The 121,896-nt window shown below is 38.8% G+C and overlaps 4 protein-coding genes, 3 long non-coding RNA genes and 1 other non-coding gene across 23 annotated transcripts, besides 39 other annotated features; 4 read left to right on the forward strand and 4 right to left on the reverse strand.

Moving 5' to 3' along the window:
- The first annotated feature begins 24,543 nt into the window (after positions 1-24,543).
- Positions 24,544-28,772: a mobile genetic element.
- Positions 28,773-30,685: a mobile genetic element.
- Positions 30,686-34,938: a mobile genetic element.
- Positions 34,939-34,976: a mobile genetic element.
- Positions 34,977-37,337: a mobile genetic element.
- Positions 37,338-37,372: a mobile genetic element.
- Positions 37,373-37,416: a mobile genetic element.
- Positions 37,417-43,422: a mobile genetic element.
- On the forward strand, positions 43,423-43,636 carry lncRNA:CR40469 (long non-coding RNA:CR40469). The gene has a single exon (NR_003723.2). It is a non-coding gene; the product is annotated as a long non-coding RNA:CR40469 (long non-coding RNA).
- A 32-nt stretch (positions 43,637-43,668) lies between these two features.
- Positions 43,669-43,742: a mobile genetic element.
- Positions 43,743-44,994: 1,252 nt separating this feature from the next.
- Positions 44,995-45,034: a mobile genetic element.
- Positions 45,035-45,127: 93 nt separating this feature from the next.
- Positions 45,128-45,256: a mobile genetic element.
- A 43-nt stretch (positions 45,257-45,299) lies between these two features.
- CG17636 (uncharacterized protein) lies at positions 45,300-47,644 on the reverse strand. Of its 3 annotated transcripts, none has more exons than NM_001258513.2 (4): positions 47,556-47,644; positions 47,293-47,426; positions 46,425-47,189; positions 45,300-46,339 (listed from the first exon to the last, which is right to left on the reverse strand). In NM_001258513.2, exons 2-4 carry the CDS (start codon positions 47,337-47,339, stop codon positions 45,394-45,396), a joined length of 1,758 nt encoding a protein of 585 aa, NP_001245442.1. In that variant the 5' UTR covers positions 47,340-47,426; positions 47,556-47,644; the 3' UTR covers positions 45,300-45,393. The 3 variants fall into 3 exon arrangements, with proteins under 3 accessions (NP_001245442.1, NP_001245441.1, NP_001096854.1); NM_001258512.2 differs by having other exon boundaries at positions 47,285-47,426; NM_001103384.3 differs by lacking the exon at positions 47,293-47,426.
- A 734-nt stretch (positions 47,645-48,378) lies between these two features.
- RhoGAP1A (Rho GTPase activating protein at 1A) lies at positions 48,379-61,270 on the forward strand. 6 transcript variants are annotated; one of them, NM_001103386.2, is made up of 15 exons: positions 48,383-48,525; positions 49,851-50,347; positions 53,737-54,314; positions 54,433-55,057; positions 55,199-55,494; positions 55,564-55,690; positions 56,985-57,005; positions 57,565-57,663; positions 58,186-59,190; positions 59,252-59,635; positions 59,700-59,860; positions 59,997-60,136; positions 60,205-60,454; positions 60,515-60,710; positions 60,781-61,270. In NM_001103386.2, the coding sequence occupies exons 2-14, from the start codon at positions 50,012-50,014 to the stop codon at positions 60,702-60,704; spliced, it is 4,212 nt and encodes a 1,403-aa protein (NP_001096856.1). In that variant the 5' UTR covers positions 48,383-48,525; positions 49,851-50,011; the 3' UTR covers positions 60,705-60,710; positions 60,781-61,270. The 6 variants fall into 6 exon arrangements, with proteins under 6 accessions (NP_001284725.1, NP_001284724.1, NP_001096856.1 ...); NM_001297796.1 differs by having other exon boundaries at positions 48,379-48,525; positions 55,196-55,494; positions 60,515-61,270; NM_001297795.1 differs by having other exon boundaries at positions 48,379-48,525; positions 54,433-55,054; positions 60,515-61,270.
- Positions 50,973-51,071: a mobile genetic element.
- Positions 51,203-51,601: a mobile genetic element.
- Positions 53,112-53,164: a mobile genetic element.
- mir-4915 (mir-4915 stem loop) lies at positions 54,315-54,432 on the forward strand. Its single transcript, NR_047712.1, has one exon. It is a non-coding gene; the product is annotated as a mir-4915 precursor RNA (primary transcript).
- Positions 55,991-56,714: a mobile genetic element.
- On the forward strand, positions 61,248-121,593 carry tyn (trynity). Of its 6 annotated transcripts, NM_001382036.1 has the most exons (9): positions 61,248-61,272; positions 61,767-62,128; positions 63,800-64,449; positions 117,205-118,345; positions 118,407-118,582; positions 118,645-118,918; positions 118,982-119,276; positions 119,364-119,479; positions 119,540-120,391. In NM_001382036.1, the coding sequence occupies exons 4-9, from the start codon at positions 117,211-117,213 to the stop codon at positions 119,689-119,691; spliced, it is 2,148 nt and encodes a 715-aa protein (NP_001368965.1). In that variant the 5' UTR covers positions 61,248-61,272; positions 61,767-62,128; positions 63,800-64,449; positions 117,205-117,210; the 3' UTR covers positions 119,692-120,391. The 6 variants fall into 6 exon arrangements, with proteins under 6 accessions (NP_001368965.1, NP_001284730.1, NP_001284728.1 ...); NM_001297801.1 differs by lacking the exons at positions 61,248-61,272; positions 61,767-62,128 and adding an exon at positions 63,138-63,245; NM_001297798.1 differs by lacking the exons at positions 61,248-61,272; positions 61,767-62,128; positions 63,800-64,449 and adding exons at positions 96,903-97,334; positions 108,502-108,539 and having other exon boundaries at positions 119,540-121,593.
- Positions 61,652-63,127, reverse strand: lncRNA:CR45473 (long non-coding RNA:CR45473). Of its 3 annotated transcripts, none has more exons than NR_123753.2 (4): positions 62,762-63,127; positions 62,245-62,365; positions 62,146-62,186; positions 61,652-62,085 (listed from the first exon to the last, which is right to left on the reverse strand). It is a non-coding gene; the product is annotated as a long non-coding RNA:CR45473 (long non-coding RNA). The 3 variants fall into 3 exon arrangements; NR_123754.2 differs by having other exon boundaries at positions 62,245-62,454; NR_123755.2 differs by having other exon boundaries at positions 61,652-63,127.
- CG17707 (uncharacterized protein) lies at positions 63,661-69,356 on the reverse strand. 2 transcript variants are annotated; one of them, NM_001297802.1, is made up of 11 exons: positions 69,264-69,356; positions 67,365-68,715; positions 67,119-67,297; positions 66,844-67,052; positions 66,386-66,783; positions 66,230-66,309; positions 66,065-66,163; positions 65,748-66,004; positions 65,491-65,685; positions 65,265-65,434; positions 63,661-64,417 (listed from the first exon to the last, which is right to left on the reverse strand). In NM_001297802.1, the coding sequence occupies exons 2-11, from the start codon at positions 68,260-68,262 to the stop codon at positions 63,933-63,935; spliced, it is 2,970 nt and encodes a 989-aa protein (NP_001284731.1). In that variant the 5' UTR covers positions 68,263-68,715; positions 69,264-69,356; the 3' UTR covers positions 63,661-63,932. The 2 variants fall into 2 exon arrangements, with proteins under 2 accessions (NP_001284731.1, NP_001162627.1); NM_001169156.2 differs by having other exon boundaries at positions 66,386-66,786.
- Positions 64,861-64,912: a mobile genetic element.
- Positions 70,903-71,285: a mobile genetic element.
- Positions 72,165-72,474: a mobile genetic element.
- Positions 72,621-73,209, reverse strand: lncRNA:CR43863 (long non-coding RNA:CR43863). The gene is made up of 2 exons (NR_073626.1): positions 72,913-73,209; positions 72,621-72,854 (listed from the first exon to the last, which is right to left on the reverse strand). It is a non-coding gene; the product is annotated as a long non-coding RNA:CR43863 (long non-coding RNA).
- Positions 73,545-73,638: a mobile genetic element.
- Positions 76,355-76,860: a mobile genetic element.
- Positions 78,821-78,924: a mobile genetic element.
- Positions 78,926-79,822: a mobile genetic element.
- Positions 79,574-79,657: a mobile genetic element.
- Positions 81,253-89,014: a mobile genetic element.
- Positions 81,739-88,934: a mobile genetic element.
- Positions 89,054-89,204: a mobile genetic element.
- Positions 89,258-89,877: a mobile genetic element.
- Positions 101,008-101,106: a mobile genetic element.
- Positions 101,155-101,203: a mobile genetic element.
- Positions 102,522-102,883: a mobile genetic element.
- Positions 104,448-104,696: a mobile genetic element.
- Positions 105,225-105,326: a mobile genetic element.
- Positions 106,485-106,554: a mobile genetic element.
- Positions 107,445-107,706: a mobile genetic element.
- Positions 111,083-111,164: a mobile genetic element.
- Positions 113,403-113,435: a mobile genetic element.
- Positions 114,438-114,843: a mobile genetic element.
- Positions 115,074-115,118: a mobile genetic element.
- Positions 116,752-117,163: a mobile genetic element.
- Positions 121,594-121,896: the final 303 nt, after the last annotated feature.

Consider the following 121,896-nt stretch of genomic DNA (forward strand, 5'->3'; position numbering starts at 1 on the left):
AAATCATTTCAATTGTAAATTGTAAACATACCATACAATATGATAATGTTACCTGTCCTAATTACTGTCAAAAGCCTAAGTCTACAAAATACTAACTACTTTTACATTATTACTAACTATGTCCAACCCCCAAACTCACCACATGTAATGTTACATTCAAAAATGCAAATTATTGTACCTATATATTACAAACTCTGTAATCAAAGGCAAAATAAATTGTGGATGCGGAACAGAATTTATTCTGTCTCCGTACCTCCACCAGCAAAGTTAAATCTCCGTACCTCCACCAGCAAAGTTAAAAAAAATAAATTGTGGATGCGGAACAGAATTTATTCTGTCTCCGTACCTCCACCAGCAAAGTTAAAAAAAACCAGCAAAGTTAAAAACTCCACCAGCAAAGTTAAAAAAAGTTAAAAAAAACAAAGTTAAAATAAACAAAATAAAATAAATTAAACAATTAAATTAAATAAAATAAATTAAACAAATAATTAAACTAAACTTATTTAACAACATAATCCGCGCTTCCACCTGCAAAATTTTTTCTGACGCGCAAATATAATTTAAATCGCCTTTTCATTTTGACAAATTAAAAGTTTAAATATTGTCTTCCGGCCGCAAAGTTAATACCGCGACAATAAAAAACAATTAATCGACAAACGAAAAGCGAACAGTTATACTTGTGCAAAATCGACAAGCTGCCGTTATAACAAAAAGGAGACGAAGAACCAAAGATTAAAGTTAAATCCACCAGCAAAGTTAAAGTTCCAACCAAACAATAAAACAAATTAAATAAATAAATTAAACTAATTAAATAAACTAGTAAATTGAACCTATTTAACAAAATAATTCGCGCTTCCACCTGCATAATTTTCTCACGCGCAAATTTAATTTTAAATCGCCTTTTCGTACGAGAAATTAAAGTTTAAAATTGTTTTCCGGACGCAAAGTTAAAACCGCGACAACAATAAACATTTAGTGGACAAACGAAAGGTGAACAATTAATTGTGTAATAATTGTGCGAATTGACAAGCTGCCGCCATAAAAAGAAAATCCATAGAGACGAAAAGAAGAAAGACGCCCGCAACAAGGAAAATTTAAAGGAAGGAGAGGAGAAAGGCCAATAAAGGAGACGATCTAAACGAGAGGAGACGCCACAAATTAAAAGCCAGGGTATTTATACCTAAAAGTATCATTTATTACATTAAAAATTAGTAAATACCATGTCTGACCACCACCTATTTACTGATTCCTCTTCTGACGGCGAAATACACTCAATTACATCAAGCCCAGAACAGCGAAATTCCCCATTCCACCTTGAAATATCGCCCATGTCCCACGGATCTAATAATTCTCAGTCTAATACAAGCATTATTAGTCTGAAGAAATTGCCCTTACAACCAGCAAATAAAAGTTCAAAAAACTCTTCTGGGGCTGCCATAAAAATTGTTAATTCCCTTTCACATAAGGGGAAAGAGAATTCAAACACTAATAATGCCCAAAACGACCCCCTCTCACTCACCAATACTGCTGCAGTCACCAAAGGCGCCAAAAGCAGCATCTCGAAGGGGAAATTGCCTTCTCCTCTATCCACCTCATACACATTTAAGGGGAAATTACACCCAAAAATGACTCACACAAATGCAACTGCACTCACTCATACCGACGCTTCTCAAAGAGAGAAAATACCCACCCCAGCGACTTGCACTAACGCAGCTGCAGCAACTAATACGGACACAGATGTAAAAGGCGCCAAACTGAGCGATGCCATGGGAAATTTCCCCTCTCTTTCACACAGCGATAGCATGGACAAAAACCTCAGCTCATCCACCAAAATTGGACCCAATGCTCTTTCCCCTCCTACTTACACACACACACAAACAAGCAAAGCAACTTACACAAACTTAGAAGGCTGCTCTAAAATTCCCGCGCTTGCCAATTCTGACGCACATTACAAGAATGCCAATGTTAGTAACAGTGGGGAAATCTTCTCCCCACAAATACAAATCGACGAACACAAACAAGAGGAAAGGCCGAGCACAACTCTCAATGCTTTTTGGTCAATTTTCAACCCCAAGCCGGACATTTCTAAACTTAGTCTAAACAAGAAACCCGCCAACCGCTCTGGAAATACTGGGAAAAGAAGCATTTCCCCACATCAAAGGAATGCTTCCTTACGCTCTTCTGCTCAGGTTGATTCAAATTTAAATCCCAACACTAGCGCCATGCCCACTGTGGGGAATTTACCAGCAGCCCGCACACTTAGCCGGCCTGCTGCAAAGCGGGATTTATTTAATTCATCCTCCAAGAGCCCAAACGAGCATCCTATGAGTTTTTCGGAAGTGGTAGCTGGAACAGGTCCAGTTTCTGTGGCACCCTCTAATCCGGCACCACTGACGAAAACTCCAGGCAAGAGGACAAATGGCGAACTGGACTCCTCCAGCTTTAAGACTCCCAACAAACGACTATGCGCTACATCAAACTTTAAAACTCCCAGCATTTTTCCTCCTCTTATCACACCTGTTTTTAAAAGCAAGGCAGCTCAATCTGTTTATGAGGAATCAAAAGCCAGAAATGGACCCCCCCGCCAGCCGTTACCCTGCAGCACCAATGCCTCTGCTCGCAGCGCAGCGGCGCCACCCGGGATTGCCCCCCTACCCCCTCAAAATACAGATGCAGAGCTGCCACCATGGAAAATCGTGCCCAAGAGCCGTAGAGCACCCCCTATCCTAGTCAACGACGTGAAGGAAATTGTCCCGCTGCTGGAAAAGCTGAACTACACAGCAGGAGTATCCAGCTACACCACCAGGGCAATAGATGGGAATGGGGTCAGGATCCAGGCCAAGGATATGACTGCCTTCAACAAAATTAAAGAAGTCCTGGTGGCAAACGGTTTTCCATTATTCACCAATCAGCCCAAATCTGAGAGAGGATTCCGAGTCGTCATCAGACACCTCCATCATTCCACACCATGTTCGTGGATAGTCGAGGAGCTGCTGAAGCTCGGATTCCAAGCACGCTTCGTTAGAAATATGACGAATCCAGCTACAGGTGGCCCCATGCGAATGTTTGAAGTTGAGATAGCCATGGCCAAAGACGGCAGTCACGACAAAATAATCTCATTCAAACAAATCGGTGGGCAAAGAGTGGACATTGAAAGGAAAAACAGGACACGGGAGCCGGTCCAGTGCTACAGATGCCAGGGCTTCAGGCATGCCAAAAACTCTTGCATGAAGCCGCCACGATGCATGAAATGCGCTGGCGATCACCTGTCATCCTGTTGCACCAAGCCAAGATCCACCCCTGCCACCTGCGTCAACTGCTCTGGGGAGCATATTAGTGCATACAAGGGATGTCCTACCTACAAGGCCGAAAAACAAAAGCTGGCGGCAAACAACATAAACCTAAACAAAATAAGAACATTCAAGGACGCAACAAATAACTATTATAGACGTCAAGGCCCCCCTCCACACAATAACACCCCTCGGCTGCCACATAGCTCAGCAATCCTGAGCAAATCAATCGCTGCAGCTCGCCAGGAGGCCGCCAGAAAGTCGATGCTAAATCCTTATTGGCAAAACTCAAACGACAGAAAGCCACGCTTCTCCTCCCATGACATGGCCATTCAGAAACGACTGAATAAATGGCGCCGGAACTCAAGCAAGATACCCAAAAAGGGTAGGATAGCTTCAAAGGACAACGCAAAGCCACGACCGGTATCCAAGACAAGCAACCCAGCGCAAAAACATCTGGAAAACTACCAGGACATGCTCCAAAAAGAAAGGAGTGAATTAAATGACCAGGAACCTAAAAAAGGTACCACAAATCCCATGCGAGTCGGCAAAGATAGCCCTCCGACCACTAGCAGAGCCGCCAGAGCTAGCTTCAAGCCAAGAATCATTGACGAAATGACGCCATCCCCTAGAAATCACAATCTGTATTTGCAAAAAGGCTACTCGGATGACCCCACCACAAACCTAGCCAATAGAGTCGACAACTTAGAGCAGAAAATTGACATTTTAATGGCGCTAATCATACAAGGAAGGAATAATAACAGTGACATGGATACATCCACTTAAATTTAGATATGCTTATATCTATTCTTAATTATATTTATATCCGATAATAAGCGCACTTTCGCCTACTCCCAAATACATTCATCGACACCACCTTCCTCCATGCAAAGCCTAAAACAAATAAATGGAAAAATAAATTAATTAGACGGAAGGCATAAAAACACAAACACTACTCTCACCTCAACGTACCTGGATAATTAAGCACATGACAACGCCCACCAGCTGATCCTGACGAAGCGATACGAAGAAGAACAACACCAAGAATCGGAAGATCGATATAAATAAGATTAGTGCGGCAAAAGCAGGATGAGTATAAGGCGACTCGCTGCAGCAATATATGCACAACGTCACTTACCTGAATTTTCTTGCCGCACTGTCTTCTGAAGTATCCTTCCTCACCGTTGCAATCTACACATGTTGACGAACTGCAAAAGATGGGCCATCTATGTTGCCTCTGTGTCGATCAGGACACTGTGCAGCTCACATAAACTTCCAACTTAACGAGCGCCAACAGCGAGTTGACGCTAAAACCAAAACCCTAAAAACAAACAAATCATTAAATACAAACAAATAAAATAAAATTAAAACAAACTACCTACCTCAACGACCGCAGCAAATTGCTGACCCACATCCAACGCAACAGACAACAGGAGACGGGCTCCGCAACGCAAAACAAAATCGCCAATTTTGCGATTTTAAACACAAAAAATTGACAATCTTACGACGCCGTCTCCATCTCCTGATGCCACTGCGTTAATAAGGATCATTAGCGCGAAGCTGACGTCACATTAACAAGCTGCAAAAATCATCCTCAAAATCTATACTTCTCGTCAATACCGTATCTTCCACGAATTTTCCGCTTACCTGCAATGAAAGGAAAATCAATAAGAATGCGATACAAAAATTAATTAATGACATATAAATAATAGCAAACCGGACAGACAAAGTAGCAGATACTAATAGACGGCTCCATCCTGCTGACGACAAACACGCAACTCCTTCTTCCAAGACTGCAATGCTGAAACAAGGGAACACAAGCTAATACTGGGAAATACAAAATTTAAAATATAATACTTATCTAATCGCCAACTTAATGATTCTAAATCTACGGCATCCCAGTCGCGACGACACAAAAATAAAGGTCTTCCAATTCAGCCTTTACTAAACGTACCTGATAAACAAACAATTAATGCAATTATAAAAACAAATATAATACTCACCCCAGACTAGCTCCCTCCAAACGTACCTGAAAAACAAAATCAAAATTAAATCAAACATAAAAACAAATAAATAATAAAATAATACTTACCTCAAAACTACCTCTCACCAAATGCACCTGAAAAAATAAAATAAAAACAAATTAACGCATTCACAAAAACAAATAACTAATGTAATACTTACCTAATTATAACTTTACATTTATTTCATGCCCGTATCGTTGCGGCGGTCCTTGGCAACAAATCCCGGTCCGGCGGCTCCAAGCTGCCAATCCTGACTCAATCGCCACAAGACGCGGCGCACCTGGCTACTCTCGGCGAACAACCGAGCTGCAATTCCCTCCGACGACTTCTTGGCCACAACAAGACGGATCCCTCCTACATATTGCCAGCTGTCTATAAAAATGCAATGACTGCTGCGGCGCACCTGGCTACTCTCGGCGAACAACCGAGCTGCAATTCCCTCCGACGACTTCTTGGCCACAACAAGACGGATCCCTCCTACATATTGCCAGCTGTCTATAAAAATGCAATGACTGCTGCGCTGGACCCTCACACTGACGACACAACGAAATTCCACCAAATGACAGCGGCGCGGGATGCTGCAACCGAGAACAAATTATCTGCAACGCCAGCCGGACATACTTGTTGCAAGTGGCGCGCTTCCAGCGGCCGCAACAGACCACAGCCATCATACAACAAACACATACCTGTGACTACTCCTGAGGTTCCCAGCGACTCGGTGCTTCCGTCCTTCTGGCGGGGGTACCTAAAAAGAATCAATCAAGCAATGTTAGTCTTAAATATCAATGTCTTTGGTAAAATAATTTTATTTATAAAATGTAAACACAACATACAATGTGATAATGTTACCAGTCCATGTTACTGTCGAAAACCCAATGTTTACAAAAATACTTACTTTTAATATTAATACTAAATCTATGTCCAATCCCCAAACTCACCCCACGCAATGTACTCTCAAAAATTCAAATTATTGTACCTACATATTGCATACTATGTAATCAAAGGCAAAATAAATTGTGGATGCGGAACAGAACTCATTCTGTCTCCGTACCTCCACCAGCAAAGCAATCTGCAACGCCAGCCGGACATACTTGTTGCAAGTGGCGCGCTTCCAGCGGCCGCAACAGACCACAGCCATCATACAACAAACACATACCTGTGACTACTCCTGAGGTTCCCAGCGACTCGGTGCTTCCGTCCTTCTGGAGGGGGTACCTAAAAAGAATCAATCAAGCAATGTTAGTCTTAAATATCAATGTCTTTGGTAAAATAATTTTATTTATAAAATGTAAACACAACATACAATGTGATAATGTTACCAGTCCATGTTACTGTCGAAAACCCAATGTTTACAAAAATACTTACTTTTAATATTAATACTAAATCTATGTCCAATCCCCAAACTCACCCCACGCAATGTACTCTCAAAAATTTAAATTATTGTACCTACATATTGCATACTATGTAATCAAAGGCAAAATAAATTGTGGATGCGGAACAGAACTCATTCTGTCTCCGTACCTCCACCAGCAAAGTTAAAATTAACCAGCAAAGTTAAAAACGCGCAAATATAATTTAAATCGCCTTTTCATTTTGACAAATTAAAAGTTTAAATATTGTCTTCCGGCCGCAAAGTTAATACCGCGACAATAAAAAACAATTAATCGACAAACGAAAAGCGAACAGTTATACTTGTGCAAAATCGACAAGCTGCCGTTATAACAAAAAGGAGACGAAGAACCAAAGATTAAAGTTAAATCCACCAGCAAAGTTAAAGTTCCAACCAAACAATAAAACAAATTAAATAAATAAATTAAACTAATTAAATAAACTAGTAAATTGAACCTATTTAACAAAATAATTCGCGCTTCCACCTGCATAATTTTCTCACGCGCAATTTAATTTTAAATCGCCTTTTCGTACGAGAAATTAAAGTTTAAAATTGTTTTCCGGACGCAAAGTTAAAACCGCGACAACAATAAACATTTAGTGGACAAACGAAAGGTGAACAATTAATTGTGTAATAATTGTGCAAATTGACAAGCTGCCGCCATAAAAAGAAAATCCATAGAGACGAAAAGAAGAAAGACGACCGCAACAAGGAAAATTTAAAGGAAGGAGAGGAGAAAGGCCAATAAAGGAGACGAACTAAACGAGAGGAGACGCCACAAATTAAAAGCCAGGGTATTTATACCTAAAAGTATCATTTATTACATTAAAAATTAGTAAATACCATGTCTGACCACCACCTATTTACTGATTCCTCTTCTGACGGCGAAATACACTCAATTACATCAAGCCCAGAACAGCGAAATTCCCCATTCCACCTTGAAATATCGCCCATGTCCCACGGATCTAATAATTCTCAGTCTAATACAAGCATTATTAGTCTGAAGAAATTGCCCTTACAACCAGCAAATAAAAGTTCAAAAAACTCTTCTGGGGCTGCCATAAAAATTGTTAATTCCCTTTCACATAAGGGGAAAGAGAATTCAAACACTAATAATGCCCAAAACGACCCCCTCTCACTCACCAATACTGCTGCAGTCACCAAAGGCGCCAAAAGCAGCATCTCGAAGGGGAAATTGCCTTCTCCTCTATCCACCTCATACACATTTAAGGGGAAATTACACCCAAAAATGACTCACACAAATGCAACTGCACTCACTCATACCGACGCTTCTCAAAGAGAGAAAATACCCACCCCAGCGACTTGCACTAACGCAGCTGCAGCAACTAATACGGACACAGATGTAAAAGGCGCCAAACTGAGCGATGCCATGGGAAATTTCCCCTCTCTTTCACACAGCGATAGCATGGACAAAAACCTCAGCTCATCCACCAAAATTGGACCCAATGCTCTTTCCCCTCCTACTTACACACACACACAAACAAGCAAAGCAACTTACACAAACTTAGAAGGCTGCTCTAAAATTCCCGCGCTTGCCAATTCTGACGCACATTACAAGAATGCCAATGTTAGTAACAGTGGGGAAATCTTCTCCCCACAAATACAAATCGACGAACACAAACAAGAGGAAAGGCCGAGCACAACTCTCAATGCTTTTTGGTCAATTTTCAACCCCAAGCCGGACATTTCTAAACTTAGTCTAAACAAGAAACCCGCCAACCGCTCTGGAAATACTGGGAAAAGAAGCATTTCCCCACATCAAAGGAATGCTTCCTTACGCTCTTCTGCTCAGGTTGATTCAAATTTAAATCCCAACACTAGCGCCATGCCCACTGTGGGGAATTTACCAGCAGCCCGCACACTTAGCCGGCCTGCTGCAAAGCGGGATTTATTTAATTCATCCTCCAAGAGCCCAAACGAGCATCCTATGAGTTTTTCGGAAGTGGTAGCTGGAACAGGTCCAGTTTCTGTGGCACCCTCTAATCCGGCACCACTGACGAAAACTCCAGGCAAGAGGACAAATGGCGAACTGGACTCCTCCAGCTTTAAGACTCCCAACAAACGACTATGCGCTACATCAAACTTTAAAACTCCCAGCATTTTTCCTCCTCTTATCACACCTGTTTTTAAAAGCAAGGCAGCTCAATCTGTTTATGAGGAATCAAAAGCCAGAAATGGACCCCCCCGCCAGCCGTTACCCTGCAGCACCAATGCCTCTGCTCGCAGCGCAGCGGCGCCACCCGGGATTGCCCCCCTACCCCCTCAAAATACAGATGCAGAGCTGCCACCATGGAAAATCGTGCCCAAGAGCCGTAGAGCACCCCCTATCCTAGTCAACGACGTGAAGGAAATTGTCCCGCTGCTGGAAAAGCTGAACTACACAGCAGGAGTATCCAGCTACACCACCAGGGCAATAGATGGGAATGGGGTCAGGATCCAGGCCAAGGATATGACTGCCTTCAACAAAATTAAAGAAGTCCTGGTGGCAAACGGTTTTCCATTATTCACCAATCAGCCCAAATCTGAGAGAGGATTCCGAGTCGTCATCAGACACCTCCATCATTCCACACCATGTTCGTGGATAGTCGAGGAGCTGCTGAAGCTCGGATTCCAAGCACGCTTCGTTAGAAATATGACGAATCCAGCTACAGGTGGCCCCATGCGAATGTTTGAAGTTGAGATAGCCATGGCCAAAGACGGCAGTCACGACAAAATAATCTCACTCAAACAAATCGGTGGGCAAAGAGTGGACATTGAAAGGAAAAACAGGACACGGGAGCCGGTCCAGTGCTACAGATGCCAGGGCTTCAGGCATGCCAAAAACTCTTGCATGAAGCCGCCACGATGCATGAAATGCGCTGGCGATCACCTGTCATCCTGTTGCACCAAGCCAAGATCCACCCCTGCCACCTGCGTCAACTGCTCTGGGGAGCATATTAGTGCATACAAGGGATGCCCTACCTACAAGGCCGAAAAACAAAAGCTGGCGGCAAACAACATAAACCTAAACAAAATAAGAACATTCAAGAACGCAACAAATAACTATTATAGACGTCAAGGCCCCCCTCCACACAATAACACCCCTCGGCTGCCACATAGCTCAGCAATCCTGAGCAAATCAATCGCTGCAGCGCGCCAGGAGGCCGCCAGAAAGTCGATGCTAAATCCTTATTGGCAAAACTCGAACGACAGAAAGCCACGCTTCTCCTCCCATGACATGGCCATTCAGAAAAGACTGAATAAATGGCGCCGGAACTCAAGCAAGATACCCAAAAAGGGTAGGATAGCTTCAAAGGACAACGCAAAGCCACGACCGGTATCCAAGACAAGCAACCCAGCGCAAAAACATCTGGAAAACTACCAGGACATGCTCCAAAAAGAAAGGAGTGAACTAAATGACCAGGAACCTAAAAAAGGTACCACAAATCCCATGCGAGTCGGCAAAGATAGCCCTCCGACCACTAGCAGAGCCGCCAGAGCTAGCTTCAAGCCAAGAATCATTGACGAAATGACGCCATCCCCTAGAAATCACAATCTGTATTTGCAAAAAGGCTACTCGGATGACCCCACCACAAACCTAGCCAATAGAGTCGACAACTTAGAGCAGAAAATTGACATTTTAATGGCGCTAATCATACAAGGAAGGAATAATAACAGTGACATGGATACATCCACTTAAATTTAGATATGCTTATATCTATTCTTAATTATATTTATATCCGATAATAAGCGCACTTTCGCCTACTCCCAAATACATTCATCGACACCACCTTCCTCCATGCAAAGCCTAAAACAAATAAATGGAAAAATAAATTAATTAGACGGAAGGCATAAAAACTCAAACACTACTCTCACCTCAACGTACCTGGATAATTAAGCACATGACAACGCCCACCAGCTGATCCTGACGAAGCGATACGAAGAAGAACAACACCAAGAATCGGAAGATCGATATAAATAAGATTAGTGCGGCAAAAACAGGATGAGTATAAGGCGACTCGCTGCAGCAATATATGCACAACGTCACTTACCTGAATTTTCTTGCCGCTCTGTCTTCTGAAGTATCCTTCCTCACCGTTGCAATCTACACATGTTGACGAACTGCAAAAGATGGGCCATCTATGTTGCCTCTGCGTCGATCAGGACACTGTGCAGCTCACATAAACTTCCAACTTAACGAGCGCCAACAGCGAGTTGACGCTAAAACCAAAACCCTAAAAACAAACAAATCATTAAATACAAACAAATAAAATAAAATTAAAACAAACTACCTACCTCAACGACCGCAGCAAATTGCTGACCCACATCCAACGCAACAGACAACAGGAGACGGGCTCCGCAACGCAAAACAAAATCGCCAATTTTGCGATTTTAAACACAAAAAATTGACAATCTTACGACGCCGTCTCCATCTCCTGATGCCACTGCCTTAATAAGGATCATTAGCGCGAAGCTGACGTCACATTAACAAGCTGCAAAAATCATCCTCAAAATCTATACTTCTCGTCAATACCGTATCTTCCACGAATTTTCCGCTTACCTGCAATGAAAGGAAAATCAATAAGAATGCGATACAAAAATTAATTAATGACATATAAATAATAGCAAACCGGACAGACAAAGTAGCAGATACTAATAGACGGCTCCATCCTGCTGACGACAAACACGCAACTCCTTCTTCCAAGACTGCAATGCTGAAACAAGGGAACACAAGCTAATACTGGGAAATACAAAATTCAAAATATAATACTTATCTAATCGCCAACTTAATGATTCTAAATCTACGGCATCCCAGTCGCGACGACACAAAAATAAAGGTCTTCCAATTCAGCCTTTACTAAACGTACCTGATAAACAAACAATTAATGCAATTATAAAAACAAATATAATACTCACCCCAGACTAGCTCCCTCCAAACGTACCTGAAAAACAAAATCAAAATTAAATCAAACATAAAAACAAATAAATAATAAAATAATACTTACCTCAAAACTACCTCTCACCAAATGCACCTGAAAAAATAAAATAAAAACAAATTAACGCATTCACAAAAACAAATAACTAATGTAATACTTACCTAATTATAACTTTACATTTATTTCATGCCCGTATCGTTGCGGCGGTCCTTGGCAACAAATCCCGGTCCGGCGGCTCCAAGCTGCCAATCCTGACTCAATCGCCACAAGACGCGGCGCACCTGGCTACTCTCGGCGAACAACCGAGCTGCAATTCCCTCCGACGACTTCTTGGCCACAACAAGACGGATCCCTCCTACATATTGCCAGCTGTCTATAAAAATGCAATGACTGCTGCGCTGGACCCTCACACTGACGACACAACGAAATTCCACCAAATGACAGCGGCGCGGGATGCTGCAACCGAGAACAAATTATCTGCAACGCCAGCCGGACATACTTGTTGCAAGTGGCGCGCTTCCAGCGGCCGCAACAGACCACAGCCATCATACAACAAACACATACCTGTGACTACTCCTGAGGTTCCCAGCGACTCGGTGCTTCCGTCCTTCTGGCGGGGGTACCTAAAAAGAATCAATCAAGCAATGTTAGTCTTAAATATCAATGTCTTTGGTAAAATAATTTTATTTATAAAATGTAAACACAACATACAATGTGATAATGTTACCAGTCCATGTTACTGTCGAAAACCCAATGTTTACAAAAATACTTACTTTTAATATTAATACTAAATCTATGTCCAATCCCCAAACTCACCCCACGCAATGTACTCTCAAAAATTTAAATTATTGTACCTACATATTGCATACTATGTAATCAAAGGCAAAATAAATTGTGGATGCGGAACAGAACTCATTCTGTCTCCGTACCTCCACCAGCAAAGTTAAATTTTAATGATGTAAAGGAAATTGTACCTCTACTGGAAAAGCTGAACTACACAGCAGGAGTCTCCAGCTATACTACCAGGGCTATAGAAGGAAACGGGGTCAGGATACAGGCAAAAGACATGACCGCCTATAACAAAATTAAAGAAGTCCTGGTGGCCAACGGACTTCCTTTATTCACCAACCAGCCCAAGTCCGAGAGAGGATTCCGAGTCATCATCAGACATCTCCACCACTCCACACCATGCTCGTGGATAGTCGAGGAACTGCTGAAGCTCGGGTTCCAAGCGCGATTCGTCAGAAATATGACGAATCCGGCTACAGGTGGCCCCATGCGAATGTTTGAAGTGGAGATCGTCATGGCCAAGGACGGCAGTCATGACAAAATACTCTCACTCAAACAAATCGGTGGGCAAAGGGTGGACATTGAAAGGAAAAACAGGACACGGGAGCCGGTCCAGTGCTACAGATGCCAAGGCTTCAGGCATGCCAAAAACTCTTGCATGAGGCCGCCAAGATGCATGAAATGCGCTGGCGAACACCTGTCTTCCTGTTGCACCAAGCCAAGAACCACCCCCGCCACCTGCGTAAATTGCTCTGGGCAGCATATTAGCGCGTATAAAGGGTGCCCTACTTATAAGGCGGAAAAACAAAAGCTGGCGGCAAACAACATCGACACAAACAAAATAAGAACAATCAAAGACGCAACAAATAACTTTTATAAACGTCAAGGCCCCCCTCCACGCAATAACACCCCTCGGCTGCCACACAGCTCAGCAATCCTGAGCAAATCAATTGCCGAAGCTCGCCAGGAGGCAGCCAGAAAGTCGATGTTAAATCCATTCCGACAAAATACAAACGACAGAAGACCACGATTCTCCTCCCATGACACGGCCATTCAGAAGCGTCTGAATAAATGGCGCCGAAACACCAACAAAATACCCAAAAAGGGTAGGATAGCCTTAAAGGACAATGCAAAGCCACGACCGGCATATAGGACAAGTAACCCAGCGCAAAGACATCTGGAGGACTACCAGGACATGCTCCTAAGGGAAAGGAGTGAAGAAAACGACCAGGAATCCGAGAAGGGAACCCCAAATCCCAGGCAGGTCGGCAATGACAGCCCTCCGACCACGAGCAGAGCAGCCAGAGCCAGCTTTAAGCCAAGACTTATTGACGACACCACGCCATCGCCAAAAATCTGCAATCCCAACTCACAAAAAGGCCTCTTGGACGACCCCACAACAAGCTTAGCTAATCGAGTCGACAATTTAGAAAAGAAAATTGACATTTTAATGGCCTTAATCATACAAGGAAGAAATAACAATCTTGACATGGATACATCCAACTAAATCCTACAACTACTTATATCTATCTTAACAATAAATATATCCGATGGAAAAGCGTAGTCTGTCTGCTTCCAAATTCCTTCATGTCATCACCTTCCTCGACGGAGCCTAATTTATTTGGATAAATAAAACAATTAGATATCGGCACAAAAATGTAAACAACACTCTCACCTCAACGAACCTAGAAAGAAAAAGCCTAAGACAACGCACCCCAGCAGATCCGGATGAAACATAAAAGATGAATTGCTAAATCGATACAATAAAGGATTAGTGCGGCAGAAACATGATGAATATAAGGTGACTCGCTGCAGCAATTTATGCACAACGTCACTTACCTGAACTTTCTCGCCGCACGATCTCTGTTATCACAGCTGCAATCTACTAGTAATGCCGCGCTGCAACAGACGGGCTACACAAACAAAACAATTAATTAATAACAAATTAAATAAAACAATAAAACAATGCACTTACCTCAATGTATACAGCTAATCACTGACCCACATCCAATGAAACAAACAAAAGGAGAAGGGCCCGCAAACGCAAAATAAAATCGCCAACTATGCGATTATAAACACAAAAAATTGACAATTTTGCGATGCCGTCTCCGACTCCTGATGCCACTGCACTGACAAGGATCACTAGCAAGGAGCTGACATTACATTAAAAAGCTGCAAAATCCGTCCGCAAATTTCATATTTTTCCTCAGTATCGTATCGTCAATGATTTTCCGACAACCTGAAAGGAAAGGAAAATTAATAAGAAAATTATACAAAACATATTAAGGACACAGAAAATAGCAAACCAGACAGGCAAACTAACAAATACAAATATGTGACTCCATCCTGCTGACGACACACAAGTAAATCCTTCAACGCAACCGACAACAGGAAACGGGCCTTGCAAAAGCAAAACAAAATCGCCAAATTTTGCGATTATAAACACAAAAAATTGACAATTTTACAATGCCGCCTGCACCTCCTGTTGCCACTGCATCAATAAGGATCAGTAGCGCGGAGCTGATGCCACTTTAAAAAGCTGAAAAATCCGTCCACAAAATGTATACTCTTCCTCAGTATCATACTGTCAACGAACTTCCACTAACCTGCAATGAAAGGAAAATAAATAAGTATATGATACAAAACAAACAAAGGACAATCTAAAATTAGCAAACCAGACAGGCATACAGGCATACTAGCAGATGCTAATATGCAACTCCATCCTGCTGACGACAACCACGCAACTCCTTTCTCCAAGACCGCAAATACTGAAACAAGGAAGCACAAGCTAAAACTGGGAATTATTTATTTCAACAAAATACTTATCTAATTGCCAATTCGACGACTCCAAATCCGCGGCACACCGGCGGCGATGGCCCATAAATAAAGGGCCTCCTAATAAATTACAAAACGTACCTGAAAAACCAAAAATTAACGCAACCATAAAAACAAAAACAATCATAACACTCACCTTCAGATTAGCTTCCACCTAATGTACCTGAAATACAAAAACAATAATTAACGCAATTAATAAATCAATTAAATACAAGTATAACACTTACCTCCAAGCTAATGTACCTGAAAAACAAAAACAAAAAAAATTAATTCAATAAATAAATCAAATAAATACAAATATAATACTTACCTCCAATTTACCTCCCAGCCAATGTACCTAAAAAACAAAAAATTTAATACAATCTTAAAAGCAAATAACAAATGTAATACTTACCAAATTTTAATTTTGTATTCATTTCCATGACCCCAACGCTGCAACTGTCCTCGGCAACAATTCCTGTTCCGGCGGCTCCATGCTGCCAATCCTGACGCACTGGCCACAAGACGCGGCGCTGCTGGCAATCTCTCGATGAACAACCGATCTACAATTTCCATGACGACTCCTCAGTCACGATGAGACAGAAGACACCACCAACGCCAGCAGCTCCAAAACAATACAACGACGGCCGCGCGGAACCCATCTTCAGAATTCCCTCTTCCTGACGACCGGCGAAGCAGTTCTGGAATAAACAATGTATTAATTGCAAACATCTACCGATGAGGGTAGAAGAGATACTCACCAAACGACTGCGGCGCGGGAACAAACTAACTGCAACGCCGGCCGGACCTATTTGTTGCAAGTGGCGCGCATCCAGCGCCAGCAACATAGCTCCAGCCCAAGTACAACAACAACTTACCTGCAACGTCTCCAGAGGCTCCCAGCGAATCGGTGCTTCCGTCCTTCTGGCGGGGGTACCTGAAAAGAAACAAATTAAACAATATTAATCCTAAATTTCAATGTTTTTTGTAAAATAATTTAAATTGTTAAATGTAAACAAGCCTTGCAATATGTTAATGTTACCAGTCCATGCTACTGTCTAAAAGCCAAGAATACAAAAAATACTAATTATAAACTAACTCACCACGCCCAACCCCCAAACTCACCCCATGCAATGTTAAACCTATAAATTCAAATAATTGTACCTATATATTGCACATACTGTAATCAAAGGCAAAATAAATCGTGGATGCGGAACAGAATTTACTCTGTCTCCGTACCTCCACCAGCAAAGTTAAAAAAGCAGCGCTGGCCGGACATGCATGTTGCGACGCGCATTCAGCGTCCACAACAAGCCCCAGCCAGAATACAACAAACACTCACCTGCAATGTTTCCTGAGGCTTCCAGCGACTCGGTGCTTCCGTCCTTCTGGCGGGGGTACCTGAAAAGAATTAATTCAAATTATGTTAGTCTTAAATTCCAATGTTTCTTGTTAAATAATTCAAATTATCAAATGTAAACATAACATACAATGTGATAATGTTACCAGTCCATGTTACTGCCAAAAACCTAAGTTTACAAAAAAATACTTACCTCTTAATATTAATACTAAATCTATGTCCAATCCCCAAACTCACCCCACGTAATGTACACCTCAAAAATTCAAATAATTGTACCTACATATTGCATTCTATGTAATCAAAGGCAAAATAAATTGTGGATGCGGAACAGAATTCATTCTGTCTCCGTACCTCCACCAGCAAAACCAGCAAAGTTAAAAACAAGTTGACAAATAAATAGTTTAAAATTGTCTTCCGGCTGCAAAGATAAAGCCGCGGCAACAATAAACATTTAGTGAAACGCGAAATTGATTAGTTTAATACCTGTGCAAATTTGACAAGCTGCCGTTATAACAAAAAGGAGACGAAGAACCACAAAGAACTAAAGCTAAATTCTTCAGCAAAGCTAAAGTTCAAAGCAAGCTATAAAATAAATTAAATAAATTAAACGAATAAAATAAACTAACTAAATAAACTAATACATAAACATATTTAATAAAATAATCCGCGCTTTCACTTGCATAATTTTCTCACGCGCAAATTTAAATTTAAATCGCTTTTTCGTCGAGAAATTAAAAGTTTAAAACTGTCTTCCGGCCGCAAAGTTAAAACCGCGACAGCAATAAACATTTAGTGGACAAACAAATTGCGAACATTTAATTCGTGTAATTTTTGTGCAAATTGACAAGCTGCCGCCATAACCAAAAGGAAAAGAAAATCCATAAAGACGAAAAGAGGAAAGAAGACCGCAACCAGGAAAAGTCAAAAAAAAAGGAAAGGAGGAAAAACTAATAAAGGAGAAGAACTAAACTAGAGGAGACACCACAAATTAAAAGCCAGGGTATTTATACCAACAAGTATCAAACTTTTATACATTAAGAATCAGCAAACACCATGTCCAACAACCTATTTACTGATTCCTCTTCTGACGACGAGGTACATTTATCGGCCATGTCCCACGGATCAGACAATTCTCTGCTTAATAATATCATTATTAATCAAAAGAAATTGCCCTCAAAGACAAATAAAAGTTCAAAAAACTCTTCTGGCGCTGCCATAAAAATTGTTAATTCCCTTTCGCATAATGTGAAAGAGAACACAAACACCAATAATGCCCAAAAAGACCCCCTCTCGGACACCAATACTGATGCAGTCTTTGGTGGCGCCAAAAGCAGCATCTCTAAGGGAAATTTTCCTTCTCCTCCATTCTCCTCACATACACGCAAAGTGAAATCAGTCCCAAAATCGACTCACACTAATGCAGCTGCACTCACTCACACTGACGCTACTCGAAGAGAAAAAATACCCACCTCAGCGAATGCAGCCGCAGCCACTAATACGGACACAGAGTTAATAGGCGCCAAACTAAGCAACGCTATGGAAATTTTCCCCTCTCTCACACACAGCGATAGCATGGACAAAAACCTAAGCTCATCCACCAAAATTGGACCCAATGCTCTTTCCCCTCCTTTTAATGCACAGACACAAACAAATAAAGCCAACAATAAAAACTTAGAAAGCCGCTCTAAATTTCCCGCGCTTGACAATTCTGAAGCTCAATACAAAAAAGCCAATGTTAGTAACAGTGGGGAACAAATACGAATTGACGAACATAAGCAAGAAGAAAGGCCATGTACTACTCTCAATGCTTTCTGGTCGATTTTCAACCCCAAGCCGGACATTTCCAAGCTTACTTTAAATAAGAAAACCACCAACCGCTCTGGAAATACTGGGAAAAGAAGCATTTCCCCTCACCAAAGGAGTGCTTCTCTACGCTCTTCTGCTCAGGTTGACTCGAATTTAAATTTAAATCCCAACATTAGCGCCATGCCCACTGTGGGGAATTTACCAGCAGCCCGCACACTTAGCCGGCCTGCTGCAAAGCGGGATTTATTTAATTCATCCTCCAAGAGCCCAAACGAGCATCCTATGAGTTTCTCGGAAGTGGTAGCTGGAGCAGGTCCAGTTTCTATGGCACCCCCTAATCCGGCACCACTGACGAAAACCCCAGGAAAGCGGACAAACGACGATCTGGATTGCTCAAATTTTAAGACGCCCAATAAAAAATTATGCGCGACATCCAATTTTGTAACTCCCTGCATTTTTCCCCCGCTCATCACACCAGTTTTCAAAAGCAAGGCAGCTCAATCTGTTTATGAGGAATCAAAAGCCAGAAACGGACCCACCCGCCAGCCGTTACCCTGTAGCATCAATGTCTCTGCTTGCAGCGCAGCGGCGCCACCCGTTATCGCCCCCCTACCCCCTCAAAATACAGATGCACAGCTGCCTCCATGGAAAATCGTGCCCCAGAGCCGTAGAGCACCCCCTATACTCGTCAATGATGTGAAGGAAATTGTCCCTCTCCTGGAAAAGCTAAATTATACAGCAGGAGTATCCAGCTACACCACCAGAGCAATAGAAGGAAACGGGGTCAGGATCCAGGCCAAGGATATGACCGCCTACAACAAAATTAAAGAAGTCCTGGTGGCCAACGGATTTCCTTTATTCACCAACCAGCCCAAGTCTGAGAGAGGCTTCCGAGTCATCATCAGACACCTCCATCATTCCACACCATGCTCGTGGATAGTCGAGGAGCTGCTGAAGCTCGGTCTCCAAGCGCGCTTCGTCAGAAACATGACGAATCCAGCTACAGGTGGCCCCATGCGAATGTTTGAAGTGGAGATCGTCATGGCCAAAGATGGCAGCCACGATAAAATTCTCTCACTCAAACAAATCGGTGGGCAAAAGGTGGATATTGAAAGGAAAAATAGGACACAGGAGCCGGTTCAGTGCTACAGATGCCAGGGCTTCAGACATGCCAAAAATTCATGCATGAGGACGCCTAAATGCATGAAATGCGCTGGCGATCACCTGTCATCCTGCTGCACCAAGCCAAAATCCACCCCCGCCACCTGCATCAACTGCTCTGGGGAACATATCAGCGCTTATAAAGGATGCCCCGCCTACAAGGCCGAAAAACGAAAGCTGGCGGCTAACATTATTGACACAAACAAAATAAGGACAATCAAAGACGCAACTAATCACTTTTATAAACGACAAGGCCCCCCTCCACGTAATAATACCCCTCGACTACCGCACAGCTCAGCAATCCTGACCAAGTCAATCGCTGAAGCTCGCCAGGAAGCCGCCAAAAAGTCGATGCTAAATCCTTATTGGCAAAGCTCGAACGACAGAAGGCCACGTTTCTCCTCCCATGACACTGCCATTCAAAAACGGCTAAACAAATGGCGCCGAAACTCTAATAAGATACCCAAAAAGGGTAGGATATCCTCAAAGGACAATGCAAAGCCAAGACCGGCATCCAAGACAAGCAACCCAGCGCAAAGACATCTGGAAAAATACCAGGACATGCTCCGAAACGAAAGGAGTGAAGAAATTGACCATGAACCTGAAAAAGGTACTCCTAATCCCAGCCGAGTCGGCAACGACAGCCCTCCGACCACCAGCAGAGCCGCCAGAGCTAACTTTAAGCCAAGAATTATCGATGAAGCTACGCCATCGCCAAGAAACTCCAATCCTTACCTACAGAAGAGCTTCTCGGACGACCCCACCATTAATCTAGCTAATAGAGTCGATAATTTAGAAAAGAAAATTGACATTTTAATGGCTTTAATCATACAAGGAACCAATAACAATAATCTTGACATTGATACATCAATCTAAATTTACATTACACTTATTTATATTTATACCTATTATAAATATATATATCCGACACAAAAGCGCACGTCTGCCCACCCTTATAATGTTCTAATTATTATCACCTTCCTCGACGCAAAGCTTAAACCTCTGTTGAAAAACAAATCAATTAGATGGATGACATAAAAACGTAAATAAATAATCTTCTCACCTCAAGCATCCGGATAAAAAAGGCAATACGCACTCCAACTCCTGATGAAGCTATGTGAAGAAAACTACACCAGGATTCAAAAGTCGAATCGGAGGATGGACATGAGAAGAATCTGTGCGGCAGAAGCATGATGAATAGAGGCGACTCGCTGCAGCAAAATATGCACTACGCCACTTACCTGAATCTTCTGCGGCGCAGTCTTTTTATGTACCATCATCTCCGCCGCAACCGCTTCACACAGCTCCACAACATAAGATGCGCCACCAAAGCTGCCTCCGTACTGAACTGGACATCATGCGTTGCGCTGCAAATCCTATCCTATTGACGAGCGCCAACAGCGGGTCTGCGCTAAAAACCTAAAAACAAAACAAAACAAAACAATTAATCAACAACAAATTGAACATAACAATCAAACAATAACAATCACTTACCTCCTTGACTGCATCCAATCGCTGACCCAAATCCAACACAACCGACAACAGGAGACGGGCTTCGCAAATGCAAAACAAAATCGCCAACTTTTGCGATTATAAATACAAAAAATTGACAATTTTCTGATGCCATCTCCATCCTTTGATCCCACTGCCCAAATAAGGATCATTAGCGCGGAGCTGAAGCCACATTAATAAGCTGTAAAATTGATCCCCAAAATGTATATTTCTCCTCAATACCGTATCTTCAACGAACTTTCCGCCAACCTGCAATGAAAGGGAAATTAATAATAATGCTATACAGAATTAATCAGCGACACATAGAAAATAGCAAACCAGACAGGCAAAGTAGTAGATGCAAACAGGCGACTCCATCCCGCCGACGACAAGCATTCAAATCCTTCATACTGAAACAAGGAAGCACAAGCCAATACTGGGAATTATTTACTCAAACAAAATACTTATCTAATTACCAACTCGACGACTCCAAATACGCGGCACACCGGCTGCGATAGCTCTTAAATAAAGGGCCTCCTAATTAACTACAAAACGTACCTGAAAAATAAAACAATTAACGCAATCGTAAATAATTACAATTATAATACTCACCTCCAGATTAGCCTAATGTACCTGAAAAACAAAAACAAAAATTAATGCAATAATTATAAAAACAAATAAATACAAACACAATACTTACCTCCAAATTACCTCCCAGCCAAAGCACCTGAAATACAAAAACAAAGAATTAATGCAATAAATAAATCAAATAAATACAAATACAATACTCACCCCAAATAACCTCCCAGCTAATTTACCTGAAAAAACAAAAATTAATACAATATTAAAAACGAATAACAAATGTAATACTTACCAAATTTTAACTTTGTATTCATTTCCATGGCCCAAATCGTTGCGACGGTCCTCGGCAACAAATCATGTTCCGGCGGCTCCTAGCTGCCAATCCCGACGCATTGGCCACAAGACGCGGCGCTCCTGGCAACTCTCGATGAATAACCGAGCTCCAATTTCCACGACGACTCTTCTGCCAAACGAGTCAGATTACACCAACATAATGCCAGCAGCTCCCAAACAATGCAATGACGGCTGCGCGGGATCCATCTTCAGATTTTCTTCTTCCTGACGACCGGCTAAGCTGCCCTGCAATTTAAGAAATTTTATTAAACAATTGCAAATATCTACCACTGAGGGTGGTAGAGACAACCACCAAATGACAGCGGCGCGGGATACACCCACCACGAATAGGCTTTCTGCAGCGCTGGCCGGACATGCATGTTGCGACGCGCATTCAGCGTCCACAACAAGCCCCAGCCAGAATACAACAAACACTCACCTGCAATGTTTCCTGAGGCTTCCAGCGACTCGGTGCTTCCGTCCTTCTGGCGGGGGTACCTGAAAAGAATTAATTCAAATTATGTTAGTCTTAAATTCCAATGTTTCTTGTTAAATAATTCAAATTATCAAATGTAAACATAACATACAATGTGATAATGTTACCAGTCCATGTTACTGCCAAAAACCTAAGTTTACAAAAAAATACTTACCTCTTAATATTAATACTAAATCTATGTCCAATCCCCAAACTCACCCCACGTAATGTACACCTCAAAAATTCAAATAATTGTACCTACATATTGCATTCTATGTAATCAAAGGCAAAATAAATTGTGGATGCGGAACAGAATTCATTCTGTCTCCGTACCTCCACCAGCAAAGTTAAAACAAAGTTAATAAATAAATAAATTAAATAAATTAAACAATCAATTAAATAAACAATTTAAATAAATTTATTTAACAAAATCAACGCGCTTTGCTTGCCAAATACTCTCCCGCGCAAAACTAATTAAAATCAAATTTCAAGTTGACAAATAAATAGTTTAAAATTGTCTTCCGGCTGCAAAGATAAAGCCGCGGCAACAATAAACATTTAGTGAAACGCGAAAAGCGAACAATTGATTAGTTTAATACCTGTGCAAATTTGACAAGCTGCCGTTATAACAAAAAGGAGACGAAGAACCACAAAGAACTAAAGCTAAATTCTTCAGCAAAGCTAAAGTTCAAAGCAAGCTATAAAATAAATTAAATAAATTAAACGAATAAAATAAACTAACTAAATAAACTAATACATAAACATATTTAATAAAATAATCCGCGCTTTCACTTGCATAATTTTCTCACGCGCAAATTTAAATTTAAATCGCTTTTTCGTCGAGAAATTAAAAGTTTAAAACTGTCTTCCGGCCGCAAAGTTAAAACCGCGACAGCAATAAACATTTAGTGGACAAACAAATTGCGAACATTTAATTCGTGTAATTTTTGTGCAAATTGACAAGCTGCCGCCATAACCAAAAGGAAAAGAAAATCCATAAAGACGAAAAGAGGAAAGAAGACCGCAACCAGGAAAAGTCAAAAAAAAAAAGGAAAGGAGGAAAAACTAATAAAGGAGAAGAACTAAACTAGAGGAGACACCACAAATTAAAAGCCAGGGTATTTATACCAACAAGTATCAAACTTTTATACATTAAGAATCAGCAAACACCATGTCCAACAACCTATTTACTGATTCCTCTTCTGACGACGAGGTACATTTATCGGCCATGTCCCACGGATCAGACAATTCTCTGCCTAATAATATCATTATTAATCAAAAGAAATTGCCCTCAAAGACAAATAAAAGTTCAAAAAACTCTTCTGGCGCTGCCATAAAAATTGTTAATTCCCTTTCGCATAATGTGAAAGAGAACACAAACACCAATAATGCCCAAAAAGACCCCCTCTCGGACACCAATACTGATGCAGTCTTTGGTGGCGCCAAAAGCAGCATCTCTAAGGGAAATTTTCCTTCTCCTCCATTCTCCTCACATACACGCAAAGTGAAATCAGTCCCAAAATCGACTCACACTAATGCAGCTGCACTCACTCACACTGACGCTACTCGAAGAGAAAAAATACCCACCTCAGCGAATGCAGCCGCAGCCACTAATACGGACACAGAGTTAATAGGCGCCAAACTAAGCAACGCTATGGAAATTTTCCCCTCTCTCACACACAGCGATAGCATGGACAAAAACCTAAGCTCATCCACCAAAATTGGACCCAATGCTCTTTCCCCTCCTTTTAATGCACAGACACAAACAAATAAAGCCAACAATAAAAACTTAGAAAGCCGCTCTAAATTTCCCGCGCTTGACAATTCTGAAGCTCAATACAAAAAAGCCAATGTTAGTAACAGTGGGGAACAAATACGAATTGACGAACATAAGCAAGAAGAAAGGCCATGTACTACTCTCAATGCTTTCTGGTCGATTTTCAACCCCAAGCCGGACATTTCCAAGCTTACTTTAAATAAGAAAACCACCAACCGCTCTGGAAATACTGGGAAAAGAAGCATTTCCCCTCACCAAAGGAGTGCTTCTCTACGCTCTTCTGCTCAGGTTGACTCGAATTTAAATTTAAATCCCAACATTAGCGCCATGCCCACTGTGGGGAATTTACCAGCAGCCCGCACACTTAGCCGGCCTGCTGCAAAGCGGGATTTATTTAATTCATCCTCCAAGAGCCCAAACGAGCATCCTATGAGTTTCTCGGAAGTGGTAGCTGGAGCAGGTCCAGTTTCTATGGCACCCCCTAATCCGGCACCACTGACGAAAACCCCAGGAAAGCGGACAAACGACGATCTGGATTGCTCAAATTTTAAGACGCCCAATAAAAAATTATGCGCGACATCCAATTTTGTAACTCCCTGCATTTTTCCCCCGCTCATCACACCAGTTTTCAAAAGCAAGGCAGCTCAATCTGTTTATGAGGAATCAAAAGCCAGAAACGGACCCACCCGCCAGCCGTTACCCTGTAGCATCAATGTCTCTGCTTGCAGCGCAGCGGCGCCACCCGTTATCGCCCCCCTACCCCCTCAAAATACAGATGCACAGCTGCCTCCATGGAAAATCGTGCCCCAGAGCCGTAGAGCACCCCCTATACTCGTCAATGATGTGAAGGAAATTGTCCCTCTCCTGGAAAAGCTAAATTATACAGCAGGAGTATCCAGCTACACCACCAGAGCAATAGAAGGAAACGGGGTCAGGATCCAGGCCAAGGATATGACCGCCTACAACAAAATTAAAGAAGTCCTGGTGGCCAACGGATTTCCTTTATTCACCAACCAGCCCAAGTCTGAGAGAGGCTTCCGAGTCATCATCAGACACCTCCATCATTCCACACCATGCTCGTGGATAGTCGAGGAGCTGCTGAAGCTCGGTCTCCAAGCGCGCTTCGTCAGAAACATGACGAATCCAGCTACAGGTGGCCCCATGCGAATGTTTGAAGTGGAGATCGTCATGGCCAAAGATGGCAGCCACGATAAAATTCTCTCACTCAAACAAATCGGTGGGCAAAAGGTGGATATTGAAAGGAAAAATAGGACACAGGAGCCGGTTCAGTGCTACAGATGCCAGGGCTTCAGACATGCCAAAAATTCATGCATGAGGACGCCTAAATGCATGAAATGCGCTGGCGATCACCTGTCATCCTGCTGCACCAAGCCAAAATCCACCCCCGCCACCTGCATCAACTGCTCTGGGGAACATATCAGCGCTTATAAAGGATGCCCCGCCTACAAGGCCGAAAAACGAAAGCTGGCGGCTAACATTATTGACACAAACAAAATAAGGACAATCAAAGACGCAACTAATCACTTTTATAAACGACAAGGCCCCCCTCCACGTAATAATACCCCTCGACTACCGCACAGCTCAGCAATCCTGACCAAGTCAATCGCTGAAGCTCGCCAGGAAGCCGCCAAAAAGTCGATGCTAAATCCTTATTGGCAAAGCTCGAACGACAGAAGGCCACGTTTCTCCTCCCATGACACTGCCATTCAAAAACGGCTAAACAAATGGCGCCGAAACTCTAATAAGATACCCAAAAAGGGTAGGATATCCTCAAAGGACAATGCAAAGCCAAGACCGGCATCCAAGACAAGCAACCCAGCGCAAAGACATCTGGAAAAATACCAGGACATGCTCCGAAACGAAAGGAGTGAAGAAATTGACCATGAACCTGAAAAAGGTACTCCTAATCCCAGCCGAGTCGGCAACGACAGCCCTCCGACCACCAGCAGAGCCGCCAGAGCTAACTTTAAGCCAAGAATTATCGATGAAGCTACGCCATCGCCAAGAAACTCCAATCCTTACCTACAGAAGAGCTTCTCGGACGACCCCACCATTAATCTAGCTAATAGAGTCGATAATTTAGAAAAGAAAATTGACATTTTAATGGCTTTAATCATACAAGGAACCAATAACAATAATCTTGACATTGATACATCAATCTAAATTTACATTACACTTATTTATATTTATACCTATTATAAATATATATATCCGACACAAAAGCGCACGTCTGCCCACCCTTATAATGTTCTAATTATTATCACCTTCCTCGACGCAAAGCTTAAACCTCTGTTGAAAAACAAATCAATTAGATGGATGACATAAAAACGTAAATAAATAATCTTCTCACCTCAAGCATCCGGATAAAAAAGGCAATACGCACTCCAACTCCTGATGAAGCTATGTGAAGAAAACTACACCAGGATTCAAAAGTCGAATCGGAGGATGGACATGAGAAGAATCTGTGCGGCAGAAGCATGATGAATAGAGGCGACTCGCTGCAGCAAAATATGCACTACGCCACTTACCTGAATCTTCTGCGGCGCAGTCTTTTTATGTACCATCATCTCCGCCGCAACCGCTTCACACAGCTCCACAACATAAGATGCGCCACCAAAGCTGCCTCCGTACTGAACTGGACATCATGCGTTGCGCTGCAAATCCTATCCTATTGACGAGCGCCAACAGCGGGTCTGCGCTAAAAACCTAAAAACAAAACAAAACAAAACAATTAATCAACAACAAATTGAACATAACAATCAAACAATAACAATCACTTACCTCCTTGACTGCATCCAATCGCTGACCCAAATCCAACACAACCGACAACAGGAGACGGGCTTCGCAAATGCAAAACAAAATCGCCAACTTTTGCGATTATAAATACAAAAAATTGACAATTTTCTGATGCCATCTCCATCCTTTGATCCCACTGCCCAAATAAGGATCATTAGCGCGGAGCTGAAGCCACATTAATAAGCTGTAAAATTGATCCCCAAAATGTATATTTCTCCTCAATACCGTATCTTCAACGAACTTTCCGCCAACCTGCAATGAAAGGGAAATTAATAATAATGCTATACAGAATTAATCAGCGACACATAGAAAATAGCAAACCAGACAGGCAAAGTAGTAGATGCAAACAGGCGACTCCATCCCGCCGACGACAAGCATTCAAATCCTTCATACTGAAACAAGGAAGCACAAGCCAATACTGGGAATTATTTACTCAAACAAAATACTTATCTAATTACCAACTCGACGACTCCAAATACGCGGCACACCGGCTGCGATAGCTCTTAAATAAAGGGCCTCCTAATTAACTACAAAACGTACCTGAAAAATAAAACAATTAACGCAATCGTAAATAATTACAATTATAATACTCACCTCCAGATTAGCCTAATGTACCTGAAAAACAAAAACAAAAATTAATGCAATAATTATAAAAACAAATAAATACAAACACAATACTTACCTCCAAATTACCTCCCAGCCAAAGCACCTGAAATACAAAAACAAAGAATTAATGCAATAAATAAATCAAATAAATACAAATACAATACTCACCCCAAATAACCTCCCAGCTAATTTACCTGAAAAAACAAAAATTAATACAATATTAAAAACGAATAACAAATGTAATACTTACCAAATTTTAACTTTGTATTCATTTCCATGGCCCAAATCGTTGCGACGGTCCTCGGCAACAAATCATGTTCCGGCGGCTCCTAGCTGCCAATCCCGACGCATTGGCCACAAGACGCGGCGCTCCTGGCAACTCTCGATGAATAACCGAGCTCCAATTTCCACGACGACTCTTCTGCCAAACGAGTCAGATTACACCAACATAATGCCAGCAGCTCCCAAACAATGCAATGACGGCTGCGCGGGATCCATCTTCAGATTTTCTTCTTCCTGACGACCGGCTAAGCTGCCCTGCAATTTAAGAAATTTTATTAAACAATTGCAAATATCTACCACTGAGGGTGGTAGAGACAACCACCAAATGACAGCGGCGCGGGATACACCCACCACGAATAGGCTTTCTGCAGCGCTGGCCGGACATGCATGTTGCGACGCGCATTCAGCGTCCACAACAAGCCCCAGCCAGAATACAACAAACACTCACCTGCAATGTTTCCTGAGGCTTCCAGCGACTCGGTGCTTCCGTCCTTCTGGCGGGGGTACCTGAAAAGAATTAATTCAAATTATGTTAGTCTTAAATTCCAATGTTTCTTGTTAAATAATTCAAATTATCAAATGTAAACATAACATACAATGTGATAATGTTACCAGTCCATGTTACTGCCAAAAACCTAAGTTTACAAAAAAATACTTACCTCTTAATATTAATACTAAATCTATGTCCAATCCCCAAACTCACCCCACGTAATGTACACCTCAAAAATTCAAATAATTGTACCTACATATTGCATTCTATGTAATCAAAGGCAAAATAAATTGTGGATGCGGAACAGAATTCATTCTGTCTCCGTACCTCCACCAGCAAAGTTAAAAATGAAATATCCCTCATCACCGCTGCAATCTACATACATGGATACAGCGCAAAAGACGGTCAACCACGTCGTCTCCGAGTCGTTCAGGACACCTTGCTGCTCTCAATAACCTCCAGCCTGACGAGCGCCAACAGCGAGTTGACGCTAAAACCTAAAAACAAACAACAACAAATTAAATACAAACAAATAAAATAAAATCAAACAAAACACTTACTTCACTGACAACAGCCAATTGCTGATCCACATTCAACGCAACAGACAACAGGAGACGGGCCCCGCAAACGCAAAACAAAATCGCCAATTTTTGCGATTTTAAATACAAAAAATCGACAATTTTACTAAGCCCTCTCCATCTCCTGATGCCACCGCCACAATAAGGATCACTAGCGCGGCGCTGATGCCACATCAATAAACCGCAATATTTGTCCTCAAAACGTATACTTCTTCTCAGTATCGCAACTTCTACGAATTTCCCGCTAACCTACAATGAAAGGAAAATCAATAAGAATGTGATACAAAAAATTAATCAAGGGCAAATAGAAAATAGCTTACCGGACAGGCATACTAGCAGATGCTAATATGCAACTCCATCCTTCTGAGACAAATACGCAACTCCTTTTTTCCAAGATTGCAAATACTGAAACAAGGAAGCACAAGCCAATACTGGGAATTATTTAATTAAACAAAATACTTATCTAATTGCCAATTCGACGACTCCAAATCCACGGCACACCGGTCGCGATGGCCCATAAATAAAAGGCCTCCTAATAAATTACAAAAAGTATCTGAAAAACAAAAAATTAACGCAATCATAAAAACAAAAACAATCATAATACTCACCTACAGATTAGCTTCCACCGAATGTACCTGAAATACAAAAACAATAATTAATGCAATTAATAAATCAAATAAATACAAGTATAATACTTACCTCAAAATGACCTCCCAGCTAATGTACCTGAAATATAAAAACAAAGAATTAATGCAAATAAATAAATCAAATAAAACAAATATAATACTTACCTCCAAATTACCTACCAGCTAATGTACCTGAAAAAACAAAAATTATTACAATCTTAAAAACAATTAACAAATGCAATACTTATTAAATTTTAATTTTGTATTCATTTCCATGGCCCAAATCGTTGCGATGGTCCTCGGCAACAAATCCTGTTACGGCGGCTTCAAGCTGCCAATCCCGACGCACCGCCACAAGAAGACAAATTCCAACCCTATAACGCCAGCAGCTCCAAAACGACGCAAAGTCCTCTGCACGGGATCCAACTTTCCTCTTCTTGACGACCGGCGAAGCTGCCCTGCAATTTAATAAATTTATTAAACAACTGCAAACATCTACCACTGAGGGTGGTAGAGACAACCACCAAATGACAGCGGCGCGGGATGCAGCCACCATCTTTGAACTACCTGCAACGTTGGCCGGACATACATGTTGCAAGTGGCGCGCACCCAGCGCCTGCAACAGGTCCCTGCCAAAAATCAACAAATACTCACCTGCAACGTCTCCTGAAGCTTCCTGCGACTCGGTGCTTCCGTCCTTCTGGCGGGGGTACCTGAAAAGAAACAAATTAAGCAATGTTAGTCTTAAATGTCAATGTTTTTTGTAAAATAATTTTATTTATAAAATGTAAACATACCGTGCAAAATGATAATGTTACCAGTCTATGTCACTGTCAAAAGCCTAAATGTACAAAAAATACTAGCTACTTTAACATTAACATTAACTATGTCCAACCCCCAAACTCACCACATGCAATGTTAAAATCTAAAAATCGAAATTATTGTACCTATATATTACTAAAACTGTAATCAAAGGCAAAATAAATTGTGGATGCGGAACAGAATTTTATTCTGTCTCCGTACCTCCACCAGCAAAAAAAAAAAAAAAAAAAAAAAACTCTTAACGCTTTTTGGTCTATTTTCAACCCCAAGCCGGACGTTTCAAAACTTAGTTTAAATAGGAAACCCACCAATCGCAATGCAAATACTGGGAAAAGAAGCATTTCTCCACACCAAAGAAAAACTTCTTTATGCCCTTCTGCTCAAGGCGATTTAAATTCAAAACCCAACACTACCGCCATGCCCACTGTGGAGAATTTACACGCAGCCCGCACACTAAGCCGGCCTGCAGCCAAGCGGGATTTATTTAAATCATCTTCCAGAAGCCCAGACGAGCAGCCTATGAGTTTCTCGGAAGTGGTTGCTGGAACGGGTACAAATTTTGTGGCATCCCCTGATCCGACACCACAATCTAAAACTCCAGGCAAGCGGACAAATGACGAACTAGACAGCTCAAGCTTCAAGACACCCAACAAAAGAATATGTGCGACAACAAACTTTGAAACTCCTAACATTTTTCCTCCCCTCATTACACCCGTTTTTAAAAGCAAGGCAGCACAATCTGTTTATGAGGAATCCAAAGCCAGGAATGGACCCCCCCGCCAGCCGCTACCCTGCAGCATCAATGCCTCTGCTCGCAGCGCAGCGGCGCCACCTGGTTTAGCCCCCCCCCTACCCCCTCAAAACTCAGATTCAGAACTGCCTCCTTGGAAAATCGTGCCACAAAGTCGCAGAGCACCCCCAATAATCGTCAATAATGTAAAAGAAATAGTCCCGCTCCTGGAAAAACTAAATTACACAGCAGGAGTATCCAGTTACACCACCAGAGCAATAGATGGGAATGGGGTCAGGATCCAGGCCAAGGATATGACCGCCTTCAACAAAATTAAAGAAGTCCTGGTGGCCAATGGCTTCCCTCTATTTACCAACCAGCCCAAGTCCGAGAGAGGCTTCCGAGTAGTCATCAGACACCTCCACCACTCCACTCCATGCTCGTGGATAGTCGAGGAGCTAAGGAAGCTCGGATTCCAAGCGCGCTTCGTCAGAAACATGACGAATCCGGCTACAGGTGGCCCCATGCGAATGTTTGAAGTGGAGATCGTCATGGCCAAAGATGGCAGCCATGATAAAATTCTCTCACTCAAACTAATCGGTGGGCAAAGGGTGGATATTGAAAGGAAAAACAGGACACGGGAGCCAGTCCAGTGCTACAGATGCCAGGGCTTCAGGCATGCCAAAAACTCTTGCATGAGGCCGCCAAGATGCATGAAATGCGCTGGCGATCACCTGTCATCCTGTTGCACTAAACCAAGATCCACCCCTGCCACCTGCATCAACTGCTCTGGAGAGCACATTAGCGCATACAAGGGATGCCCCGTTTATAAGGCCGAAAAACAAAAGCTTGCAACAAACAACATTGACATAAATAAAATACGGACAATTAAAGACGCAACAACTAACATTTATAGACGCCAAGGTGTTCCTCCTCGCAATAACACCCCTCGGCTGCCACACAGCTCAGCAATCCTGAGCAAATCAATCGCCGAAGCTCGCCAGGAGGCAGCCAGAAAGTCTATGCTAAACCCTTTCCGGCCAAATATGAACGACGTAAGGCCACGTTTTTCCTCCCATGACACTGCCATCCAGAAGCGGCTGAAAAAATGGCGACGAAACACTAATAAGATACCCAAAAAGGGTAAAACAGTCTCAAAGAACAATGTAAAGCCGCGACCAATAACCAAGACAAGCAACCCAGCGCAAAGACATCTGGAAAACTTCCAGGACAAGCTCCGAAAACAAAGGAGCGAAGTAAATGACCAGGAACCTGAAAAAGGTACCCCAAATCCCATGCAAGTCGACAATAACAGCCCTCCGACCACCAGCAGAGCCGCCAGAGCAAGCTTTAAACCTAGAGTCATTGACGAAAACACGCCATTGCCAAGAAATTCCAACCTATATCTACAAAAAAGCTTCTCGGACGACCCCGCCACAAACCTAGCAAATAGAGTAGATAACTTAGAGCAAAAAATAGACATTTTAATGGCGCTAATCATACAAGGAAGGAATAATAACACTGACATGGATACATCCACTTAATCTACATTTGCTTATTCCTATCTTGACTATATCTATATCCGATGAAAAGCGCACCTCCGGCTGGTCTCAAATTCCTTCGTTGACATCAGCCTCCACATTGCAAACCCTAAATAACTGGGAAAACAAATCAATTAGATGAATACAGAGAAATATACAACACTCACCTCAACACATCCGGATGAACAAGCCTATGACAACGCACTCCAGCTGATCCTGACGAAGCGACACACAGAAAGCCAACCAGGACACACAAGATGATTCGGAAGATCGATATGAAAAGGACTAGCGCGGCAGAAACATGATGAATTAAGGCGACTCGATGCAGCAATATATGCACAACGTCACTTACCTGAACTTTTTTTGCCGCGCGCTCCCTTTTGAAATATCCCTCATCTCCGCTGCAATCTACACACATTGATGCTCTGCATAAGACGGGCCTTCAATGCTGCCTCCAAGTCGATCAGGACACTCTGCTGCTCTTATAAACTTCCAGCTTGACTAGCGCCAACAGCGAGTTGACGCCAAAACCTAAAAATAAACAAATTACAACAAATTAAATACAAATAAATAAAATATAATCAAATAAAACACTTACCTCACTGACAGCAGCCAATTGCTGACCCATAATCAACGCAACAGACAATAGGAGACGGGCCCCGCAAACGCTAAACAAAGTCGCCAATTTTTGCGATTTCAAATGCAAAAAATTGACAATTTTAGGATTCCGTCTCCATCTCCTGATGCCACTGCCTTAATTAGGATCATTAGCGCGAAGCTACGCGCACATTAATAAGCCGTAAAAATCGTCCTCAAAATCTATATTTCTCGTCAGTACATTTCAACGAATTTTTCGCTAACCTGCAATGAAAGGAAAATCAATAAGAATGCGATACATAAATTAATTAATGACATATAAATAATAACAAACCGGACAGACAAAGTAGCAGATGCTAATAGACGGCTCCACCCTGCTGACGACAAACACGCAACTCCTTCGTGCAAGACTACAATTGCTGAAACAAGGGAACACAAGCTAATACTGGAAAATATTAATCTAAAATATAATACTTATCTAACTGCCAACTCGATAACTACAAAACCGCGGCATCCCAGCTGCGACAGCACAAAAATAAAGAGCCGCCAAATTAGCTCTTACAAAACGTGCCTGAAAAATAAAAATGAATGCAATCATAAAAATAAACATAATACTCACCTCCAGATTAACTGCCACCAAATGTACCTGAAAAACAAAAACAAAAATTAATGCAATTATAAAAATGAATTAAATACAAATATAATACTTACCCTCAAACTACCTCCCAGCTAATGTACCTGAAAAACAAAAAAAAAAAATTAATACAATCTTAAAAACAAATAACAAACGTAATACTTACCAAATTTTAATTTTGTATACATTTCCATGGCCCCAATGTTGCGACGGTCCTCGGCAACAAATCCTGTTCCGGCGACTCCAAGCTGCCAATCCCGATGCACTGGCCACAAGACGCGGCGCTCCCGGCAACTCTCGGTGAACAACCGAGAAGCAACTTACGCCAGCAGCTCCAAAACAATGCAACGACGGCTGCGCGGGATCCATCTCCAGAATCTCCTCATCCTGACGACTGGCGAAGCTGCCCTGCAATTCAACAAATTTTAAACAATTGCAAACATCTACCACTGAGGGTGGAAGAGATACTCACCGAGTGACTGCGGCGCGGGATGCTACCCCCACGATCAAACTACCTGCTACGCCAGCTGGACATACATGTTGCAAGTGGCGCGCATCCAGCGCCTGCAACATAGACCCAGCCTAATTAAAACAACTACTTACCTGCAATGTCTCCAGAGGCTTCCAGCGACTCGGTGCTTCCGTCCTTCTGGCGGGGGTACCTGAAAAGAAACAAATTAAACAATATTAGTTCTAAATTTCAATGTTTTTTGTAATATAACTTAATTTGTTAAACGTAAACAAACTTTGCAATATGTTAATGTTACCAGTCCACGTTACTGTCTAAAAGCTAAGACTAGAAAAAATACCAATTATAAACTAATCCACCACGCCCAAACCCCAAACTCACCCCATGCAATGTAATTCTCAAAAATCAAATAATTGTACCTATATATTGCACATACTGTAATCAAAGGCAAAATAAATCGTGGATGCGGAACAGAATTTATTCTGTCTCCGTACCTCCACCAGCAAAGTTAAAAAAATCTGTCTCCGTACCTCCACCAGCAAAGTTAAAAAAAAATTTATTAACAAATGAAATACAAATAAATAAATTAAAATAAAATAAAGCACCTACCTCACTGACCGCAGCCAACTGCACGCAACACATCCACATCCAACAAAACAGACAAGAGGAGACGGGCCCTCAAACGTAAAACAAAAATCGCCAACTTTTGCGATTACAAACACAAAAAATTGACAATTTAACGATGCCGTCTCCACCTCTCGATGCCACAGCCCCAATACGGATTACTAGCGCGGAGCCGACACCACACTAAAAGGCTGAAAAATTTGTCCTCAAAATGAATATTTCTCCTCAGTACCACTATCCAACGAATTTTCCGCAAACCTGTAATAAAAGGAAAATTAATAAGAAAGTGATACAAAATTAATTAATTAATTAATTAACAAATAGAAAACAGCAAACTGGACAAGCAAAGTAAAAGATACCAATATGCTACTTCATCCTGCTGAAGACACGCATCCATGCATCCTTCTTCCAAGACTGCAAAACTGAAAGAAGGAAACACAAGCTTTACTGGGAAAAATATATTAAATCACAATACTTATCTAATTGCCAATTTGAAGAATCCTAAACCACGGCATCCCAGCTGCGATGGCCTTAACTTTAGCTGCTACAGATGTACCTGAAAACAATAAACAAAAATCAATTCAATTATAAAATCAAACATAAAACTTACCTCCAGACTATTTTTCCTCCCAAAAAACATACCTGGAAAACAAAAACAATGCAACTATATAAACAAATAAATACATAAATAATACTTACCTCCAAACTACACTCCACCAAATGTACCTGAAAAATACAAAAATCACAGAAATCACAAAAATAAATAACAAATGTTATGCTTACCTAATCTTAATATTTATATTTTTTAACAAAATACTTATCAAAATTGCCAACTTGACGACTTCAAAGCTGCGGCCTAATTTTAATATTACATCCATCTCCATGGCCCAATCGTTGCGGCGGTCTTCATCAGCAATTTCTTACCCGGATCATCCTAAAATAAAAGGAAAATAAATAAGAATGCGACTCAAAATTAAGAAACAACATAAAAAAACAGCAAACCTGACAGGCAAATTAGCAGATGCTAATTTGCAACACCATTATGCTGACGACACGCACGAAAATCCTTTCTCCTAAGACCGCAAAAACTGAAAAGGGAAACACAAGCTAATACTGGGAAATATATAGTTTTTATCAAAATACTTATCTAAATTGCCAACTTGACGATTTCAAAGCTGCGGCATCATAACTACAACGGCCTCCAAAATAACTTTCAAAAATGTACCTGAAAAACAGAAACAAATGAAACCATAAAAACAAATATAATACTCACCTGCAGACTAGCTATTACCTGAAAAACAAAAATTAATGCAACAATACAAACAAATAAAAACAAATATACTTACCTTCAAATTACCCCTCACCTAATGAACCTGAAAACAAAAACAAATGCAATCATAAAAAAAAAACAAACCTAATGCAATACTTACCTATTTTAACTTTACATTCATTTCCATGCCCGTATCGCTGCGGCGGACCTCTGCAACAAATCTTGAACCGGCGGCTCCAAGCTGCCAATCCCGACGCAATGGCCGATAGACGAGACGCTCCTGGCAACTCTTGGCGAACAACTAAGCTGCAATCTACTGACGACTCCTCTGCCACAACGAGACAGATTCCTCCACCACGATCCCAGCAGCTTTAAGACTTTGCAACGACGGCTGCGCTGGACCCTCCTTTAGCTCTACCTCCTTTTGATGACCGGCGAAGTGGCCCTGCAAATTAACAATTTATCAAACAATTGCAATCATCTGCCACTGAGGTTGAAATATATACCTACTAAATGACAGCGGCGCGGGATACACTCACCTATGAATAAGCTGCTTGCAGCGCTGGCCGGACATGCATGTTGCAAGTGGCACGCATCCAGAGTCCACAACAACCCCCAGCCAGAATGCAACAATTACTCACCTGCAATGTTTCCTGAGGCCTCCAGCGACTCGGTGCTTCCGTCCTTCTGGCGGGGGTACCTGAAAAGAATAAATCAATAACAATGTTAGTTTTAAATTTCAATGTTTTCTATAAAATCATTTCAATTGCAAATTGTAAACATATGATAATGTTACCAGTCCTAATTACTGTCAAAAGCCTATGTTCACAAAATATTAACTACTTTTATATTAATACTAACTATGTCCAACCCCCAAACTCACCACATGCAATGTTATATTCAAAAATGCAAATTATTGTACCTATATATTACAAACTCTGTAATCAAAGGCAAAATAAATTGTGGATGCGGAACAGAATTCATTCTGTCTCCGTACTTCCACCAGCAAAGTTAAAAAAAAACCTCCACCAGCAAAGTTTAAAAAAAAAAAAAAAAAGTTAAAACTCTGTCTCCGTACCTCCACCAGCAAAGTTAAAAAAATAAACCAGCAAAGTTAAAAATAAAGCAAAGTTAAACAAAGTTAATAAATAAATAAATTAAATAAATTAAACAATCAATTAAATAAACAATTTAAATAAATTTATTTAACAAAATCAACGCGCTTTGCTTGCCAAATACTCTCCCGCGCAAAACTAATTAAAATCAAATTTCAAGTTGACAAATAAATAGTTTAAAATTGTCTTCCGGCTGCAAAGATAAAGCCGCGGCAACAATAAACATTTAGTGAAACGCGAAAAGCGAACAATTGATTAGTTTAATACCTGTGCAAATTTGACAAGCTGCCGTTATAACAAAAAGGAGACGAAGAACCACAAAGAACTAAAGCTAAATTCTTCAGCAAAGCTAAAGTTCAAAGCAAGCTATAAAATAAATTAAATAAATTAAACGAATAAAATAAACTAACTAAATAAACTAATACATAAACATATTTAATAAAATAATCCGCGCTTTCACTTGCATAATTTTCTCACGCGCAAATTTAAATTTAAATCGCTTTTTCGTCGAGAAATTAAAAGTTTAAAACTGTCTTCCGGCCGCAAAGTTAAAACCGCGACAGCAATAAACATTTAGTGGACAAACAAATTGCGAACATTTAATTCGTGTAATTTTTGTGCAAATTGACAAGCTGCCGCCATAACCAAAAGGAAAAGAAAATCCATAAAGACGAAAAGAGGAAAGAAGACCGCAACCAGGAAAAGTCAAAAAAAAAAAAGGAAAGGAGGAAAAACTAATAAAGGAGAAGAACTAAACTAGAGGAGACACCACAAATTAAAAGCCAGGGTATTTATACCAACAAGTATCAAACTTTTATACATTAAGAATCAGCAAACACCATGTCCAACAACCTATTTACTGATTCCTCTTCTGACGACGAGGTACATTTATCGGCCATGTCCCACGGATCAGACAATTCTCTGCCTAATAATATCATTATTAATCAAAAGAAATTGCCCTCAAAGACAAATAAAAGTTCAAAAAACTCTTCTGGCGCTGCCATAAAAATTGTTAATTCCCTTTCGCATAATGTGAAAGAGAACACAAACACCTATAATGCCCAAAAAGACCCCCTCTCGGACACCAATACTGATGCAGTCTTTGGTGGCGCCAAAAGCAGCATCTCTAAGGGAAATTTTCCTTCTCCTCCATTCTCCTCACATACACGCAAAGTGAAATCAGTCCCAAAATCGACTCACACTAATGCAGCTGCACTCACTCACACTGACGCTACTCGAAGAGAAAAAATACCCACCTCAGCGAATGCAGCCGCAGCCACTAATACGGACACAGAGTTAATAGGCGCCAAACTAAGCAACGCTATGGAAATTTTCCCCTCTCTCACACACAGCGATAGCATGGACAAAAACCTAAGCTCATCCACCAAAATTGGACCCAATGCTCTTTCCCCTCCTTTTAATGCACAGACACAAACAAATAAAGCCAACAATAAAAACTTAGAAAGCCGCTCTAAATTTCCCGCGCTTGACAATTCTGAAGCTCAATACAAAAAAGCCAATGTTAGTAACAGTGGGGAACAAATACGAATTGACGAACATAAGCAAGAAGAAAGGCCATGTACTACTCTCAATGCTTTCTGGTCGATTTTCAACCCCAAGCCGGACATTTCCAAGCTTACTTTAAATAAGAAACCCACCAACCGCTCTGGAAATACTGGGAAAAGAAGCATTTCCCCTCACCAAAGGAGTGCTTCTCTACGCTCTTCTGCTCAGGTTGACTCGAATTTAAATTTAAATCCCAACATTAGCGCCATGCCCACTGTGGGGAATTTACCAGCAGCCCGCACACTTAGCCGGCCTGCTGCAAAGCGGGATTTATTTAATTCATCCTCCAAGAGCCCAAACGAGCATCCTATGAGTTTCTCGGAAGTGGTAGCTGGAGCAGGTCCAGTTTCTATGGCACCCCCTAATCCGGCACCACTGACGAAAACCCCAGGAAAGCGGACAAACGACGATCTGGATTGCACAAACTTTAAGACGCCCAATAAAAAATTATGCGCGACATCCAATTTTGTAACTCCCTGCATTTTTCCCCCGCTCATCACACCAGTTTTCAAAAGCAAGGCAGCTCAATCTGTTTATGAGGAATCAAAAGCCAGAAATGGACCCACCCGCCAGCCGTTACCCTGTAGCATCAATGTCTCTGCTTGCAGCGCAGCGGCGCCACCCGTTATCGCCCCCCTACCCCCTCAAAATACAGATGCACAGCTGCCTCCATGGAAAATCGTGCCCCAGAGCCGTAGAGCACCCCCTATACTCGTCAATGATGTGAAGGAAATTGTCCCTCTCCTGGAAAAGCTAAATTATACAGCAGGAGTATCCAGCTACACCACCAGAGCAATAGAAGGAAACGGGGTCAGGATCCAGGCCAAGGATATGACCGCCTACAACAAAATTAAAGAAGTCCTGGTGGCCAACGGATTTCCTTTATTCACCAACCAGCCCAAGTCTGAGAGAGGCTTCCGAGTCATCATCAGACACCTCCATCATTCCACACCATGCTCGTGGATAGTCGAGGAGCTGCTGAAGCTCGGTCTCCAAGCGCGCTTCGTCAGAAACATGACGAATCCAGCTACAGGTGGCCCCATGCGAATGTTTGAAGTGGAGATCGTCATGGCCAAAGATGGCAGCCACGATAAAATTCTCTCACTCAAACAAATCGGTGGGCAAAAGGTGGATATTGAAAGGAAAAATAGGACACAGGAGCCGGTTCAGTGCTACAGATGCCAGGGCTTCAGACATGCCAAAAATTCATGCATGAGGACGCCTAAATGCATGAAATGCGCTGGCGATCACCTGTCATCCTGCTGCACCAAGCCAAAATCCACCCCCGCCACCTGCATCAACTGCTCTGGGGAACATATCAGCGCTTATAAAGGATGCCCCGCCTACAAGGCCGAAAAACGAAAGCTGGCGGGTAACATTATTGACACAAACAAAATAAGGACAATCAAAGACGCAACTAATCACTTTTATAAACGACAAGGCCCCCCTCCACGTAATAATACCCCTCGACTACCGCACAGCTCAGCAATCCTGACCAAGTCAATCGCTGAAGCTCGCCAGGAAGCCGCCAAAAAGTCGATGCTAAATCCTTATTGGCAAAGCTCGAACGACAGAAGGCCACGTTTCTCCTCCCATGACACTGCCATTCAAAAACGGCTAAACAAATGGCGCCGAAACTCTAATAAGATACCCAAAAAGGGTAGGATATCCTCAAAGGACAATGCAAAGCCAAGACCGGCATCCAAGACAAGCAACCCAGCGCAAAGACATCTGGAAAAATACCAGGACATGCTCCGAAACGAAAGGAGTGAAGAAATTGACCATGAACCTGAAAAAGGTACTCCTAATCCCAGCCGAGTCGGCAAAGACAGCCCTCCGACCACCAGCAGAGCCGCCAGAGCTAACTTTAAGCCAAGAATTATCGATGAAGCTACGCCATCGCCAAGAAACTCCAATCCTTACCTACAGAAGAGCTTCTCGGACGACCCCACCATTAATCTAGCTAATAGAGTCGATAATTTAGAAAAGAAAATTGACATTTTAATGGCTTTAATCATACAAGGAACCAATAACAATAATCTTGACATTGATACATCAATCTAAATTTACATTACACTTATTTATATTTATACCTATTATAAATATATATATCCGACACAAAAGCGCACGTCTGCCCACCCTTATAATGTTCTAATTATTATCACCTTCCTCGACGCAAAGCTTAAACCTCTGTTGAAAAACAAATCAATTAGATGGATGACATAAAAACGTAAATAAATAATCTTCTCACCTCAAGCATCCGGATAAAAAAGGCAATACGCACTCCAACTCCTGATGAAGCTATGTGAAGAAAACTACACCAGGATTCAAAAGTCGAATCGGAGGATGGACATGAGAAGAATCTGTGCGGCAGAAGCATGATGAATAGAGGCGACTCGCTGCAGCAAAATATGCACTACGCCACTTACCTGAATCTTCTGCGGCGCAGTCTTTTTATGTACCATCATCTCCGCCGCAACCGCTTCACACAGCTCCACAACATAAGATGCGCCACCAAAGCTGCCTCCGTACTGAACTGGACATCATGCGTTGCGCTGCAAATCCTATCCTATTGACGAGCGCCAACAGCGGGTCTGCGCTAAAAACCTAAAAACAAAACAAAACAAAACAATTAATCAACAACAAATTGAACATAACAATCAAACAATAACAATCACTTACCTCCTTGACTGCATCCAATCGCTGACCCAAATCCAACACAACCGACAACAGGAGACGGGCTTCGCAAATGCAAAACAAAATCGCCAACTTTTGCGATTATAAATACAAAAAATTGACAATTTTCTGATGCCATCTCCATCCTTTGATCCCACTGCCCAAATAAGGATCATTAGCGCGGAGCTGAAGCCACATTAATAAGCTGTAAAATTGATCCCCAAAATGTATATTTCTCCTCAATACCGTATCTTCAACGAACTTTCCGCCAACCTGCAATGAAAGGGAAATTAATAATAATGCTATACAGAATTAATCAGCGACACATAGAAAATAGCAAACCAGACAGGCAAAGTAGTAGATGCAAACAGGCGACTCCATCCCGCCGACGACAAGCATTCAAATCCTTCTTACTGAAACAAGGAAGCACAAGCCAATACTGGGAATTATTTACTCAAACAAAATACTTATCTAATTACCAACTCGACGACTCCAAATACGCGGCACACCGGCTGCGATAGCTCTTAAATAAAGGGCCTCCTAATTAACTACAAAACGTACCTGAAAAATAAAACAATTAACGCAATCGTAAATAATTACAATTATAATACTCACCTCCAGATTAGCCTAATGTACCTGAAAAACAAAAACAAAAATTAATGCAATAATTATAAAAACAAATAAATACAAACACAATACTTACCTCCAAATTACCTCCCAGCCAAAGCACCTGAAATACAAAAACAAAGAATTAATGCAATAAATAAATCAAATAAATACAAATACAATACTCACCCCAAATAACCTCCCAGCTAATTTACCTGAAAAAACAAAAATTAATACAATATTAAAAACGAATAACAAATGTAATACTTACCAAATTTTAACTTTGTATTCATTTCCATGGCCCAAATCGTTGCGACGGTCCTCGGCAACAAATCATGTTCCGGCGGCTCCTAGCTGCCAATCCCGACGCATTGGCCACAAGACGCGGCGCTCCTGGCAACTCTCGATGAATAACCGAGCTCCAATTTCCACGACGACTCTTCTGCCAAACGAGTCAGATTACACCAACATAATGCCAGCAGCTCCCAAACAATGCAATGACGGCTGCGCGGGATCCATCTTCAGATTTTCTTCTTCCTGACGACCGGCTAAGCTGCCCTGCAATTTAAGAAATTTTATTAAACAATTGCAAATATCTACCACTGAGGGTGGTAGAGACAACCACCAAATGACAGCGGCGCGGGATACACCCACCACGAATAGGCTTTCTGCAGCGCTGGCCGGACATGCATGTTGCAAGCGACGCGCATTCAGCGTCCACAACAAGCCCCAGCCAGAATACAACAAACACTCACCTGCAATGTTTCCTGAGGCTTCCAGCGACTCGGTGCTTCCGTCCTTCTGGCGGGGGTACCTGAAAAGAATTAATTCAAATTATGTTAGTCTTAAATTCCAATGTTTCTTGTTAAATAATTCAAATTATCAAATGTAAACATAACATACAATGTGATAATGTTACCAGTCCATGTTACTGCCAAAAACCTAAGTTTACAAAAAAATACTTACCTCTTAATATTAATACTAAATCTATGTCCAATCCCCAAACTCACCCCACGTAATGTACACCTCAAAAATTCAAATAATTGTACCTACATATTGCATTCTATGTAATCAAAGGCAAAATAAATTGTGGATGCGGAACAGAATTCATTCTGTCTCCGTACCTCCACCAGCAAAGTTAAAACACGTTCCTCACTAATTGTGGCTATTTGCGCCATCGTCTCATGCAATGTTATTTGAGAGATGGCAAAATATATAGTATGTTTGTCTCCAATGTGTTGAGACTGAGAAGATATTGTACCCGTGAATTGATGAAAATTGATTGATTATATTGTAATGTTGATTTCATGAAAAACACGCTGTGTTGGAGGAACTCAAACAAAACAAGCAAAAAATCCAAAAAAAAAAAAAAAAAAAAAAAAAAAATAAATTGTGGATGCGGAACAGAATTTTATTCTGTCTCCGTACCTCCACCAGCAAAAAAAAAAAAAAAAAAAAAAAAAACTTGTTCTTCCTATAGAAAAGGAAATCGCTCTACGAGTATACATGTTGTGCGCAGAGCATTGACTTTTGCGTTTTGTTTTCATTCTCTAGTTTTTTTTTCTGAGATTGGCAACAACATCTTGAACCTTACCGTTAGTTCTGTAATACCAATGTTATTTGCTGGATGCTCATAAGTTATACGTTTCTAAAAATATTTGTAAAACTGTATTATATATATATATATATATATATTATATATATTTATAAATAAAAAAAAATTATTATCTAGTTACTACGGAATTTATATTATGGAAATGTTGTGTATAAAAGTGTAAAAAAGAAGAAAAAAAGTGTATATTTGTGTGCTGGGAGATTTTCCCTGCTTTTGGCAGATATCGTTTTCTGTCTCTTTGTAAAGTAGAACTTAGTCTAGTTGATCTGATGGAACTGTGCGCGCTCAGCTCTGTTTTTTTTCGGAAATGAATACAAGCGCTAACTCCCCGTCGTGTTAAACACAACTTTTTTGGCGATGAATACCTCTGTGATCTTGTTGATCTGTCTTTTGCTGTTCTTTTGAATTTAACTGGATTGGAAGTGTTTTTGCTCGGTTCTCTGTTCTTTTCGGTGTAAAAGTATTGCAAAATTATAAACTTGGGCATAACAGACTTTATTATACTTTTTCTATGAAATATGTTGTTATTTATTAATTATCAAGTTTAATTTCAATCGTACTGATTTTCAACAAACTTCTCTGTTTTTTATCTATGTCTTTTCATTGCCACCCAATTCCCAACGTCCACAAGGCGCTCAAAATTGTCGCGCCCACTATTATTTTAATACTTTGAATTTTTTGAATTCCAAATCTAGGCTTCGGTGCTTCATAGGAATATTTCATATTTAATGTCAATTAAAATCTGTTAAATTTGGTTTACTACTTAAACTTAAAAATCAAGGGTGCATGTCAAATGTGAACGCTTTACGGGTGGATGGATCCCAATGCTGGCAATTTAGTTACCATCATTCCTTGCTGTGACCATATAAGCTTTACTATCTTATATACCCGTTACTCGTAGAGTAAAAGGGTTTACTAGATTTGTTGAAAAGTGTCTAACAGGCCAGAAGGAATTGTTTCCGAGTGTTGAAAAAAAATTTAAGTATTGCGCGGACTTGAACCATGTTTCGATTGTTTCGGAGACTCAAACCATATAGAACCAAATTAATGTTTTACTTATGAAACTGATTTTACGTAGAGGCCTTGAAAACCAAACCTTTTTATACTCGTTACTCGTTATTCGTTGAAAAGTATGTAACAGTGACTTACCAAATGTAATTAATTCAATTTAAAGTGGTTTTATTACCATGGTGTTTTTAATGTAGCCATATCTGTCCGTCTGTACCCGTTACTGGTTCCTGAGATCGAGACGTTCATAGGGACAAGAACATGGCCGACTCGGCTAATAATCCTGATCAAAAATATATATACTTTATATAATCGGAAACGCTTCCTTGTGCGTGTTACATACTTTTCAACGAATTATCATTATTATTATGTATTATAAAAGAAAGCATCTTGAAAAGATCTTTCCTGAAATTTATTTAATTCAGATGAACACCACAAAAATATTCTAACGGGCTTTCCTAAAGCTTAAGATGAAATTAACATCCCTTCGATCTATTCTACTCTATCTGGTTCGACTACCACCGCGCTACCCACTCTTCTCCGATCGCAGACGGGGTGTGGTTCAGTGCCCAAGATTCCAATGGCCGTCTGTGCTGAATATGCCTTATCATCTTCCAGAAATCTGATGTCGTGTCCAATAGCACTTAAATAGGCGACAGTATGCCTAGGAACATTTGGTTCCATGTCAATGTGCATTGGCGCCAGTTGGTGATGCAAACGTCCTGAATTCACCGCCTTCTCAATAGGTTCGTGGAGTACAAAATACCTTAGAATAGTCTGGGCAACAGAGGTGGTGATTTTTGACCCACCGGCACCACCCACAATCAATTTAACATTCCCATGGGTGTCTAAAACGATGCTGGGACAAGTTGAGGACATCGGCCGTTTTCCTGGTTTGATAAAGTTTGCGGGACTGGCGGGTATGCCATAGGCATTTATTTTTCCGGGCGTACTAAAGTCGTCCATTTCGTCGTTGAGGATAAAGCCTGTTTGCCGGGATCTCACTTTGGCTCCCAAATGGCTGTTTATTGTACTGGTCACTGAAATGGCATCACCATTTGGCGCCAAAACGGATATGTGTGCTGTACCATGATCCTCCTCATTAGCAAAATTGGCTCCGTAGTACGACATGTCCTCGAAGGTCCTGTCGTCTAAAATAAGTTTTCGGATCTCTGCGGCAAAGGCCGGATCGATAAGGTTTTCGTACATCTCCTGCACATCTGGTTCATAGTGGATGTCGCCCAAATTGGTACGATGCCCGTATGCGTGCTTAAAAGTCTCAATTAACCGCTGCCAGTACTTGTCCGTATTGCTCGTATATAGCGGTTCCATTACATTCAGCATAAAGGTTAACACGGCCCCACTCGTGGGCAGTGTCGAGGTGATTAATTTGTAGCCACCACTAAAGTGGGAGTGGAGCGGCATTTCCCATCGAACACTACAAAGTCATATATCAATTAAGTTGACCAATATTCGAATTGATATTCAATATCAGCTAATTAAGTTATTCACTCCATACTCACTTGTAACTTTGCAGATCCTCTTCGGTAACAATGCCGCCCATTGCCTGGATATCCTCCACCAGTTTTCTGCCTACCCTGCCCCCTCCATAAATAGCTTTGGCGCCCTCATCAGCTATGATTTCCAGAGTTTCGGCCAAAGTGTGACGGTACATGACCTCGCCCTGCTTATAGACCTCATCCGTTTTCGGATTAATAAAGATCTCGGCCATGGAGGGTTCGTTTCTGATACGCTCTTCTTCGCGTTGAAGGACTCCGGAGAGATACCTGGAGACCAGGATGCCACGGCGGCAGAGATCAATTGTGGGCTGGAAAAGCGTTTTCCAGGGCAGGCGGCCATACTTATCGTGCAACTCGGAGTAGCCATAAATTTCGGCGGGAACGGCACAGGATAATGCGCCGGTGATTTCTGTTTTGACGAACATGTCCTGAGTGGCCGCAGCTGGAGCGGTTTCTCGGGCAATTAGAACCTCACTAAATTCTGTTTCTCTGGAATAAATGGTAGCAACAAACCCACCGCCCACGCCCAAGCTGTGGGGCAGCATCACTCCTTCGCACAACATGGTGGCTATAGCCGCATCTGCAGCAGATCCTCCGATATCCAGAATGGAGCCTCCCACCTCCGCACATCCCACGCCATTCGATGCCACGGCGCCAATGCGACGGGGTTCCTCCGCTTTGCTCCGGAGTCCAAAAACCAGACCCAAGGTCACACCCAATGCGGTCACCACCAGGATAATCCAGCAGACGGCGTACTTCTTGCAGCACCTAGAATAAGATTACGGATTGACGGTATGCATTAGTGTTTCCAAATATAGGATACTTAAGTTGGTAAGTGCGATTTATTTCGGGGGGACACTTGCCATCGTACCCGACTAATAGGTCACCAAAGGCGTCGAATAGTTCCCCATAAAACATGTTTAAGTGAACTGTGACAGCTTCCGGGCTCCCCTTTCATCGGGTGCTGCGATCGAAAGGCCCATTCCATATATATATCATAGATACCTTTGAATAATAAGATTTGTTTTGGCAAAAGAATTAAGTCAAAGGAATATGCACTCTATATGTTCATCCTCTCGCAGTAAACTTAATAATTATTTACAGCTTTTTTAATTCATACCATTAGGAACTTACGACATTTATTGTGTGTATCCTTAAACTACGAACTTAAATTGAACAACCTAAAAACTATAAGAATACCAAGAAGAGAACTAATTAAATGGAAATTGCGCGGTATAGGGCGCTTTATATATCCATCCCGTTATCTGGTTTTTAATTGGAGATAAGACAAGAGTCCATCGCCTTAATGTAAGCCGTTAGAGTCCATATCCAAAACTGTGAAGCGTCAGAAATAGAAAGTTTTGTCTGACTAAGAGGCCGGCAAGAACTAAAGAAGTAAAATCAGAAGTAGCGACTTAATTGTATAACGTATTATTTTATCTGGCAGCTGGTGATAAGCCGACTTAAGGTCGATCTAAAACGTTTTTTAGGCTGAAAATAGGAAAGCGTAAGGGTAAAACCTGAATGGAATGTCTGCTGGACTTTAACCTTGTATTTAGAATGTTTAATGACACATAATTAGTTTTACTTCTTAAATTATTTACCTAAAAACAAGTAATAGAATTCTGGCAACTTTAATTAATATTAATGCTATAAAGAGCCGATTATTAATTGGTATTCAAGCAAAAGCATACTAAGCCTAAAATTAACAAATGGTTATTAGAGAACATTTTTTTCCATTTAAGTTATAAATTTTTGGTGTTTTAGTATTTTAATGCTATAAAGAGCCGATTATTAATTGGTATTCAAGCAAAAGCATACTAAGCCTAAAATTAACAAATGGTTATTAGAGAACATTTTTTTTCCATTTAAGTTATAAATTTTTGGTGTTTTAGTATTTTTTCGAGCACACATCGATACTGGCGATAGTGGCTAGTCCACCTCTAACGTCCACATGCAATCGATAAACGATATTTTTTTTTTGTAAAATCGGCTTCGCTGGAAATCTGCGAAAATATTTCTGTTTTGTCTAATTGTTAAAGTCCATTCAATGTGAAAATAAATTGTAGGAATGGTGAATAAAACCCGTGTTCGAAAATGAAACGTAAGTGGTGATTAGGAAAACAAGAAATTCCAAAGGAAAAGCAAAGCCGAGTTTTACGCACACCAATGTCAAAACCGCTTATGCTGTACATATGCAAATGTATTTGTGTGTTCGCTTTGAAGTAAATTAAATAAAGTTGTGTATCCAAATTTGTTCTGAGCGGAATTTAATTGTATATTAAACGGAATAAAACACAAAAATACATCTTTGCGTGTAATAAACCACAACTATTTTTAAGTGGAACGTGTATAAATTGAATTTTTTGCTGCTGCAACGCCCACTGATTTTGTTTCTAAAAAGAGAAAAGACAAAAGAAGACAAGTGTAATAAGGTGTAGGGTAAATATAAACCACAAAAGAAAAATAACATTGATCAAAGGAATCATTTTTTTTGTGCGTCTGTGCACTATATGCTTGTGCTACGCTTTTGTTGTAATTTTGATAAATAACAAAAACCGAGAGTATCTCGCAAACTCATGTGACTGCACTCGTAAACTATTTGTATAGGTATCAAGGAAAAAACTATTTTGGCACAAGGGATAAAAATTAAAACAAGTACAAGGGAGCGAAACACGATAGGATTGTCAAGGGTTCTAAAGGCAACAGTGCTACTGTCGCACCTGCAACTGGACAACAACAACAAAAAAGACAAAATAATACAAAAAAAAAAAAAAAACCGAACCAAGTGCAAGTGCAAACTTATAAAATTTTTAAACCACTGGAAAACCATTGGAAATCTTAATGTTTACCTTTTCTGGGCATTTTAATATATATATTTTTAAACCGCTAAGAATATATTTATCTGTCCTTCCCATGTTAAATACGTCTTGATAAAATCAAAATATATATCTTTTACTGTTAGTATTGTAATGATCTAAAAATATTTAAATATTATGTGCTAACGGTGTATGCCTCGAATAATTAAGTTTTGTAACACCAAGCAAAGACCAAAACTAGATTTCGAGTATGAACTTAAATTCTTTTTGCCTCTTTAAACGGGTATTACACATAACTTTTGGTTTATAAAATACTTTAAATATTTATATAAAAGCCCAAGAAATAAACTTATTCTAACGATTTTTCGATGATTGTTTAATGCTTAAATCAATATGGCGTGCTTGATACACGGTTTTCATGACATTTTCATTATTGGTAAGTGCTATAGAATCTAGGACTGCCAACAGTTTTCACAAATGCCCCTCAAAGGCACTCTTTATGATACTCATTCTGTGGTTGTATGTAACTGCTTATTTGAAACGATTTTTAAAAGTTTAACTGAAAATTCAAATACGGACACTTTTACTTAACATACACAATTTCTTGCAGGGGAAAAAGGCGACAACGCACAGCTGGTGCTTGTTCTTATATAAAAGGCAACAACGGCCTCTCCGCGTCATCATCTTGAATAATAATCATCAGCATTTTTCAATTAATAAGGAAAACGGTTAATATAAAAGCAAGCACCCGAAGAAGGAGCTTGCACCAACATGAGCGTTTTCGATGACTTCCAGCGTCTGTGGATGCAGCGATTTCCGCAAAGCTCTCTATCCGATGCATGGGAACAAGATGTTCGGGCTAGTCTCGAGCGACACAAAGTGCGCATTAATGAGCTAAGCAAGGAGCTTGAGCAGGAGACGCTCTATGTGGAGTATCTAGAGCGTCTGCTGTCCGACGTGGAACGGTATCGCGTTTCTGGCGGGGATCCAAAGGCACTCTTTGAGGCTGCTAGCGGTAGTTGTGCTAGCAGCAATAACAGCAACTGCAGCAGCACCACCAATGGAGCTACACAAGAAGAAAGCAACACTAATCTGGACAAAGATTTTGTAAGTATATATATATCAATTAAAACTTATTTAGAAACAAAATAATTATCTAAATACCTGTTTAATGAAACAAAATACTTTTTAACGAAGTCAGAAGCTAGTGTCTACCAATTCAACAAGTAATCGTTCTGTTATCCATTTTTGCCATCAAGTATTATTATTCCTTTGTAAGTTAATGAATATTTTGAATATTCAATATTTAGACAAAAAAAGAGTGTAAAGCGTGCAAAATGGATTGTCAGCGACATACACAAGTCTCTAGCTTCAGGGGATTAAAAACAATTGGCGTGGGAAATTAAGATATTTAAAGTTGGATTGGTGTGCACTCTTTTAGTTCTGTGGTAAGTTCCGATTGGTGTATCACCTATTTTTATCAGACAAGAACAGCAGATTATTATTTTTATACCCGCTACTCGTACAGTAAAAGGAGTATGTAACAGAAAGATCAGATCGAAGAACAGATATTTGCTAATCGAGGAACTCAACAATATCTCTCTCTTTTGCTTATTTTGTATTTCATCATATATTTTTCTAATTTCTTACAATCATTCAATAACATGTTGGCATTTTCTTTCTATATCACCGACAAGCTGCAAAAAGCAGGCACTCGCTTAATTTCTAAAAATCATTTTATCTTTTTTTTATTGAATTATTAAAAGAAATGTAATTTTAACTTTTCGACCCCACTAGTTCACTAACTGATAGTCGAGGAACTTGACTATAGTGTATATATATACTAGTTACCCTTGCACAATCTACTGGTGCGTTTCATTCCTACGTAGATATTTTCTTACTAGGCGTTCAGCTTTGGTAAGGTATTTTTATACCCTTTACTCGTAAAGTAAAAGTGGTAGAGTAAGAGGTCCGAGGAAGCGTTTCCAACCATATAAAGTATATATATTTTTGATCAGGATCAATAGCCGAGTCGGTCTGACCCTGTTCGTCTGTCCGTCCGAACGTCTCGATCTCAGGAATTATAAAAGCTAGAACGTTGAGATTAATCATACAGATTCTAAAAACATAGCCACAGCAAAAATGTTGTGATATTTATAGTCTTGTAAATTTCTATCGATTTGCTAAAGCACTGTTTGCCATGCTCATTTTAACGCTCGAAACCGCCCAAAACTGCCTTTCCTACACTTTTGAACAGTTTTAAAATAGTTTTCTCATTTTATTCACCAATATTTATCGATAACCAGAAAAATGATAACGGGTATCTGTTAGTAGGGGAAATCGACTATAGCATTATCTCTTGTTTTTTTTTATAATAACGTGACTGTCAATGTAGCTTTTTTTAATTTTAAAAGGACTCAAACTTTAGCTGAGTTTAAGTCAGAACACTTATTAAACATTTAATTGAGCAAGGTACAGTATTTGATTTATTTAGTTAAAAAATTGCGCTTACGTGTGCGTTGTCCATGAGCTCTACCACTTTTAGCACTCGTTTTAATATCTCAAATGGTGACCCTTATCTACCCACACCAGCAGTTTTTTTTATACAGAAGGCGGGATTGTCGGGCGTGTGTGAGTTTTATTTTCTTTAGGTTTCTAGCGTTGCTGCTGGCGTCGCATATATTGTCGTCAGTATAGTTTTGGGTGAATAACAGTGACGGGACGGACGAATGGACGTATACGAATACGCGTCATTCATACATAAATAATATACATAAAATTTAAAAATATCTGTAAATATAGTTAAAAAGTTCCATTTATATATGTGTTACGGATAACCGCCTGTTTAATAGCCTAATTTGAAAAAACATAAAAGCTACAATAACAAGGCATTACGTAAACTATTAAAATTTTTTGTACGTTCAAGAGCTAAGTACCGAGCTTTTTTTTCATTTCCGCGCAAGTGTTTGTTAACGTGTTTTCGCTTGAATCAAAACCTATCTCCCAGTCATAGACACTTCGTCTTTGTTAACCCCTAATTTCCCATTCAATTCAATCAATTTTTATACCATATCAAAGGAAAAATAGCTCAACAAAGTGGCGCTGAATTTTAAGCATGGCTTCCTTTAAGGAGAAGTTTAAATTATGGTCCAGAGGGGTGCGTAAGAGTAATTTGTTGAGAACGAGATCTCTACTGCAGATATTATATATACAACATAACGAACTTAAAAATGGAAAACGCTACATAAGCTACAACAATTTTAGCTGTATTATGACAAGTTGAAATCAATAAAATACTTATCGCAAAATTCTATATAACTACGCGCATACACGTAGAATCCGTGCCTATATCGTTAGGTCTCTTTTATCTATAAGTGTATATACTATCTTGAAACCAAAGAATTAAGAAATACCACCAAAAAAACGGAGCTTCCAATTTTCTCTACAGCTCTAGCTGTCGACCTTTTTGGGCTTTAAATTGCACGCTTTCTTCATTTCTCCGCTCTCATTTAACCAACCACCCACTTGGATATGGATATCCACCTCGATAAGCAAACAATTTTTGGTTGGACATTTTTCACTTCTTGGTAATAAGCGCCTTGTATGGCTGGTGCTTTCTCATTTATTTATTTTTATTGTTTGGTTATAGGTTTGTTTCTGCTGCTCACCCGTGTAATTTTTAAATCTAAATAATGAGGAAAAAACAATGTGGCAGATTCAACGCACGCAACGGCGTTTGAGATTCAACCAAGTTTGTTGGCGTTTGCATATTTAATATAGAGAAAGGCTCGACTTGCAATAAAATTAAACGAAATTAAATGCTTTGTGCTCTTGGAGTCTCAATAAAAAATAACACCAAAATTATCCAGACAAAGAAAGAACGCTATAGTCAAATTTCTTGACTAACAATCCACTTTTACTCAGTCAATAGGCGTGCTGTGGTCCGAAATACCTGTTACACACTTTTCAAAAAAATTTTAGTATTAATTCTTACTCTACATGTAACGGATAAAATAATGTAGTTCCAGAGGAGTTTGTACTCTTGTGGGAATTTTATATTTATTTACCACTATATTACACCCAGACAGAGGAAACTGGCCGAAATTGTATCGAATATTAATTATTAAACATCTACCTTTAGAGGAAACAAGTATATCTTAGCCTATTGTCAATTTCCGCATAGTAAAAAATCCATACGTAATGTTTTTATGTATGTATTCGAATTTCCATACCGGCTCCTTTTGTATAATATTGAACGTTTTTTAAACTTAAAGAACACTTTCCCCAATTTATTAATAAATGCATTTAATTATTTTGTAAATATCAAACCACCGCCTAGCTTATTTCCTAAGTCATTCTGTATCTATATTTTCTAAGATGCAAATTCAAAGAGGTTTACTTCTCCTCAACGAGTTAGTTAAGATCGTTTATGATTGTTTCAAAGATTACTATATTCATTCACTGACTTGGTCACTTCCTCTTATATTTATTCACAGAAATCTAGTTTAAATCTGCGCGAGTCTCCTTCTTCCACTGGCGCCAAGGACAAGGATCGCCTGTCGCTCAACCCAGACAACAAATACACAACACACACAAATGCCGTTATAGGTGGGATCGGATCGGAAAAGGTGAGCGGTCCACTTCACTCCACTCAGATCACGGCGGACGGCAAACGAACAGGGGAGCTGTATTTAAAGCGGGAAGAAGACAAATGCAAGGATAGTAATAGTGAGGACACCGATGGGGCCCTGCAGCAGTGCATCACGGAATTGGCGGCGTCTTTAAAAGCCCAGCCGGATAACGTGGCAGGAGGGCGTCTAGAAAACGATGTCGATATCGATAAACCGCTGCGCAAGTCGACGTCACAATACGTTACTGTCATTCAGGTCAAAGAGGCCAAAGACAAAGAAAGCGCTGATGGAACTACCTCGTCATCGGGGATCGGTGAACCGCAGCAGCAACCCACTCCACCATCCACATTTTCTCGATATTCGGAGGCCACCGCTCCACCGCTTTCGCCATCGCTCACATCGTACGCTGCCCACGTAGAGGCCAAGAAGAAAATGCCACCCAGGTGAGAAAAAGTAGTAAATTAAGCATATCACGCAAGGACAAACATTAAGTTAAGGCCTAGTTCCTATTATACTAGGAATACTCAATCCTACTTATGCCTCTTATTCTTCTTTTCTCAGACCTCCGCCAAAGAATATTCGGCGAGTTGAGCCCCCTACCATTCCCAGCCAGCAGCTATCGTCTTCGCCCAAAAGGGAGACATATATGATCAACACGATGCCAAGCAGTTCAAGCGGCAGTCTCTGCATTGACAGCCTGGGCAATTCGCTGGAGCGGAACATCAAGCCGTCTGATATACTACGTCAGAAATCATCTGATAATTTGGATTCCAAGTACTCGGCAAAACGGAAAACCACACCGGAGCTTAGTAAATTTGTGAACGTAAACAATCCTGAATTAATGGAGGAGCTCGGTCGTAAGATGGTAAGCAAGGCAGACAGCCTGGAACAAACGAGGAGGAACGACTCGTCGCCTTCTGGCTGTGGTAGCCTAGGACGCACTTCCTCCACGCCTGGGCGATCGTTGACTCCTGGACGAACCGGAGTTGGTGCCTCGCCAACTGGTAGTCTAAGTAAAACCGGAAAACTGGCAATGGCGGACAGCAGCTCCACTAGCAGTCTAGAGAGGAGATCGTGCCTGCAGGCTGTCGATGCGGACATTGGAACGGAATCGCGGGAATCGGGTGCCAACCAGCGTAGTGTAGGGTCCAAGGAGTCGCTGACATCACAAGGCATATCGGAGGTGGTAAGCTCAGACTTTCTTAATTAGGTTTGAGGAAATATCGTTTTTTAATTAGGTCACTCCCCCACAAATTTACACTTTGTACGGGAATTGAGTTCTCTTTTTATAAGTAATCTAACGGAAGCCGGTTTTTATTCCAAGCAGATCAAGAGCTACGAAAGCGTGTCTTCGCTAAGTTCGGAAAGTGCAAAGGCGGTGGCTTCCCAACAGTCGGCGGCAGCGGGCGGAGCTTTAGCGGAGTGTGAACCGTACTATGATAGCGTACCGCTCGACAACGGCGACGGAGAATACGTTTTTATTAAGCCCGGCCGCACCGGATCCTCATCCAGTCGCGATGATTTGTCGACGCCTGGGAGCAGCATTTTGCCTTTGCCTAATGTAGCGGATCCCGAATCTCCAGGCAGGACCTCTAACTACGTCAACATCGATTTCTTCCTTCAGTGAGCTTAAGTTTCTGATAAAATCTAATCAAATTATTGACCCTAATATTTTGTATTTTAATTTTAAAGGCAAGGAATTGAGACGCGCTCCAGTTCGCTAGACAGTGACGGGGAGTACGAGGGTCCGCCCATATTACGCACCATTTCGCACGACGATCAAACCACAACACAAACTACTCCGGGAGCAATTCGCAAGGTGCGTTGTCAGTTCATTGAAGACCGCCCCTGGCCCAGTCCTCTGTGGCCGTTATCCCGCTACTTAGTGCCCAAGCAAACATTATTTTTCTGTCATTTTGTCGTACTTAATCATCTCCCAATCATAGTCAACATATATCAGCAAGGAGTCTAAAAGCTAACAACTAGACTAATGCATTTTAAGCCCAAATGACTTACACGACTATGCTTTCAAAATGCATGTACCACTTTACAGTGCTCTGAAATCCAGCGCTTCAGAACAAAAAATCCATAAATTTATACCCGTTACTCATACAGTAAAATAAAGTATATATTGTATATTCTTGATCAGGATCAGTAGCCGAGTCGATCTGTCCGTCTGTCCGTATGAACGACGAAATCTCAGGAACTATAAAAGCTAGAAGAGATTCAGCATACAGGTGCTAGAGACAAAGACGCAGCACATGTTTTTTGACCCACGTCCACTCTAGCGCCCACAAACCGAATAAAACTTCCACGCCCACACTTTTGATAAATGTGTTGATATTTTAAAAATTTTTTTTAGTCTTGTAAACGTCTATCGATTTCCAAGAAAAATGTTTCCCACGCCCGTTCTAACGCCCTAGAACCGCCCAAAAACTGCCACGCCCATATTTTTGAAAAACTTTTCGATATTTTTCAATAGTTTTATTAGTCTTGTCGATTTCTCAAAAAACTCTTTGCTACGCCCACTCTAACGCCCACAAACTACTTAAAACTGCCACGTTCACATTTTTGAAAAATTGTTGAATATTTTTTCATAATTTTATTAGTTGATTAAATTTTAATCGATTTGCCATAAAACTTTTTTCGACGCCCACTTAAACGCCCTAAAGCAGCCAAAATGGTTGAGCTCGCACTTTTGAACAATTTTAAAAATTTTTCTTATATTTTTCCCCAATATCTATCGATATCCCAGAAAAATAATGAAATTTCGCGTTCGCATTCACACTAGCTGAGTAACTGGTATTTGATAGTCGGGAAACTCGACTATGACATTCTCTCTTGTTTATAATAATATTAATTTTGTTTCGCTTAATTATGATTTCATTTCAATTTAAAACATATTTTTACAAATTCATTAATTATGTGTTTCATTAACGAAGGCGTTAAATCATGCAAAACAAGTGCAAGACTAATAAAAGTCTAGAAACAGAAGTTTGTTAACATGAAGCTCTACCTTAATGAAATTCATAAAAATCAAATCTAAGCGTTAACTTTATATACTAACATTGAACTAACGAAGATTATTCGTTTCTGTTTTCTTTTCCCAACAGAACTTAGTTTCGGCGATACTTGTAAGTACCGGATACGGATAATCAGTCAAAGGTTTTATTTCGACTTTGTAGGTTTATCAACAGTAGATGCTTATTAATGTAGTATCGCTTCTATAAATCTTTCCATACATTTGAATCTATCTGTACATTGATTTTGCGTGTTTTTAATTTATATAGTTTGCATGTTTCTAGTTAAGTTTTACCATCGTTTGTACTTAAGCTTCCGCCCACAATTAAACGAACATTTTTTACAGACTAATGATCGATTTTCCAATATCGCTTCTGACTGGTTACTCCTATCTATTGTTCATTAATCACAGTATACCTTTCCCTATCTCATTCATGAAAATTTGGGTTTGTTGCCAGTGTGTACGTAGTCTTGCAAAAATACAATGTTATATTTTTTTGACAACTAACTGTATCGGCTCGACGAAACCATATATAAGCTATTTAAAGATAGTTTATATATAGTTGTGAAAAGGCTTTTTAAGCGGGTTTAGGAAAGTTTTGGCCTCATCTACCACGTTTTATGTGTTACTTACAACTACCCATTTCATCCAAGTGGTTCGCTTTTTCATAGGTTTGTGGAAATGCGCGCGGTGCTAAAATACGTTCCATACTTAGCTCAATTATTCAAAGTGAGACTATCTACGTGGAATGCCTCAATAAAATGATGCAGGTATGTAATACGGATCTTATAAACTTCGTTTTGTGGGAGGGCATAGAAATAGGGTTTCCCAAGATATTTAAATTAAATATATAAAAATCACGAAAAATTATATATGCTATTTAAATTAAACAGTTTCAAACCAAAAGATAATTGAAGCAGGAATGAAGAAACTTATTATTAATACATTTTCGTACTGCTCATATGACAGCTTAATGAATTACTCGTCCGATTTGTATCAATTTAAAAAAACAAACTTTTTTTTCGATTAATCCTATGGCGGCTGCATGATATGGGTCCGTTTCGGAACGCTCCGACTTATACACTTTCTGTTGATATTGATTAAGATTATATATACTTCATTACTTCATATGGTCGCAAAAGTTTTCATTTGCTGCGTCACAAGCTTCTGACTGAAATTAATATGCCCTCTAAAAGGGGTATAAAAAGTGGAAATTGTTAGGGAGTTACAACGTGATTTATATGAGTGGTAAAATTGCTAATGTGGTTAATTCCTATTCTTCCCAAATGCAGTACAAGAAGGCCATCCACGCAACCCTAACTACTTCGCAGCCTGTGATCAGGGAGGAGGAGGAGAACACAATTTTCTTTAAAATTGATGAGCTTTACGATCTGCATACCGGTTTCTTATCTGATTTAAAGACTATTGTGTCTCACGAGGGTGGTGATGTGCTGATCGGTGAGCCGTTTCGTCGACTGGCGGAGATGTTTGACTTATACAGTGCCTTTTTGCACAACTACAAAAATGCTATTGAGACTGTGAAGAAGTGCAGTGCCAATAACCCCCAGTTTAAAAAGATCGTCTCCACCATTGTGCTTAATCTGCAGACGGAACAATCGCTAACTCTCGAGGATCTATTGCACAAACCTGTTGCGAGGGTACAAATCAACGCATTGGTCTTCAACGATTTGCTACGCGAAACCCCAAATGCGCATCCGGATCACCAGCCATTAAGGCAGGCGCAAAAGATTATTCAGATGTTCCTCAATCAGTTCAATGTGGTCAATCAGCGGTTGCCCATTGAATCGAATCGAAATTTAAGACGCATGGTGCGTAATTCTTTTATTGTAGAACTTGTCGATGGACATCGTAAGCTGCGGCATCTCTTTCTTTTTAATGATGTCATCGCATGTGCCAAATACAAAGCATTAGGCCGCGATCGTATCGACTATGAGCTCAAATGGTTCATTCCGCTAAAAGACGTATCCATTTACGAGGAAGCAGATCCGGCGGTCGAGCTTAAGGAATCTAGTCCAGCAAACATTTCGCAAGTAAAACGCAATTTGCGATCCGTTCGAGATCAATTGGCCATGGAGGTGGCTAACAGTGGAAGTGGAGCCTTCCGTTCCGGTGATAAGTATCGCCGCAAGCTGGCGGATCTGGAATCACAGCTGGTGCTGGCAACGCCCAATTTAGTGTTGCGCCTGGGGAACAAGGCAAATAATAAAACCATAACCTTCTTTCTTAGCTCGGATTTTGAGAGGACGCAGTGGATCGACTCAATCTTATCCCTTAAGGTTAGTTTCTCTGACCTACTTCAGCTTAATAAGGCGATAAATTATGTACATATTTATGTAGCAAAAATGCAACCTGCCTGGAGCAAATACTATTAATTCCCTGGAGGTTACCGCCTTCATTGTAGCCATGCAGAAGGGCATGAAAACCGAAATGGGTTCATATCTTATGCGTAACACTAACGACGAGAGCCTGTTGGTTGGGGACCTGTACATGGGAGTTCATGGATTGGAAGGACTGGAGCAAGCGAACGACCTGTACATCTGCGTCGAGGTGGACTCCTATGGCCACTATTTTCGCAAGGCCACCACCAAGAAGATATGTCGCAGTCAAACGCCGCTCTGGAACGAAAGCTTTATGCTGGAACTGGAGGGCAGCCAGAATGTACGCATTCTTCTTTATGAGGCTAAGGAGCGACCGCTTCTTAAAGCCAAGCACATACTTAAGGTGGGAGTTAAAAGTTGATCTTTGTTATTAAGTTTTACATCAATAATTCCGCTTGATTCCATAGTTGAGTTTAAGTTGGCTGACAGAAACAACGCAGCCGAAGTCAATTAAACTTACTGAGACCTTAGAGCTCGGCTGTAGCTTCCGTTTTATACCAGGCGAGCTCTTCCGCGGCAGCACAAAGCCAGGAGCCCTCTTCGGTGCCAAAATGAGTCAAGTATTAAAGTAAATAATAATTCCATATATCAAATAACAGCACCCCTTTTCGTGAAATGAAAATTGTAAAGAAATAATTAAATATTTTAATAAACTTTGTGAGCAATATAAATTAATGTAAAACTATATATTTCTGTTCATTCAGACGTGAAAAACGCGACATTCCGTTCATCATAGGCGCCTGCATTCGGGAGGTAGAGCGGCGTGGGATGCTGGAGGTTGGCTGCTACCGCGTCAGCGGTTCCGCTTCTGATTTGGCGAAGCTGAAGAAGGCCTTTGAGTCTGGTGAATATATGGCTTTGATGGGTAACCATGTCTTATTACTAATTTGCACTTAATTTTATTTTCTTCAGATGCCTATGAGGCGGAGCAGTTGCTACGCGAGGTGGACATCCATTCGGTCACTGGCATTCTGAAAACTTTTTTAAGGGAGCTCCCCGAGGCCCTTTTCACGGATCAACTTTATCCACGATTTTTCGACACATTCAGCGCCTTTAGCAACAACAACGAATCCACACGAATCAACGAGCTTCTAAAAGTTTTTGAGGAGTTGCCACAGGCCAACAAAGCCTCCATTACTTCGATATTAGATCATTTAATAAGGTTTGTTTCTTATAAACATGGACGTTTAAAATAAACTTTTTTTGTCACTACTTATTGTAGAGTCCACGAAAAGGAGACAGATAACAAGATGTCGTTGCACAATCTGGCCATGGTGTTTGGACCAACCTTGCTAAGGCCGGGCCAAACGCAGGTGAAGCAGAAGGATCCACTGGCAGCCAGCACAGTCGACGTTATGGCTCAGGCAGGAATCCTATACTGCTTTCTTCAGGCACGGATCAAGAAGGATTAGGATTTCGTGAGCAGTTTACACAGATACATATGGACATATATATATGTACAAAAATTATATTTTTTACAAACAATAGCAATAATACGATGGAAGTTGATGGACAGTCTACTCATACGTCACGTCTCTATCTTAATGACAACCCCTTATATTATATAACAAACCGCCCAACTACCTTGAAACTACGGAAAAGGCCATTAAATTCCGAAAACACCATAAAACACTGGTGCTGCCTACTGTATATACCAGAATCCGCAACTGCAATTATAAACCGAATATGATGATATGACGTGGAAAAGGGAAACACCAGGATCTATGTAAGGATCCAGGGATGTCACATATCAGCTCAATGTCGGGTCATCCATGTACATCGCACACCTGGAACTAGCAAGTGTTTAACACTTGTACATCGCTGCTTCTCCGTTACTGAAAATTACTCCCATATATTACCCGTACTTTACTAGACATGTACATTTGGATGCAAGTTCTGCTTACCGTAACAAGTGCAAAAAAGAGCAACAGAAAAATTGCAAATATTTTCAACAATTAAAATATATATCTACAAACATAGGTATATATTTAACTATGTATTTATAAATTTTTACTTATTAAGGTATAATTATTATAATAAGCAATAATGCATATATATATACGTATAAGTAATAATAATTATATTATATTATATATGTATATGTATATAAAAATTTATACATATATCTACAATATATGCATTTATATGTATGCATTATTTCTTATATATATAATATACATATATATGCGTATATATACAACTACTTATTAATAATTTAATTTACAGAAGTAGTGGTAGCGATTTTTTCCGGCTGATTGATATAAAATATGTATGCCTTTAAAATTCAGTTTTTTTTTATTTTTTTTAATATTTAGGTTTTATATAAAAAAGAACGTAAAATAAAAAAAAAAATCTGTTTAGATATTGCTATAGGGCTTCGAGATTATCATTCAGGCATTGTAATTATGTTTCAGGGCAGTTTTTTTTATATGAATATTTTAAAAATTATATTGTCTACTTTATACATTTTCAAGCTAGGCCTGGATATTATTGCTTTTCCTCGTCCTCTTGATTTGACTGCACTTATCCCTCTACAACGAAGAGGGATTTTTAACCGCGTTTCGGCGAATAGGCTGCCAGACTGGCGCCGAATTAGATCACCGTCTGTTTGCAATGCTCCTCCACGCCCAGGTTGTTTATCTTTGGCGCTCTACTCAAGCACCAATTGACGGCAGTAGAAATGAGTACTGGCTCTAAAAGTGTTGAAGGCGCTTTCGGACTCTACTTGGAGATTTAGTCAACAAAGCCAAAGTCACGATGTGAATACGTAAGGAATACAGCTCACCAAAGGCTCTAGGAACACGGATTAGAAATAGTAATTGAAATTCCTTAACAGGTATGACCAAAATGTACTTGAATATGTCTCAAACGTCTCGAATTCTTTATCTTGAGTCCTGAAAACGATCAGTGCGTTAAACAACTAAAATAATATTTTTGGGTCCTTTGGATTACTTTAGATCACTGCGCTTAAGTCCGCTGGATTGCTATCAATTTGGGTGAGCTTCAAGTTATTATGAGTTCATGTCGCCATGTCCGTCACTGAGGAAATCGTCGACTTAATGAAGCCGTTGGGCTAGGAAATTTTATTTTAGCGGATTTTAATGAATCTTTAACTTGGCAATTTAAGCTGTGTGAATGCTACCTAGATTTCGGAAGTGTCTTCTTTAGCTTTCCGTTTTTCCGTTTGGTTGTTCCCAAAGATTCTGATTTCGAAATCACTGGCTCTCCAGTCCAACGAAATTATATTATTTTTGATCTTTTTGTATATCAACTTGAAAATTTTGTTTTCATCTCATTTTCATACTTCCGAAATGTGGTACCATCCTGCCAGCCCCGTAAAAATTAACTAAAGGTGGGACCACGGTTTGAAGACTCCAGGACTGCCAGCAGATTTTTAATAGTAAACCATCTGACAAGGCTGCAAATTCACCACAGGCACAGGACCAAATTGCTGAAAAAAGTTGCGCACCTTTTCGACAGAACTGTAGTCCACTTTTCGAAAGAATATCATCCCGGGAATCAATGTTATCTTTTCTAGATAAACTGATGATGCGTTTACTTTTACTACTTCGCATTACGCTTATCGACGACGACACTTGTTGTTTACTATTGCTCTCTTTAATCTTGTTCTTCTCGGTGAAGTTCACTTTCATGAAGCTTTTGCTTATGAACGCGGGTTTTAAGAAAAACGCTTAGGGATCTGTTTTAAAAAAATTAGACATATTTTCTGTAGGGTACTTCAATGCTATAATTTAATTGAATTGAAATAATAATAATTGCAATAGAATTGCAAAAATACGATAGTATTATCGATAGTACCGCGTTCACCAACATCGATATGTCCAAGATAATCGCTATAGCCAAATGCTCATTGCGTTGTAGGTCTGGGATTCAATACCAAAATAATTTATGGAAAAATAAAATACATTGTCTTACAACAAGTTTATTAAGATGTACTAAATAGAGCAGTTTAAAATATTTAAAACATTTTTTACTTAAACATTTCAAAATGCGCCTTGTAAATTAGACTTATTTTCATTTTGGGGGAATTAAAGCAAAATTCTTTCCAACCTTTCCAATACAATTTTTGCGTTCCAAACAATCCTGTGCAAGTTATATAGTTCTGCATTTAACTCATCAGTACCGTAATCTATCCTGGTCATGGCTAATCGCATCATCGAGGCATTTTTTACGTATAAAATAAACATATTGTTGTGACAATGGTGTTCACGTTGACGTACAGACTATGTATTTATTGCCATGAACTAAGTCAAGTTTATTTTACAAAAAACTCCAAGCCAATTTAAAGCGGAACCCCTCGGATATCATGTAGAATACTTGTATACAAATTAAATGTTGATTATCTTTGGTTTAAGGTATATTTTATTAAAAAAAAACGTATCTCCAGTTAGCTGCCTACTTCATTAACAAGAATATATAACATATTTAAGCCTATAGATATTTATAAGCATAAGATGACATCTGATTGTGCATTACTTCGTTGCAGACACAAAAAAATGGAGAAGAACCAAGTACACTTTGAAGATACATATATGGGATATTAACCAACAAATAACAAATTGGCTGCCAAAAGGTTAAAAAACCAATTGACGTTGACGTACGAAGGTATTCAGATTCCATTACTTTTTAAAACATATTTTAAGTATTCGGATAACGGGTGCCTCAAAAAAGGCGGATATGACAAAGGCGCATCCGAACGACACGACGGCGTTGCCTAAAAACAAGGTCAGGATGAGAGGATTGCTTAGGTGAACAGTGCCGCTCATGTGCGAAGAGCAAATGAACATTATGATGGGATGGATCAGATAGGCACAGTATGTGAGTCGTGAAAGTGGCCACATAACGCGATACGACAGTATTGCATTTACGGTTGGCACAAGCCCCCAACAGCAGGATAAGACGATCCACACTAGCCCACATCCGAAGGCTGTGTGGGCTACGCCCACGTAAAAGGCGCTGCTGGTGGTGCCTAAATGTCCTTCCCAAACCCCAAAGACCACGATCAGAAGTACGAAAAGGCTGCATGCCCAAAGGGAAAGATTTAAACGCCTGGAAATCAGCGGCGGAGTCTTCACCTTATACAAAACGTATCCGGTGCACATTCCTGTGAAATAAATGAAGAGGTGAATAATTAAGGTAAGTCAAGAATTAAATTCACAATTTCAAGTATATACCGATATTAAAATATTGTGCCGAAATGTGTTCATTGAAAATATTATCTTGTTTTTAAGTTTTAATATTTTACTTCGTTTTAGGGATTTTAAACATAAACAATAAATGCTTTTGGACTGTTTTATATTATATATTGTTTTGAGTCAGCAGTTGCAACACATCATTGATATCGATATGCCCACGTTTGTCAGTCTGTCCGTTTATCTTTCCGTTTTACAACTTTCGAAAAGTCGCCTTTCTATTGCAAGTATTATGTCGGAACGGGTCGAAATAAACCACTTTATTATATATAGAGATATACAAATATTCACAAGATAGAAAGTTATAGTCTTGTTTTTCCATACCTGTTACTCAGCTTATACTTATTTTCTTAACTATATGGTTGGAAAAGCTTCTTTCTACCTGTTACATACTTTTCAACGAATCTTAGAAGCTTTGGTATAAACCTTTTTGGATAATCAAAGGAGTATATCATATAGGTGCCATTGAAACTGTTGGAAATTGATTAAAAATTATATAAAAGATTTCCTTTGTTTTTAATTATTCAAAATATACCCGTTTTTAAATGTATACCTAAGTACTGCAAGGGTATAAAAACATTCCCTTGTCAAAGCTTTCTATCTCGTTTTTTATGTTTTTAAAACCGCGATGATCTATGAGGGTTCATTATAAATTTATTTTTAGTGTTACTAGAAATTGTTCATTTCCATGTAATTATTATAAACAATTCTGCTACTTAGTAGGTAAACTGACGCTATATCAGTTAAGTGTTTACTCACCCATTATATAAGAGCCCACTCGTTGCCATGGTTTGTCATAAAGGAAATCAAAAGATTCGAAGGGCAGAGAAACTTTGTGGGTGTACTGATATGTCAAGGATATTATACCAGAAATGCTCCACGAGCTGAGTAGAAAAACGAAAAGCGTAATAGCCACGGCTTTGAAGTACCTGAAAACGGTAAGTTTTAAGTTCTAGGAAAGTAAACTGGAAAAGCTTTCACCCACTTTCTGGCTAAAGCTAAAAGCAGAGCAGCCATCACATAAAACTGCATTTCGTTGGCCATATACCAGCTCCACATCATGCACATTTCGGTTTGCGGAAAATAGTTGTTTATATACAAAATATTGCGCCACCAATACATGCGGCAAGTGTTGTGCTCTATTTTGGCCGGCTGAAAGACCGAAGTGTCTAGCCCTTGCCTGCAATAATAAATCCATTTTATGGGAAATTATTATAAAAGACTGCAATAAATATAGCTCACCTTACGGCAAAGTCATTGAATATGACTACAAAGAGATAAACTGGTGTTAGCCGTAGGTAGCGATAGAGCAGCATCATAAGCGATTCCGAAAAGCAGCTTTTTATGAAAAGGCATGTTTCCGTCGGATATTTGCGATTCTGCTTGAGGTAGAGCATTGTGACAAGCAGGCCGCTGATAAAGAAGAATGAGTCTACCGAGAAAGTGGCATTGCCAATCACCTGATACCAAAAAGAGCGCTCTGTGATGATCCTTTCAAACTGACGTTTCGCTTTGTTAATTCGATTCGTTCCATTTTGTTTTTATAGCAAAGCACTTACTTTATTTTCACCAATGGCAAACATCTGAAGATAAGTGTGCACCATCATGGTCCAAAGCACGGAGAATACTCTTAATCCATGCAGGCATGCAGTGTGGATCTGCTTAGGGAAGCCAGCAGTAGCAGATGAATGGATTAATTGCAGATATTTTACCTCTAAACTTACCTCCTTGGTCTTGTTAATGTTTAGAATTGCCTTGGCATTGGTTTGCAATGCGAAGCACAATAGTATTTGTTGGTGCAAAGCTGCGAAGGGTAAAGTCGATTAGGGACAGGCCGACTGGTATTAGGTAAATGAACCATGGTATGGCTTGATGCTCACCAACAGATTGCTTCGCCTCATAAGTTCCAGTGCCTCCAGCACAACTCCCAGTTTCCATTTGGTAATCTCCCATTTCTGACTTTTCCCCAACTGACGTGGAAGTGTTGGGGTCAGCGAATTCCCGTTGAACACCGTTTTCCATGTCAGATGAGTCCCCACATCTTTGTCTATTTCCATTCACATCTACTTCGGGGTCATCCGTTGAAGAACTGGTGCAGCCCAAGGGGCGCATTTGAAATAGCTCGAAGGACTTGCCATAAAATACGTCGTTTTTGGTAGAGGTTCCATCGCATTTGCCACTAATGGCCGCAATAGGTGCCACAACTAAACGACGTTCGTCGATTTTGAGCTGATAATAGGAAGCAACCAAAATCACCAGAAAGAGAGTGAGCATAAAGCTGCTACAGTGGGAAAACAATTTGAATAAGTTGATGAGTGTTTCTAAGATGATAACCTACATGAACACCTGAAACTTTAACTGACGCCAGTGGGAATAAATTCCAGGCACAGTGCGAACATGGAGGATCTGAAGCGGAGGTTGTTGCATCGAGGTATTGTGAGCGCCCAAAACTGTCAACATTCGAGCATATGGATCAAGGGACAAGATAGATTTGACATCAATGTCAGAACAAGATTTGGGTAAACACTCTCCGAGACTCAAAAGCATCTGAAGAAGGAACGGTAATTGTGGTTAATAAATGTTGGAAATCCGAAGTTTAAATCAAGAACCAACCGATCGATTTAGACTGGGCAAATGAAGCGCAACATCCGCCACATAGAACTGCAGATCAAAGTGCTGCCGCTCTTCAGTTAAACTCTGGCGGTTGAGCTCATAACAGAAGGAAAGCTGACCGAGCCACTTATCGTTTCCAAAGAGCAGCTGGCCACGGTAGCGCCCAGATGAATCATAAGCTACAAGAGTTAAGATCGAAATGGGATTAGAAAATTTAGCAATGGATATTCTCATGCAGTGACTTACCCTTTTGAGCCCACTCGTAACTAGAATGAAGTGCCGTTAAATACGCTTGCATTTCGAGCCCGCAGCCTGTGTGAACATTTGTTCGGATCTCAGAAATCTGCCAGTAAAAGTGGTCATAGAGATTTGCCACCAGTTGGAAATAGTTGGCCTGGCCATAAAGACTCTCAACTGCAGTGCCGTTTCCTGTTCCATTCGCGGTCGTCCCCAAATAACGATGAATGCTATTAATAGTGCTGCCCAAGGTTTTTATCTGCATATCATCGTCTCCAGTTTGCTTAAGCAGATCGCGACTTAGTTTTGGTGCCATTGGCGGCTTACTACCCAGGATCTTCAGAATGTGAGTATTGGAAGTACTGCTGGTTATCGCCGAAAAAGAAGACGACGTTCCCGACAAAGTTGCTGTGTTGGGCTCTGTGGAAAACTCGGCGATGTGTATATCCACAGTATCGTTCTCATCGGGATTTGAGGGATTGTAGCTAGTGTCCAAGGTCAGGACATGCTGATTCTGATTGTTCAGATCACCCTTCTTAATAACCTCGTGTTCCAAATCCTCTAAATCTCCCAAATTGAAGTCAAAGGTAACCGGATGCAGTTCGAACTCCTTCAGTGGTTGTGGTGGCTTTACATACTCAATGGTCGGCATTATCTTCTCCAGGGGCAAATAAGGTTTCTTCTTTAGCGGCTTGAGCGGCAGGATCTCGTGAGTGTTTAAAAATAGCGGTAACTCTGTTTCCGTTTTCTGCACTTCATGCAGAATGGTGGTGTTGCCATCCCTGCTAACAAGCCGATGTCCTGCCAAGGGGGCTGGTTCAAGTTTTTTGGTCTCATTCGAGCACTTGCTGACACAATTGAAGTTGAGCATTAGGACAGCCAACACGGCTATGCTTAGGTTTGACATCTTTGCCACTAGGTAAGGGGCACTGTTTTGCTTTTCCCACAATTTTCCACTTTGCCACTTTATTTCCAAAATTTCCAAAAATCTAGTGGTAAACTGCGGGTGGCTGTAGTATCTCTCTAGCTATATTTGACTAGAATCTACCCTTCATTGTTTTAGGTATTTTGCTGGTTCATCCGTGAAACGCAGTTCTGCGCACTGTCGAATACTGTCTCGTGTTCTTCCGCTGACATTGTCGTAGTATTATATTTTGATCAGTTCGTTCATTGGCATGACTGTGGTAAACGACTGAAACGATAGCTTTTTCTTGATAAGGGCTTGAAGGATTTCGGTGACCGCGAACAAACACCTTGGGCTTGGATAATCTCAAAGTTTTGTTGTCGTAGTTTTCACTTATTTACGGTTCGATTTTTTTATATATGTTTTATACAGACCGGCTAAATCTGCAAAAACTTCCTGAAAATCAAAAGAGAAAAACTTGTTAAACGTGTTGTGCCCACAACCAGTCGTGGTTGTGGCGAACTGGAAAAGCCTCGATGCAGCGGGAGGTTATTGGTACCATTGTTTATATAACTTCCGCGTATCAATTCGCCAAGATGGTGTGACAATGATCACAGCCACTACCTGCTTACTTTCCACCACATTATGCAATTCGGTTTTGACTCAACAAAGCGGATCTAAAACGTGCCCAAAATGTTTTAGGCTTACGGGTATAAACAGGCAAATCAATTAATAAAATAAACAAACAAATTGATTTAATTTTGCCACAGTATGAGCGTGACAGGTTTTTGATGATTGTGGGCGTTAGAGGGGTATTCTGAATCAATCTTTCATATCTCTTTCTCTTTAGTGGGAGTTTCCAAAGAAAAGAGCAGTAACCAAACAAAAAAAAAAAAAAAAAAAAACAAAAAACAAACAAAGTAGCAACTGGATGGATAAACATTTGTGTCAGGTCAGTCAGGCCAATTCAAGCAAAACCAAGCCTATGCAAAGAAAAAGCAAACCTAAAAGTGTGTTTCGTTGGGAGGCAGATCTTTTCTGATATCTTGGCCGAAACTACGACGACAACCGAACCGATGAAAGTAAAAACCGCAACTGATCAAGCGCCGCCAACGTTGGCTTCCATGAGTGGAAACTCTGGTAGCTGCAGCTCGGTCTGGGATTCGGACTCGTGGCTATATAATGTTTACTCCATTAGAGTAGAGACTTCCACAGTCTCTGAATCGTACAGCCGAAGTGTGTGAAATAGCAGCATGAAGCAAACAAGAGGTAGTCATATTATGTGCACTTGCAAAAACCTAACAACTGCAATTGCAACCGTCCAACTCCAAATGAAACCAAACGAGTGCTTACGATGATCAATTGTAAACAGCAAAGCAGAAAGTTTGTGCCAGTGGCGCAAAAGAGAGGTGATCTGGGCTTAGATTTTGGATTGGTCTGCATTAAAGCCTGGTCAAGAGTGGGGTAACCGGATCGGAAAACTGGCAGAACTCGCTTACATATGCATGGAATAAAAAATTACCAAAATAATAGTGGCTACACGGCGGCAAGCACCTGGTATAACTCTCGCTATAATTAAAACTCCATTCATTCGGACTAAAATCCATATCAATTGAAAAAGGTGGGATACACGATTCTTTAAACACATTCGATTGGCTTAAAAATGGGATACTCAATATTGAATTAAAATACATTATCAGTTAAAGAAAAAAATAGATCTAAATTTCTAAAGTGAATTTTATGAAACATTTAAAATATAGAAAAGTCTTCCGATTTCGATATTTTGAACTTTCGGAAGTTGTTTTATTTATCATTGCTTCACGCGTTATTGGACTTGAGTCCCGAAACGGGACTCAAATATGAAATACTTCAATTAAAAAGAGATCCAATACATCAAAACATGTTTTGTGGGCTTATGGAAAAGGTTGAGATTACCGAAATGTAGTTTAAATGTAGTTTCAAATAATCATTAACTGAGTCGTAATACCGTTCTTGTATATCTTTGTGTCCTGGGTGTTTAAACTCTGAATTTCGGATAAACATGAGCCAACTTTTCTATGTTTCAGGTGGCTGTCTAGTCACATGCAGGGTGATAGTCGCCGCCATTGAGTGAGTGTGCCAGTGAGTGTAGCTTGGTATACGCCGCTCCGTATTTGTGATGCAATTTTCCAGAAACGCCATGGTTACGCTGACCAAGTGGTGGAAAATAAAAAAACAGCCAGCCCAAGAAGGAAAACGGAATGCATAAAAAATGAACGGCCGAAACAAGTTCCAAATTGTCATTTGTAATACCAGTACAAAATATGGGTGTTTTCTTTGTTGAAGGTCATAGACAATATTATCTATGAACCCAGCTTCATCCGCCAATTTTATAACCTAATACCTTTAAATATTGAAGTTATTACTGTATGTTAGTAATGTTATGTTAGCAATCTAGTAGTAGGAGCCTATTTACAAACGTGTAGATATTTGGAGTTGCTCACTTTTGGGCAGCGTGGGGAAAAAATAGGCATATTTAAGGGCTCTACAAAAAAAAATTTGTATAATATCGAGTAAGCATTTGATTAACATTCATTAGTTCAAAACATAATGTTAGGGACTTTAAGTAGGTCAAAATATTTAAACGATTTAAAAAGTAATCATACCCGTTACTCGTAGAGTAAAAGAGCACACTAGATTCGCTGAAAAGTATGTAACAGGCAGAAAAAGTATTTCCGACTGTATAAAGTATATATATTCTATCAGCCATGTCAGTCTGTCCGTATGAACGTCGAGATCTCAGGAACTATAAAAGCTAGAAGGTTGAGATTCAGCATACAGATTCTATAGACAAATACAGAGCGCAAGTTTTTTGATCCATGTTGCCACGCTTACTATAACGACCACAAATCGCACAAAACTACCACGCACACACTTTTCATAAATATGTTTATATTTTTCACTTTTTATTAGTCTTGTAAATTTATATTTGCAAAAAAAAAATCTTGCCAAACCCACTGTAACGCCCTATACGCCCCACGACTCCGGGTTCTTGCAATAAAAATCGATCAGAGTGTTGTTGTGTTCAACATAATTCTGTAATTTGCAAAGATTATTTTAACGCTGACCTTCAGTAATTCTGAATGAAACCTAATGCACATAACTTACTCACCTATCGTAGATTTTCGGTCAGCTTAAAATTTTTACTGATACATTTACCAAATGATAAATGTTAAAATTCTTAAAATTATATTGTTTAAAACTGAAATCTATTTTTTAACCCAGGGGGAAGTTGATGTATAATTTTTGATTGGCAGATATCTAAATCTTGGTTACGCCGCGCAGACATTTAAGCTTTTGATTTTTGATTGCCCAATTCTTGAATCTTGCGGGATTTGCTTTTAGACGGAGTAAAACCCTTGAGCTGGAGTTTCGTTATATTTTCTGAATTTTTTCGTCGTTTTGCTGTGGTTTTCCTTATGCCCATAAAAGATAATTGACTTCACAGACTAAAGAAAACAAGAGCGGAAGATAATAATTTAATATTGAAGGAAAACAAGCAGCTCAGTGCTTTCGGTCTTTGCACTCGGGCCTTCATATTTTCTTTGACCCCTTTTGGTATTGTAGCTATATGGGTCGTTCGTCAAGGTAACTTTCATTTGTAAGATAGAAAAATTAAATGCGGAACGCTTCGATAGTGGCCGCGTTTCATCATAATCCATATCGCATTCCCATTTCTTTTCCCATTATTTGGGGAGTCTTTACTGATTCTGTTTTACTTGATTGTGCATATAGCGGCTCAGTCTTCTTTAGGCCGTCTTCCTGAACCCGGTGATTAGACTTAAGTTGTATGTAATTGTTCAGAGTTTCAAAGTCAAAGTCAAGGATGGGGGATGACAAACAGATGTAAAACAAAAGAGGAAAAAAAATCGATAGAAATTTACAAAAATAATTAAGAAAATGAAAAAACATTACATTTTCCAAAAGTGTGGGTGTGGCAGTTCTGGGCGGCTTGTGGACGTTATGGTGGGCTTACCAACATTTAAAAACAAACTTGTAGTGCGTCTCTGTCTCTAAATTCTGAGATCGAGGCGTTCAGACGGACAGACGGACAGACGGACAGACGGACATGGCCAGATCGACACGGCTATTGATCCTGATCAAAAATATATACACACTATATATGGTCGAAAACGCTTCCTTCTCCCTGTTATATACATTAAAACGAATCTAGTATACCCTGTTACTCTACGAGTAACGGGTATAATACGAGATAAATCTATAGTTGGGTTTTTCGACAATCACATATCCATTACTCAACGAGATACAATTTCAAAATGATTTGACCATATCGGTAATAATTCCTTTCTACTCGAGCTGTTAAAATTTAACTTTATATTCACGAGTTATGGTTCTGCCGAAGTCTACTAATATTGTAATATCTAAGATGCGTACTTGAAAGACATTGTTTTTGTACTATGAAGCATTTTTGGTGTCGCCGCGTATGTTTGCTATGCCAAGGATCCAAGCTAGGGCATTTCTGATCCTTTTTTTTAAATGACTGATTTCGTCACGCCAAGTGGTCAGCCTTCAGTTAACCCGCGTTCGCCGGCTAGCTAGACTAAAACATGTTAATCATGTCGAGCATAAGGCCATGTCAAAAGAAGATCTTACTGGCTGCGCTGAGCTTCTCCTGCTCTTCCTTCTGTGCTCTTCCTCCTGCTTCTGTTCCTTCTGCTGTTTATCCAACCAATCGACAAATCAAATCACTAGCCATGGCTGTCCTGAAATTCATCTACTGTGCAAACGCCCCGTGGGGCTTGTTACAAATTTTGATGGACGGCCAGCGGTTGAAATTGATTATCTTTAATGGTGACCAAGTTCTCTACCCATCTTCTTAGCAGAATGTAGCGAAGAGCTTGCTGCCTGACTCAATCAGAATCAATCAAACTCCATCTAGACAGACGTGTAATTTAAAAAGCCTACTGATTTTGATGAGTATCTTAACTGGAACTGTCATAAGTAAAATGGTTGCAGAGTTCAAGGCTATTTTTAAGGAAGGAGGTTTTCTATTCGCTTAATTTGCTTAAAATAATGGAATCCATCACAGAGATTTGTCTATCAGCCCGTTTTTGACTTTTACAATGGAATAAATTAGGAGGGTGGTCTCTATATTCTAATCTAATGTAATCTCGCGTTTACATTCTTGAGGTTATCCAATTAAAGAAGTTGATTAACTTTATCGTAAAAACCGCCAGCAAGGCTGGATCGCCTATAATATTTTGGGGAGTTGGAGTGGGCGTGGCAACGTTCCTTTTATTGTTTCCAAGATCACATCGTTCATACGGACACACAAACGGAAAGGGACAGATTAATTCGGCTGTTAGCCCGTTTAAGAATTTAGGATCGGATTCGTTTTCTTCTACTTCTTTTATACATACTTCTCAAAGAGTCTATAATACCCTTTTACTCTAGGAGTAACGAGCATAATTAACCGAATTTGAATTTATGATATTCAAATTTATGAGATATTCAAGCAGAAAACAAAGCCGGTTATCTTTTCTAACCAGACATGAAAGCTGGCTGCTTTGGACCCTTATCATTTGCTGTCTAACCAGTAAACCCAATCGAAAAGTTCTGAGCCAGTATCTAAAATGATTGCGCAGAAAGTTAAGATTATTTTTCAACCTCAAAGTGCGAAGACAAGACTAGAAAACGGCTAGATATCACAACTATCAATATCTTCTAAGTAATCTCAACAGTATTCTCACCGTTCACTGCTTCTTAATTACCCTCTTTCCGCAACCAATGCAAATTCGAATTATCCTTAGAATTCATCAAACCTTTGGCAAATACAGCCAAATCACTTTTGTGATGCGACTACTGGGCTAAATTATTGTCGCCCTTTAGTGTGTCTGGTATTATTGATCATTGTTATTGTCTACATTGAATTTGTAGCGTTTTGTAATCACTCTGTCTACAAAATACTGCTTAAAAGCGTGCTCTGGCTCACGGATACCTACTTGAATAGGAATAGGATTGGTGTTTCGATTTGTTATAGATTATCTTACAAAATCAATGTGAATGGCAGTCAACGTAATGACGAAGCGCACCAGGAGAGTGCAAAAGTGACTACTATATTTTCTGATCTTAAGGAATGATACCAAAATTTAAAGGCAGCGCAAAAATCAATATTTAAAAAAAAGCTGTTTAATCTGTCAAATTATCTAAAATTATTTTTTTAGGACAAAAAAAGTGCAACGGCAAATGTCAAACCCTTGTCGCAGCGCCTCTAAATTCGGAACAACAGTACTTCTTTTGCTGGGGTCTCCAACCTGAAATTCCCAGCTCCACCCCCATTTCCACCTTTGTCTCATTTTGTCCCGTGCAGTTTTTTGTTCCATTTCCGTCACGGTTGAAGACTGTAATTGAGCCAATTGAGACCCACAACTGTTGCGGTTTTTGAAGCTGCTGCCCTGCCAGCTCCTACTAATACAACAGACAAAATAAAAAGAGGAGATCTAAAGAAATTGGCTTGGAGTAAAGATCTCGTTGTGTTTAAAACGTTTAAGTAAGTTAAATGGACTTTCGGTATAAGAAGTCCCCAGAGAAAAAGCTAAAAAAATCATTAGTTGCAATTCTAATGTATTCGTAGTTTTTTGATAAAATATTTATTTATATTTAACCTTTTTAAGCCATAACCATTTTCTCAGTGAAAATGTCTGGAGGCGTGTAAAGAACGGGGGCTTCAACTTAAACAAAGCCAAGAAACGAGATAATAATAATACACATAATATTAAAACGAGAACAACGACACTATGCCAAGTTAGCAGAGAGACTTTACAGCAATGGTGCGGGAGGTGCTCCATGAAAATTACTAATTACCTGTTGGCAAACGGCCCGAGGTTCCGAGTGGGTTAGTGGCAAAGGAAGGGGCTTAGCGGGGCTAAGGGAATTACCCGGAACGGGGTACTGCGACATCAGACTATCCGCGAACGATCCACATTAGCAGCGGGCGCTGCTCGAGCTGCTCGCCTTACTAGCGGTGAATGGTAATTGCGGACCGTTATAATACAACCGCGCATAATAAGATCGAGAAATGTATAAATGCGACACACAACAAAAAGTTGTCTAGCCATTGTAAGCTATGAGTGTGTTAGATAAGATGTCCTAAAATCCATTCGGCTACAGTTTTTTATTCACAGAGTTCTCCATCAGAATTCATATTTTTTGACTTTTTGGATTATTTCTTAAAGATTTAACTTTGTAAACATGTTTTTCCTCAGTGAATCGTGGAGCTCATGAGATCAGGAGGTTGGTTAGCAGGCAGTCTGAATGCCCTAATGCGCATATTTGCTCAAATTCCGACGTAACACCCGAAGTGCAATCAAATAGGATTACACATGGTACCTCTACACCCGATCCAAAACTGTTTTATACCCGTTACTTTTAGAGTAAAGGAATATACTAGATTCGTTAGAAGTATGTGACGGATTGAAGGTAGTGGTTCAGACCCTTTAAAGTATACAAGTTCTTGAACAGCAGGCTGACTTTAGTGATGTAAATGCAGCGCAAGTTTGTCTCACTACTACTAGCTCAGTAATGGGTATCAAATAGTCGAGGAAATCTACAATTTAGTTTTCTCTCGGGTTTTACTTCACATTTTACTTTAACCTAAAAAGACTGTGATGACGATAATGACCCAGATCTGGTTATGTTTTACATGCAACTGGTAGGCAAATGGAAATCGCTGTGGAATTAATTATTTGCTACCAGCAGTTGAACCTTAACCGTCGGCCATCATGAATAATCTATAAATAGATAGCTCTGTGGTTATTAAAGGCAGATTAGGCTCTGTATAATGTCGGGATGTCTTTCAAATTCAAACCTGGAACTTGAATAGGTACATGAAATAGCATTTGGTCATTGATATGGACTCTCGACTCTACAAGATTTGTGCATAATAAATTTAACTAAGCTTGATGCCAATCTCATTCATTGTCAAAGTTGTTCGTTATTATCTTTCAGAATTCGAGAAAACGTTTGTTTTTGAGTCTACGATCTTTAAAGCCATAATTATTAGGGGCTGATACTGCTGTCCCCTTTTTTGCCTTAATTATACCCGTTACTCGTACAGTAAAAGGGTATACAAGATTCGTTGAAAAGTATGTAACAGGCAAAAGGAAGCGTTTCCGGCCATATAAAGTATATATATTCCTAATTAGAATCAATAGACTTGTCGATCTGGCCATGTCCGTATGAACGTCGAGATCTCAGGAACTATAAAAGCTAGCATTCAGCATACAGATTCTAGAGACGCAGCGCAAGTTTGTTGACCTATTTCGCCACGCCCACTCAAACGCCCACAAATCGCACAAAACTGCCACACTTTTGAAAAATGTTTTGATATTTTTTCACATTTTTAGTAGTCTTGTAAATTTTTATCGATTTGCAAAAAAAGAATATTTGCCAAGCCCACACTTTTTAAGTTTTTTCTCATTTTATTCCCTAATAAATATCTATATTCCAGAAATATGATGAAATTTCGCATTCGCGTTCACACTCAGCTGAGTAACTGATATTTGATAGTCGGGGAACTCGACTATAGCATTCTCTCTTTTTTTTCATCTTTAAAAGGGCTGCTATTCCCTGTAAATTTGTGTCAGTAGTAGAAGCAGTTATATCCAGTCGTTGTTCAGTCGTTGTTCCCCATTTAGGCGGTGTCAATTCCACCCAAGAACTGTCAAAAGATGTCGGCACCAAAAGGCGGTTTTGCCATATTTAGTTACCGGATAAGCGAAAAAGGGGAGTGAAATCGGGAGGTTTGAGTTAAAATGGGTCATCTAAAGCCTTTGCTGTAGCAAATGTAGATAATCGCACAAAACTAAAACCATGTTTAAGTCAATCACAAAAAACATTTTTGTTGACGTCGTAACCGTTGAAGGAATGAAAACAGGACCATCAGTAGAAAATGGGTTCTTTAACCTTCGTTGAGTTATTAAATTGATAATTTATCTTTTCAATTCATCATTATATTTTAGTGTTAGTGTTCCGATTTAGTTAGTTAACTCTAACAGTTCATAAACACTTGTGCTCTGATTGGAGGACAGGAAATGAAAGGGATGGCTTAAATACCACCTCAATCTTCATGCTTCAAAGTGATCCAAAGTGTTTTTTCTTTCTGTCATTTATCGCAGATCGCAACAAGATTCGACTCAAAGCACAAGAAAATTGTCGGAGGGGACCCACAAAGAGATAAGATGCACCGCACACAATTTCAAGTTTACTTAATACTAACACATTTGAAACAAAGTCAAACATATTCATGTCTGTGTTCTCATCCTGTCTGAGGGGTATGTAAAGTAAAACCGCAAAGAATCTTGGGGTTTCTTGGGTCTTCTTCTCATTTGAAAGTCGCTGTTACTGTTTTAAAAGTCATAAGCCACAAATATAAAATTCGTTCTATTCGTTTTGTTTGTTGTTTTGTTTTATTATTTAACTTGCCAATTTCTATTGGTATACCGAGAACATTTAGAAAAGTGTCGATATGCCAGAAAAGTGTATAAATTACTCGTTCGCGCTTTCACCAGCTGAGTACGGAGAACTCGCGACTATGGCGTTCTCTTGTATCGCTTAGACTTCAAAGTAAAAACAAATTTAACGAGCTTAAAGTCCAAGCTAATTATGTTTTAGAAATCACTTTCATTTCCCAATTGCTGATCAGAGACCCATTCTTCTCGTGGCTCTTTTCCCAACTTTAGCTGGTTACCTTTGCTTGTGCCCATTCCTCCTTCTGCAAGTGGTTGAAATGTGATGATGGGAAAATCTGTTTAACAGAATGCAAAAAAAGTGTGAATAAAACGTGATTCAATGACGAGAGTTCGTTAGCCACCAATCGTTTTTTTAGGTTTTGGTTATTGTTAGCTTTATGTTGCCATTTTTAACGCACTTTGCTTAGACTTGAGAGATTTCTGTCCATAAATAAATATTTAATGCTTCGCATCAAAATTTTTTTTTTTTTATTTATAATTTTAAGATTAATTCAGCCTGTTCTATACTGTAGCCAAAAATTATAGATGTTATATTTATCAATAATTTATTAAATTGTAAACGAAATCGTATAATCGGAACCTACTCGAGCTTTAATATACTCCCAATATTTAAAGGTCAATAAGGATTCGATCCTCCTATCTGTGAGCGTCCCTGTGTCAACAGAAATAGAAACCATAACGAAAATCAAGCTATTTTTCTTAGCCTCCGCAAAAAGTGGTAGCGGTCTGGGAGATGGATTCCGAGCGCCGATGGCGACAGATGCTGTTTGTGGGAAAGAACTTTCGTCGGGGGACTGCGTAGACTTGTCTAATCGTTACAAGTATTAATTTTTGTTGCCTTTTTTATTGGAAAAGAAAGTTGTACCCCCAAAAATATATGATTTGGACAGTGCTGGCTTTGTGTTTTTAATTGTTGTTGTCCTGTTTGCCGTAAATCTATCCGATACTCTTACAGTGAAAACGTATGCTAAATAATAAAATATATTGTAGTTTCCAAACATCAAATTGAACTTAATGTTGATGCCAATGAATTTTTTTTGAGGAGTCACTAGATATTCACAAGTCTTATAAAAAAATGGAAAAATATTAGAACATTTTTCAATATTGTGGGCGTGACAGTTTTCGGCTATTTGTGCTTTTCTGGCAAATCGATAGAAAACTACTATAAAATAAACAAATATTAAAGCATTATTGAAAAGAGTGGGCTTTACAGTTTTGGGTGGCTTGTGTGGGCGTAGCCACACAAACAAACTTAATCGCAGTTTTATAGCTTTTTTAGTTTTTGATATCTCGACGTTCATATGGACGGGCAGACGGAAATGGCCAGATTGACTCGGCTATTGATCCTAATCACGAATATCATCACGAATCGAGTAACGGATATAACACTCCAGACTCTATTTTCCCAAAAATCATGGGAGTCCGAACGAGATATTCAAAAATTTTTCGGGCATATCAAAAGAAATGTGGAAAAACTAATGAAATAAAGAAAAATTAACAATTATTTAGAAGCGTATCCGTGTCAGTTTTGGGCGTTGCCAAAGTGTTCTCGGTAACCAAATTGTCAAGACAAATAATAATATGTGAAAAATACAAACAATTTTTATACCCGTTACTCGTAGAGTATAAGGGTATACTAGATTCTTTAAAAAATATGTAACAGGCTGAAGAACCCGTTTCCGACTATATTCTATTCTTGATCAGGATCAATATCCGATTCGACCTGGCCATGTCCGTCTGTCCGTCCGCCTGCCTGTCCGTCCTATGAACGTCGAGATGTCAAAAGTACCACGCCCACACCTATTGTAAAATGTTTTCATATATTTTTTTTTATTATTTCTTGTAAATTTCTATCGATCTGCGAAAAATTTGTGAAGAATTCTTAAGTTTTGAAATTTTACGTTCGCTTTTTCACTAGCTGAGTACGCGTTCATAAGGATCGATACAGATAGTGATACTGATCAAGAACATGTGTACTTTATATGGTCGGAAACGCTTTATTCTTGCTGTTACATACTTTTCAACGAATCTAGCATACCCATCAACCCACGATTAAAAGGTATAAGAACCATTTGTAATGGGTTATTGCATATGTAGATAAAAACATATGCATGTATAATATCTCAGGGCGTCATATAATTGATTATCTGATGGGTATCTCGCAGTCGATGCACTGGACTTAGCTCTTATTCTTGTTGTTGTTTCCGGTGGGATTTCGGTTATGGATCTAAATCAGAGTTGGGAGCTATCTAACGGCATCGGTTACACTACATAACTGTTCTCACTTTCTTCACAGACGTTTTGCCGCGCTCTTTGGATTTATAGTTCTTTTCGTTTTGTAATTTTTCGTTCGCCGTCTTTTGTTGGCCTCGCATTTCCGGTGTTCAAAGTCCAGAACAAGAAACTGGAATTCTGCTATTACTCAGAAGCCATTACTTCGCAGAAAATTCAAGCTGACTTAAGGGAAAGATTCCTAACTGGGCTTAACAAACATCAAACAATCGATTAATTTGGCTCTTCATTTGTGGAACATACAAATATCTACTTTATCTGCATTTTCGAAAAGAGTCTTGATCCAGCTTTAACCACTTTCGCCCATTTACTTTTCTTTGAAGAACCCCAACTTCGAGCTTCGAGTTAGAAATCAATTGCCTTTCATAAGCCTTCCGCTTTTAAAGCTTTACGACGTTAATGAGAAGATTATCTCAGCCAAAAAAGAACCTTGTATTTCAGGCCGAAACACGAAAAACTTGAGTGAAATCAGTTGGAGAAGCCATTAGTTATATTTGGCATTTTGGCGCAATGAAAGTAAGTCTGGCTGGTGGCGGTGATGACCGTAGCAAGAAAGCAGGTAAACACGCCAGACATTAAAATAAAATCAAGTGCAAACAAAAGCTTAAAAAAGAAATAATTGTTAAACGAAGAGAAGCTCCGAAAAGAAAGGTAATAGAAAAAAAAATGGAAGTCTGAGCACAAATCCAAGTCGTAAAAGCGGCCTGTGCCCATTTTTTAAAGTGAAATTTTCATCAATACTACTAAGTCGACAAAACAGGCCATGTCCACAAAAAGGCGAGCAATTTTACCTCCATTAACAGATGAAAACCACCTGAGCCCAACAATTAGTTGAAAATATTCTTGACCTTCCCCGAACATTGAATGTTGGTATTATTAAATAAAAAAATAAAAATCTATATTCATTTTCTCAAACTGCCACTAGCTGAGTAACGTGTGTTTGATACAGCATTCTCTCTTGTTTTACGTATTCTTGAAAACAGGCATATATACATTAACATTAGTGTGATACATGTAGCTTAAATATATGGTAACATTGCTTCTACTAGTTTGATCAAAAGAAAATGCATTTTATACCTTTTTTTAGGTGCTACATTTAGTTTCTTTTATTTTTATTGCTAATGATGGGTACAACTAGCAAGCTATAATTACATTTGTTTTTTTTTTATTTTTTTTTTTCGCACGGGTCCCACGGCCACACCTCCCGTCCAACCGACTGAGGGGCGCTGCCGTGTTATCGTACGGCTCGATTCGCGAGAAGTTATAGACGCGATATAAAAAAGAGAAGAGGAACGAGGAAATGAATATAATGTAAAATAACTATTTTAAATATTACTGTTAGTAGGATCTAGTTATGTAATAAAAACGTTAAAATCGATTGCTTTAAGAGCGGCAGAGAGTCAAGATTACAGATAATAGGATAAAGTCTATTATAGTCAGAACATAAAACTCTGTAAGGGTCATGCAACTCATAGTTAGATCTACAATGATTTAAGATAAGGGGTATATAGTTTCTAGTGAATCTACTTGGAACCGAGAAGTTAAGCCGACTGATCAAGTCGGGACTCTCAACATCACCACGAATAAGCTTACAAATAAAGATTGTTCCAAGCATAGTTCTACGGTTAGCTGGGGACGGTAAATTAATTAAAAGTAGTGTTCACACATGAACACGAATATATTTAAAGACTTACAATTTTGGGCTCCGTTCATATCTTATGTAAATGAATCGAGAGCGATAAATTATATTTAGGATTTTGTTATCTAAGGCGACATGGGTGCATTGCTCAAAAACATGTAATTTAAGTGCACACTACATGAGTCAGTCACTTGAGATCGTTCCCCGCCTCCTAAAATAGTCCCTTAGTGGGAGACCACAGATAAGGTCCTCGCCGCTCAAGATAGGCAGATGTGCCCGAGCGTGGGACCTCGATAAGGCGGGGACTATTTACTTAGGCCTCTGCGTAGGCCATTTACTTTAAGATGCGATTCTCATGTCACCTATTTAAACCGAAGATATTTCCAAATAAAATCAGTTTCTTACAAAAACTCAACGAGTAAAGTCTTCTTATTTGGGATTTTACATTTGGTCAATCGAGCCTTTAATCGACTCTGCAGTTTCCCCCTACCAAAGGTAAGGAACTCAGAGAAAGGCCAGCTCCTTTAAGCATCTTACAGCTAAAGGTAGCAAAAATAAGTGACTCTTGTTTCCCCCTACCAAAGGTAAGGAACAGAGTATAAATATAAAAAGCAAAAGATACAAAAGAATCTTTTATGTTTTAAAACAAGCACCTTATAGTCTATAGCTAAAGGTTGCTTTGTGTACCATTATAAATTGTGGTAAGGCGTGCTTGAGGCCATACATCAGCAATTGTGAAATTAAAAAGTGCATAACAAAAGTGCCTTATAAATGCTCTAATAGCATTAAATCAGCTCATAAATAGAGTGCAGTGTATATGCCATAAGAGCATAAATTAAATAAAAAGTGCCTGAAAACAGTGCCTTATAAATGCTCTAATAGCATTAAATCAGCTCATAAATAGAGTGCAGTGTATATGCCAAAAGAGCATAAATGCCGAAATAAATGGCTAAAAAACAAAAAATCTGACTGGACTACAAAAATAATAAAACGTGCCAAAAAAAAAAAAAAAAAAAAATCATCTTTAAACATCGACGGAGCCTTAAAGAAGAGAAGGAAGTCAAATTCAAAGGAGCCTCTACCAGCAGCAGAAGCAGCAACAACAGCAGCAGCAGAAGCAGCAACAGCAGTAGCAACAGCAGCAACAACAGCAGCAACAGCAGCAGCAACAACAACGACATCAGCTAAGTCAAAACAAGAATTTTCTGTTTATCCAAACACACATATATATATAAATACATATAAAATACATATACACGTACTATATATATTAAGAAATTACAAAAAATTTTCAAAATGATGTCAGAAAAGACTATTCAATTCCTTAAGAAGCAGTCCGAAATTATTTTGGAAATTAGAAAGTTGGAAGTAAAACCAACATTAACAGATGTAGAAATTCTAAAATTAAATGAGCTTCAAAAATGTTTCATTGCTAATCATAGCAATTTGTTAAAGATCGGCGTTGTCGATCATGAATATTTTAACGCGAAGCAGTATGATTTAATAATGATGGTGTTAGAAAAAATTAAAAATAAAAATGAAAAAATTAAGGGCGAGTCGGTAGAAAACACTTTCCCTAAATCAAACACTGTCCCTAAATCAAACCCTCCCCCTACATTAAACCTTGAAATGCGTGGTCACCCTGAAAAAGAGGGTATAGCACAAAACAACGCTTTAAAAGTAGAGCAGGCATTTCGTAATAATGTTGGCCAATTTCGAGTATATCTAGAAGATACGTCTAAACTAATAGACAGTAGTCCAGATTTCCTTAAAATAAGGAAAAATAAAATTGAATTTTTATGGCATAAAATAGATAACCTGATTGAACAGGTGAATAGTCATTTTGAGAGTTCGCTATTCGAAGAAGAAATTAGCGAACTTGAATTTGACAAACAAAATATTCTTACAGCCATTAATAGTCGACTCAGTGGCACAATAAATAAAGCTGAAATGTCGACGGTTGTTAAGGCGGAGGAGTTACCAACCCTGCCTAAAATACAGATTCCCACTTTCTTTGGTGATTCCAAAGAATGGGATCTTTTTAATGAACTCTTTACAGAGCTCATACATGTGAGAGAGGATCTCAGTCCTTCTCTCAAATTTAATTATCTAAAGTCAGCATTAAAAGGAGAAGCCAGAAATGTGGTTACTCATTTACTGCTCGGCTCTGGAGAAAATTATGAAGCCACTTGGGAGTTTTTGACCAAGCGATATGAGAATAAAAGAAACATATTCTCAGATCATATGAATAGGCTTATGGATATGCCAAATTTAAATTTAGAATCCAATAAGCAAATAAAGACATTTATTGACACGATTAACGAGTCAATTTATATTATAAAATTAAAGGCACAATTACCAGAAGATGTGGATGCAATTTTCGCTCACATAATTCTTCGGAAATTCAATAAAGAATCACTCAATTTATATGAAAGCCATGTTAAAAAGACAAAAGAAATACAGGCACTTTCTGATGTCATGGACTTTTTAGAGCAAAGGCTCAATTCTATATCATCATTCTCACAGGAAGTAAAACCTGTAAAGAAAATGATTAATAATAACGAAGATAAAAATTATTGGGAAAAATATAAAGAAAATTTATTATTGTTAGAGAATATTCGAATCCCAAGGTGGATTAATTCAAACAGTTCTTCAGTCATTCAGATTCACGGATTTGCGGACGCCTCCGAAAAAGCATATGCTGCAGTAGTCTATGCTAAAGTAGGACCTCATGTTAATATAATAGCTAGCAAAAGTAGAGTCAACCCTATAAAAAATAGGAAGACAATTCCCAAACTCGAGCTGTGTGCAGCTCACCTGCTTAGTGAATTAATCCAAAGACTAAAAGGATCAATTGACAATATAATGGAGATCTATGCTTGGAGTGATTCCACGATTACCTTAGCATGGATTAACAGTGGTCAAAGTAAGATCAAATTTATAAAAAGAAGAACGGATGACATTCGGAAATTAAAAAATACTGAATGGAATCATGTTAAGTCAGAGGATAATCCAGCAGATTTAGCATCCAGGGGAGTGGATTCTAACCAGTTGATCAACTGTGATTTTTGGTGGAAAGGTCCGAAATGGCTAGCAGACCCAAAAGAACTTTGGCCTCGGCAGCAGTCTGTAGAAGAACCTGTCTTAATAAATACGGTATTAAATGACAAAATAGATGATCCTATTTACGAATTAATAGAAAGGTATTCCAGTATAGAAAAACTTATACGTATAATAGCATACATAAATAGATTCGTGCAGATGAAAACAAGAAATAAAGCCTATTCATCAATTATTTCAGTAAAGGAGATAAGAATAGCGGAAACAGTTGTTATTAAGAAACAACAAGAATACCAGTTTAGGCAAGAGATAAAGTGCCTTAAAATCAAAAAGGAAATCAAGACAAATAATAAAATATTGTCATTGAATCCATTTTTGGACAAGGATGGGGTTCTAAGAGTTGGAGGAAGATTGCAAAATTCCAATGCAGAATTTAATGTTAAACATCCAATCATTTTAGAAAAATGCCACCTAACAAGCTTATTAATAAAAAATGCTCATAAGGAAACATTGCATGGAGGGATAAACCTAATGCGAAACTATATCCAAAGAAAGTATTGGATTTTCGGGTTGAAAAATTCGTTGAAAAAGTATTTAAGAGAATGTGTAACGTGTGCAAGGTATAAACAAAATACAGCTCAGCAAATAATGGGTAACTTGCCAAAATATAGAGTGACGATGACATTCCCGTTTCTTAATACTGGAATAGATTACGCAGGTCCTTATTATGTTAAATGTTCAAAAAATCGTGGCCAAAAAACATTTAAAGGATACGTTGCTGTATTCGTTTGCATGGCCACCAAAGCCATACACTTAGAAATGGTAAGCGATCTAACTTCAGACGCATTTTTAGCAGCACTCAGAAGATTTATTGCTAGACGGGGAAAATGTTCCAATATCTATTCAGACAACGGAACAAATTTTGTAGGAGCTGCAAGAAAATTAGATCAAGAGTTATTTAATGCAATACAAGAAAATATAACGATTGCAGCGCAGCTTGAAAAGGACAGGATTGATTGGCATTTTATTCCCCCGGCAGGACCTCACTTCGGAGGTATTTGGGAAGCTGGAGTTAAGTCAATGAAATACCATTTAAAGCGTATAATCGGCGACACTATTTTGACTTACGAAGAAATGTCAACTCTTTTATGTCAAATAGAAGCATGCTTAAATTCAAGGCCATTATACACTATAGTTAGTGAGAAGGACCAACAAGAAGTTTTAACACCAGGTCATTTTTTAATTGGAAGACCACCTTTAGAAATAGTCGAACCAATGGAAGATGAAAAAATCGGAAATTTGGATAGGTGGAGACTTATCCAAAAAATGAAGAAAGATTTCTGGGTTAAGTGGAAAAGTGAATATTTGCATACGCTCCAGCAAAGGAATAAATGGAAAAAGGAAATTCCTAATATAGAAGAAGGGCAAATAGTTTTATTAAAGGATGAGAATTGTCATCCTGCAAGATGGCCTTTAGGAAAGGTGGAAAAGGTGCATAAGGGGAATGATGATAAGGTCCGAGTGGCTAAAGTAAAGATGCAGGAAGGATATATCACTAGACCCATTACTAAAATTTGTCCCTTGGAAGGAATAAAGTCTGTTGACAAAAATGAGGCTGACCAAGAGCCAAAAAGACGAACTAGAGCGACATCGGGAATGTCCAAGATCGGAATCATTATGGCAATGTTGTTGTTTGTGTTAAGTTGTCAAGTTTCTAGCGCATTACCTAAAGATATAGCACCAAGATATTCTATAGACAAAATAAATAAAACCTCAGCAATATATCTAGACCCGCTAGGAGATGTTGAGATTGTGAGTACTTCTTGGAATTTGGTTATCTATTATAAAATGGATCCATATTTTAAAATGTTAACAAAGGGTAATGCGCTTATACAAAGTATGAGGAAAGTTTGCGAAAGACTTCATAGCTTTAAAGAGCAATGTAGTCTAGTCTTAGATAATATGCAAAGTCAGTTATCGGAACTTGAAGAAAACAATAAATTGTTTATGATACAGTCTAGATCTAGAAGCAAGCGTGCTCCTTTCGAATTTATGGGTTCCTTGTATCATATTTTATTTGGTATAATGGATGAAGATGATAGAGAGCAATTAGAAGAAAATATGAAGAATTTGTTAGATAACCAGAACAACCTTGATAAACTAATTCAAAAACAAACATCTGTGGTTGATTCAACTTCTAATCTATTAAAGAGAACAACAGAAGATGTTAACTCCAATTTTAGAAGTATGCAAATAAGAATTGAGAACATGACAGAAGTTCTTAAAGAAAATTATTATGTTTATAAGGAATCAATAAAATTCTTTATGATTACGAAACAGCTACACTCATTGATTGAAGAAGGCGAAAAAATTCAAGCAGGCATTATAAGCCTGTTGATTGATATTAATCACGGTAGGCTAAATACAAATATTCTCAGGCCAAATCAGCTTAAAAAAGAAATTGCCAAAATTCAGCAGAGTCTTTCGGAGAACCTAGTAATTCCAGGAAAACGGTCAGGTACGGAACTTAAGGAGGTGTATACACTGTTAACAGCCAGGGGTTTATTCATCGACGATAAATTGATCATTAGTGCAAAAGTGCCTCTGTTTAGCAGGCATCCATCCAAATTGTTCAGGCTTATTCCGGTGCCAATTCGAAATGAAGATCGGATAATAATGGTGCATACAACGTCCGAATATTTAATTTATAATTTTGAGATAGATTCCTATCACATAATGACGGAAGCCACATTAAATCAATGTCAGAAATGGCAACTAAATAAGAGAATATGCAAAGGAAGTTGGCCCTGGAATTCAGCGAATGATAATGCATGTGAGATTCAGCCTCTAAAGCCAGATAAAGCGGCGAACTGCATCTATAAAACAGTAGTCGACTCTAAAAGTTACTGGGTAGAGTTAGAAAAGAAAAGTAGTTGGTTGTTTAAGGTTCCTGCGAATTCAAAAGTCCGTCTGCAATGTACTGGCTCTCAAATTGAATTGTTTGATTTGCCTCAGCAAGGAGTTTTAAGCATTGCGCCATATTGTACGGCAAGAACCGACGATAAAATTCTAGTTGCCCACCATAACATTCAGTCCGAAAGTGAAGAATTATTATCAACACCTTATATAGGAGAAGTTAGTGAAGCGCCGAAGATTATTTGGGATCCGCTGAAACTATCAATATTAAATCATACTGAGGAATTTGAACGATTGAATAATGAAATTAAATTTATGAAAGAGAACCATCAAAAATTGAAAGATTTACATTTCCATCATATTTCCGGACATGCTGGATTAATTATTGCTTTAATACTAATGATAGTATTAATAATATATTTCATACGGAAATGTGCTGTGCAACAAAGAATGCAAGCAATAACCTTTGCAGGTCCGTTGCCAGTACTATAAATATCAATAGTAAATAAACAATAAAATAATATAACAAATAAAAATATACAGTCCACTATATCGTTGTTTAATAGAAAATGTACTTCTACATAGAAAAAGCAAAATGTTTAAAATAAGTTAATTGAGTACAAATTGTTGAATTAAAAATAATATAAACCATAATTGTAATCCAATAAAATTAAAAGCCAGAAAAACTAGGCCCATTGAAATCTTAGTTGCAAAATAAATGAACATATATCAAATAAATACAGTCCACTACTGTTATAAATGCAACTAATATACTAATGTACATCTCAGCTTGCTGGCCCTTTGGCAGAATGTTCACACATGAACACGAATATATTTAAAGACTTACAATTTTGGGCTCCGTTCATATCTTATGTAAATGAATCGAGAGCGATAAATTATATTTAGGATTTTGTTATCTAAGGCGACATGGGTGCATTGCTCAAAAACATGTAATTTAAGTGCACACTACATGAGTCAGTCACTTGAGATCGTTCCCCGCCTCCTAAAATAGTCCCTTAGTGGGAGACCACAGATAAGGTCCTCGCCGCTCAAGATAGGCAGATGTGCCCGAGCGTGGGACCTCGATAAGGCGGGGACTATTTACTTAGGCCTCTGCGTAGGCCATTTACTTTAAGATGCGATTCTCATGTCACCTATTTAAACCGAAGATATTTCCAAATAAAATCAGTTTCTTACAAAAACTCAACGAGTAAAGTCTTCTCATTTGGGATTTTACAGTAGTCTACTGGAATAAGGAGGTAATATACGGTTTGCATCCCAATTTAGGCGCCGCAAGGCAAAAAGTACGAAGTTTTTTGTATTATACCCGTTACACGTAGAGTAAAAGGGCATACTTGTGTTTTCGACCATATAGAGTGTATATATTCTTGATTAGGATCAATAGCCGAGTCGATGTGCCCATGTCTGCCTGTCCGTCCATATGAACGTCGAGATCTCAGGAACCTAGAAGGTTGAGATAAAGCATTGACCCTGGTTGCCACGCCCACAGTTTTAAAAAAATGTTTTGATAATTATACCCGTTACTCGTAGAGTAAAAGGGTTTATACCCATTACTCGTAGAATAAAATGGTATACTAGATTCGTTGAAAAGTATGTAACAGGAAGAAGGAAGCGTCTCGAACCAAAAAAATATTCTGGTTTAGGATCAATAGCCGAGTCGATCTGGCCATGTCCGCCTGTCCGTATGAACGTCGAGATGTTACGAACTATAAAAGCTAGAAGGTTAGGATTAAGTGTACAGACTCTAGAGATAAAGACGCAGCACTAGTTTGTTGAACCATGTTGCCACGCCCACTCCAACGCCCACAAGCCGCACAAAACTGCCACGCCTTCATTTTTGAAAATTGGTTGGAAATTTTCACTTAATTTTATTAGTTCTATAAATTTGTATCGATTTGCCAAAAAACGTTTTACCACTCCCACTCGAACGCCTTAAACTGCCCAAAACTGCCACGCCCATATTTTTAAAAATTGTTGGATATGTTTTCATAAATTTATTAGTTGTGTTAAGTTCTATCGATTTGCCAAACAGGTCACGCCCACATATTTATACAATTTTAAAATTGTTTCTCGTTTTATTTTCCAATTACAATCGATATTCCAGAAAAATTACGAAATTTCGCATTCACACTAGCTGAGTAACGGGTAATCTGATAGTCGTAATAGTAATTTGTTTTTCCTTTATCAATCATATCAATCATATCCCTTATATATCATATATATTTCATATAGTGGTCCAATCCGGTTCCGATTTATAAACTATCATGAAGGTCGTTTAAAACTGAGGGACTAGTTTTTGTAAAAACGGTCAGAAGGCGTACTATACATATATGATGGCAGTATGGGTATAAACATAAATTTGCCACCTCAAGTACCCTGCAAGTAAGGTTTATAAAAGTTGTCAAGACAGTATTAAAATAAAATGCAGATTACTGAGACTTAGACGCTGTGCAACAGTGTCACCTGATGTTACCACGCCCAATAGCTAGCCGACGATTATTAATTACCTTCATCAATGATGTTCCAAAACAGATTTTTTTGGACTAGAAATTAGCCGAGAAATTTGCTAAAAAGAGGTCGTCTCTATTGAAAATCATTCGGCTAAAGATGTCCGAAAAAAATAAGTTGGCAAAAGCAAGTCGGAGTCATGGAACAAATAAAAAGTTACTGGAAATCGGGGGAGAAACAGATCACAATAGCAGACAAATTTTAGTTTTAAACTAAAAGATAATGAAAAGGTTACAAATGCCGTTACCTGGCATCAAGGCAGTCGCCATTAAGTCAGAAATTACTGTAAAGTACAAAGAAAGAAAAGTCAGAGAAAGAATTCCATTATGGGACTGCGTTGCAGTGGTACAAAAATGACAACCATGCTGGCACACTGAAAAATAAAAAAATGTTTAAAAATATTTGTTCGGTTTTATCTTATTTATTTATTTTTTGTATATACACATCTGTATTTGGACACATTTGGGGAATAAGGAAAACTACCCACATCAAAGAAACCAAAAACTATTTTCACCTGTGAAACTCAAAGGCAGCAAGCCTCTACACTTTATTTCGTTAAGATTTTTCCAAGTGCCCGACAGTTCGCCTCCGCACGCCAACCGGCTAAGCAGCAACCAGCGAATTGATGCCGCCGATGATGAGCTGCCAGTCAGTCGTAGTAAGTCTACGACGTACGCTAAGATTCTGACTAAGACCGTGGCCAAAACCCCGGTTTGCTAAGACTCTAAACCGGGAAGCATAATGAGAGACCCCGGCAAAAGAGATGGCAATGCCTAAGATTATGTTAATAAGTTAGATCTGCTGACGCGTTTTTGCTAGTTGAAACGGAGGTTGGTAACCAAAGAGTTGGTCTAAATGACCGAAGACTGTAATACCCTAAAATACGAACTATATAAATAACAATTTATAAAGGATTGTTAATTGTAGATACATAGAACTTGCTTATAAAGTATAGTGCTCTGAAATCAGAATCATAAGGCATGTTATTTATTCGAATTGAGGTAATGTTAGTCAAACTCTGTACTATAATGAACAAAGCTTCGGTGATAGATTTGACCACCACCGTTCCTGTGGACGTTTTATACCACAACTACGTAGTCAACATACACAATAGCAAAAGCTACAACTTGCAACAGTTTGCAGAACAGCAACAACGGAACGTCAGACACAATACCACAACAGTAAAAGCTGAAGTTGAATTCGAGTCTTACTCCGATGCTGCTGAGACGTCGTCGCAAGTCAAAGCCGAGTTTACAATTTAGGTCATTACCTACTGGGAATAGGCCAGGCCAAAGTGCAGCATAACGAGCATTCATTATTTAATTTAAAAACTTTATATTCAATAATTATTTATCCATAATTAAGTTTAAATGAAATTATGCAAAATCAGTATTGTTTTCTTTGGTTACAGTAATAAAAAAAATTTCGCATAATTCTACAACACAATATATGAAGTCAAATCAGAAGTACTCCAATAAGAATTTCAGATCAACTTTGTTTTTCCCTGTGTTTTGTATGTTGCATGTTGTTGGTCAACGTCTTATTCAGTTATCTGTTGTCTTGCCGAACAGTCGAAACCCGGGAGCGGGGTGTCCTGAATGTTGAGTACTGCAGCTGAAAAATAAAGATAGAGATTGGGGTGGATGGCGGAGGCTACAGTAAAATGGAAATCGGTCAATTGTTGCCGCCTGGTCAAACTGTCACCCAAGAGGTCTTGTGCCAGTTGGTCTTTCTGGCCTAAATGGCATACCGAATGGGTTAGCCAGAAGACTGGCAATGATGAGCTTACGGGGGAGTGGAAAAAGATAAAGTCCAATGGCGAAATTGTAATGGCAGACTTAACATTTTTAGGAGTGAGGCTTGTTTCCGATGAACAGCGGCACTTCAAAATAAATTGCAGAAAAACACTTTAGCACACAAATGGCATAGGAATACTCTGCGAGATCGACGGAATTTGGTTCTTTGCTGCTTCTGCTGGTGGTCAATAATTCATATTGATACTTAACGTAAATGGAAAGCGACGTATAGTTCTTTAAGAGTTCTTAACTGTTTTTTATTGTACTCTAAAGTTGTCGCTCTATATTACCACAATGACGATGAATGGGCGACGAATAATAATCTCTCCATAATGATATCGAAGCTGATGCGATTACTGGCAGAATGTGTGGCGTTTAATGCAAGTTGGTTCGAAGCATAACTTACGTCATACTGATTATGATTAATATTGCACAAAACAATATAAAACTAAACCCAATAGAAAAGGCAATAAAAAATATGAAAATTATTTTCAAAAGAGCAAATCGATACCAGTCTTCTGTCTTATTTTAATAATTAAACTCTATTGTTGACCGCCATTACCGTCGTTGTAATAGATAAAATGCATCACACTAAAATTGTTCAGAAACCATTTCTCTATAAAAATACACACTTATATATGTATATCTGCATTGTCGTGCCAGACACACATTATTTATTACGAACTAGGAAATTATACAATTCAAACAAATAAAACATTTGTGCATAAATAATATATTTAGAACACTTTCCCAACTACTTTCTTCTAAATTTTGTCTGAAATTCCATTTCTGCAAGCAAACACGCATCGATTTGTTTTATTTTTAAAAGGTACAATTATTTACAAGAGTGCAGGTATCCCTGAAATGTGAAATATGATGAAGTAAAATGTGTACTAATGTGTAAAGAGTATGTAACAGGTGTTAGATTATGTAAAGAAATTGTATTCGTGAATAGGGACAAGCCTATCAATAATTCATATTGATACTTAACGTAAATGGAAAGCGACGTATAGTTCTTTAAGAGTTCTTAACTGTTTTTTATTGTACTCTAAAGTTGTCGCTCTATATTACCACAATGACGATGAATGGGCGACGAATAATAATCTCTCCATAATGATATCGAAGCTGATGCGATTACTGGCAGAATGTGTGGCGTTTAATGCAAGTTGGTTCGAAGCATAACTTACGTCATACTGATTATGATTAATATTGCACAAAACAATATAAAACTAAACCCAATAGAAAAGGCAATAAAAAATATGAAAATTATTTTCAAAAGAGCAAATCGATACCAGTCTTCTGTCTTATTTTAATAATTAAACTCTATTGTTGACCGCCATTACCGTCGTTGTAATAGATAAAATGCATCACACTAAAATTGTTCAGAAACCATTTCTCTATAAAAATACACACTTATATATGTATATCTGCATTGTCGTGCCAGACACACATTATTTATTACGAACTAGGAAATTATACAATTCAAACAAATAAAACATTTGTGCATAAATAATATATTTAGAACACTTTCCCAACTACTTTCTTCTAAATTTTGTCTGAAATTCCATTTCTGCAAGCAAACACGCATCGATTTGTTTTATTTTTAAAAGGTACAATTATTTACAAGAGTGCAGGTATCCCTGAAATGTGAAATATGATGAAGTAAAATGTGTACTAATGTGTAAAGAGTATGTAACAGGTGTTAGATTATGTAAAGAAATTGTATTCGTGAATAGGGACAAGCCGATCCGAACTGGCCATGTCTGGAACGATAAGATTGAGCATGCTGATTTCAGAGACATAGACGTTACGTGATAGTGGCCACGCCTACAAAGCCAACAAACTGCTGCTTTCACGGTTTTGAATATTATATTTTTTTGCCCATTTTTTATCAATTTTCCAAAAAAATTTTAACAGTTCTTTTTGTTATTTTTTGGCTGTCTTGCGAGCTATGCATTTAATTTTGATGCGAAGTTACAGCTTAATTCTAATGCCCAGGGTGCAAAAGACCGTCTCTGCAATTCGTGGTCAAACATCATCATCATCATTATCTTGTCCATTAATTGACCAGCGAGCTTCTTCCTGCTCCTTCTCCTTTCAGCCCCGCCTCCATGAACTCCAGGGCATTTCACTTTTTTCCCCATATTGTGCTGATTTTTCTTTGCGTCTAAGCTTTTTTCTCACAAATTATGATCGATGTGCGCTTCGCATGTCTCCGGACTTTTCATTATAATTGGAAAAATTTAAAACTGCAATCACAGTTTTACCATCCTTACTTTCATCATGTCGGACTCTTTCCAAGAAGTGATATTTAAAATATAAAGATAATTGGCCAAACAAATTAGTAAAATTCCTAACTGGGCCATGTCTGCCACTCAGGCTCCCTGAGTGATCTCCGGCTCAGATAAATCCGAGTTTCTAATCTATTCGAATCACTTGGATTGGATTATGCACAGGCTTAATAAATGATTCCCAGCTTCCTTATTTTGATCCTCGCAGCCCAACATTCGGGCGTATTCTTCGCGCTCCCTGTAAGCACTGAAAGTAAATGGCTTTAATATGCCAGGAAGCTTCGAGTGGTTGTAAGTATTACCTTGGCCCGTACTGATTGTAACTTTCTATACAGGAGTATTACTACAGATCAATGGTTAGGTGTTTTCCTTTTTTATCCCTTATATATTTAAAACCACTTAGCCTTATTTTTCCCAGTGCATTCATGCTTGTCCGTTTTTTCCGCTGCCTTTTAAGGCGCTAATTAGCCACGATGCCTGATTGTGTTGGTAATGGCTTTTTGGCCGTTTTGTTTTCGGAAAAACGGAATTGCCGGTTCTTAGCGCAAAGGTGTGAGGAATGGCAAAGAAAGTGGTAACTGACAGAGGAAGACTTGAGCCCTGTCGTGGTAGACACCTGGAAGCGGTCTACAAGCACAGATTCCATTTTCGACGCCGATGAGGAATGATTGTGGGGATTTTTAACCATTCTTAATTTACAATAATACCTTGAGTTCTTCTTAAGATAACTTAGAAAGGGTGAAATAAGCACAAAAACATCCCATATATCAAGAATTTTTACTTTCTATTTCTATTAAGCTTGATTTTGAAAACTATTCATGTTGCTTGATTGTTATAATTACAAATGCTGCTATAATTAAACACATTGAGAAGGGGAGTGAGTAAATTTGCGGAAAAGAAAAGGCCAATTAAATTTCACTGCTAGGTGACTTAGCGTTCACTTTTTAGCAGTTGGACAAAGTTAGGCAACAAAAGGGTGGCCGGCCAATGACCTGAGAGGTTGGGGGACTTTGGATAAGTTCCTGCTGCTCGTTGTTTATTTATTAAAACAGAAAAAGAAATATTTAAATTATATATCTATGGAGATGATAATATATATTGACAAACCGAAGCTAATATTATTATTATATTCCGTCTGTTCCTGTGACTGCTCTACGACAGTAGAAAAAAGATTTTAGGAAAAGTTTCATGCAAACCAATAGACGGATAGTCGAATTTGCCGATATCGACTCGACTGCTAATACTGATCAGGAATATATATATGGTAGTAAATGTCTTTTGTACTGCTTTGCAAACTTTTGACTGAAATCATTATATCCTCTGGAAGGGTGCTATCTTCTTCTAGATAATCCCTTGTATTTAATGTAATTGGAAAAATATAAATAAATAATTTCCAGATATTTTTCCAAGTGTACTAACATTTCCAACGCCATAACAGAAAGTTTAAATATTTATTTTCTTAACATCTCGCTTTGCCCATGTAGATGTTCTTCATAGTCCCTGCTCTATCGGCTCTGGCGTCTGATAATGTATAATGCAAATATGTGATTTTTTGTACTCGTAACGCCACATAAGCCTTTTTTACCGAGCGAGTTTAAATATAATGCTGCTTGGTTCAGCTTTATTCCGTTTCGCACTCTCGATCAATCTTTCCATAGTGACCCAGTTCAATGAGCGCGTTGCGCTCATGCTAGTGTCATCGCTAAAAATTTTGGTCAAGCTGGTTTTAAGCTTTTTCGAGAACTTATGTTGTATTAGCCCTCTTGGAAGAATAATTTTCCCCAGTAATTACTAAAAAAGGACATCTTTATACTAAACAGTAAGGTAAAATGATAAAAAATCTTCAAAATAAAATACTTTAAGATTAAAACATTGCAAACTATATTGCATATAAATAATAAAACTAAGGGCTTTCACCTTGCTAAAGTACTAACAGAAGAAGATAAGCAATGTACATTTATAGCCGTTGCTCGTTTAATTTAAACTTGAGCAGAATTTAACAATATTTTCATAAGTCTGTTTATGAGCGTTAGTCACTCTAAAAAGAAATAACTCTGTTAACAGGTGCCGTTGTAAAAGAAGTAGAAGGTCGCTCTGTGCCTTCCTCTCCTTCAAGTTCAATGCTACAAAGCCTCACCCATTCCCCTTAAACCTACCAGCTCACCGCCTGCTTACTTTCCAAGAGAAAAGAGAGTTTAAACATTCGAGGGGCTTCTTTCAAATCGGTCTCTCACTTCTTAAATACACAGATAAAAATTTATTTTTCTATCTCTTCTTTCAAGTGACTTTTAAAGAACTGATTTGACTTAGATAACCTGTTTAGGAGATTTAGATGAACATTTTTGTCAAAGCTATAAAGCAAAATGTGAATTTTTTCACATTTATTGGCTGTCTTTAAAACTGCAACATCTAACTAATCTTTAGGCTTACATGGAAAATTTAAGAAATATTTACTGTGTTTTAGTGTACGATCGCTGAAGCGTGTGAGTGCACTGTTTTGTGTATGTGTGAGTGCCGTGGAAATGGGGTTTGTGCTATGCTGTGCTGCTGCTTTCTCCATCCGTTCTTTTCCGCTCTTCGTGTGTCGGATTCGTATTCGGGTTTTTTGTATGGGCTTGGGTGGTTCTTCTTCTTGGATGGATCGGACTGCTGAGAAAGGCATAAAAGTGAGGCTCAAGCGTCAACAGCAGCCATTGCGCGTGATGCAATTGAAGTGCTAACACCTCGCACCGCCCGAGTTTTAGCTAGAAGTTCATCGCCAATTACCAGCGGAGCATCAGCAGCGTAGGAATATTCTGTATTTCTTTTTTTTTTTGGTTAATCGCGTGTGTGAAAAATTCCACTCCTTGCAGCTGCGATTTTATCATGTGAACACCATCCCAAGTGAATAACTACAAAAATAATACAAAACACAAACTGTGAAAGTGCAAAAACACACTAAAAAACATTCGTTAGAGGATTAAGGCTACGAGTCAGAGAATTCGTGCAATATATACTGAGAATATACATATATATTACAGAGGTAAGATCAGGAACGAAGGCAAAACAGATAAAAGGGATATATTCTCAACAAAAGTGAATAAAAACATTTAAAAATAATAGACAGATTATACAGAAATTAAAGTTAAATCAAGCAGAAAGCGGTATAGTCAAGTACCTTGAATTGCCACTTTAATCCGGCCATGTCTGTCGTCCATCTTTGTAAACGTCAAAATAAGCTTTTGTAACGGTCCTTTTTGTTCCATCCACTCCATAAACATATTTGTCAGACCAATGAAAGACTTAGATAAAAAATTAAATAGGAAAGTAGAATACGCTAACTAAACTGATAACGGAATTTCGTTGAAAGAGATTAAAGGAAATATGAATACATACATATGTATAAGTAATTTTTTCTTATGATAGCCTTAAATATTTTGAAAATAAAAAATATCTTGAATACACTGCTAGTTACGATAGCTTGTCCATCTAATATATTTTGCAGCGATTTTCAGTGGGACCAAATAATTGAGATGAGAAATAGAACTACTTAAGATTGTTCGAATTGCCAAATTATATAAATGACAACCCTGTGCAACATGAAACTTTAAAGTGGTACTAAATTGTATAAAAGGCTACGCAAATCGAAATTTTAAGTGGCAAGTGGTGTGTAACTTTTAGAGTTCGCTTCTAAGATGTTGACGGTTTTTAAATTTTCTGGTAAAGCCGTTAACGCAGTTAACCGTTATTACCCTGCGGTATGGTCACCTCATTTATTAAGCAAGTGTTTAGTGGCCCATGTTCTCATGCGTGTGGACAGAAAAAATAAAGCAACGGCCAGAGAGCATGAGAAACGCATTAAAAGCGCAGCCAAGAGAAAAACAGAAAAAACGTTTGGAAATTTTAAGAAACAGAAAAATATACCGGACACAACACGAAAACCCAATCCCTCATTTTTAGTAAGCTCCCAGATACTTGGCGTTTGTATTAATAGCTTTCTTAGTAACAAAACAAACTCGTCTCGAATGAAAACTCTGCTGTTTTTATCGTTTCTATAGCGTATTATTCTGGCATAAGAGTAATCTCTCCACTGTATTCATAAACATATGAACCGCACCATTAGAATCGCAAAAAAACAGTAAATACAGAACATATGACATACACCATTGGAGTCATTAAATGTGATTTGGGAAATGGAACCTAGAACCTGTAGGCAGAAAAAACCTCGGCACTCTGGTAAAGAAAAACGGCAATCAAAGAACCGAAATGCAGACCCCAAGGGGTAGACATTAGCATCCAACATCATTTAATGTCTTGCCGCGATGCAAATCAGCGACAGCGCCATTAAACCAGTCTTGCATCCATCAATGGAGGCAGGAAAAAATTTCTCCTCATTAAAGACGGATTTCCACTTTAAACCCTCAACTTACTCGGCACATTTCTCCTTTCCAATGCGTGTTCAAAGTTGACCCAAAAAGAAAAGAAAAACAAGAAAACCGTCGAAGTCAAGTATCTCGACTTTAAGATACCCGTTACCCATCTAACTCTTTTTTCTAAAGTAATACTCCAGGTGATATTCTACATAACGACGTATGTAAATACAGCTTGTATTCATTTACAAGAGAAAACGTTATTGACTATGCGATGACATTAAAAGCACCTTATAACAGTTTAAAAAATTCGTGCTTTTTGCGTGTTTTTAGGAGGTATTAGCGGTTTGTGAGCAAGCGTTGCACGAGAATCATAATTTTTCCAAAGTTATAAAATGGCTTAATCAACTGGTCTAGTATTCGAATCGCTTCCTTTACAGTGTATTTCAACAAAGCTTGTATACTTATAAGTAACGGGTATACAAAATAAAATGCAAAACATAAAGCTTGTATACTTATAAGTAACGGATATACAAAATAAAATGCAAAACATAGATCTAACGCTAAACGCTAACTAGCTATGCCAAAAGTGAAAATAGTAAACAAGACTAATCGTGTTCTTGACTTCCCGCACTAGCATCTTAGATTTCATTAGTGCCCCACTTAGATGGCCTTCTTTTTGGCTTGCTCCGCTTGGCTTGGCACAGATTTGCTCTTCCCCATATTACCTATGTGGGTCGCCTTATATTCAATTGGCGGCACTTGTTCAGCCCATACGCATGACACTACACAAATGGAGTTAGAAATTTTCTAGGCGAATGGGCAGAGCGCACCTTTTCATTAAACACTTGAAGTTTTGAGGGGTTGTTAAGAAATCATAAAATGATACAAGCTGGAGTGGGTATTAATGACGAAAGATGGCGGAAGTGGACTCTGAAGAAATTGACTTATGATTACTTAGACTGGCCAAATCCAGCAAAAAAGGTTTCTGGGGTGCTATGTAAACTGTTCAAGGGTATTGACATTTTTAAAGTTGTTCTCTAAGGGTATATTAACTCAACAAAACAGTTCCGATTAAAAATAATCCTGTTAGGCATCGAATTTATTTTAATATGTATACTAATTCATTAATATGTATACTAATATTACTAACAACATTTTAGACTTACTTGCGTCGAGGCATACGAAACGGAATTCTAAGGAACTGGGGGTGTGGTCATTCGTATTTTACATTTCCTTGCTATTTAGAAAATAAAACAAAAACTGTACCAAATCTAATTGGGCCCGTCGTTTGGTCATGGTAATATCACCAAATAAACGCGTGATTATGATGATGATGATGATGACGTCGATGACCTAGCACTTGTGCCGTTGTCCAAACGAAATTTTTTGTTTTTTGATGGAAATATAACGAAAACACTGTAATAACTGTGCTATTTCAAAGGCAGCCAAGATCTCGTTTAAGAATTTGAGTTATTTTAACGGATATTTTTGTTTAAGGGCCCAACCCCATATTTCTCGTTATGATTAAAACGAAATGATTTTTAGTTAGTTAGAAAAGTGAACGATAAATGTGTTCTAATCTCTATATTTTTGATTTGGTACCTTTACATGTATTGCATGTACCTACACAAAAAAAAATTCTCAAATACTTATGTCAACAAGTGTACAAACATTAAATACAAAACACGATCTGAAGGTACCATACGTTTTGTAAAAAGAGACATATTCTTATATATGCACGAGTAAATATCAATGTCCGTTTTTTTCTACGCTAACTAATCTCCCAATTTCTAAAAGTCAAAGTCCCAAAGGTTCTATTCATGTTATTGCAGGTTGAACATACTTCAAAATGTGACAAAATATAGCTTGCTTATTACTGATAATATCCTTCTATCCGAAGAAATTATTTTTTTTTCATTTTATAACCAATCAGAACTAATTTAAAAGAAAGATATAATATTGAATAATTTAAACATAATATATAATAATATATATATATATATATATATATATATATAATATATATAATATATATATATATATATATATATATATATATATAAATAAATAAATAACAAATAATTTTTATAGGTGTGGGCGTGGGATATTTGGGCGGACAGACAAACGGACAGGACCAGATTGGCTCGGCTATGGAATATATAAACTGCCACGCACACATTTATAGCCGTTGAACATTTGTTGGATTTCATCCATTTTATAATTTTTCATAATTTTATTAGTTGTGTAAATTTCCGTTGATTTGCCAAAAAATGTTTTGCCACGTCCACTCTAACGCCATAAAGCCGCCAAACCGATCACCCACACTTTTGAACAATTCTTAAATTTTTTCTCAGTTTGTTCCCCAAAATCTATCGATATCCCAAAAAAATAATTAAATTTCGCGTTCGCACTCACACTCGAACTCGACTATATCATTCTCTCATGTTTTATTATAATATTTTTTTATGATATGCCGAAAAATCTGTGTAAAAACCGCCCAAACCTGTCAGGCCTACTCTTTTGAAAAATGTTGTTTTTTAATTTGCCGATCTATGTAATACACTCATGAATAAACTCGACTTTACCATTTTCTATTTTTCTAAATATTTACTTTTGCAAAAGTATGTAGGCTTTGGCTTGTCTAGCTTTCATTCTAGTGTTTTTTCGGTGTGAAAACTGAAAACTATAATTTAAATTATTGGTCAGATACTGAAAGAAATATTTTATTTCCATAATAAACAAAAATGTAACCGGTGAACGTGTGAAAGTGTTCTCATTTTATTTTTCTGGTCTGGATTATAAATTTCAAGTTCCCACTTCGACGCATTCCAAATGTTTTTTGGTGTACTGAACGTACAGGGGAAAACGAGTTGGCTAAGACATCAGTTTTTCTTGGGTGCGTGAGTGCCGCCGATAAGGTTCATACACCTTATTCTCTGTTCTTTATTTTCCGGTTCTGGTGGGCTGGGCTCGAGTTCACTATACTTGGTACTTGTTTTAATGAGTTCAAAACGAATAAGAGTTAATTACAAGCGTCATGCGTATGCAAATGGCTACTGAAGAAGGGTAAAGCGATGGAAAGTGTGTTTCTGGAGTGTGCGAATAATTGTTTCCTTTGCTAGATGAGGTTTATCTCCATCTGTATTCTACGCTCCCATCGGAATCTAAAATACGAAAAAAAAATCCAGCCATGCAGGGCACTTCCATTTCCATAGCAATATCCGTTTAGTTTAAAAGGAACATTTTTAGTTACTTTTTCGCTTTTTCAAGCATTTTTAACTCGCGTTTGTGTATGGAGTATTTAGTTTTTTGTGTCTTAAAATGGCGACTAGCAATACGGTCAATTAATTATTTATTTTGCGCCCTAATAGCGGGCATGTTTCACCGCTGACTTTTCGCCGTTCGCTATTGCTTTAATTACTCAGCATATTGCATGCAAATCTTTTCGTCGTTGGAAAATTATCAACCCGAATGATTTAAACCCACAGGTGGGTGTGGCAACATGCTATATAGTTCTGTTAGGGGGCCTGTACATTAACATTCTATGTGTATTAGTCGAATAAGCAAACGCCGTGTCTTTGTATCTGTGTATCTACCTACTAGTAGTTACCGTTACGCAGCTGAAAGATGCCAAAGAAAACATGTTTTTATGAAACCAGAATCAGAGGAGAGAAAATGATCACTGAGAAGCGCTGAATGCTACAACTTGAATTTATACCTATTTCAACTATTTTCTCTTGTAAATGACCACAAGAAGAAACTAAAAGAAAATCGATTGAAAACGATTAAAATGATTTGACTGAAATTCAATTTTTTTGTGAATAAAATTTTTTGGGGAATAAAATGTGAAAAAAAACAAGAAAAAATGCTGTAGTCGAGTTCCTCGACTATCAGATACCCGTTACTCAACTGGAAGAGTGAAGGAGAAACTCCGATATTTTTTTGGAATACCGGTAGAAATTGAGAAAACATAATAAAATAAAAACAAATTTAAAATTTCTCCAAAAGTGGGGTTTTGAGCAGTTTGTGGGCGTTATAGTGGGCGTGGAAACATTGGTCCACAAACTTACGCTGCTCTTACGCTTGTACTCGGCTCTTGATCCTTATCAAGAATACATATATGTATATACTTTATATGGTGAGAAAAGCTTCCTTCTGCCTGTTACATACTTTGCAACGAGTCTACTATACCCTCTTACTCTACGAGTAACGGGTATAATTATCAACATATGTATTTATGTACATATACCATATACATATTCCTTCTACATGTTACATACATTTCAACAAATCTAGTATACTCTTTCAATCTACAAAAATGGTTACAATAACAAAGAGATTAAAACAAAAAAAAACAAAAAAAGTTAAAAGGCAAGCAAAGTAACAGTAAAGGTTCAAACAAAGCAGGCATTGTTCGCTACAAATTGTCACACAACGTCACATCTTGTTCCCCTTTCTCAGATCTAACCCCTTTTTTAAAGACCTCTGTAAGAAAAAATTTTCCTAATACGGAAATCAGCAAAATAAAGCAACATCAACATAACAGCGGCAAAAGAGAAAAAGAAATAGCTGAGCACGAACGTAAAGACAGAGAGAGATCAGAGAAAACATTTTTTGATGAAACGTTAATTATGACTATGTTATGAGAACGTTGTCTACGGCTATTTTAATTTTAAATGATTTTAAAAACAGTGTCATTTTTCAGTATGTATGTTACAAGATATATACATCTAATTTGGGCGTTTGACAACAATTGACAACAGTTTCAAATCTATATCTCTTAAAGCAATGTTAATATTTTCAACAAAGAATTATTGAACAAAGTCAAAATTATTGAACCTTTTGCAATCCTTTTGAAGGAAGGGGTAACACAATGTTACTCATGATCAGATTGCTAAATATAGTTAAATTTAGCATAATCGACGGACAAAACTGGAAGTCTTATTTATGAAAAGAAATCAATCGTGATGGATATAAAATTACTGCATTGCAGCTGTTACTACTATTAACGGTGGTAAAAGTGCACTCTACGATCTTAGAGCCATATCAGGTTTCCAAAAAGGCGCCGTAGCTATTTTATGGATATCCCCACATGGGTTAGCCACTCCAGAAACAGAAACCGACATCGCTAGCATTTGCATTTTTCATGCAAGCCACCCAGCCCACCGATTTCTCAGTCCGACTGTAGGACCCATTTCAGTGTAATTCCTATTTATGTTTTTTGCTAAAGTGGCGACCAATACTAAGGTACCACCGACTGAATATCCGGACCACTATATAAAGTGCACTTGGCAAATGCTCGATAAAAACAAGACAAAAAACATATTTATAATTTTTTGGTCCTAAGAATAAAATATGGACTAGGCTAATGGTTAAAATTTATAGAATACGAATACTAAAACTGAAAGAAACTTTTCATGAGTTTTATAACAAGCCAGTATATACTTTTTAATTTCAAACATGTGAGGGAAATTATTTAAAATTTAATTTTGAAATCTTCATTCCTTTAGTGCTAGGGGCGATTTTCCCATTTCCAAAGCCAACGCAAACCGTTTACCAACTCGATTGTAATTGGCTGACCATCCTCAACTACTTAGTAGATTGAATTACTATGTCCTGTCATCAAGGTCTATTTCTTTCTATTTCCATTATGTACTCGTTAGAGTGGGCGTGGCAATAGGTTTTTTTTTTGGCAAATCGATAAAAATTTACAAGACTATTAAAAAGTAAATGAAATTATAAAAAAACATTTTCCTAAAGTGTGGGAGTGGTTTTGGGCGGCGTTTCTGCGTTAGGGAGGGCGTGTCAACATTTGACAATAAACTTGCGCTGCGTCTTTGGAAGCTGCATGCTGAATATTAATTTACTAGCTTCTTTATTTCTTGAGGTCTAAGCGTTCGTTCATACGGGCAGATGGACGGACATGGCCAGATCGACTAGGCTTTTAATTCTGATTAGGAATATACATATATACCTTATATGGGCGGAAACGGTCCCTTCTACCTGGTCCATACCTTTCGACGAATCTAGTATACCCTTTTACTCTACGAGTAACTGGTATAAAAATCAAAGGGAAAGCGAATGCACAATATTAAAGCAAATTTGAATTCGGTTAATCAAAAAACTGCCGTGGTCTGAAGTCTGCAGTCTCAATGTGGAACATCAGCGACCAAAGACAAACAAAGAAGTTTTTTTTACTACCGCTTAAGAAAGAGACAAGAATACAAACCGGTCAAAATTAACCTACTTAAAAGTAGAGGCCAACTTGGATGACTTGACTTTGGCCGACTATTCTGTGCCTTCGAATTTTCGTTTTTTGTTAATTGTTAAAAAAGAACGCATAGCATCGGATGCTGTGGTACACGCCATGTAAAATTAAATCATAAAGAAAACTGAAAAAAGGCGAGTTTACGTTAAAAATCTCAAAAGGCAAAACCTATAGTTGAGTTACTCAGCTAGTGGGTGTGCAAGGGATAAATTGCAATATTATTTTGAAGAATAATAAAATAAAATTGCAGCCTATGCGCGTTAGAGTGCAATTTTCTGAAACAAACTTTCCCTTTCTGCATGTTTAAGGCTAACTTTCTAGCTTTTATAGTTCCCAAGATGTCAACGTGTCAGCGGACAGGGCCAGATTGTCTCTGTTAATCATCTTCAATCAATCGCTTCTTCTTCCTAAATCAAGTATCTCTTTTTACTCCACGAGTAACGGGTTAAAAAGTGGTCCAACCTGAAAACCCATCGCTAACATGTCAATTTATCTGGTCTTTCTTTCAATCACTAAATCGACCCATCCATCGACTATCCAATATATGGCCATTTATATGTATTCGTTAGGAAAAGAAGTTTAAAAGAACGCACATTGTTTTATAAAATTTTTGTGACCCAATAAAAATATACAAATTTTGAAATAAGAAAGGTACACAAGAAAGAAAAGAAATAGATTGTGTTTTTCGGTCAATTTTCTTTGGACTTCATTTTGCGGTTAACCGCAAATTATAAAAAATACCAAGTCGAGGCGATGAAAATGCAACCACAATATTAGACAGTGGAAAACGTTCAGCATAGAAATCTCGTACAGAGGAGACTCCTGTGGTGGGTCCATTGGCTATCATCGTAGCAACGTATGATGTGCAATATAAACAACAGCAATATCTCCGCCGCATCCGAAGGCGACTGCGCAGGGAGCCATGTTAATTAATTATTCCTGGGATCCCTGTCAATTAGAGCACAGACCCACCTTGGTCTAATTTAATTCTCTTCTTTGACTCCTATAACTTCTCTTTTTTCACATTTAAGTGGTTCAATGACAAGCGTCACGAGATCGCAGCATAAAACCAAATTAAATCCATAGGCAGCATTAAATCCTCAGAGGGAACGAACTTGTTCGTCATGTTCACTAAGAAAATTCTGGGGCATAACAAATTCTTTTTATTTTCGTCAAAAAATTACCGTCATTATAAAAATGGATCAGCCCGACTTATATTTTATTTTACCTATGCAATGCCGCAATTCTTTTTAAGCGTGTTATTTGCAGATTAAATTGTATACTGAAAAAAAAAGTATGTAATAGACAGACGACCCTATATATTATATATATATTCTTGGTTAGGTCACTATCGAAGTCGACCCTGTCATGTGCTTTTATCCAAAGACGTTAGAGTATGAAGATGGGATTTTATGAACACTGTTTTCGTGCAGCTTCTAGACCTGGGTCCATCCTCTCTCTGTATTCAAAAGCCAGCGGCTCTTTTCTGCACATACAGCCATGTCCCATGTATATGTGTACACATATGTATATCCTTAAGCATTGTGCACAATGTATTAACTAACACAGGCAAGTGCATTCTATTTTTAGTTTTTTTCTGGTCTCAACTTTGTGCGAGCAGAGTAAACGGAACCAAAAACATAGCAAAACGAAATCATGGCGGCAACGGATCTTAGAGATTATATTGGTCTTTGGTATTTGAAATTTAAAACCTGGTCAAAACAAATGAACAAATTTATATGGTGTATGTCAAAACATACACATTAATTTGCCTCGATCGGGTTTTTGTATAATTATTTTTAATTTTCAAAAGCAAACACAAAAAAAAAAAAATATTTTTGATTCTTATTTTTGTAAATAAATAAATATTTTTTATCGTCACGACAATGTTAAAGCGAAGCTTTACATATGATCCCTAAATAACATGCCATAGTGCATTGGAAAATTCATGTTCCAGCTGTTGCTACCGTGGTCTTTCTGTTGTACTTGCCTAACAAGATTTGTTTGCCATCTTGTTGCTTCTTTTAGTAGCACCATTTGGCCAAGGTCTGTTGACCAACCAGTTGGCCGGCTTTTCGTGTCTCATCTGGCGATAGCAGCAACAGCAAGAACGGCTACACGAAGAGCAACTAGCAACTAGCAACTTCTTGGGACAAAAAAGCCGCTTGCGAAATCAAGTGATTACTGTCTGCCATCACGAGTAATGAAACGTGACTCAAATTGTAGTAAAACACCCAAACCGAAGAAGCCAGAAGATCTGATGTCATTATATCGGCATATGTACATATGTATACATACCGACCCGTCACACACGCAAACATCAAAACAACAAAGAAAAGCAACACTTTAAAAACCCAACACAACAAAGAACCAAGATATCCCCAATGGAAATTTTAATCAGGGACCTCTTATTTTGGTCTCCAGATAGTAAGGTCCGCATGAACTCATCAATGTCGTCACCACGTCAGCGTTTAGATAACGTCGCCGCTGCTCAAAATACACGCTTAATTCAAATTTTAAACAAGAAAGAATGCTATAGTCCCCTATAGTTCCCCGACTATCAGATTACTCAGCTGGTGGAAATTCGAACGCAAAAATTCATAATTTTTTCTGGGTTATCGATACATATTGCGGAACAAATTAAGAAAAAATTAAAAATTATTAAAAAGTGTAGACCTTGCAGTTTTTGTCGGCTTGTGGGTTTTAGAGTGGGCTGGGTAAGTTTTTTGGGCAAATCGATAGAAATTTAAAAGACTAATAAAAATATGAAAAAATATAGAACACGCTTCCACATATGAAAATCTTTGGTTTTCCAGTTCCATACATACAAAACCTTTTGTAAAAATAAAAGTACCCAAAAAATGTTAACTGAATGTGTACGAAAACAATTTGAATTATTTGAGTATTTGAATCTCTTCATATTCTTTAATATTTAAAGTAGCCATTTTTGTGGTGTAATTAAACTTATTTTAATACATAAAACTTTTACGCGGATTTAATGGCCACATTTAAAGATGGCTACTTTTAATGTGGCCATTAAATCCACGAAAAGTTTTATGTATTAAAATCAGTTTAATTACTCCACAAAGAATATGAAAGATGGCTACTTTAAATGTGGCCATTAAATCTGTGAAATTTTCATATATGAGGTGGCCAAAAAAGAGACCATCTTTGGGACAAATTTGCATTGCGGAAGGTGCAAAGGCCAAAAGAAGAATTACCTATACCGCAATCTATGCTGACTGAATAAAATTTACATTTTTTTCTTTCCTTCGACTTTGTGGAAAATTTGGTTAATACTTGGGTTTGGATGAAACTTGTATTTTAGTTACAGCAAGTGTTGTATTCAATGGGTTTTGTCTTTGGTCATATGGTAACGTGTATTGCAGTTGCCTGATTTTATTAAGGAACAAGCATATATACATTCTTTTCTCTATTTTCTTTAATAAAATTTACCTCATTTAATTTTAGCTATGGAATTGTATACCATTTATTTTGACTCACTTATCAAATTATTATTTATATTTTCTATTCTGCTTACTATGACTTTCTTTTTGTTCTTTCAGTAGAAAACGTTAAACACAATAATAATTGAAAAAGAAATCAGGTAAGGAAGTAAACATTTCATTGACTCTTAGTTTTCGTTTCGCTTGAAGGCGCTTTGTCTTAATATTTTTGTGAGTGTTTTATGACAACCAGTTTTTTGAGAGATCAATTGAAAAGTCCGAAAGAAAAACGATGTCGGAATTGTTAGTGGCGGAGGCAATGCCAAGCTGCAACACACCTTTTGCTGCGGACAACGTACCCTCACTTTTCCGCACCAAAGATCTCGCTTTCACCAAATTTATTTTATTTAACTTATTGGATTCTTAGCATGTCGCTCACGCGTTCACGAATCAAAGCAAACCATGCTTTTCGATATTTATATAGCTAACTGAAAAGGTTTACTGCGATTTCTTTTTAGTATTTATACATACTTGATACTCTGACTTATAGGGTATACTGTTCTCGTTAAAATGTATGTGATTAGTGGATAAAAACGATTTCAACTTCATAAAGTATGCAAATTCTGGATCAGCATTATTATACCTGTCAATTTTACTATGATTACCCGAGTAACGGATTTTTAACAACCAAGCATTTGGACTATTTGTATTTATATTAATTCATTATATTTCTATAATGTTTTATGATTAGCCAAGTAATGGATTTTACACACTTAGGGTTTCGACTGTTTGTATTTATATTAAATAACTATATTTACATATATTTGGTTTAATGCAGCCACATCTGACCTTCATATACGTATATCTGCATATAAACAGATTTTTGGGAAAGTCTTATGCAAACAGTTTTAAAATTTTAAGTCTGAGAGACTAGTTTTCGTAGAAACGGACGGACTGCAAACAGACATGGCTATATCGACTCTGCTGGTAATACTAAGAAGGCATATATAGGGGTGCTAGATAAGCAAAGTAATGTTATCTAAATTTTCTGCTGAGCATAAACATTTTAGTTTAAAATACCTCCGATGTTAAAAAACAAACCATTCCCTCTATATTAATGAAAAGCCTTACACATCAAAAAATATTTCTTTCTTACCTGTACCATATCCGTCTTTCGTAAAGTAAAACGCTAGTATACCCTTTCGTTAAATAAGTATTTGTAAGCGTTTTCGACTATATAAAGAATATATATTCTTGACAGGGGTCACTAGCCGCGGGTCTATTGCTAATAGACGATAAGCCCGATTTTAGCGTTCTCTCTTATTTACAAACTAAGAAAGAAGAAATTGGTTGTACTTTACAGCTCTTAAAGATCGCGGTCGTATGTCGGCTTCCTGCGATTTCACCACATCCAACCATCCCCCCGTTCTGCACCTCCTCTGGTCATGTCCAACGCCAAATCGAATTTCAAATCCAAATAGCCTGAGTGGCATGTGAATGAGGTTGTTTCTCGGTTGAAAATTTTGTACTCAGGGGTCTCTCTAGGCCAGATTGTCTTAGGTCGTGCAAACAGCGGTGCGCATAATAAATGAAAAAGAAAAATTTTCCAGCTACAAATGTGGTGGAAAATTTTAACAAGGCACGTACATAGTTGGGAGGTGAACTGGGGTAAGACAGTCGACATTACTTTTTGTTAGGTCGCTGGAAAACATGAAAATTTAATGATTATTTTACACATATAAAACATTATAACGAAAAGTGTTTAGGTACTGAGTGACATGATCCTATCGTTTTTTAGCCGAATGCTAACTATATACGCTTAAAAATAAACCTTTTGTGAAATGGAAATTTTCCAAGCTTCTTTTGCATCAATGCAGGTGAACAAATGTCCAAGATCGGCGGACAGAAGTAAGCCAAATTGAATATCCGCCTAACCCAACTCCAATGCCCAAACGACACAATGTTCTTCCAAAACTGAATCCGCCCCTAGTGAAATGTTGATATTTACGATAAATTTGTGTGTGTGTGTCCATGTGCATTATTTGATCGAAACTTGTCGATGGTTTAAAAAAAAAACGAATTCACATTGATTAACTTGTCATTGGTAAACTTTAAATATGTTTTTAAGCATAGTGGTTGGTGCTGCATCCGGAAAGAAATATACTTTATATCTATATAAACAGGCCGCAACCCTGTTACTCCATTGCTCATACAAATAACAAGTAATTAGGTCAACTAACGGGTCGCATTCGTATGCGGTTATAGCCTACTTAAACAAATAGCTCTGCCCGTCCGACCTACTTAGCATGCTGAATTCTTTTAGGCGTCATGTTTTTGTTTGACTTGTTTATTTACCTGCTGCTTCCTCGAATTAATCTTATTTTCACCTGCAACGCAAAAATTTGCATTTAACCTCACGATAGCGTTTCTTTTCGACGGTATCTTTCCAATAATAGTCCATAATTAATGGTAATTTGGCCTAATCGCTATTAACAATTAACAGCGGGTCAAAAGTAACAGTTGCCGTAGTTTTTCTCCGTTAGTCCGCAATAAAGGTTAGCTTTAATGAACAGTATGATTATTATTAATAACTTTACACTGATTGAAATTAAACAATCTAGCCAATTCTATACAATTTGAACTTATAATATTTTTAAATCAGTACCGACATTGGCATTTAATTAATTTTATATCCTCTTTGTCTTGCTGTACAAGTTCCCCGACTATCAGGTACCCGTTACTCAGCTAGTGGAAGTGCGAACCAGAATATCGGTAGAAAAAATATATCAAAAGTCTGGGCGAGGCAGATTCTGGCGGTTTGTGGTCGTGCTAAAATTTGCTTTGGAAAATCTATTGAAATTAACTTGTGATTCCGGTTTTGTCTACCGCCAGGTTTACATCCAAATATGTTATCCATATGCTGATGTGTTTGCACATGTTGACCTGAGGTAATGAGCACGAGTCAAAAATAAATGGCTAAATGCAGCATACTAGAAAACTAAACAGGGAACGTAGAACAACGATGTTTAACCAATAACCCAACCAATCTGTTGGGAAACTTCGGTTATGACGTCTATATTATTTGAATTTCTCTCTCTATTCATAGGGCATTCCAGGTTAAATTTTCTTGTACATGCCCACATCTTAGGTCCCACAATTGCAATTACTTGTAAAATTTAAAACACGCGCTTGGATTTTGCTGTTTTCTACTCCTTTCTCCTGTGTCATCATCATTTTTTCTCTAGCGTAGTTGTTCCTCATAATTGCCATAAATCATGCAACGTTCTTAAACCAGCCACTAGAAACCTGATTTTAAAGCTGCAGATGAGGTTGAAGTCTTCGGCTTTCGGTCTTCCAAGAGAGTGCTACTTGGGCTTCTTCGGATCAGACACATTCCAAGGCCTCAAATGCGCCTCTAATGACTCCTGCTCTTTGTTGCCAACCTCAATTCTCTACTTCTCCTTATTCTCATCTTTGGTTTCTGACTCTCAGCCTCTTTCTACAAACCTATCTTCCCATATCCGTCTTTCAAGCCAACTTGAATTCATTCCCATTCTCTTTGGCTAATAGCTTTTGTTGCTTAACTTCCGCGAAAGACCCGAGACCAAAATGCCCTCTATCCCATCCTGATTCCAAGAATAAAAAGTCTCCTTTGCCCACTTGCTACACTGTTCGAAAAATTTCCCATTTTGTTTTTTTTGTAGTTTCTGGGAAAAAGCGATTGATGTCAAAATGACTGAGAGCAGAGACGGAGTATATGTGCTCCTATTCTCTTGGAGTGGTATAACTAAAACAGAACAACAGAAAATCTATATGTATATACCGTGGCGAAGTAATGTTTAGGATCTTTGGATTTCTTTTTTTATTCTGCATGTTGCACATCGGCTGACTACAAGGTTTTGAACCGAGTGCCATCCATGGCTTCCCCGAGTTTTCTAAATTGCATATCTTGTTGCCTTTATCGCCGATTGAGCAGCACTTTTAAATAACTCTTCACATGTTGTTATGTGTGCGCTGCATCAACCTTGAGGCAGGTTCTCCAGAAGGGGATATCGTTTCTGCTGACTTGTTATGCAATAAATATCCGGTTCTAACCGAAAGAAATGACAACAAGGGGCAACCACCAAACGAAGAGAAAAGCAGCTGCAACTATTTTGCCGTACCTAAAGAACAATGCGAAAATTCGCCATCGCCTTTGTCTTATTGCTATTATTACGCTCTTTGTTTGCCCCTTTCTCAGCAATGAGGCAGTAATTTTAAGCTTTACAATTCCACTTTAACAACAAATTGAAAATAGTATTTTTTCTAATTTTTAACAATTAAAAGACATCAAGTGAAATTAAAAACTAGTAAAGCCAGCACGTTTGACTAAATAAGAGTAAGAATGAGAATGCCCTGAGAAATAGGGAAACTCTTGGGTAAATTCAGCTGGCCACGGAAAAGATGGGCTACATTTCCATTGTTCGATAGTAATTATGACCGCTTCGCACTTCTATTAAAAAAATCGTCATATATACATAAATATAAACATACAGATAGACATAATACATAAAAAAGGTAAGTTGCGGCACGCATAGTTCATGCCAGGTGCTTCAACTTTGGTTGGTTGCACATTTGCAGACGGCATCTATAAGACAGCAGGTGATTGAAAATTACATAATTGCATAATAAAGCGAGAGAGGTGCCACCATAACGTAAAGAAATCGAGAAAGAAAAAAAAGTATACAATGGGTAGAAGGAAGCATTTCAGTTCATATATAGAGTCTGCCCACGTCCGTTAGTCTGTACGTCGGTTTGTCAGTATGAAGGTCCTGACCTCAGGAACTTCACAAGCAAGAAAGTTAAGTTTAAATATGCAAATTCTAGCCTCACCTCTTTGCAAATCTGTTTCAAAAAGTGGACACTCTTATCACACGCCTTAAACTGTCACGCTCACACTTTTGATACTTTTTTGGTCTGCTTTTATTATTTAATTGTCTTGTAAGTTTTTATCGAAATGTCCATAATATAATAATTTGACACGCCAAAACTGTTACGCCAACACTTTTGAAAAATGTTTTAATTTATTTTATTTTATCATATGCCTTAAAAATTTAAAATGATATGCAAACTTTGGCTTTGCCAAATCAAACGCTTACAAACCGTGGCCTTTTCACCTTAGTATAATTGGTTATAGTCAGCCGTCCCTGTGGCTGTTATTTTAGATGCTCCTGTCTTAAAAGAATTGGCAATCTCTTATTGCATATTTGGCTAAGCTACTTTTACTGACCAATGTTCATTTGAGGTATTGTTTTTGCATAAACTCTAAAATAATCAGCGAACGTGTCCAATCTTTTTCCATTATTATTATGTGTAACTGCCCATGCATGCGTTGTTCTCCGATTTTCCCTTGTGTTGCAATTAGGGGTCTTAACCAAGAATAAGAATGGACAGATTAAGATGGTAAAAGTCGGCGCGCCTAATAATAACCCTGCAAAGATTACTCTACGAGAGACCTCTCTTCCCCTTCATATACGATTCGATTCAATTCCATCTCATTGCCGTTCCTCTCGTTTTTCTCCTCCTTTCGCGATCTCTGTCGTAACTGCAAATTTTCTTGATTACTGGGTAGTCAAGTACGCGCCACTGGTCGCAAGAATAAACCGGAGAACAGCAGAGAAGTCGAGATGGGCCAAGCACCATCTGATGAGAAACATTCCTACAGTCCATCGATCTCCAGTATCCTATCATATAATTATAATTCGTAGTAAGTTGTGACTTTTCTAAACTTTGAAAACTCTATACCTACAGTAAGCAAACCTAAGAAATATTTAGACACTCAAAATTATTTGTCATCTATTACTGGACTTAATCTATATTGTGTATTGAGATGTGGTATCTACACGACAAATTTCTTTAGGCAGAAGGGATAATTTTTTGTTGTGGTTGTGCTTAGATCCTACGAAAAGGAAATACCCGTTACTCGTTCTTACCATTATTTATATGCTTATGTATGTATGTAAACGGGTATACTAGATTCGTTAAAAACTATGTTACAGGCAAAAATAATAAATAATCTGGCCCTGTCCAACCATCTGTCCCTCTGTCTGTACGTCCGTATGAACGTGGAAATCTATACTATAAGAGCTAGAAGGTTGAGATGAAGCATGCACATTCTAGATACATAGACGAAGCGCACGATTGTTGACTCATGTTGCCACGCCCACTATAACGCCCATAACCGAAAATGTTTTGATATTTTTTAATGTTAATAAATTTCTATCAATCTGCCAAAAAAACGTTTCGCCACGCGCTAAAACCACTTTCACCTACAAAACGGCCACGCCCACACTTTTAAACAATTTTTAAAGTTTTTCTCATTTTATTCTTTATCCCAGAAAAATAATGAAATTTCGCGTTTGCATTCCCACTGGCTCAGTAACGGGTATCTGATAGTCGGGGAACTCGCCTATAGCATTCCCTCTTGTTTTTTTTTACAATCACCCATTGACCCAACCATGCCCAACGTCCATCCGTCTGTTGGTGAGCGATCCAATTTGTTTGCTCACCCTTGCCTTACTAAATTTAATGCCACAAAAAAGGCCATCGACATGGCATAGAATTTTAATCGTTTTGTTGCGAATTGGAAGAGCGATTTATATGTGTACAATATCATTTGCTCCCATACAACCGAAAAGGTTCTAATTTTAAAATTGATTAGCTAAGTAACGGGTATTTAATAGTCATAGCACTCGACTATATAGATTTCTTTTTCATTTTTTAAGAAAGCAACCGCTTATGTTGCTGCTGCTGCAGAAATCTACTCGTGTTGCAGCTGGGGCAACGAGTAGCTGCTAGCAGTGCTGCTGGCTGCAGAGGCTGTTATTGCTCTTGCTTCAGTTGCTCTGGTGGCTGTCGCAGTCGTGCTGTCGTGGCTTCTAGGGGGATCTTATGTTGCAGCTTCAGCGGGCATTCCTCGCTGTTATTGCCACCTATTTCGTACAACTTGCAAAAACTTTCTTGTCCCTGGTTAACGTTGTTGCACTCAGCTGCTATGACTGCTGATGTTGTTGTCGATGTTGCTGCAATCGGACCGGCCGACATCAGGCAACATCTGGCACCGGCCAATAAGAATTGGGTGCTCATACATCGTTTCCCATTCCAAATTCTCTATGCACAAGAAGAAATATTGTAGTTGTTATGTTTTTCGTTTTAATAATGTATTTATAATGTAACACAAAAAATTATATCTTATATTGAAAACCTTGGCTTGATCCCAATTTAAATTCCTGAAAAAAAATCGGTTTTCCTCTTGGCCATTTTCCATTATAGTGTACTAGGTGCCGAGCTTACAGCTTAGGGATTTTGTTAATAAAATTTGTATTGTTTATATACCTGCCTAGATGCTAATGCCTCGAACAACAAATGCGGTTGTCATTAGCATTAGCCAGACCGCCAATTGAATATTAGCTTAATAGGTTAACAAATTTTTAAACCATTAAATGAATAACGCAGCGTGAAAACCAAATTATTTCTTTCGTAATTTATCTTAAACGATCAAATATTATAATATGTGCTTACGTGTAAAGAATTAATATATGACATCTATCTTCGCTCCTAAACTGAAGACCACCGACTTATCCATATCCATCTCCTGAACCGCAGTAGGTATCATCCGAACCTAATTGGTTGGGATTTCTGATGAGGAAGATGAACTATTTGCCCACAAAAAGCAATTTGCTGCTGCCTGCAACAACGGAAACCACAAGAATGCTAAAAAGTTGTTTTGCCGGAGACTTGAATTGGAGTTGCTGTTGGTAGTCCAAATGATAGAATTTGCGAAATAGAGTCTGCCGTTTGGAGCTCCAACCGCAACTCGTCAATAAGATGAATCTCTTCTCCCCCCGTACAGCTCATTTAAGTCTCTAGAAGGTTAGAGTTTCATGTAGTCGGGGGAAGATGTCTGGTGCAATTACTTGAACCAAAGTACTGTTTTAGCTGTGCATAAAAAAAGGGAAAAGAGTTATTGAGGCTTACATTTTTTTGGTTCGGTGGTTCAGTGGTTTGGCGCTTAGTTAAGCGTGTAATGGGTCAGTCTGAGGGCGGAAGTAGTAGTCACTGCACTACGTTAAACAAAAGGTACTAACTACAGTTTCCCTCCATTAAGTATAATCCCTTTTTTTGTTCCATGGATTCACCATATAAGTGAAGGCTATCAGCACTCTAAGAGATGTGGAACGAAAGAGTCGGGGCGTGTGCCCAGAAATGCGAAAAAATGAAGTATTACCAATTACTTAACATACGGGAATAAAACATGTATGGGAACAAGTGAACTTAGTTCTATGACACATTTTATAAAAAATCTTACCTTTCAATATAAAATATTCCCCATTTTTATATCCGTTACTCGTAGAGTAAAAGGAAATACTAGATTCGTTGAAAAGTATGTAACAGGCAGAAGGAAGCGGATCTAACGATATAAAGTATATATGTATACTCTTGACCAGGTTCGATAGGCGGTCGAACTGTCCGTGTCCGTCTGTATGAACGTCGAGATCTCTGGAAATATAAAAGCTAGAGGGTTGAGATCAAGCATACAGATTCTAGAGACATAGACGCAAGTTTGTTGACCCATGCTGCTACGCCCAATCTAGCGCCCACAAACCGCCAAAACAGTCACGCTCACACTTTTGAAAAATGTTTTGATATTTACATTCTTATTGGTCTTTTTAATTTCTATTGATTGGACAAACAACTTTTTTCCACGGCCACTCTAACGTGAAACTCGACTATAGCATTCTCTCTTGTTTTTAGATCCTTTTAAGACCTAAGTTTTTCGTTTTACAGATCGCAATGCAGTCAACCCAAAGTAAGAGTGATCGATCTTCGATGCACAGGGGCCCTCTACTTCTCTGCGCCGTGATGGTCGTCCTGGTGACTTTGCCTGAACAGATAAATGCTCGTATGGCATTTGAAAAGCTAACGGACTTTGATTTTCCGGGCAACACGTATTACAGCGTGAAAAACCTTTCACTGTATGAGTGTCAAGGATGGTGTCGCGAGGAGGCAGATTGCCAAGCGGCGGCCTTTAGTTTTGTGGTTAACCCTCTGTCGCCTTCGCAAGAGACCCACTGTCAATTGCAGAACGACTCCTCCGCAGCCAATCCTTCGGCAGCTCCGCAAAGAAGCGCAAACATGTACTACATGATAAAATTGCAGCTGCGCAGCGAGAATGTGTGCCACCGACCGTGGAGTTTCGAGAGGGTTCCAAACAAGGTGATCCGCGGCCTGGACAATGCACTAATATACACCAGTACAAAAGAGGCCTGCTTATCAGCTTGCCTCAACGAAAGACGATTCGTATGCCGATCTGTGGAGTATGATTATAACAACATGAAGTGTGTGCTCAGTGATTCGGATAGACGCAGCTCTGGACAGTTTGTTCAACTAGTGGATGCTCAGGGTACGGATTACTTTGAGAATTTGTGTTTAAAGCCGGCTCAGGCCTGTAAGAATAACCGTTCGTTTGGCAATTCCCAAAAAATGGGGGTCTCCGAAGAGAAGGTTGCCCAATACGTTGGTCTGCACTACTATACTGACAAGGAACTCCAAGTGACCTCAGAATCCGCCTGCCGTTTGGCATGTGAAATTGAATCTGAGTTCCTGTGCCGCTCCTTCCTGTACCTGGGTCAACCCCAAGGATCCCAGTACAACTGTAGGCTATATCATTTGGATCATAAGACCCTGCCCGATGGTCCATCCACCTATTTGAACCATGAGCGCCCACTGATCGATCATGGAGAGCCCATTGGTCAGTACTTTGAAAACCAGTGCGAGAAGGCCGCCGGTTTGGGAGCTGGATCACCACCGGGAACTCTGGATAAAATCGATACTCTACCCGTTAGCCTAGACACCATTGAAGATCCCAACCTGACCAACTTAACCCGCAATGACGTTAACTGTGACAAGACGGGAACTTGCTATGATGGTTAGCTTTTTTAAATATATATTGAGACATCTTTAGCTGATAGTATATTTTCCTCCCTAAGTTTCTGTTCACTGCAAGGACACTAGAATTGCCGTACAGGTCCGCACCAACAAGCCGTTCAATGGACGCATTTATGCTTTGGGACGCTCTGAGACCTGCAACATCGATGTTATTAACTCTGACGCTTTTCGGTTGGATTTGACCATGGCTGGACAGGATTGTAACACGCAGAGTGTGGTAAATGAGCTAATAATAATATGAACGATTTACGATTCAACCGACATTTCCGCTTTATCCAGACCGGTGTCTACTCCAACACAGTGGTTTTGCAGCATCACAGCGTGGTAATGACCAAGGCCGACAAGATCTATAAGGTTAAGTGCACTTACGATATGAGCTCAAAGAATATCACCTTCGGTATGATGCCGATCCGTGACCCGGAGATGATCCATATAAATTCGTCACCGGAAGCTCCACCACCAAGGATCCGCATCCTGGACACACGACAGCGTGAGGTGGAGACTGTGCGTATTGGAGATCGTCTTAATTTCCGCATCGAGATTCCTGAAGACAGTAAGTGTTGATTAATGTGGCAATCCCTCGCCCGCATTTTTAATTAATATCTATAACGTATAGCTCCCTATGGCATTTTTGCTCGATCTTGTGTGGCAATGGCTAAGGATGCCCGCACCAGCTTTAAGATCATCGACGATGACGGCTGCCCCACTGATCCCACCATCTTCCCCGGCTTCACCGCCGACGGCAATGCTTTGCAATCTACATACGAGGCGTTCCGATTCACGGAGAGCTACGGCGTGATCTTCCAATGCAATGTCAAGTACTGCTTGGGTCCATGTGAGCCGGCTGTGTGCGAATGGAACATGGATTCATTCGAATCTTTGGGGAGACGGCGTCGTCGCTCTATCGAGAGGTATGTGGGCACTTAGGAATTATTTGCTAAATTTTATATGAACCAAAATTTATGCAACTTCACAATAAAAATTTTCTTTTTTTGCAGCAACGATACCAAGAGCGAGGACGATATGAACATCTCGCAGGAGATCCTCGTTTTAGACTTCGGCGATGAAAAGCGCGAATTTTTTAAGGCAGATCCCAGCACAGACTTCGCCAAAGGTGAGTGTGAAAAGACGAAATCGTTTTATCAGCGCCTTATGTACTTCATATTACATCTAGACAAAACTGTTACCATCATTGAGCCATGCCCCACGAAGACATCGGTCCTAGCTCTCGCGGTCACCTGCGCGTTGATGATCCTACTCTACATTTCAACTTTATTCTGCTACTACATGAAAAAGTGGATGCAGCCCCACAAGATCGTAGCATAAGTTGAAGGATCAAGAAAAAGTAGGAAAAAAAAGAAAGAAAACAAAAAGAAAGTACACAACACGATTGTCACCACATACGCTCCCTCCGTTCTCTCCGACACACACACACACACACACACATATTTCAATGTCTTTGGCGCACACGCAAATTACTGACAAACGTATAATTTTTGTTTTTTTTTTTTCGATATTCATATAAATTATTAAATTAAAATACAATTTATTTTTTAATATTTATTTAGACTTAAAGCATAAAATATAAAATTCTTAGAGAGCAAAGAAAAGAAAAAAAGTCGTAGTAGAGACACAATCGCTGAGGAGCACACTTTCGTTGCGAATTAGTAAAAGGAAAAATGAAAACAAGAAGGAATAAGCTGCGAGCCCGTACTTTCTATAAAGTTGCGAAAGGGTAAAACAAAAACGGTCCTTGGCAAGTGAGACAGATAGAAAAATGGATCATGATCCCTTTTGTAACTTCTATAGAGACTGCAGCCGCACACACTCGCACTTAAACACACTCACTTATACACTCACCCAAATCCACAATTATTTACGTACTCACACGAGACCACATTTATTTAATTTTAAACTGAAAGCAGTGAACATTAAACAAAAGCAAAAAAGCGCAACTAATTTTAACTGATGAGAACCAGAGATAAGAAAAATTTCATCGATGACATTAGAAATTGTGCTTAATTGTATTGCATTTATTTAATTTAAATTATTTATGATAATAAAGAAAAAAAAACCATATTTAAACAAATTTCGTGATGCTATTTCAAATTTTGAGTACAACACTTCATTTTTATAAAGCGCTGCTACGAAAATATCTGTTCTGCTGGTGTTAAACTTGAAATTTTTTTTTACGATATTTACGATCGCACAACATCAGTAAAATTGATAGATATTTAAGCTTTACAGACTTCAGACACCAGTTAATCAGAAATAAATACCTTCTGAAAACTCGAAGTTCTTTTGTGCAGCGTTTTGAAACTCGGAACTGAAAATAATTGTGTACTTTTGGGCGCTGCCATGCTTTCAGCTCTCACAGTTTACTGTTCCCCATAAAACTGAGAATTGTTTAAGATAGATCGATAAGATAGATAGATAAGATGGATAGATTTCGGTTCAAATTACCAGCCGCACAGGAGTTCCAGAAAGAGACCTACGATCAGTTGGTAGTTGGCTTAGCATTTTGTAAGGAAATTTTGATGGCAATAAAAATAGTTGTCCAACAATGGAATGTCATACACTCAATTTTTGTATCCATTTTCCAGACCTAAAGCGTCGCCGCAAAAATCTGTAAAATTGCTGCCAACTTTATTTCGCTTCCTTTTAGCCAACCCCCACCGCAACTCCTCCGCCACAGAAGGTTGGGACCCAGAAGGGAGCTACTTAAGATTATTGCTTTGTTGTTTGTCTTGCAAATTAGGCAAATTAAGTGAGGATTAATTAATTTTATCCTGACTTAAATTTGATTTCACAAAACGGTTTTTCACCTGAAGATTAAAGCGATGACAGAGCGTGTCTGTGGTAACACTAAATACACGTGAGCCATCTTTGCTTTTCTAGGAGAGCAAGTGAGAGGAGAAGGAGGAAGAAAAGAGAGTGGGAAGAAGAGAAGAGAATGAAAACTTCAGTTCGCCGATTTTTTTTATTGGGAACAGACGCGCTTTGCTGGGCCGGAAAAGTTATCCTCGTTATGTGCGTCAACCACAAAGTTGTGGAATAATAAGAAAATATGGTAGGGTAGGTGCATATTAAAAGTGTTTTAGTTTAGTCTAAAGCCGCCTAATTGTGAAATAAAGCGTGCATTAAAACGGGATAAAATCCCGTTAGTTTTCCATGTGCTCGAAGAGGAAGAAGATGCATTGCGTTGCCTTTTGTGTTTTTGTTCTTTTTTTTCTAGTGGTAAGAAAGTGCGTAATAAATGAAATAGAGAGAGAGAAGTGTGTTTTTTTTTAGGTGATCTGTTTACAGATAGTGAAATAAACCGTGCGCTAAAACGTGACCAAGGCCGGTTGGTTTTGCATGCCCTTGCGTCAGTGAAAAGGAAGAAGAAGCATTTCGTTGCTTTTTGTGTTTTTTGTTCCTTTTCTTTTAGTGATGAGAAAGTGATAGAAGAGAAAGAAAAGTGCTCTGTGTGCATTGGTCATTCGTATTTAGGGGCATTTTTGGCATAATTGGTGAGTATTTTTTTACAGT

This window comes from Drosophila melanogaster, chromosome X (genome assembly GCF_000001215.4).
Source record: "Drosophila melanogaster chromosome X".
In the NCBI taxonomy this organism is placed as follows: Eukaryota; Metazoa; Arthropoda; class Insecta; order Diptera; family Drosophilidae; genus Drosophila; species Drosophila melanogaster.

Bases quoted from the DNA above. Each gene is read 5' to 3' on its own strand.
- CG17636 (NM_001258513.2), bottom strand. From the start codon at position 47,339: ATGTTTTATGGGGAACTATTCGACGCCTTTGGTGACCTATTAGTCGG. The intron at 47,190-47,292 runs GTACGATGGCAA...ATCTTATTCTAG, and splicing joins TTTGGTGACCTATTAGTCGG to GTGCTGCAAGAAGTACGCCG. The intron at 46,340-46,424 runs GTGAGTATGGAG...ATGACTTTGTAG, and splicing joins GAGGATCTGCAAAGTTACAA to TGTTCGATGGGAAATGCCGC.
- RhoGAP1A (NM_001297796.1), top strand. From the start codon at position 50,012: ATGAGCGTTTTCGATGACTTCCAGCGTCTGTGGATGCAGCGATTTCCG. The intron at 55,058-55,195 runs GTAAGCTCAGAC...TTTTATTCCAAG, and splicing joins CACAAGGCATATCGGAGGTG to CAGATCAAGAGCTACGAAAG. The intron at 57,664-58,185 runs GTATGTAATACG...TCCCAAATGCAG, and splicing joins GCCTCAATAAAATGATGCAG to TACAAGAAGGCCATCCACGC.
- CG17707 (NM_001169156.2), bottom strand. From the start codon at position 68,262: ATGTCAAACCTAAGCATAGCCGTGTTGGCTGTCCTAATGCTCAACTTC. The intron at 67,298-67,364 runs GTAAGTCACTGC...TAACTCTTGTAG, and splicing joins TTACGAGTGGGCTCAAAAGG to CTTATGATTCATCTGGGCGC. The intron at 67,053-67,118 runs GTTGGTTCTTGA...TTCCTTCTTCAG, and splicing joins TGCCCAGTCTAAATCGATCG to ATGCTTTTGAGTCTCGGAGA.
- tyn (NM_001382036.1), top strand. From the start codon at position 117,211: ATGCAGTCAACCCAAAGTAAGAGTGATCGATCTTCGATGCACAGGGGC. The intron at 118,583-118,644 runs GTAAATGAGCTA...CGCTTTATCCAG, and splicing joins ATTGTAACACGCAGAGTGTG to ACCGGTGTCTACTCCAACAC. The intron at 119,480-119,539 runs GTGAGTGTGAAA...TATTACATCTAG, and splicing joins CAGCACAGACTTCGCCAAAG to ACAAAACTGTTACCATCATT.